Source organism: Pseudorasbora parva, chromosome 3, assembly GCF_024679245.1.
Source record: "Pseudorasbora parva isolate DD20220531a chromosome 3, ASM2467924v1, whole genome shotgun sequence".
NCBI lineage: Eukaryota > Metazoa > Chordata > Actinopteri > Cypriniformes > Gobionidae > Pseudorasbora > Pseudorasbora parva.
Genome location: NC_090174.1, coordinates 37,631,929 through 37,776,107, shown reverse-complemented (window position 1 = coordinate 37,776,107; position 144,179 = coordinate 37,631,929). Strand labels below are relative to the sequence as shown.

Genomic DNA, 144,179 nt, shown 5'->3' with positions numbered 1-144,179 from the left:
ACTTGTCCTTCAACACTTCTGTCGCACCGCGCTCCACTTTATTCCTATGGGTGACGTCAAGCAACTTTATCTTGCCCTGCATAGCATTCCGGGAAGGCAATGCTGCATTTGAACTGATTTGAACGCACAAATGAGGGGAAGCGTCACAACATCACGCTTCAGTTGTTTTGCAAAAATAGATCTCCACGGTCAGCCACCACGCAGCCCAAGCCCGAGGGAGACCACCAGCGAGCAGCAGCAGTGAGCAACACAAAACGTCCTTCAAACTAGAAGCAACCGCAACAATCACCAAAAAAAAAAAAACTGCAGAGAAGCGGTGGAAAATGGTGAATTGCTAGGCAATATGTACGAACCACCCACCCCACCACCCCCAACCTACCTAAGAGCGTGTCATATGCACGCCATAAAGTACTTATCATATGCACGCCAAAATTCATTTTGCCGTATACATTCCCAGAGATTTCACACTCGTACTATTGATATGCATTGCCATGTGATCGTGTTGGAACATAGTGTTGCTTTAAGAGGATCCCCTATTCAAAAACAAGCTAAAGAGATACAGGAGTACAAAATAATATATCAGGTTTCTTATGCTGATGCAGTTAAAACTAATTAAGAAACATGATCTAGCCAGACCCAATGATACTCCTGCAGAAAACAAGTCAGCCTGTACTAAGTTGTTTAGTGGAGATTTCATCTTATACAGAAATGAGGTACACTGATTGTGAATAAAATCAGCTTTGTGGCTTTTTGATATGTAACACTGTGAATGTGGCAATGCAGCAACAGATAAAAAGTGACAGAATCAAGACAGTTGTACAGGCAGCAACAGAGCTGTTGGGGATAAAAGATATTAAGGCTGAAATGATTCATAAGCTGCTGAATCCAACTAATTATGATGGCCTCAGAGTGATTAACGTATTTATGATCTTTCATATAATGGAATGCCAGAAGTTTACTTGTGAATATATGAATGTTGTTCTTGATATTATTTGTATTCAAGAGACATGGTTAAGACCACACTTGGAGTTTGTCATGATAGGGTATAGTTTTGGTAGATGTGATAGAATTAGATTGCAAGGTGGAGGGTGTATAAAATGTATTTAAAGGGATTCCCTGGTTTTAAGACTTGTATGACTTGATATAACATGATTTCTCTTACAGAAATATGTAATAAGATCTATGTTATTTAAGAAATCCATTACATATTTGGACAATGGGCTGCGCCATTTTGTTTGCGTTCTATGTTGATGACGTAGAATGGTTGCACTCTCAATTAACTGGCACTAGAGGCATCTTTACACAGCCGAGTTAAGGCGGGTCTAACGCGGGTCTGTGTCTGCTCAAAATTCTGTGTAAAGACGCGATGCCACATTAAAGCAGACTTAAAATATGCCGGGTCTGACCCACCTCGGCCCCTAGTATCAAAGGCGACATAGAAGCGGTTTTGATTCAGTGTAAATGAACGCGAACTTGTGCCACCTTAAACTACATCATTGTCATGACAACCACCTTTCAGCCAGCTCACTAGGCGCGAGAATCAAGAAGCAGCAAGGAGACAAACTATCTAGGAATTAAAGTAAATGCTTTCTGTACTCACATCATCAAGCTAACCACTGTAGTGTTCGCCGTTTGTAATCTTCCTTTGAAGAGACTGGCAGATCAACGCACTGCAACATTTCCCCTCAGAAACGGTCAATGCTTAACCCAGTCGGCGTCACTGCAACCCAGTATTAAAATCTCTTGGAGAGAACGATATTTTATATTAGATTTGATATTTTCTGATATATTCTATCTGCTGTCCTACATGTCGTTAAAATAGACTGAAGTTTGGATTTTTCCCTTAGGCATAGTGCAGCCTAACAACTTGAAATAGGCTATAGGCCTACTCAATCATTATGGTTGTAGGCTAATTTGTCTATAAGCAACATTGTAGAATATTTGAGTTTATTTAAAGTTGTGTATTTTTTAATTATCATTATTATTAGGCTATGTGCATATTTATTTAGAACATTTAGCTTATTACAGTTCGTTCCCCGGTCGGGTTGTAGCCTAACTGCCAGAGAAGGGCTAAATTTAATTTGCATGGTGGTAGTGTTTACCATTTCGTTATTTTGGCTCGAAAATTCGTTTTTTTGAAAATATTAACTGAATTTAGGAATGCTTTTAAAAAAAAATTATTAGCCTAATAATAAAAAAATGAATTAAGACAGTGTTTGGAAATTTTGAAGTGCATAAACAATATTCCCAGAATCTTTGTTGTTATTGTGACATAAAAGTAGAAAATGTATAGTTTATAATTATGTATATCACCTAGGCTATCTGTATCATATGGCAAAAAATTATAGAGTGAGTTGTTTGCGCTGTCATAAAGGAACAAAATGTGTCGGCGCTTAATTTCGTTGGACAAAGGGTTAAAGAAAACTATAATGTCATAGTTAGGCTATGTTTAAATATTAGCCCATAACGTTATGTTTTAATTAAATAGCCTAACTGTCTGTAGGCTATAGGCCTATTTAATAAAGACGCGAACAAAAATCGTTGGTAATGGATTGACGTGTGTAACGTTTTTCTGTTCACAATTAGACAGAATTGTCAAATATTCGGGTTCACGAGATGAGAACTAAACTTCGTTTTGGGGAAATATTACAATCCTGACCACTTTTACAGTCTATGGGCACAGAGAGATGGGGTATGCAGCCTGGTGCTATAATGGAGATTCCAGATCGCTCTTCTTTGGTCAGAACCACGGCGAACGACCGCGGACAGGTCCGTCCTATGCACCGAAACAGCAGCGAGCGCAGACACAGAGCGGCCAGAGAAATGGAGGAGCGACTGCAGTAGGCTATGGTGTTTGTGCAAAACTGTGGAAAAACTGCAGAAAAAGAGCGGGTGTTGAAACCTGTCACCGAGAAAAGAGTGGGTGTATCCCCCATGGATGCGACGCCCCTGTAGCCTAGCCTACATGTTGTGAATGCTCTGTGACTTTCTGTTTCTTTGAAAAAAACTTTGGACCACTTTTAATCCTGCGGTATTCTACCCGTAATAATGTAGGCTATAGGCTACTTTCTTTATAGCATTGTCAATCAGGTACAATTTTATTAAGAAATATAAAATAACTAGCCTACAATAGAAGAATTGCAGAATTACAGTAGACCTACAGAATAATGCCAAACATCAAAAGCGCTTTATAGAAGGCAGGAAAAAAAACGATTTAAAATTTCGTATTTTTATTTTAGGTCTATTTTTATACATTTCATTATTCGTTTTAAATTAATTTATAACACTTTGTTAAAACTGTAGTTTTAAATAATGTTCAACGCATTGTTACCCGCGATTTTAATTCCTGTGTAAATGCATTTATGCCGCTTCAGAGAAGGATTAAACGGTCTGTGTAAATGCACATTTTTGGGATTTTATGCCGCTTCAGAATCGGTTTCTGTGCCGCGTTTGCTGTGTAAAGATGCCTTAATCCTAGCTATTTTCACCACAACTCGAAAAATTAAACAAAACCAATTAATTGCTTTGTAATTGCATTTAAAGGTGCTTTAACACTTGGTTTGATTGCCTGGACCGGACCTGAGTTTGATTGCTCCCCCTCCCCCTGCCCCTGCTGGACTGTAAAATCCGAATACACAAATTTTATCACTGAGATGGCATGCAAATGTATTTTTATGGACGTCCACATGAGAAACAATTACCGTCTGAATAGGGCTTTGGTTTAGATTGTGTTAAGCTTGGAACATACTCTGCAAGAACAAAGAAATGTGTTTGTTTTCTTGTGGTGGTAAGAACAAGAATAAAGTTCGTTCTGGCCAGTACATTCCATACTTGGCATTAACCCCCCCTACTTTAAATCTATGACCAATCACACAATAGTACTCGGACAAGATAGCATGTGAGATATTGTGTGACCAATCACACAATAGTTCTCGGACACCCGCAAGAAAAAAAGTTCTGCTCAAGCTTGGAACATACTCTGCAAGAACAAAGAAATTTGTTCGTTTTTTCAAGGTGGCAAGAACAAGAACAAAGTTTGTTTCCGGCCAGTACATTCCATACTTCACGAGAAAAGCAGGTGCAGATCATCTGCGTTTCTCCGCATTAACCACGCCCACTTTAAATGTATGACCAATCACACAAAAGTTATCAGACACCCGGAAAAAAAAAGTTCTGCTCAAGGTTGGAACATACTATGCAAGAACAAATAAATTAATTTGTTTTCTCGAGATGGCAAGAACAAGAACAAAGTTCGCTATGGTCAGTACATTTCATACTTCACAAGAAAAGCAGGTGCCGTTCATCTGCGTTTCTCCGCATTAATCACACCCACTTTTAATGTATGACCAATCACACAATAGTTCTCGGACATCTGCAAGAAAAAAGTTCTATTCAGGCGATGTGTCGAGAGCAAGCTGCGAGAACTCCTGAACCAGGGCTGCGAGAACAAAATGACGTCATTTTGTTCTCACAGCCCTGGGAGTGAGAACTTTTTTCCCTGTTCTTGTGGAGTATGTTGCAGCCTTCAGACGATGTGTCAAGAACAAGCTGTAAGAACTCTCAAACCAGGGCTGCGAGAACAAAACAAAACAAAAAAATCTGTTCTTGCAGAGTATGTTGAAGCCGTTTCTCCCCAATTTGGTTAATTAGTCACGCCAGTCACCTGTGCCTTGTCCTTCACCTGCACCTCGTTATACTCATTTGCCCAAGTGTATTTAGTTCTCAGTTTCCCCTTATTGTTTGTCCACTGACATCTATAGCCCTATTCGGACAGTTATTGTTTCTCGTGGGGTCGTAGGGTATTTTTATCATTTACAGGGTTAGTCTGTGATTTTATTGTGGTCGGAATCCAAAATGTCAGTTTTTTCTCCCAACACCAGCATAAAAATCCCTGACCTAATCACCTACTGTTTTTCGACAAACAAAGGTTGTGTGGTGATTTAATTGCTATCCGATTCCACATCGAGTTTTCAAGAAGAGATTGCTTAAAAATTAACTGTTTATATCCTTTTTGACCCCTGGGGAGCACTGTATCTTTGTGATTTACTGAATGTAATTCGGATGCATTTTAAAGATCTAAAGCCTACACTTTTATTATTGAAATGCTGGAAAGTATTTACAAGGATAATCTTTCATCACCACTCAAAACAGAAAGAGAAGAAAAACACGTAAATATTTGAAATGAGCTGTTATTGCAGTAGTAATTATTATGTTATATAGGTTCAATTTGTTTTCAGTTTTCATCTCTGTGTGCACCATGGGCCTTCCAGCGGTCAAACTCATGTGCAGGGAGAAAGCTGCCTCGAGAGACACTTAGTTTATGGATCTAGCCCATCAGACCACCTTCCCGGACTACTGCCTGTGCTCGTTCCTGTATGTGGGACTTGAGGGAGCTTTTCTACGTACAGTCTTGTTCAAAATAATAGCAGTACAATGTGACTAACCAGAATAATCAAGGTTTTTGGTATATTTTTTATTGCTACGTGGCAAACAAGTTACCAGTAGGTTCAGTAGATTCTCAGAAAACAAATGAGACCCAGCATTCATGATATGCACGCTCTTAAGGCTGTGCAATTGGGCAATTAGTTGAATTAGTTGAAAGGGGTGTGTTCAAAAAAATAGCAGTGTGGCATTCAATCACTGAGGTCATCAATTTTGTGAAGAAACAGGTGTGAATCAGGTGGCCACTATTTAAGGATGAAGCCAACACTTGTTGAACATGCATTTGAAAGCTGAGGAAAATGGGTCGTTCAAGACATTGTTCAGAAGAACAGCGTACTTTGATTAAAAAGTTGATTAGAGAGGGGAAAACCTATAAAGAGGTGCAAAAAATGATATGATTCATTTTTGAAATTGAAATGATGTTCAGCTAAAATGATCTCCAATGCCTTAAAATGGAGAGCAAAACCAGAGAGAGCCGTGGAAGAAAACGGAAGACAACCATCAAAATGGATAGAAGAATAACCAGAATGGCAAAGGCTCAGCCAATGATCACCTCCAGGATGATCAAAGACAGTCTGGAGTTACCTGTAAGTACTGTGACAGTTAGAAGACGTCTGTGTGAAGCTAATCAATTTTCAAGAATCCCCCGCAAAGTCCCTCTGTTAAAAAAAAGGCATGTGCAGAAGAGGTTACAATTTGCCAAAGAACACATCAACTGGCCTAAAGAGAAATGGAGGAACATTTTGTGGACTGATGAGAGTAAAATTGTTCTTTTTGGGTCCAAGGGCCACAGGCAGTTTGTGAGACGACCCCCAAACTCTGAATTCAAGCCACAGTACACAGTGAAGACAGTGAAGCATGGAGGTGCAAGCATCATGATATGGGCATGTTTCTCCTACTATGGTGTTGGGCCTATTTATCGCATACCAGGGATCATGGATCAGTTTGCATATGTTAAAATACTTGAAGAGGTCATGTTGCCCTATGCTGAAGAGGACATGCCCTTGAAACGGTTGTTTCAACAAGACAATGACCCAAAACACACTAGTAAACGGGCAAAGTCTTGGTTCCAAACCAACAAAATTAATGTTATGGAGTGGCCAGCCCAATCTCCAGACCTTAATCCAATTGAGAACTTGTGGGGTGATATCAAAAATGCTGTTTCTGAAGCAAAACCAAGAAATGTGAATGATTTGTGGAATGTTGTTAAAGAATCATGGAGTGGAATAACAGCTGAGAGGTGCCACAAGTTGGCTGACTCCATGCCACACAGATGTCAAGCAGTTTTAAAAAACTGTGGTCATACAACTAAATATTAGTTTAGTGATTCACAGGATTGCTAAATCCCAGAAAAAAAAATGTTTGTACAAAATAGTTTTGAGTTTGTACAGTCAAAGGTAGACACTGCTATTTTTTTGAACACACCCCTTTCAACTAATTGCCCAATTGCACAGCCTTAAGAGCGTGCATATCATGAATGCTGGGTCTTGTTTGTTTTCTGACAATCTACTGAACCTACTGGTAACTTGTTTGCCACGTAGCAATAAAAAATATACTAAAAACCTTGATTATTCTGGTTAGTCACATTGTACTGCTATTATTTTGAACAAGACTGTATGTGGAGTGGGTGCTGACATCCTGCAACTCAACGTTCACCGTCGTTGATGCCGCCAGCCCCACTCCCAATCCAGGACCCAGCCCATGCAGTAGCACCTCTCTGCGAGGAATAGCTGGATGTGCCCACCGCAGACGGAAAGAAGACCTCGGTCGTGAAATCAGAGCCCGCACCAGAAGGAGCGATGAGCCAGACATCTCACCCAAGATTGAGGGGAGTCCGTCTGACCAGGTGTGCAAGCCAACTGACCATTACATCGCCCAGGGAGTCCTCATGGAGTTTGAGGGAATGGAGACGAGCCCAGCTCACCCTCCTGCCTGTTTTATAATGCAGTGAGTATGGACAGTTTGGACAGTTTGTGTATGTGTGGAGAGACCAATTTGCCCCCTCATCTCATCAGAATCTGAATCTTCTTCAGTCTTGCTAACTAGTCGTGACAACTATACAGAAATGCTTACGTTGTGTATGTTTTGGGAGGTGGTGTCATCCTCAATTATACGCTGCTGAATTTCTTGTAGCCTTATGGAATTATCACCATATTGACTATATGGGTCTCGTTCTGCAGTGAACATTCTTCTTATGCCCCCAGCATCTGGACATCTAGCAATTCTGTAAAGTAACAATTTCAGTATTTTTACAGTTTATCTCATTTGTTTACACAAATACTAGTACTTGAGACACAATTAAAAAACATGTAACTCATGCACCAACCCCCTGTACCAATTCTACAAGCACAATTCTTGCTTTGCACTCAAATTGCAGTTCTAAAACACTTTTTTTATGCTACACACAATTCTCTGCATTTGGCACAAATTTCATGCACAAAATCTCTGGTTTTCACAAGGAACACCCTGCCATTCAAATATACACAGTCACTCATCACATGGGCAAACACCTTTTACACAGTCTTTACAATTAGACATACACAAATAAACAGAGCTTTAGCATACAAGGGCAACAGGTAAGCTCTTCGATTTTGGAGCAATGGATGCCAACAATGGAACTTTTTTTTTTAATTGTAACTGTATACAGTAAAATATTTTGTTGTTTTATATGTAGACCACTATACAGTATATGCAACTTTGTGTTGGTTGGAATGTACACTGCGTATATTGTTTTTGTGGAAAAATGTTTCGCCCGTGCTCCGTTCCTGGGTGCGGTTGATATGTTAGTCCGCTTGACGGGCACGAGTGCTGTTTGGCGTGCTTGGGCCTCCCGCACGCCGAGCGTGCGTTCATGGATGCGTCATGTTCTCACTGCAGGAACATGACCATCGCAGTGCTGTCAAGACTCGAGTCAAGACTCGAGTCAATGGAGAGTTCTGGAGCGAGAGTCCCCTCTACCACACCCCGATCTACTGTCTCCTCACGAGGCAGTACTTTGGCTGGTGGTCAGGGTGATCTGAGGTTGTCGGTGTGGGCCAACCCGACAAGTATTCCTTGGGCCACACTCCCCTCTTTGGTACTGCAACCCGTGGCACTACCAGATGTTAGCGCTGGTGTTTGCCGTCCTGGGCCCCGCGTTTCATTTGGGGCGCCGGCGGACGATGCTATATTGATCGCCGCATCACAAGGTGGGCTAGATTCCACCAGAGATGAGGATTCGGTGGTGCCGTCTCCTTCGCAAGTGTTGGCATTGTCCGAGTCTGATCCGGAGCTGAAAACCAATGCTAATCCGAGCGGCCAAGAGCCTCGGGCTCGAGTGGAATACTCCGCTGGGTCCCGAGCACTCGAGGCTGGATGATTGGTATCTGGCGACGGCCAAACGCACCCGCCGGCCGTCGGTGCCTCTTTTCCCGGAGGTGCATGAAGAAGTCTCAAGGTTGTGGAAATCCCTGTTGTCTTTCCGCGATCATTCAGTGGCCGCTTCCACCTTCACGGTGCTCAATAGCGGCGCGGTTACAGGGTACACTGGGGATCCAGCCTTGGAGGCTTCTGTTGGGCTGTTCTGAGGCTGTATATCTGCAATGCTTTACTGTATTCAAACCAAACTTGGTACATGTCATCACAAGCATGACCTGAAGTGACCTGCAGCGTTTCGGCACAGTGCCACCTATTGGTTCGGAGATACAAAAAAAATGGCTATTTTGGCTTATAACTACTGATTGGTTTGTCAAAAAATTATAAAAGTGGTCTTGTTAGATTCGGGAGGTCATGCCGATAACTACTCAAGATTTAGATTTAGTATAATTTTTGGGACAATTAGGCCAGATTCGGGATTCAGGACAACAGTTTAGATTTTGAAACTGTCCCGAATTTTTCGGTACCTCTGGTCATGGGGAGTAAAGTGAGTATTTCAACTTTTCAAATTAATTGTTATGAAAGGTAAGCTTCTAAAGGAATGAACTAAAAATGACAGACTAAACACGAGCTGTGAATGTAGGCCGTGAACCCGCTTACCTCAGCTCTCATGATTGTAATCTTACTCCTGCTGCCTTTGTGCTGTGACACTTGATCAGCTCTCTCACATTATATTGTTCTCTAACTGAACTGATTTTATGAAAATGAATGCGGTAGGCAAATGATCCAGTAGTCCAGTAGTGGTGACTTTGGGAGTGGCCTCGTATGGAGGTGAAGCAACTGCATCCTAGGAGTTGTTGTCTTTCATCCCCATGAGACAAAAATATATTTTCTGTCTTTTCTCAGTCTAGAAGGCACCAAATTAAAAAAATATTTTCACATTTCTACTACATTAATGACCCAGTTTAAATACAAAGCTTAATGGTAAATCACTGAAGTAACCCTTTTAAAATTTGATACTAGCTGGCAATCCTCCTGCTGTGAATCTTGTCTTCGAGATTCAGACTTGATGTATATTGAGTCAATTTAGGGATTTTAAGGTTTTAGATCTTAGGGATCTTTTTTTTTACCTTTGTATTTTCTGTTTTCTGCTCCACTATCGTAATACTTTCTCCCTGACATTTAGCTGCCTTCCCCTTCAAGCAATAGCAGTGACATAAATGAAAATGATCCACATGATTTGATCAGCAGCTGATTGGACAGATGCACAGACCCAAGTCACATATATCCAATCAACTGCCTTTTTTATGTTTCTTGTGGGCCAATAAGGGTAGTTTTTTTTGTTCATGCTGAAGTAAATAAAAAAATACACACGTGGGGCCCCTGGGCTGCAGCCTATGCAAGCCTGTGCATTAATCCCTTGCCTGGATGTGGTAAAAATAGCTATGGGTAACAGCAGTTAATTGCCGAGTGCAACCATTGTGGATGGTCTGATGAACCCTTGTTCTAGTGCTTTGTGCATGTATTCCTCCCTGGCCTTCTGCTCTGGGATGGACAGAGGGTAGATGCGGCCCTTGGGTAAGGTGGCTCCAAGAGGGAGGTCAATCACGCAGTCCCATGGTCAATGAGGTGGTAGTTTGGTGGTCAACCACTTACTGAAGACATCCTGGAATGCCCGGTAAGCAGGAGAGACGGTCACATTGATCTGGGTGTCAGGTATTTCCACTGACATAGACTGCACTGGAAGCTGTTGGTATACTGAAGAGGATTTGGGTTTGATCTTGACGGGATGATGGATACAGTGTTGGGAACAATTCTCACCCCGTTGAAGGATTTCTCTGGAGGACCAGTGCATGTGGGGTTGGTGCAGGTTTAACCAAGGGCATCCCAGGATGATGTCGGTGGTTGACTCCTCCAGCACCATGAACGTGATGGTTTCCTCATGCAGATGACCAACACGCAGGGTTAGTGTGGGGGAGAAATGGTAGACATGACCTCGGCCCAGCGGTTTTCCCTGTTTGGTAGCATTGGCAATGGGAATTCAGTTTCTGGAGGGTTTGTTGACTGATGAAGTTCCCAGCTGACCCGGAGTTGCTGAAACAGATGAGTGAGAATTATTAACATACACCAGGGTCTAAGTAAGATGAACAGTATGAGGAGGTAATTGGATGGTACTCACCGCTGGACGGGAAGGTCGCACCGAGCAGGGGGAAATCCCATGTCCATCTTCCCACAATACAAGCACAATTGCTGGTTGATCTGGCGTTGGTGTTCAGGGGCGGTGAAATGGTATGTGTCAATCTGCATGGGTTCATTTACATTTACATTTACATTTAATCATTTAGCAGACGCTTTTATCCAAAGCGACATACAGAAAAGGGGAGAGCAATAGAAGCAATGAAACAAACAAGGCCAACAACCTGCAAGAGCTGTAAGAAATCTCAGTTAATTAAGCATAGTACACAAATTTTTTTTTTTTTTTTTGGACAAACAAACAAAATTCAAAAGGATAGTTAAGTGCTATTTTTTATTGTTCAGGTGTAATTGGAAAATATGTGTCTTAAGATGTTTTTTAAAAATGGCTACAAACTCAGCAGCACAAATTGAGATCAGCAGTTCATTCCACCAGGTAGGAATGGTCCAGGAAAATGTCTGTGAGAGTGATTTCATGCCTCTTTGGGATGGAACCACGAGGCGTCACTCACTCGCAGAACGCAAGCTTCTGGAGGGTGTGTAAGTCTGAGCAAGTTTAGGTATATTGGTGCAGAGCCAGTGGTTGCTTTTTTGTAGGCGAGAACCAGTGCCTTGAATTTGATGCGAGCAGCCATTGGCAACCAGTGCAGTCTGATGAAGAGAGGCGTGACATGCATTCTCTTCGACTCATTAAAGACCACTAACGCCACTGCATTCTGGATTAGCTGCAATGGTTTGAAAGTGCATGCTGGAAGGCCAGCTAGAAGAGCATTACAATAGTCCAGTCTGGAGAGAACAAGAGCTTGAACCAGGAGTTGTGCAGCCTGCTCTGATGGGAAGGGTCTAATCTTTCTAATGTTGTATAAAGCAAATCTGTAGGGCCGGGCTGTTGCAGTAATGTGGTCAGTGAAGTTTAAATGATCATCAATCACATCTCCAAGGTTCCTGGCTGTCCTAGATGGAGTTATGGTTGATGAACCAAGCTGAATGGGGACATTTCGATTAAGTGCTGGGTTGGTTGAGACAACAAGTAATTCTGTCTTTGCAATATTGAGTTGAAGGTGATGCTCCTTCATCCAGTCAGAAATGTCTGTCAGACAGGCAGTGATACGAACACTGACTGTAGGATCATCTGTTTGAAATGAGATGCAGAGTTGAGTGTCATCAGCATAGCAGTAATAGAAGAATCCGTGTTTCTGAATGACAGAGCCTAATGATGACATGTAGATGGAGAAGAGGAGTGGTCCAAGCACTGAGCCCTGGGGAATCCCAGTAGCTAGATGATGAGACTTAGACACTTCACCTCTCCATGACACCCTGTAGGACCTACCAGAGAGGTAAGACCTGAACCACTGGAGAGCAGTTCCTGAGATACACATCTTCTTAAGTGTTGACAGGAGGATCTGGTGGTTAACTGTGTCAAAAGCAGCAGACAGATCCAGCAGGATGAGCACTGAAGATTTGGAAGCTGCTTTTGCCAGTCTCAGTGCCTCAGTTACCGCAAGCAAGGCAGTCTCAGTCGAGTGGCCGCTTTTGAAGCTGGATTGGTTGTCATCCAGGAGGTTGTTCTATTCAAGAAACATAGAGAGTTGATTGAACACAACTCGCTCAAATGTCTTTGCAATGAAAGGCAGAAGGGATACCGGTCTGTAGTTTTCCAAAAGTGTTGGATTCAGAGAGGGTTTCTTAAGCAGTGGGGTTACCCGAGCCTGCTTAAATGCTGTGGGAAAGGTTCCCGTGTGAAGAGAAGTGTTGACAATGTGAGTGAGTGCAGGAGTGATTGAAGAAGAAATGGCCTGAAGGAGGTGAGTGGGTATAGGATCAAGTGGACACACTGAAAAAATAAAACCCTTGGATCAACTTAAAAAAATTGAAGTAATCGATCACACGAAATATTTTACATTGACTCAAGTAAATAATTTAATTTAGTTTAATTTGAAAAGTTTAAATCCATGCAACCACTTTTTAAAGGTTGATCAAACTAATTATTTTAGATTGGAACAAACTAATTATTTTAAATTGGATCAAACTAACAAATCATTATTTTATGTTGGAATAAACTAATTATTTAAATTAAAACAAAGTAATATTTACAGGCCAAAGTAAATTAATTATTTTAGATTGGAACAAACTAATTATTTTAAATTGGATCAAACTAACAAATCATTATTTTATGTTGGAATAAACTAATTATTTAAATTAAAACAAAGTAATATTTACAGGCCAAAGTAAATTAATTATTTTAGATTGGAACAAACTAATTATTTTAAATTGGATCAAACTAACAAATCATTATTTTATGTTGGGATAAACTAATTATTTAAATTAAAACAAAGTAATATTTATAGGCCAAAGTAAATTAATTATTTTAGGTTGTCTCAAATTAAGATGTCATTATTTAAAATGTATAATCAAAACAAAAAAAAGCTTTTAAAACATTTTGATCAATGACTATCATAACACTTTCCTTTAGAACACATTTATATTTATTGTTCAATGAACATGTTCACATGTATGAAGAACAGTCTGCTTCACACAAAAATACAAATTTGTTACAAATAATCAAATCACCACTTGATGACATCACATTAGTAGTAATATTAAATTAGGAATGTTTGTCCTGACAACATAGTTCACCATAAAACATCCTAAAATACAATTAAAATATTAAGATACAAATGTATTTCATGTCCATAAATGTATATGATGATGAACAGTCTCTTTCAGCTGAACACCAGAGACAAATCCTGGAACTGCTCCTCAGACAGTGAACAGTGATCACTGCATCAGTTTCTGATACAGAGCTGTAAGCTCTACATTTAAAGGGTTAGTTTACCCAAAAATAAAAATTCTGTCATTAATCACTTATCCTCATGTGGTTCGACACTCGTGAGACCTCTGTTCATCTTCGGAACACAATTGAAGATATTTTAGTTGAAATCCGATGGCTCAGACAGGCCTTTAATGACACCAATGTCATTTCTCTCTCTTAAGACCCATAAAGAGTTCTGATTGGGCCAGCGCTTCCCGTGATGTGATTGGACAGCAGCTTAGCGCAATTTGCCCGGAAAGGTCCCGCCTCTTACCATAACGGGGAGATGCAAGCGCTGAATGCGCGCTCTTCTCCACAGCAACGAGACCACGCCCCCTATTTTGTGTGTTCTTGTGGGCGGAGGGTTAGTCAACAAACGGTTCTAGTAACGTCATTACAGCAGGAAGTGCAGGGGTGTAGTCCAAACCGGCTGTTCGCTGTAGGCTTTGAAAGGGAACTTCTGTTAAATAAAATATCTCGCTTGGCATTGAACTTTGAGCTTTATAATTTTACAGGTATTATTTATGCTCTAACAGCAACATTTCACACTAACTAAAGTTTGAAAGATAGAATTGCGAAGAACGGGACCTTTAATGACAGAATATTTGTTTTTGGCCGAACTAAACCTTTAAATATAACCTATTTGTATGCAATATAGCAAGCAGGTTCCGGACCTCTGATCCTTCAATGACAATTTTAATGTCTTTTGGTGGATGAAGAGGATCCTCTTTCCCAGTGATAAAGATCGCCATGGTTGTTTGCTCCAGTTCTTCAACCTCATTTTCCTGCATAAAAAAGAAAGAGGAAATAAGTACATTATAGTTTCAGAACTCTCCCATTTTCAGCTCTTACACACTCTAAACTGAACTTGAATAGGCGCGTGACGAGTGAGAGCAAAGCGAGGCTGGTAAGTAATTGGATGATCAGTGCCAACTGCACGTCACACTGGTCTCAGAGCTTTCACAGAGGAGTGAAGGGAGAATAAAAGGAGGAGCAACGACAGTGAAGGAAGAGAGAGGACCAGGCATGGATTTTACATAGCATAAAGGTGTTAAGTCATTTGCAAATGGATTCCTTTGGACACACTTATTTTGACAGTGTTCCAGGGAAGACAAGGAAAAAAAAGATGTCTGGGCATGGTCTAAGTGTTCACAGCTCAAAATTCAGCATCAAAGATTTCTCATAAATAGTGTTAAAATCTCATCTTGTGAGCTGAGTTTCTCATCACACCCCTATTTATTAAAAGTGGCTAGGAAAACCTAGACTATGACCATGTTAGTCTGTAGGTGTTATTTGTGTGAGCAAGTGAGAGAGATGCCCTTACCTGGTATTCTTTGAAAAGGTGCGCAAAAGGTTCGCCGAGGTAGATCAGAGATTTGAGGATGCATTCTCTTCTGATGGTGATGTCTGCAGTCTGAGTAAGAACAATAACTATGAATTAAAATTAAACAATTACAAAAACAAAAACAAAAAAAAACACTATTCAGCCATGGATCCCACTGATTATCAAATTCATAGATACCTCATCTAAAACCTGCAATGTCCTGGTGGACTCCACCCTTGCTCCTGATGACCTCCAACAGTTTGGTGGAGTGCTTGTCCAACTGCACCAAGAACTTGTAATCCAACTTGTCACCAAAGGAACTGTTGTAATTCGCATGAACTTAAATTGATCTTAAAAGTAGAGCATACAGAAATAAGTTTAGAAGATGGTGAACACAAAACAGAATCCCCAGCACAACCGTACTAAATTACAACAACAACAACTCATTAGTGAATCAACAGTTAGGTCTAAAAATGTGGAATGCCAGGGTATGGCAAATGCCATACGTAAACGAGTAGTCGTGTGCCCAGTCTATTCTCTGCTATATGCCGACCTAAAACATTCACTTTCTTAAAATCATCATCAAAGCAGTCCATATGTGACATCAGTTAGTTAATTCGAATCTCGAAGCATCGAAAATACATTTTGGTCCAAGTATCACAAAAACTATGACTTTCAATCTACGACGTGTTCCTCAAAAAAAGATTAAAATGGTTCATGAATCAGTGAATTAATCAATGATTCGGATCGCCAATGTCATGTGATTTCAGCAGTTCGGATCGCGTGTCGAACTCCCAAACTGCTGAAATCACGTGACATTGGCGATCCGAATCATTGATCAATTCACTGATTCACGAACCGTTTTAATCTTTTTTTAGGAACACGAAAGAGAAGACAATGCTGAATAAAGTCTTTTTGATATTTTTGGACCAAAATGTATTTTCGATGTTTTATTAGCTTTCTGGAAATGGACAGTAAAGTGGGCATTGACTGCATATGCTCTGGGACTAAAATATAAAATATCTTAAACTGTGTGTGAAGATGGAGGTCTTAAAAAGTAAGGAACGACATTAGGGTGAGGAGTTAATGACATTCATTTCATTTTTGGGTGAACTAACCCTTTAAGAGCTGGAATAGAGTGTGGCCCCTTTAAGAGCTGCGAGTTTCACTATTGAACTGCCGGTATTTTGTGTGTGTGTGTGGAACTGTGCCGCGATTCACGCAAACTGTGAGAAACACAGACTCGGGAGCACTCTTTTTCAGAAAAGTAACCTGCTTATTCGTTTTAGCCGATTGTAATGTATTTAGTTCAATACTGTAAGCAGTGATGGTGTTAATGATTTACCTCAGATATATGAGCAAGCTTCAGCGCGCTCGGACTGCAGAGAATGTGCTCAGCGAAAAAACACACTTTTCTTTTGAACTGGAGTCTAATAAAAGTTAAGCAGAAAATATTGTAGCTTATATAGGCTATAACTGCACTTGTTTCGAGAAATGTTATTGTTAACTCTTTCCCTTGACACGGTCAATGCCCCCACAAAATGAATTTAGATAGTTTGCATCATGGTTTGCATGCATTTAGGTTATTAACGTTACTCACCCGCCCAATGAGGGGCTAAAATAACCGAACGTTATAGTTTGAATGAAGATTACGAACATTTCGAGTGCTATCTTAAAAGTTAATTTACACGCTATCAAGCGTTAGCGCTGAAATTACGGCCAGACTCAAGTCCCGTCAGATATACTTGAGGTAAAAACGTTAACGGTAGACAAAGTTTCTCTTACCTTATCAATGTTCCTCGTAGTTCTGTCTCGGAGCCTGGCTGGATGGGTCTGACGTCCGTTGAAATGTAACGTTATCATCACGGCCACCGCTCAAGTTCGTGCTGTGTTCTTCTCAGACAGTTCTCAGACATTTTTTTTTTTTTTTGAACCACAGAGAGCGGGATCTGCAAGTCAACAATGCGCATGTGCAAATCCTGCTTAATCTAAAAAAAATGCTCTGATCAAATTAATAAATTCAGTTTAATGTCCCGCTGCCCATTTAGATTCTATCAATGTAAAAAAATGGATTGAACCATAAATCTAAGCTTAAATGTTTACTTGACATGAAAAAATTAAAAAAAATAAGCTATTTCAATGAGAAAATACACATTAAACGAACAACACTAAAGTTATACTTTTTTCAGTGCAGGTAGTAGGGTGATTGGAAAGGATGAGTTTAGAAATATCTGCCTCGGAGAGTGGAGAGAAGGACGGAAGCGTGTTCGTGTTAGTTGTTGAGATTTGCGTGTCAGTTTGGGGTGAAGAGAACTGGTTGCTGATGAGAGATGTTTTGTTTGTGAAAATGATGCAAAGTCAGCAGCTGTAAGAGTCGATGAATGAGGGGGAGGAGGAGGACAAAGAAGAGATGAGAATGTTTTAAAGAGTGTGCGAGAATCAGAGCAATTGTTGATTTTGTTGTGGTAGTATGTTGTTTTAGCAGTGGAGACATTTGTAGAGAAAGAAGAGAGAAGAGACTGATACAAGGTAAGGTCAGTATAGTTTTTAGATTTTGGCCATTTCCTCTCTGCCGCCCTGAGTCCAGAGCGATGTTCACGGAGAACATCAGACAGCCAGGGGGCAAAAACTGTCTAAGGAGGATGTTAGAGTGGAGCAAAGAGTGTCAGTAGCACTGTTAGTGTCCAGTGCTGAGAACTGAGAAGATGGAGGGACTGAAGATGAAACCATAGTGCATAGGCGAGAGGGAGAGAGTTTTGTAGATTATGCCGAAAGCTGATCTGTGTAGGTATGTGTTTTGTGTCAGGAGTCAGTATGAGGTCAGTATGAGGTTAAGAGTAATGAAAAAGTGGTCTGAGGTGTGTATTGGAATTACTAATGTGTTGTCCGTGGAGCAGTTGCGTGTGTAGACAAGGTGCTGGAGAGATTACAATCAAGCAGCTGTTAGCTTGATTATCTGCTATTTATAAAATGGCAGTCACAAGGTTGTGTTCATCTTGTTGGTCATATAGACCCCGCCTCCAGCCGCTGACACAAGTGGTTTTTACTTCTAGCCCAGCAACGTTTTGGTGCTACTTAATAACCACTTTTTTGGTGCTGGTGCTTTGGGTGTGGAAAGACAAAGAACCATTTGGAAACTAGGCTCTGGCTCTGGCTCCGGCTCCAAACCAGCACCAGCACTGCCATGGTGGAAAAGGGGTATATAACCAGGGTTAATTTAACACTGGTTCACTTATATTTGATATAATTATCATGCTTAAATTCAGAGTACAATGAGCAACTTTACAAAACAGGACAGCTAAAAGCCATGTTTCTGTGATATTAACCTTTTTTTTTTACTCAAAAGATATGGGTTTTTCCACATGTAGTTCCACATTTCCACACAGTAGTGTGACTTCGGTAAAATATAATTTTGTATTATGAAAATAAGCACTTGGGCTTTATATTTATGGAAATATATAAAAAATATACATCACGGACATGAGATGTACCCACAATTATAGAATGACACAGTTAACACCATCACATTGGTGCACAGCACTGGCACAGCCTATGAGACAAGCCTATGCGTTGAAGTGGTAGATGTTCAACTGAGTCTGTGCTTCCTTTATACAGCAAGGGTTAGAGTGAAGGCTGTCTCCCTCCACCCTTAAAGTCTATGTTGCTGCAATATCTGCTTATTACAACCCTATAGAAGGTAAGTCATTTAGGAAGCAAGTCGTCAGGTTCCTTATGGGGCAGAGAAGGTGAAATCCTCCTCAACCTCCCTCTATAACCTCTTGGGATCTTGCTCTGGTGCTATGAGTGCTTCAGAATTTGACCTCTGCAGTCGGCAGAGCTAGAGATTCTGTCTATAAAGACTTTGCAGCTGACTGCACTGGCCTCCTTGGGTTGATAAATCGTGCCTAAAGTTTGGGCCAGTTGACCCACATGGTACTGAGACCCTGGCCTGTGCCCACGGTTCTTATCATTCCCTTCCGGGACCAGGTAGTGAACCTGCAAGTGCTGCCCCTGGAGGAGGCAGATCCAGCCCTGGCTTTGCTCTGTCCTGTCCGCACTCTGCAACTGTACAAGGACACAAAGCTTAAGGACCTCAGATCAGCTCTTTTTCTGGTACGGAAGCCAGCAGAAAGTAAGGGCTGTTTCCAAGCAGAGGATGACCCACTGGATGGTGGATGTCATCACCTTGGCTTACCAAGCACAAGGTGAGCCCTGTCTACTCAGGGCGCGAGCACACACTACTGTGTCTACTCATTGCATCCTCCTGGTCACTGGCACATGGTGCCTTGCTATCAGATATCTGTAGAGCTGCAGGCTGGCCGACACCCAACATGTTTACTAGATTTTATAGCCTTCGTGTTGAGCCAGTTTCCTCCTGTGTTCTCACAGGACTGAACTATTGTGCTTATGTTGTGCTCTTGTGCTTATGAGTAAAACCTGTCGACTCTTCCATCACCCTTGGTGCCGGACGTTGCAGAATGTCTGGCCTATTCCTGCTGAATCCTTAAGAACAGGTATTAGGCTGGGTACATATGACTGACCCTCAGGGATCTTATATATTTTTTCCATGGTTGCTCCTAACAGAAGCCAGTGTCTTTCCCTTGGGGGCCCTTTTAGTGTGGTTGAAGCCCCTTCTTGCATTGTGGGCTACGGTTCAAAACTTCTACCCCACATAACTCCTTCAGGGTACAATGTGGCCTCTGTAGTGTTCCTTCTCACTAGGAAGGCATTCTTTCCCAGTCTTATCCAATAGTCACTGACTGGGTCATGCAGAACAGCAGGGATGGACTTATCTGTTTAAGCCCCATCTCATCAGGTAAGAGAGCTCAGGAGGCTAACACAGGGCACTGGAAGGGGGCAGAGGCATGGTGCTTAGGTAGGGATTCCTATTTGTCATTCTCCTGACATCGCGTCAAGAGTGACTGACTGAATAGGAAAATCTCAGTTATGTATGTAACCTTTGTTCTCTGAAAGAGGGAGCGGAAATGCCACATCCCGTTTCCAGGTCACCTAATTGGCTCCTCAATTAAAAAATTGCATTTGATGCAAGAACCATGTTGCTCATTTATACTTGTGCTGCATGGCATAAGCAGCTGGTGCAATCATTGCATGCCAATGTACACTGGCTCATTTAGTTACACTCAAAGTAGATTGGCTATTTGTTGGACTCCGTCCACAATAAACTATATTTAAGAAATATATTTTAAAAAATGGTCTAAAATATAGACTGACTTTTCTTATGAATTCATACACCCTTGTCATATAAAATATCAAATGATCAATGAGTCATTATAAGTAAGATTAATCTTTGAACTCCACTAGAGAGGTTTACTCTAAAGCAATGCTGCAACAAACAATGTTGATTAGTTCAATACACACACAAAAGAAGCTACCGTTAAATTAAACTATACATTACCTTTAGGTTGGTTATTAAGAAAATGAATTTGTTAAGGGCCTCAGACCAAATTTGCCATAATGTTGTGTTATTTTAAATACATTATTTAATATGCAAATATACAAATCTCAGGACTAAAGTTAACTAAATTTGTCAGGTAATTACTTGGAGCTGAGCTAAGCTTGCAGCTGTTTGTTCAAACTTCTTATATATCTGTGTTAGCAGTTAGAATGGTCAGAAATAAATGTAGCTTTGACAGCGGAAACAGGATAGGGGAATGTGGGTGTCCAGTTCAGATACTTTTCACATGTCAGAGCAGGAGCCATTTTATTGGGGTCATTGCACCCAAGTATCATAATGCAGGACCTTGTATGGGACACAACCAATAAAAACTATCTCTGGGTGTCTGGATGATTGTGTTGATTAAAACGTATTAAACTTTTCATTCAAACATGATAAACAAAATAATCAAACATTTAAGGCTCATGTAGATTAGAAATATTGTTCTTTCTACTGCAACCTTATGCAGCTGAAATATTCAGATTGTTGATGATAATTTAAAATATTAACTTTGATTCAAAAAGTTTGAAATAAAACAAAATTATTTAACAATTAACATGATAAAAAATTTAATGCAGTTTATATATATATATATATATATATATATATATATATATATATATATATATATATATATATATATATATATATATATATATATATATATTATCACGGTATATATATATATATATACATATATATATATATATATATATATATATATATATATATATATATATATATATATATATATATATATATATATATATATATATATATATGTATATATATATATATATATATATATATATATATATATATATATATATATATATATATAGCCAAAGCAGATTTACACATAGCATATACTATGTTTTGCATTCTAATATATATATATATTAGAATGCAAAACACAATATATGCTATGTGTAAATCTGCTTCGGCTGCTTTAATTAAACACTATATCCGTTGAAGGTATTAAGGGCTGTGAGTGATGAGAACCTTGATACTTGTTGGCTGATTTGTGGCTATCATTTATTGCTGTAGATAAGACTTGATGAGCTGCTGAACTCAGACTATTTGCACAATGAGAGCAATTCCAACGCAGTAAAAAACACAGCAGGTGTGAAGCTGTCAACCTCTCATATTAATGTGTTTTAAATGTTAAGAGTCTAGAAGCCAAGCTGCGTGACTGCATACTTCTCTAATATGTTTTGCAACATTACTGACAGTACTTTCATACACAGAGTTCATTACAGTAGACTGTGAGCAATGAAATTCAGGCCTAAATATACTCTACGATGTGATTCACACTCCTGTCCCTTACAAACATCTTGTCTCTACCATATTATGAAAATGTCTTGCCAATTTTCCACTTTGTTTGTCTCAGATAAAGAAAAAATGTAACTAGTCAAATATACTAGTATATACAGGTCCTTCTCAAAAAAGAAGCATATTGTGATAAAGTTCATTATTTTCCATAATGTAATGATAAAAATTAAACACCATATTGCACCATACCACATTGCTCACCAACTGAAATATTTCAGGTCTTTTATTGTTTTAATACTGATGATTTTGGCATACAGCTCATGAAAACCCATGCAGAATTCCTATCTCAAAAAATTAGCATATCATGAAATGGTTCTCTAAACGAGCTATTAACCTAATCATCTGAATCAACTTATTAACTCTAAACACCTGCAAAAGATTCCTGCAAAAGATTCCTGAGGCTTTTAAAAACTCCCTGCCTGGTTCATTACTCAAAACCGCAATCATGGGTAAGACTGCCGACCTGAGTGCTGTCCAGAAGGCCATCATTGACACCCTCAAGTGAGAGGGATAGACACAGAAAGAAATGTCTGAATGAATAGGCTGTTCCCAGAGTGCTGTATCAAGGCACCTCAGTGGGAAGTCTGTGGGAAGGAAAAAGTGTGGCAAAAAACACTGCACAACATGAAGGGGTGACCGGACCCTGAGGAAGATTGTGGAGAAGGACCGATTCCAGACCTTGGGGGACCTGCGGAAGCAGTGGACTGAGTCTGGAGAAGAAACATCCAGAGCCACTGTGCACAGGCGTGTGCAGGAAATGGGCTACAGGTGCCGCATTCCCCAGGTCAAGCCACTTTTGGGCTACAGAGAAGCAGCACTGGACTGTTGCTCAGTGGTCCAAAGTACTTTTTTCGGATGAAAGCAAATTTTGCATGTCATTCGGAAAATCAAGGTGCCAGAGTCTGGAGGAAGACTGGGGAGAAGGAAATGCCAAAATGCCTGAAGTCCAGTGTCAAGTACCCATAGTCAGAGATGATCTGGGGTGCCATGTCAGCTGCTGGTGTTGGTCCACTGTGTTTTATCAAGGGCAGGGTCAATGCAGCTAGCTATCAGGAGATTTTGGAGCACTTCATGCTTCCATCTGCTGAAAAGCTTTATGGAGATGAAGATTTAGTTTTTCTGCACGACCATGGCACCTGCTCACAGGGCCAAAACCACTGGTAAAGGGTTTACTGACCATGGTATTACTGTGCTCAATTGGCCTGCCAACTCTCCTGAGCTGAAACCCATAGAGCATCTGTGGGATATTGTGAAGAGAAAGTTGAGAGACGCAAGACCCAACACTCTGGATGATCTTAAGGCCACTATCGAAGCATCTTGGGCCTCCAGAACACCTCAGCAGTGCCACAGGCTGATTGCCTCCATGCTACGCCGCATTGAAGCAGTCATTTCTGCAAAAGTATTCCCGACCAAGTATTGAGTGCATAACTGAACATAATTATTGGAAGGTTGACTTTTTTGTATTAACAACACTTTTCTTTTATTGGTCGGATGAAATATGCTAATTTTTTTTAGATTTTTGGGTTTTCATGAGCTGTATGACAAAATCATAAGTATTAAAACAATAAAAGACCTGAAATATTTCAGTTGGTGTTCAATGAATCTAAAATATATGAACGTTTAATTTTTATCATTACATTATGGAAAATAATGAACTTTATCACAATATGTAAATTTTGAGAAGGAACTATATATATGAACGGACAATACTTGGCAATGAACCACCACACAGCCTCTTCCAAAAAAAAAAAAAGCTCAAACAGGAAATGAGAGTAGAAGCAGAGGGAGTGGCACTGTAAGTACTCAGGCGAGGAGTACCTTTGCTGGTGTGGCATTACAGAACCCCCTCCTCTAGGAGCGCATCTTGGTGTTTGACGGAGACGTCCCCAGGGTCTTGGTGCTGGTCGATCGGGTCTGGCACGATGAATGTCCTGGATGAGGAAGGGATCCAGGATGTCACAGGCGGCTATCCATGACCTATCCTCATGACCATAGCCTTCCCAGTCCAGCAGTAATGAAGCTGACCCCCTCTACATCTTGAGTCCAGTGACTCATTAACCTTGTAAGCTGGAGTTCCACCCACATCCAGTGGTGGTGGCGGCTCTCAAGCCTCAGTGGCGGGGTCAGCCTCCGGGTGGACCGGTGTGAGGAGTGAAGCATGAAAGGATGGAGAGATACGATAGTTAGTGGGAAGCTCCAACGGGTATATGACCTCATTTATTCGTCTTAGAATTTTAAAGGGAGCAATACCCATATGGAAAAGTTTAGCTAAAAACATGTGTGATACGTTCCAACAAAATACTATAAGGATCATATATGCTGCAAAAACCACATATACAAATTGTACAATATTAATGTATTTTCAATCATATATGTCCTACAATGTAATTGAATATATATATATATATATATATATATATATATATATATATATATATATATGCTGGATTGTGTTAAATACAACCCCTGAAAATCAGTTCGATTTTACATTATTAAATTAATTAGCAAGTAAAACAAATAAAAATGGGTAACCCTAACGCAAATAACATATTTCCTTATATATGTGAATTATAAATATATTAAATTATTTAACTGCATATTAAAAATATACAGGATAAATATATTACAATATTTAATAATACATGAGGAATTGCTGCATTCAATTTATGACAATATAGTTACTTATTTATCATAATGTATGTCATTTTATTTGATGTGCATGTGATGATATACCCAAAAATATATTGAACAAAATAATATATATATTACAAAATAAAAGGAACTGTAATCCGTTACAGTTACTGAGAAAAAAATGTGCTATTATATTACAGTTACTTATGAAAATGTTAACGATTACAAAGGGTTATATATATATATATATATATATATATATATATATATATATATATATATATATATATATATATATATATATATATATATATATATTCACACACACACACACACACACACACACACACACAAACATACAGTTAACAATAACACAAGTCAAGCACACCGGCATGTTCCTAAATATTTAGCAAAGAACTATAACTGCACTGAAAAGTGCACAGACATTGTTTTTAATAAAAGTAACAGTTTTATTGGTTTTGGACAAACGGCAACCTCACTATATCCACTTACTCCCTCTCCCTCTATTAAACTGAGCAAAAACACATGAAATAACATTTAATATTTATATTTAACCTCCTTTAAACCAGAAGCAAAGCATGATGGGAAGTAGAAATTTGTTGTAACTCATTCTGTAAAGATGTTTATGTAACAATTCACCAGTGTGAGTGCCCGTGATCACCACCAGAGGGCACTCAGCCCCGGACTGTCACTCCATCACAAACTACATTACCCATAATCCTTTCCCTGGACTCATTAGCACTCAATGTTTACACCTGTCTTTCATCACCTCATTACCTCATTGCCTATATAAGCCTGGTTATCTCTGTCATTCATTGCGAAGTCTTGTTTAGTGCATTTTTAGTGCATCTTGTTTAGTGTCACAGCTGCATTTTTGAGCGGGTCCCTGTTTTCATGTATCTTGGTCTTTGATTTTTTGCCTTCTCCGTAGGGATGGCTGACGCGAACCTGACGTTTCGACGCTGTGTCGAGATCCCGAAGCGCAGATGTGTCGAAACACTGCTCCGAGCTGTGATTCGACATACCCATGTCACGTGACTGCCGCTAAATGAAGCACTGAAGTGTTTCATCAGGTGCGCCTTTCGAAACTGCTTTGATTATAAGGGGCGGGAACAAACTCCACAGTCACACATCTGAATGAACCTCATTCCCCACAGTTTAAAAGTGAAGTTAAAACATCGTGGGTTTTTGTGAGGAGAGATTTTGTGATATAAGTGAGATTTATTGTGCGCTATGGTTAGTTATATTTAGGCTAGATCTAAATGAGATGGCTATATTGACTGATCAGTGACAGATAGGATAGATATTCTTATAGTAGCACATTCATATAGGAATTTTTTCATTTACATTTTATTCACATTTTATTCATTTATTTAATAGGGACCAAGCATATTCATGAACATTGTTGTATAAAAATACACCATATAAATATGCCAGAATTAGTAAAAATAACTACTTTTCGTCTGCAGTCCCTATAGGCAGATAACAAAAATAACAAAGACAGCCAACAATCATACAACATCATTCATATTCACCCAAAAAAAAAGAAAGAAAAATATCATATATAAGTCCTTCAACAGCAGAGCAATTCATATTTTTTTAATAAAAATGTTTTTGGAACAAATGACACATTGTGGCTTTATTTCTTTTAATAATCTCAATTTTTCATGACAAAAAAACAAAACAAAAAATTAAAGTTATTTACAATAAGGAGGCTACAGGTTACAAAACCAAGTTGTCAGACAGATGTTAAAAACGTTTTTGTTTTTTTACATAGTAGATCACAGTCAAGGTTATTTTAGATCAATACACGCAAGTGTCCACTAGATGGCGTCATGGAGACGGGTGTCGGGTGTTGTTTCGAAGCTTCGGCACATTTGCTTCAACTGTTTCAGTGCTTCACGAAGCCTCGGTCTGCCCATCACTACTTCTCCGTGGATTACCCTTTTGCCTGTTCCTTCTGTTTTGTTTGCCTTTTCGGACTGATTTCCTGTTATGACCTTTTGCCTGTTCTATGGAATACGACTTTGGATTACCCTTCAATAAATACTGCGTTTGGATCTCCAACCTTCTGTCTCAGAGCAGCATTGTTACAGAAGACTTCGCCGCATATGGATCCAGCAGTATGTCTCGTCCGTCTATGCCAGGGAACTCACTCACTCGAGGACCACATCATAGACTTTCTGAACATTGCAAACTTCACCAACCTCCCGGACTTTATGTTGATTGACTTTTTTTGCCATGGACTCAACAAACAGTTACAAGGCAAACTCGTCCGTGATGGTCCTCGAGGGTCCCTGAGTGAGTTCCTTGATTATGCCCTTCAGGTAAGCGGCTCTGCTTTCACAGTGGGTGTCATGGAGGAGGATTGTGACATTTCCACTGCACCTGCCGTGCCTGTGTCCACGGGCAAGATGGCCGCCGAGCCGGTGTCCTCTGACAAGATGGCCGCCGAGCCAGTGTCCTCTGACAAAATGGCAGCCGAAGCTGTGTCTTTGGACAAGATGGACACCACTCCAGAACCTTCAGCCATCATTGACATCAATGCAGAGTTCCGGGTTGTCATAAACGGCACACATGAAACCAGTAAGGTTGTCCCAATGCAAGTGAGACTGGCATCCAGTCTGGAGGACTCACCGCTGATGTCAGTGCGTGCAAGTGGCATCCCTAGATCAGCGCCATCCAACCCACAGACCTCTGCACTCTCAGACCTTCCAGAGCCTTGCGTCGTCTCAGCGGACCTTCCAGAGCCTCGTGTCGTCTCAGCGGACCTTCCAGAGCCTTGCGTCATCTCAGCGGACCTTCCAGAGCCTCGTGTCGTCTCAGCGGACCTTCCAGAGCCTCGCGTCGTCTCAGCGGACCTTCCAGAGCCTTGCGTCGTCTCAGCGGACTTTCCAGAGCCTCGCGCCATCTCAGCGGACCTTCCAGAGCCTCGCGCCGTCTCAGCGGACCTTCCAGCGCCTCGCGCCGTCTCAGCGGACCTTCCATACCCTCGCGCCGTCTCAGCGGACCTTCCAGAGCCTCGCGCCGTCTCAGAGGACCTTCCAGAGCCTCGCGCCGTCTCAGCGGACCTTCCAGAGCCTCGCGCCGTCTCAGCGGACCTTCCAGAGCCTGGTGTCGTCTCAGCGGACCTTCCAGAACCTCCAGCCACTGACCAAAGTCCAGAGAAGGCTGCGGCCCATGCGGCGGTTCCAGAGAGGGCTCTGGCCCGTGCGCCGGTTCCAGAGAGGGCTCCGGCCCGTGCGCCGGTTCCAGAGAGGGCTCCGGCCCGTGCGCCGGTTCCAGAGAGGGTTTCCGCCTCCTGCCCCGAGTCCAGAGAGGACTCCGACTCCTGCCCCGAGTCCAGAGAAGACTCTGGCTGGACCACCTGCTCTGCCGTGGGGGTCTTCAACCTCACCTGCGCTGCTGTGGTGGTCATCTGCGCCGCCATATGGGTCTTCAACCTCACCTGCACTGCTGTGGTGGTCATCTGCTCCACCGTGGGAGTCTTCAAGACTGTCTGCTCTGTTGTGGTGGTCGTCTGCTCCGCCGTGGGGGTATTCAAGACCGCCTGCGCTGCTGTGGTGGTCATCTGCTCTGCCGTGGGAGTCTTCAAGACCGCCTGCGCTGCCTGAGTGGTCGTCTGCTCCGCCGTGGGGGTCTTCAAGACCGCCTGCGCTGCTGTGGTGGTCGTCTGCTCCGCCATGGGGGCCTTCAAGACCGCCTGCTCTACTGTGGTGGTCGTCTGCTCCGCTGTGGGGGTCTTCAAGACTTCAAGTCATCTGCCCGGTCTGCGCCACCCTGGTCATCTGCCCGGTCTGCGCCACCCTGGTCATCTGCCCGGTCTGCGCCACCCTGGTCATCTGCCCGGTCTGTGCTAACCTGGTCATCTACCGGGCCAGCTCCATTCTGGCCTCCTGTTCTGCCTGAATCTCCAGGCTCTCTTCCACTACATGGTCCTGGCCCTCCATCCCGCCCCCATGTCCGCCTCCGCTCCACCTCCCTCCTGGACAATTTTAGGAGCGTCTGGAAGCCGCTCCTTTGGGGGGGGGGGGGCTATGTCACAATTCACCAGTGTGAGTGCCCGTGTTCACCACCAGAGGGCACTCCACCCCGGACTGTCACTCCATCCCAAACTACATTACCCATAATCCTTTCCCTGGACTCATTAGCACTCAATGTTTACACCTGTCTCTCATCACCTCATTACCTCATTGCCTATATAAGCCTTGTTATCTCTGTCATTCATTGCGAAGTCTTTTTTAGTGTCACAACTGCATTTCTGAGCGTTTCCCTGTTTTCATGTATCTTGGTCTTTGATTTCTTGCCTTCTCCGTGGATTACCCTTTTGCCTGTTCCTTCTGTTTTGTTTGCCTTTTCGGACTGATTTCCTGTTATGACCTTTTGCCTGTTCTATGGACTACGACTTTGGATTACCCTTCAATAAATACTGCGTTTGGATCTCCAACCTTCTGTCTCAGAGCAGTATTGTTACAGTTTATATGTGTGTACATGTATGCATTCACATAAATATGGGAAATTCAATATACAGTAAGGCTTCACAATAAAGGATAAAACTTTGTGTATATTACATGTAATGCTATTTATGTCTTAATTACTAAATATTGTATGTTTTAAAATATAGCCATACAAGGTCACTGCATACATTGGAGTAGCCATATTAAAAAGGCTCTAGTTTCCTTTATTCCTTTATATTTCCTTTAATATAGACTATTTTGTATATGGTATATTCCCATATATTTGTTTCGTAATAGTCTACCTATACGAACTATTTGTTAACAGTAATATCAGCAATATTTAAAAAAATAATTAAACCTAAAAATTGCCTTAGTTCTGTCATCACAAACTGCGCATGCGTCAACGTGCTGCGGCCAGGCGGAAATCAATCGCGAGTTCATTGCCTTTGTCTATGATATGACCACGAAGTGTCAAGCTCCCGGTAAGATTTGTGTTTATGTCATTCACAAAAAATGCCCTAATCTCCTCTGAAGGCTGTGGAAGCTTATGCTGGTAATTTGGTCCAAAGGAACCATTCCAACAAGCTGGAGAAGGGCGGAAGGGTGCTTTATGCCCAAAGAGCAGGGATCCACACAGATCATTCAGTTCCGAACTATCGGAGGGAAAGATTTTCTTTGCTGTGCTTGCGAAGAGAATGAGCGCTTACATGACCCAGAATGGATATATTAACCCCTCTATCCAGAAGGGCTGAAGGGTTGAAGGGTTCTCCGGGCGCAGCCAACTCATCCAAGAAGCAAAGGAGAAGAAAGGCAGCCTAACAGTTGTCTGGCTTGACTTTGCAAATGAATATGATTCTATTCCCCATAACTTAATCCAAGTTGCTTTGGACTACTACCACATCCCACACAACATCCAGGGACTGATCACCAGTTACATGAGAGACATCAAGCTACGATTCCAGTCTGCCAAGTTTACAACAAAGTGGCAGCCAGTAGAGAAGGGGATATGCACAATCTCTCCCATCTTGTTTATCATGGGAATGAATCTGATCATCTCTGCAGCGAGTACAAAGTCAAGAGGGCCAAAGACTGCGGCTGGATGTCTGCAGCCAGTAATCAGGGCATTTATGGATGCTCTTACCGTGATAACACCAACTCATGTGCAGGCAAGATGGGTCCTGGCAGAACTGGATCGTATGTCCAATTGGGAAAAGATGGTATTTAAGCCCAAGAAATCAAGGAGCATGGGGATCTAAAAGGGCAAAATCACTGGAAGGTTCAAGCTACTTGTTCAAGGGGAAGAGATCCCGAGCATCCAAGGGAACCCAATTACATGCCTTGGAAAGTGGTTTGATGATTCCCTTTCAGATAAGATCTCAATCTTCAGCACTGGAAAACAAGTTGAAGAATGGCTGAAGAAGATAGATAAGTCTGGCCTGCCTGGGAAATATAAGTGCTGGATCTACCAACATGGCCTGCTCCCGAGACTCATGTGGCTTCTCACTGTATATAAGGTGCCCCTATCAACTGTTGAAGAAATGGAGAGGAAGTTCAACAAGCACCTTAGAAGATGGTTGGGAATACCGCCGATTTTTACATCGGTGGGGCTCTACATATGGTCGGGCCAGCTCCAGCTTTCCCTGTCATCAGTGGTGGAGGAGTTTAAAGTCGCTAAATGCAGACTGTCCCTGACATATAGGGACTCTCAAGACCAAGTCACCAGGGAAGCAGGAGTTAGTACAAGATCTGGTCGGAAGTGGGCCGCCGGCATGGCAATTAACCAGGCAGAATGTTCTCTTAGGACCAAAGAGATCATAGGAAACGCTTGCACTGGAAGACAGGGTTTATGGAACAGCACAGTTTTAGCAGTGGTCAAAGTCCACCCCTAGGGAGAAGAGAACCATGATCCAGGATGAATTCTCGAGGAAGAAGGGAGGAGAGCAAAATCCATCAAGCTCGTGACTCAAGGTGCCTGGTCAAGGTGGAACCTCCCCAAGAGAGCAATCACATGGAGCAACAGTTGCGGCTGGAGCCCTTCCGTATATCCTTTCTACTAAGAGCAGTGTATGATACCTTACCAACCCGGGTCAATTTGCACAGGTGGGGAATGAGGGAGGACCCACTGTGCGGGTTGTGTGGTGGGAAAGGAACTATGGCACACATTCTGGCAGGGTGTAAGATCACATTGACACAGGGGAGATACAGGTGACGCCCTGACAAGGTGTTGGCAGTGCTCGCAGACATCTTGGAGCAAGAAAGGAGGAAGAAACAACCAGCCAAAGTAAGACCACTGCTGAACACCATCGCCTTTGTGAGAGAGGGCCAAAGACCTGTCTCACACAGCCTAGCCAGGCAGAATCTCCTGCAGTCAGCCCAGAGATGGGAAATAGAGGTTGATCTCGGGAGGAAACTCCAGTTCCCCAAGGCGGTACTGTCCACAACTTTAAGGCCAGATATCATCATGTGGTCTCCGGAGGGAAAGAAGATCATCCTGGTGGAGTTGACGGTGCCGTGGGAGGAGGGCTGTGAAGAAGCTGCAGAGAGAAAAAGAACCAAGTACAAGCAACTTGTCCTAGACAGCCAAGACAAGGGTTGGACAACATGGCTGATGATGGTGGAAGCCGGATGTCAAGGATTTCCAGCTCAATCTGTGTGGAATCTGTTGACGAAGGTTGGACTGAGAGGCCACTTGAGGAAAGCAGCCGTCCGTAGGCTGGGGGAAGCATCAGAAAGAGCCTCTAGTTGGCTCTGGCACAAGAGATAGGACAAAAGCTGGAAGCCTGGAGGAGAGGGGCAGTGACCTGGCCAGTCACTGCAGACCCGCCAACTGGAGGGTGTTGTGGTTAGGGGTCGAAACACCCAGTGAAGGTTGGGGACCACCTGACAACCTCTCTTCCATGCCAAGGCTTTACCCATTAGAAATGGGTGTATGTTAGCATCACAGATGTATTATACAAGTGAATAGTCTATTTTGTGCCAATTCACTTTAAAAGAGTTAATGTTTTAGTTAACTTGAGTTTGCAAATTGCTCTAATGTAGTTAAAATATAGCCTAAATATAAACTTCTATAATTTGCATTCATGTAACTGTAACATATATGAATCTAAATGATGTACAAAATTAATTTAGTAATAGAAAGTTACTGTATAAGGAATGATAGATTGTTATAATGGAAAACATTTTATTGAAATGTGTTTCTAATATGGGAAGTGTTTAAGAAAGTGTTAAAGAAGTTTATGTAATGTGAGTTGTAAGACTTTAACTAATGTTAACAAATGAGACTTTATTGTAATGTATTAACTAACATGAACTAACAATAAGCAATACATTATTACAGTATTTATTAAACTTTGTTAATTTTTAAAGATTAGTTCACCCAAAAATGTCATGTCGTTCCGAACCCATAAGATGTTCGTTCATTTTCAGAACACAACAAATAAAGCTTTAATATGTGTACTATAATTACTAGTGAAATAAGTACTAATAAACAGTTAATATAGTAATTGATATAGATACTGATATAGATATCCATATTAATAACTTTATTGACTAAAATAACCAGCTCATGGCAGACGACTTGCGCCCAGAGAGTGACCTGAGCGATGCGATGTAGGAGTAGCGTTAAGCTTCGATGTCTCTCTTGGCATCAAAATCAAGCTCTTCTCTTATATCGAATCCTCTTTAAATTCAAATTCGTGACCAGTGTTTTTTTTTCCTGTATTCTCTGCATTCATCAAAACATCATGCTTCAGGTCAGAGGTCACTTTTTTGGCGGAAGTAGATGCGCACGTTTGACTTCCGGAAGAGAGATATTAGTTTATAAAGTCAAAAATAAGGATATTGTTCTAATAAAAATGCATAGCTTCTCTTCAGAAGGCCTTTATTAAAAGATTTTTTTTAAATGTCCTGATAATTTATGATAAGTTGTATTAGTCTTCACACGCGTGGTTTGTAAACATGACCTACGTCTATGTGACCATTTAGACGTGATTATGTCATCCTTGGCACCTCGCAGAGCTGAGCAAGTTGAACAATTAAGGTTACAAAGTATATTCATTTTTTAAATGACTGATCATTTGACTAGATAAGACCCTATTCCTCATCTGGGATCATGCAGAGGCTATGAAGCCCATCGAAGCCCTTTGATTTGGACCTTCAGTATTTTGGTTGCAACTGAAAAGCATTATATGATGAACAATCGTGGAATGTTTTCTTCAAGAAACTTAATTTATTTTCCACTGAAGAAATAAAGACATGAACATCTTGGATGAGATGGGGGTGAGTAAATTATCAGTCAATTTTCATTTTGGGGTGAACTAATCCGTTAATTATCTTTGATTGGTGGCCATGACACTGTGTTCAATGTATTTTGTTGTTGTATGTAGTTTATATATATATATTATATAAACTTGAAGAGCTAACACACCATTTCCCTATTAAAAAATAAAAAAGAATGGGAAAGTTATGTCACTGTAAACGGAAACCAGATAAAGAACAAGGACCAGCGAGCCTGTCATGGGTTAAGTAATTTGGCACTCTTAATGTATTCTAGATTCTTGAGGTCAGTTATTACTTGAAAGGGGTGGAATGCTCCTTCTAACCAGTGTCTCCATTCTTCAGTTTCTGCTTTCATGGACAGGAGTTATTTTCTACCTACATCATAGTTCCTTTCAGCTGCAGTTAACTTTCTTGAGAAGAATGTTCATGGATATAGTTTACCGGGTTGGCCATGGTGTTGTGAGAGTACAGCCCCCATTCCACCGTCTGAAGCATGTACTTCTACCACAAATGGAGGATTGGAGTCAGGATGTTTCAAGATGGTGGCTGTTGTAAATTTTCCTTCAAAGTCTGGGATGCTCAGCGGGCCTCCTCAGTCCATTTTAACTTTGAAAGCTTTCCTTTCTGGACAGTGGATAGATTTGACTTTTAGGAGGCATGGTGATGGGGAGTAAATCAATGGCGCAGTCACATGGGCGATGAGGTGGTAATTGACCTATCGGTAAGCCCCGCCCCCCTTAGTTACTGTTGCTAGCTCGGACAAAGAAACAGTTTTGCCATGTCTTACAATGACAGCTGTCAGTGTGAAAGCCATAGGTGAAAACCTCATCCCAAGAAGTTTTTGGACACAAAAGGTAACGTATACTCCGTCTGAATGATGACCAAACTTTACTGATGGTTTATGAAGTTTATTACATCATTTTTTTCATTCCAAAAAAATCACAGTAAGAGCTGGAAAAAAAAGCGTGTGCATTAACGTCTCATTCACAAACACTTAAATTAATTTACATGTAGCCATCTCATATGGAGAGATGCACTGAAATGTAGACCATCATTTATGTGTTTCTGATTTAACATACACCGTTGCGTGAGAACAGTTAGTTACCTATCACTAACTTTAATCGTAACTTAGAGTATGACAAAAATATATATATATATATATATAATAATTCAGGATACCTGGAATGAGTGTTACTGTCACATTCCCTGTGTGTTTTTGTGGACTTTTACGTTATTTCCTGTTGTGTGTTTTGTTTTGGAGTCCTTTGTAGTTTTTCATGCTGATTTAGTTCCTCAGGTGTTTTCTATCTGTTACACCCCCTTGTTTATTTATAATACTTGTGTTTCACCTATGGTTTATCAGTTGTTGTACGTATGTATTGTTGTGGTGTCATGAGCTACTTGTTTATCTTGGTTTTCCTCAGTAAATGTTCCTGCACATAGATCTGCTTCCTTGTCTGCTCATTCCATACTCAGCGTTAACAGCGTTACAGTTACAGTACTCCAGGAACATCATTTTACCATTTTTGTAGCAGAAACACCATGGGAAATGGGAAACTTCCACTGGCTACAGTTAATGCAAAGTATTCTTTAACAAAGAGACTGAGGTAGCATTGGAATCCATTTGTGGAAGTGGCAACCTGCAAGGGGAAAATCCAACAAACGCAAGTCAGGAAAGAGGCAGAATCATACACAGGCAATCAGTCAGGAAACTCTTGGTAAGGCAGTAGAACTGGCAATACTTCTGGCAATACAAAAAAAAAGAAAAAAGAAAAAAATATATTTTTTATTTGAACATTCAGTTTGCACTATGGTACAACAAAATTATAACATAATAATTACAAAAAACATCAATAGAAGAGAAAGAGAAAAAAAACACGAATAAGCAATACCATAGTTCAAATAAAACAAAATAACACAAAAAAGGAGAAAAGAGGGCATTACATAAATTAATAGCAATTACAGATTGAGTACAGTTAAACATTTGTAGGCTGTGGAAACTGTACGTTCTAATAGCTTTTTTGTTAAGTGAGACTGAAATTGTAAATATATAATGTTTTATCTCTTGTAACAATACTACAAAGAGAGGTTTACAATTCGCAAATTTATATTTATGAATGTAAAATCCACATAGAAAAAGAATTAGGTTTATTATAAAGCAGTTTATTAACAGCATTTGAATCTGTTTCAAAAAACTCAAACAACAATTTTGAGGTTCATTGAAAACCCTTGTAAAATAATATTTGAGATAAACAAACTAACATCTTTCTAGAGCTGGGAAGTATAATTGCACAACCAAAATAAAAGAGTAAGAGTTTTAGTGTCATTCTGACAAAAGGAACATTTGGAGTCAAAATTAGATCAAAATTAGTTTTTAAGAAAGTCTTTGACATGATAAATGTTATGAAGTAATTTGAAAGATATTTCTTTAACTTTGTTGGTAAGGAGAAATCTGTGTTGAATGGACCATATATTTTTCCAATTTAAATTGTCAAAAAGGTTGTTCCAGTATGAAACTGCAGGAGGGCAAGAGACAAAGTTGATCTGATCCCTTGTTATCTGATTAGTGTTTGATTTATCCCACCTGTTCCCTCTTGATTTCTTCCCTTTATAAGCTCCTTGTGTTTGTCAGTCTTTGTCAGAGTGCTTAATGATTGTTGGGAATATTCTAAAAAGTCCAATGGGTTTGGTTGGAGTATTGACAATTTAGTGAATCATTATGGATTAAAAGAGTTGAAGTATGGCCCAGCATTAGCTTTAAGTTGTATTCCCCCATGGCTGCTTCCTGTTCCAGAGGTAAATATTGAATTATTAGTGGACAAAGGTGAGCATCAAAATAAGCAAAGATTTACTGAAGCATGCCTAAGTTATTTAAACAATACATATTATGACTATTTGAAAATATTTACAGATAATAATAATAATAATAATAATAATAATAATAATAAAAATAATAATTTACATTACAATAATAATAAACTTTACATTTTTACAATCTTAAAGTGCTACAAAACACCAAGTGATAGTAAAAAGCCACTTTTAAAAATACAAAATAAAATAAAATAAAATAAAAATAATATATATATATATATATATATATATATATATATATATATATATATATATATAAATATATATATATATATATATATATATATATATATATATAAATATAAATAAAACCTATAAAACACATTTATTCGAAAGCTTGTGTAAAAAGATATGTTTTAAGGTTTCGTTTAAAAACATCAGTAGTCTGTGGGGCCCTCAGGTGGTCCGGCAGGGCATTCCACAGCCTCGGAGCAGCCGATGAAAAGGCCCTACCACCCATGCTGCAAAGTTTTGTTCTCGGAACTTGGAGGGTGTTTGTGTTTGCCGAACGAAGGGTGCGTGAAGAAGTCGGATAGGTGATAAGTTCCTGTAGGTAAAGGGGGGCATGTCCGTGAATACACTGATAGGTGAGGAGTGAAACTTTGTATTCAATTCTCAACCGGACAGGTAGCCAGTGAAGAGATTTCAGGATGGGGGTGATATGTTCATGCTTGCGCACCCTCATCAGGATTCTGGCAGCGCTGTTTTGGATGTATTGCAATCTCTGGATGCTTTTGCCAGAGATCCTGATGAGGAGTGCATTACAGTAATCCAGCCTGGAGGAGACAAAGGCATGGACGAGCCTCTCTGCATCAGCCAGGCTGAGAGTTGGACGGAGTTTGGCGATGTTCTTGAGGTGGAAGAATGAAGTCTTGCTGAGGTGTTTGATGTGGGTGTCAAAGGTGAGCTGAGAAGTCATTTTGACCCCTAAATTATTGACAGATAAGGGTGATATTTTGGCCAGAGAAAGTAATGCCAGTGATGATCGAAGAGCGAAGCTGATGTTGCGTACCAATTAAGATAGCATTAGTTTTGGAACAGTTTAACTGTAGGAAATTGAGGTTCCTCCATGTCTCTATCTCCTCCAGGCAGGTGGTCAGTGTGGATGTTGGCAGGGGAGCAGAGGAATTTGAGGTTGTCCGTAGATAAAGCTGTGTGTCATCAGCATAACAATGGAACGATATACCATGTCTGCTAATGATTTTTCCAAGGGGAAGCATGTACATAGAGAACAGTGTGGGTCCCAGCACAGAGCCCTGAGGAACACCACAGGTGACATTATGGGTGAGTGATTTGCATTTTCCCAGGGCAACATACTCAGTTCTACCAGTCAGGTATGAAATAAACCAATTATGAACATTTTCTGAGAGTCCAATGTTGTATTTCAGGCATTGTAAGAGAATGTTGTGGTCTACTGTATCAAAAGCAGCTGTTAGGTCTAGTAGGATGAGAAGAGATGGAGAACCAGTATCAGCTGTCATCAAGAGGTCATTGGTTATCCTGACCAAGGCTGTTTCAGTGCTATGACCAGGGCGAAAACCCGACTGAAACTTTTCAAACAGGTTATTGTGTTTGAGGTGAACATGAAGTTGTGCTGCAACTATTTTTTCTAGGACCTTCGATAGAAATGGCAGATTCGATATGGGCCTATAGTTGGAGAGAACTTCTGGATCCATTGATGGGTTTTTCAGTAAAGGTTTGATGACAGCAGTTTTTAATGTAGATGGGATCTGACCAACCGTAAGGGAGTGGTTTATGATTTTGGTAATAAAAGGAGAAACAATAGAGAGGTTGGCCTTCAATAGAGTTGAAGGGAAAGGATCCAGAGCACAAGTGGTCGGCTTCATTTTTTTGATGACATCCTCCACCTGTTCCTGTGTAGCATTTGAGAAGGAACAGAGGGGCTGGACTATCTTCAATGGTGGGTCATCCATTTGAAGGGACAGAGCAGTAGAAGTAGTAAGGTTGGAGCGGATGTTATTTACTTTTTGTTTGAAAAAATATGCATATTACACCTTTCCTCTGTGGTCTCAGAGTGGGAGAATGCAGGGGGTTTAAGAAGGTGGTTTGTAGTTGAAAAAAGTTGTTTAGAGTTTCCATTATTGGTATTAATGATAGTGGAATAATACTGTGACCGTGCGTTTCGCAGAGCTTCTGCATTAGCCCTCTTTTTTGGTTCCGATATGCCTGTTTGTGAACAGTAAGTCCCGAGGCCTTGAAGCGCCGCTCAAGGACACGCCCTGCCGCCTTCATCTTTCGCAGCTCGCAAGTGTACCAAGGTGCTGAGCGCGTGAATGAGAGTGTCTGGGATATTAGCGGGGCATGGAGGTCCAGAAGACTGCTCAGGGACTGGTTTTAAAAATCAACAGAGTCAGCAACAGAAATGAAGTCAGAAAAACTGGAGGAGACAGATGAGATATGTTGAAGGTCCTGGGTTAGGACATCCGCATTGATGGTTTTCAACCTTCTATAGTGGATCTGTCGCTTAGGTTTGGTGTGAGATGACAGAAAGGGCAACTCCATAGCCACAACCTTATGATCTGATACTCCAAGATCATAGACCTGTAGGTTACTGAGGAGGGCTGAGTTTGAGATGACCAAATCCAGTGTGTGTCCCTTGGAATGTGTGGGGACATCAACATGTTGTTGTAGGTTGAGGGAGTCTAATAGCTGAAGAAAATCAGCAGCAGGATGACATGAGGGAGTGTCAACATGAATGTTTATATCTCCCAGGATTATGATATTTCTAGAGGTAGTACAAAGTGTAGTGAGAAGATCAGATATTTCCGTAATGAATGCAGAACTGTGTTTAGGGGGCCGGTAGATAAGCACAACAGTCATTGGAAAAGGAGGCTTACATTTAAATGCTAAACACTCGCATGAAGATGTCACAGGCAGCGTAATGCGGGACAACTCCAGGTCCTGTCGGCGGATGACAGCTAGGCCACCTCCGCGGCCCGTGCTGCGAGCTGCCTCCAAGTAACTGTATCCGGGGGGACAGGCTTCATTTATGGCAGAATACACCTCTGGCTGATGCCATGTTTCTGTCAAACACATAAAGTCAAGTCCTTTCTCCCTAATGTGTTCTTCAATCAGTACAGATTTATTACTGATGGATTGAGTATTAAAAAGTTCGAATTTAACCAATGACTGAGGGGTGAGTCTCTGGACCGGACACAAAACATTAAAATCCACTCTGCGCAGACTGGAATCCACTCCACGCAATGTATCCAACCCAAAGTGCAGGGATCCCGTGCTGGAGTGCAGATGTCTCGCGATATTTCCAGTGTTGATAGTACCTGGAGCGACGGCATTCCGATGACGCGTCAGACATGCGACAGATGACCAGAGAGATGGAATGCTTGTGGCAGAGCTGCTTGGCTGGTTATGGATAATGAATTTGCGACCAGATCCTCTATGAATGTATCCAGGACGGCCAAGAAGTCCAAGTTCTTTAATGATAGGGATATTAAACCCAGGTGTGGTTGCGACATTAAGTCGACGAAGTTGCAGGCTGGAATAGCTGAGCGCCATTCTGACCGAGGATGCCCGACAACATTAGCAGACAACACCGGCACAGCAATGAAATAATTCCCTAAAATGAACACGGCTTACAGCTGGAAGGCGTCTGTAGTAGGTAGGTGCCACAGTTTAAAAACTTTTAAAAGTTTTAAAAATCGCGGGCGGGCAGAGTGGAGAAGCGGCGAACACACAACGCCAGCGTGCTCTCCCTCCCCTCTCGTATGTCTGCTTACCACGATCTTTAGAGATGGTTCTAAAGAACCCAAAGGTCACTGTGGTATTGGTATTTATATTCCAGAATTTGGAAAAAGATATGGGTATAGAGTGAGTGACCATTTATCAGTATATTCAATAGAGATGACTGCAATAATAACTGCCCTTAGTGAAGAGACTAAACCTCTTAGATCTGTCATATGTACTGACTCTATGGCAGTACTACAAAGTTTTATAACAGATAAAGCAATACGTGAAGATTTAGTATTAGAGGTTAAGCATCTTTTAAATCTTACAAGCCTTGGACTAGCGGTACAGTTTTGTTGGATTCCAGGCCATTATGGAATTGTGACACCCTGTATGTAAAGTCACAGGAAGAATTCTTTATTTTAATTTCCTTCTTTCAATGTATTTGATTGTTTTACTGTGCTTATGATATTGTTTCAATGAGTGTTATTAGGCTGTATGTGTGATGCGTAATACCCTCAGGTGGACAGTAGGGGGAGACAAGGGGCTAATCAGAGACTAATTGGGTAACTATAGGTCGCGGAGAAGAAGCCGCCATTACGAGAGCGACTCTGTTATGGAAAGCATCACAAGTTTGTCTGACTCGTTGTTTGTTCAAACAGGTGGGTGAAATCGATCACCAAAGACTTAAAACATGAAACAATATGTTAATAACATGCTTATGTTGTTTGAGGCAGATAATATACAGTTTATGGGTAATGTTAAGATGTTTGAACAAGACCGTGTTGTGTTTATGAAAGTGTCGCTTCATTCGCGGGTGTCCCGCGTCAGGCCTAGTTTTGATATAATAAAATCTGAATGGTTAGGCTCCAACACACTGAATGCCCAAAGTTATGTCATGTTTATTGTGTTGATAGTATATATATATATATATATATATATATATATATATATATATATATATATATATATATATATATATATACACACACACACACACGTGTATATAGCCTTTGAATATTATATAGTTACATACAAATTGCATTTGTATAAGATGTTTTAATTATCTTTCTTCTAAATGAGTAAAAGGGCTGTATCCTATAGTCCAGTTTTATTTGTATAACCAGATATTTGCTCAAATATTCAGTTTTGCAGTGTTTAATAGTACACATTTGAACGTACAACAGGGATGGTGATGTATGATGTATGTTTATGGTAAAAAGAGTTATCTGAGTGATATAACCTGATTATAAGACACAAGATGCTTATGAGGATAATGCAACATGGGTATTGGTGTTTGATTTAAATTAGTCACATGTTAGGTGACATAAGACATGGTGAATTATACATTTATATATTTGAATTATTGTAATAAAGATTACGAGAGCGACTCTGTTATGGAAAGCATCACAACTTTGTCTGACTCGTTGTTTGTTCAAACAGAATATTTACTGCAGCACCGCCAGTCGGACGGCAGGCGTGCTACAGAATCAATGGCAATGAAATTGCTGATAAATTAGCTAAAAAAGCTCTGAAATTAGATCAAGTAGAAATTCACATTCCATTGGGTAAAGGAGATGCTAAAGCTTTAATTAAATATCAGATTATGCTAAGGTGGCAAGATGAATGGGAATCAGAGACTAATGCTAGATACTATCATATGAACCAGAAATGTGTTGAAGGGAAAAGAATCACCTCATTGGGTCTTAATAAACATGAGGAAGGTATTATAACCAGATTGAGGTTTGGCCACACAGGCCTTAATTCCACTTTATTCTTAATAGGTAAAAGTAATGGCATATGCTCTGAATGTAAAGTCATGGAGGATGTCACGCATGTCTTATTTAGATGTAAGAAATTTGATCAACTCAGACAGAAAGGGAAAGACTCTGATGCAGAAAATAACATCCATAATATTTTAGAGGAGCAAGGAATGCAGGAACAAAGAAGCAAGCATCTTATTATGTACCTTAATGATACTGGGTTAAGTAGAAGAATTTAGTTTTTTTAATATTATTATTTTTTTTAATAAATTCTGGGGGTGGGTACGATGGTTTTGATTTTATTTTATGATTTAATGTGTCATTTTGCCAACGTCCTTTTACACACTCCTGTGTAGTAGTCCAGTAGGTGGCGATATATAGTGATCCACTAAGCTGAATGGCAGTGCAGTGCAATGAACACACACGGATGAACTTGCTGAATAAAAAGACTGATAAAGTGATTTTCACTGACCATCAAAGAAACATTGACACCAGAGTTTAAAAGGCAAAAACAGCACACGGTAACAAATTTTCCTGGACAAGAAATTGGCCAAGAAATTATTGCTATAATATGCGATAAATTATATTTTTCGTTCTAAAACCATTTTCATCTAAAATAATGATAATGGCATAATAATGCAGGTACACCTTTTTTAAAGATCAATAAACTTTTATTTCTAAAGACTATTCAACACTGAAAACAGAAAATGTTTAAAATATCCACAAAAAATGAACAATAATTCAAAACAACCAAAAAAAAAAAAAAAAAAAAAAACAATAAAAGAAATGGACTCTCAGTCTGTTAACCAAAAATGCACTTGAATAAATACCAAAAACAAATATAGCTGCAAGCAGCCATTATCGGGGCCAAGCGCAAATAAGAAGACAAGACATGCCAGCATGGCTGGAAGTGTCAAACCAACTGCAGCAATGAGCCATTATAGACTTAAGTTGATTTTAGGCAAAATAGCAGTAAAATTTTAAATACAGTCAATAATAATAATGATTTAATTGTTTATCACTTTCATCCAATAGGTGCCACTGTTACGAAACTAATGTTGCGTAGTCAGACTGAGATGTCAAAGACACATGCAAAGTTTGGTATCAGTATGTCAAAGCATTGAAGAGATACAGCCTCAAGAGTCATTTTTGCATCATGGCTCAACTCTTTTGCAGTGGTATATGAAATTTTTTTTGTCTATCAACATGAAATTCATAACTATTTGTCGGAATGGTCTGAAGAATATGCGGTTCAATTTTGATGAAAATCGGACAAACGGTCTAGAATGAGTTTGAAAAAGTAGGTTTTTAACAAATAACAAGATGGAGGACAGATAGGTTTGCAAAATATGGCAAAATTGGTATCCATGTTCTCGACATGAGCCAATGAATGTATTATGACCAGTTTCATTACAATGGGTTAATTTAATTAAAAGTTATTCGCATTTCTGTACATTTTATTACAACTTTTGACCACAAGGTGGCGCTGCCCCAAAACTTTTTTAGTATCTTCAGGACATGGAGCGGAAGACACATACCGAGTTTTGTAGCGATACGCTAATGCATTCGTAAAGTATAGCATTAACATTTTAAACCATAATACTGCATTGAAGTCAATGGGAATTTCATGTTTTGTTTTATTATAGCGCCACCAAGAGGCACAATCCCACTAATTGTTTTATGTATCCTCATAGTGAGACCATACATATGTGGGTCAAGTTTGGTGAAAATATATCATTTTGTTTTGGAGTTATAGACATTTATATGAAAAAACACGTAAAAAATGACTGACACCTGACTTTGATTGTATTTTACCACCCCTTACTATCAATATTTCGACATTTGGGCATTAGCGTATAGCTAGCGACCAACAGAAGTTTCTGAACTTCTTAGGCTGGTTTCGTCTCGATCAGACTAGCGGCAAATGTTTTTTAAGCGCTAAATTACAACGCTGCGCAAACCATATGCCGCAACCTGGCAAGTCTGGTATCGTTGGACTCTGCAAGGATTCAGGAGACCAAAAAACATACTCTCATCAAAATATGTCAACCACACCCAAAGTTATAAGCGTTTGGGGGGGAAAATTATCCACTAGGTGGCGCTGTTTCGAAACTTCTCAGGCTACTTCAAGGCATTGTGGTGATGACCCATACCAAGTTTCATAAAAATCAGTTTATGCGTTTAGAAAATACAGCATTTTAGCACATAATTCAAAATGGCCGACATCCTAAATGCCCAACATGGTAAAATCGAATATCCGTCGACTCGGCATGACACCCTGAATCTAATTAGACCAATTTTATGATTTTTGGATTAACGGTTCAGAAGTTATATTCCAAAATAGGCATTTTTTGTATCTCCGGACCAGTAAGTGGCGCTGCACCGAAACACTGCATGCTGCCTCAAGTCATGCTTGTGATGACATGTACTGAGTTTGGTTTGAATATGATACAGTGTTGTGGAGATATTGCCTTAAGTGTGTTTTTGCAAACGTTACGTAAAATATTTTTGTGCGTCTATCAAAAACGATTTGACGAATCAACAATTTGTAAGATTTTTTGTCGGCATGGTCTGAAGATGATCCGTTTCAATTTTGGTGAAAATCGGAGCAACGGCCTAGGAGGAGTTCGAAAAAGTAGGTTTTTAAGAAAATTCAAAATGGCGGAAAAATTTGCATACCGGAAAATGACATCATAGGGTGCTATAGAATCGGCTTGAGCCAAGGAATCAGAGGAGAATTTTTTTTTTTTTTTTCTAGCCCTTAGGGTTCAAAAGTTATTAGCATAAACATGAGTGAAACTTTGGACAGGTGGTGGCGCTAGAGGGATTGAGTTAGAAACTCCAAATTTGGTGTGATTACTAAAGGGACTATCCTCTATCTGTGTGCCAAATTTTATAACTTTCCTGCAAGCGGTTCTATGGGCTGCCATAGACTCCCATGGCGGAAGAAGAAGAAGAAGAAGAATAGGAACACTAACGGTTTCAATAGGTGCCTTCGCACCTTCGGTGCTTGGCCCCTAATAAATAAGATGGATGAAAACTGCTTTAGGTACACATTAGGGCTGGCACGGTTCACAAAATCCACGGTTAGGTTCGTATCCCGGCTTTAGGGTCACGGTTTTCGGTTCTGTACGGTTGTTGTTGTTTTTTTCTTTTACTCGATAACACTCCAGAAATTTACTTCAGCATATGATATATAGCTTACTTATCCACAATACAGGATACAGTATTAACACAATTGTTATATCATGTAATCATGAACAAACTGAACTTGACTTGCCATCTCTGAGGAAAGCTAAGTGAGATTTTGATACAGCAAGAGAAAAACATTGATGACATGCTTTCATTCATTTGGCAAAAAATGAGAATGTGTATTGCTATCTCTACTGGAACTTGTGTGCCTTTTTAGCACACAAAGATTGAACTGAAGAATTAACTTGCATTTATCAAACTGCCAACTTCAGTGTAGCTTTAAGCCTTGTTTATACTTGACGCGTCCGCACAAGCGTGGCAAAAACTGTGTCAATTAGGAGTGCGCGAGACCCAATTTCGCTTGGCAGTGTGCACGTCAAATTTTGTAACTTAAGCTTGGAACATACTCTGCAAGAACAAAGGAATTTGTTCGTTTTCGTGAGGTGGCAAGAACAAGAACAAAGTTCGTTTTGGCCAGTACATTCATACTTCACGAGAAAAGCAGGTGCCGATCATCTGCGTTTCTTCAAATTAAACAAACCCTCTTTAAATCTCTGACCAATCACACAATAGTTCTCGGACACCCAAAAGAAAAAAGTTCTGCTCAGGCGATGTGTCGAGAACAAACTGCGAGAGCTCTCAAACTAGGGCTGCGAGAACTTTTTTCTCTGCTCTTGCGGAGCATGTTGCAGCCTTTACGGTGCGGCTCCGCAACCGAAGAAGCTCGAGGCGAATCTGGCCGAGCATGACGTCTCATCACGCCTGCACCCAGTCTGCGTGCGAGTATAACCTCCCCAAACAGACGAGACCAGGCCTAGGGGGCCCTCTGCTGACCACGGGGCCCTTTGCAATTGCAAGGGTCGCTTAGCCGGTGTCATGACAAATCCTGTCCGCTATGAAATTGTGTCCGCAAGGACCCCACGAGCGATTCTATTGGCTGAAATAAATTTTAATAGGTAATCTATTCAGAGCCTGATTACAATTCTTCCAAAATCGTGTTTTGATTGTTGCTGTTTAAATTGTGTTAAAATAGTCTTTAATGTCTTACCAATCATATGTTTCATAAACTAGTACTATATAATTGAAGCTATAAGAGCTTGTATAAGTATATAAGATATAGACAAGCATATCTTGTATATAATCTATTTATTTTGTGGACCTGTTCTGTATATATATATATTTTTTTTTATTCTTTATTATTTACATTATAGGTACATTACTATGTCATGATTTTGTATTGGCACTTAGTTTATCAGTCGAAATAATTCAGAACATGTTTTTGCTCCCATTATAGCAATCAATTACATATTTCAAATAAATGTGTCGCGTGTGTATGTGTGTACTTAGTATGGCAATGAACTCATAGTTTATTTTTAAACAATTGCTTGTCCAGAACCATGTATAACAACTTTTGATCAGGGATTTAAAACCGCTACCAGCGGACACAATTTCACAGGCGGACAGGATTTGTCATGACACCGGTTTAAGGGTGTACTCACACTAGCCAGTTTGAACCGTGCCCGAGTGCGTTTGACCAGCAAAGCGGTCCGTTTGACTAGTGTGAGTGCTCCGAACCGTGCCCGGGCGCGGCTCGATTAGCCGGCCCTGGCCCGCTTGGAAGAGGTGGGCCAGAGCACGGTTCAGTTGGACTCGGCGCGGTTTGTATGCAGAAATGTAGAAATTAAAGCTAAAGCTCCAATCTGCTCCCAAAAAAAGTCAGTTAGTGCCTCAGTGACAACTTCACTCAGAGAAGTCGTCAGTCTCAGCTGTCAATCACGACGTCCCCCCCCCCCCCCGTTTTTATAGCATCAAATAACTAACTAAAACTAAACTTATTTAAAAAACGAACACTTGAAATGAAATCATCGTGATGATAACTGCCTTCAGTGACATAAACTAACTTTGGGGAAAAAATATTTGAAGTGTAATTTTATTATTTAGTTTGCCTCGCGTCCATTAGAAAACACAGAGGGGCGGCTATACTGGGACCGGTCACCGGGGGGCGACCGAGGCGCGAAAGCTTCAGTAAATGAGAGGGAGTCTGCAGGCTTGGGTGAAACGAGCGGCAGCATAACTTTGTGTAAAAGTTTATAAATTGTGCAGAGAGTTTTAGCAGAGAGACATGTGGTCGATTTTCTTTGGATTTGGTGAGTACACATTTTGAAATATGTAAACTGTCATACATGTGATTTAAATGAGTAGTGTTCAATTGAGAGAGATTGAAAACGTATTTCCTTATCAGAATGAAAAGCTGATAAGATCTGCTGTTTAACATGGTAACAGAGATGTAATGGTAAACTAATTGTGTAAATGAGTTCTTAATGTTCATATTTCGTTGTTGATGGTGATGAAAGAGCAGTTTTAGTTCATTAAGCAATGTAATGTTACCTAAGCTGTCGAATTACGATGGAAGTGTAACTGTTATATGTTAAATAAGGTAACAACTGTTGATATGTGATTGTTGTAAGACTAGAAGCAGTTAATGTAATGTGTATTGTGAACTAAAAACTGCCTGTTGCACATGCAGGTCGGGTTTTTGGCCTACGCTGGAACTGTTCAATTCAACTTGAGCGTGATGATTCGAGATGGCGAGCCTTTCCCAGTGAGCTGAACATTGTGTACTTTGAGATTTGAGTTCAAACAAACACCTGAGAAATTAGGTAGGAAAGATCTGATTGCCTGTTAGTTTCTTCTTTTTCGAGAGAGAGACTGCTGAATGAGTGTTTTATTTTTGCTCAACGAATTTTTCTTTTGAACTACTTAATCGTTTTCAGCGATCCTACGGACTTTTTGATTCTTTGAACCGATTCTTTGAATCGAATCTTCAAATATACCTTTTTGAGCTGAATCTATTCAACAAGTCTTTTGAGTGATTTATTGAACTCTTATTGTGAACCATTGGATTTCCTAGTTTAATCGAGGATTTATTTTTGAATGTGAGTTGAGTGAATTGTCCACATTTACAATTGTGAACATTTGAAATTGATACTGAATGTGTCTTATTCTAGGAAGTTTTCATAGCCTTGAGGGTGCACCCAACCAACTAAGAGTCAAGTGGTTTTCATTTTATTTTCCTTCTATTTTAACTAAAGATTTTAAAATGCTAAAATGCGCGATAAAGAGGATCCGAAGAGGGGAAAAAAAAGGTTTGTACCAGAAATCATTGTTTTGGGACTATTTCGGCTACATAAAGGAGGATGTTGAACAAAAAGAGGTATTTTGCATGGAGTGTCTTGTGGCCACAAAACAAGAAAACACCACCAATTTGTCTGATCACTTAAAACGGCACCACAAAGATCTTTACAACGAATACAAAGCAAGGCTCGACATTAACGCTTGTCCGGGACATGTGGATGTTTTGAAGGGACAAGTGAAAGAGAATTTTACTTGCCTGACTGACAATAGGCGGATTAAAACAAAAAATAACTAGCGAATCACCAAAATGCAAGAATGTTTGTGCATTAATTTAGTGTAAGTGGCGATCGGTAGTGGATATAATATACAATGAACTGGCGATAATAAGGTCACGCTGTTGACGCTCGTGCAGCCTCTCGAGGAGAAATGACAACACTTGAGCGTTTTCCTGAATACCATCACGACTGTAAATGACACTGATTTCATATGACAGTTCCATAGACAACTAATTAACATTCACTTAAAGTCACTTACATTGTAGATGCAATATTTAGTGTTATTGTTCTATTTCAGCAGTTAAAATCGTTCACAGCAGACCCGTAATACGTCTCACTCATAACAACAAGCGTGAACGATTCAGCGTTTGAATGAATCGTTTGAATGAACGACTCAGTGACTCACTCATTAAGACGGTCACCTGCTGCCACCTACTGGAGGTAGTTTCATGTTTATACAAACTTTCCAACATTTATTTTTGTCACTTGTAATGAAGCTTGCTTATTACTGAAATTATTAATATCACGGAATGGAATATTGCAATGTAATGCACTTTAGACATGTAACATATCCACTAGGGCTGCACGATATTGGAAAAAAAATTACATTGCAATTTTCCAATATCGTGCAGCCCTAGTGGATATGTTACATGTCTAAAGTAAAAATGCTGGGTTAAAAACAACCCAAGTTGGGTTGAAAATGGACAAACCCAGAAATTGGGTTGTTTAAACCCAGTGAATGGACCCATTCAAACAACCCAATTTCTGGGTTTGTCCATTTTCAAACCAACTTGGGTTGTTTTTAACCCAGCATTTTTTAGAGTGTAGAAAAAATAAACCAGACTTATAAACTTATAAAAAATATAAAATTATATAAATATAAAAACTATATAAAATTTTGCTTAACAATAATCTGCATGCATAATAAATTAGTCAAATTTATGGTTTTTGCATGTTTTAATAAAATGTCATTTAATAACAGCAGTCACAATAAGCATATTTCCAGTAGCCTAGTCTACGTGCCTCAGACTTGCGTCGTCAACTCAATCGCCCTCTCATCTGCAAACTTCGACAGATGTTTGAACCACCTCAATGGCCCTGTCCCAAATGGCACACATTCATGTGCACTTTCGGTCTTGTGGACTTACAATGGCCATGGCGTGCGCGTGTCCATTAAGTCCACAAGACCGTAACGTGTCCCATTCGTCATTTAAGCTTAAAGAAGGGTGCTCATGAGCTCCCCCTTTGTGGCTGCTCCCTAGTGAAAAAAAAGTATACTTTGTTGTATTTCAAATATATTCTCTTTTCCGATAGTTTAGTAGAAATATAATTACAAAAAATGTACCATTTCTAAATATATAAAAAATATATTAGCATCATATTTCACAATACAACTTTTAACACAGTTTAAAATAATTAAAGGGTTACTTCAGCGATTAACATAAGGCTTTGTATCAGTAGAAACCCTGGAGTATATTCAAATGATCGTGCTCCCCCCTCTTATATCCCCCTGAGACGAGAGATTTATGCACTTTATTTCTGGAAAAATTCCTCTCGTGACGCAAATTGACGATATTTGCGTCACGAGAGGAATGATTGCCCAGAGGCTAAAGACTACAGCCAGCAGAGGGAGCCATTTCCGCATGTTTTCAAATCGTGCATGGGGAATGGAGATCACACTTACAGCACAGCTCAGCTACAGGCATTAATTTAAACGGATGCTAAGCAATGTAAGTGTTTTAACTTCTCAAATTAATTTCTATGAAAGTTAAGCTTCCAAAGGCATGAACTGAAAACGCGTTGTGAATGTATGCCGCGAATGTGGTCGCGATTACCTCAGCTCTCATCACTAGAGCTCATCAACTCATTTATGACGTTAAATGTAATCTGACTCCTAATCTGAGTCTGCTGTGAAACTCACGCGGCAACTCGATCGTTATATTGAACAGACACGTTCAGTATTTAATTGTAGGAACTCAGTCTCTGTAATCCAGTAGCGGTGGCTTTGGGAATGGCCTCACAGGGCAGCGAAGCATTCTGGGAATTGTTGTCTTTCATCCCCATGAGACAAAAATACATTTTCTGTCTTTTCTCAGTCTAGAAAGCACCAAATTAAAAAATAATTTCACATTTCTACTACATTAATGACCCAGTTTAAATACAGATTCATCTTCCCAGCGCTGAAGTACCCCTTTAATATCATTAAGCTGTATAAAAAGTTATAAATACTGTTTAAGGTTATTTATTCATGCTTAACTGTTCAAGCTTAAGCATTAATAAATGAGTGATAATGAATTATTCTTATATAAATAAATTATTATATGGACTAAAAGCCCAATTTTAAATATATGCAGTGTATGCTATAAGCCCTACTTTAGTTGTGATTTAAGTGTAAATATGTTTAATAAGTTTACACTGGCAAAGAAGAATCCAACAGCACACTAAAAATACAACGCAAGAAAATATGAGTTAAATTGTTGTTTATCGGAATTCAAATGTCTCTTCATTGATCTGTGACCAATCAGATTGTGTTGCTCAATGCCTGCAGCCAATCAGAGGCAGAGCTGCTGACGGTACTCGTCCTTATGACGCTCACTCGCGGGAGGTTTGCAGCCTTGCAGGTAAAGTACAATGTTGCGTTACATTAATTATTTAATAAAACACTGAGAGCGGAAAGTACATTGTGACTGGTGAATCTCTGCTAACTGTAAGGGGTTTTGTTGGTCTTCTAATCTTATGTTCATTACAGCGACCGCGCCATCACTGGGTGCAAGTGAGGTCAAATAAATGAAACTTGCCGGAAGTGATGGTGCGGTCGCTGCGTTTGTACATAGTGTTATTTTTGAGGTAAAAAATTCTGTAAATTCTGTTGGGTTTCTTGCAGAAACCGATCGTTTGTGTCTTAAGACATCAATGTTTCCCCACGAGCCACTGTGTTTCATATGGATTCGTATGTCTGTGTGTTTTTTACTCTCATAGAAATACACCCCATTGACATGCATTATGCGAGCAACGGTTGGAGTTAAAAATCTTAATTTGTGTTCTACTGAAGAAACAAACACACCTACATCTTTGATGCCCTGGAGGTAAGCAGATAAACATCACAGTTTCATTTTTGGGTGAACTATCCCTTTAATCATTGGTGTTACATTCTGCCTATTCCAGGCTATGTAAACAGAGAGGGAAGACCACGCGGAGTGTTCGTTTAAAGAAATATATTTATTAAAGATAAATAATGAACAACGTAAGTTAAATAAAGTCAGTGTATATGTTAGGTTGAGAAATAAAACATGTATGCAATAAGTGATTTGAAATGACATGCAAAAGGAAACAAAATGTCAAATGGTACGGGAGAGAAGAAGAAGCGGCCTCCCCAACCAGCTCTGGAGAGATCTTTAAAGCCCAAGATACTGGAATCAATCACACTGGGTCGGTGCGTCCACCTGATATATCCCACATGGTTAGGTTGCTTCCGAAGTTCAATGAGAAGGATCCAGATATTTTCTTTTCTTTATTTGAGAGTGTGGCTGATTACCGTGGCTGGTCTGACTCTGAGAGAACGTTGTTACTCCAAAGTGTTTTTGTAGGTAGAGCGCAAGAAGCATTTATTGCGTTGCCTGTGCCAGACAGGAAAAATTATGTAAAAGTAAAAGAGGCTGTGCTTAAAATTTATGAATTAGTTCCTGAAGCTTATCGTTTGCGGTATCGTAGCTGGAGAAAGGGAGACAAACAGACGTATACAGAGGTAGCAAGAGAGCTGAATAGCCACTTCAATCGTTGGTGCTCTGCAGTGGGGGTCGCTGCTTTTGGAGAGTTGTCTAATTTGATTGTTTTAGAACAGTTTAGGAACATCCTTCCGGAGCGATTTGCTATACATATATCTGAGCATAAGATGAAAACAGCAGCAGAAGCTGCAGTTGTGGCTGATGATTTCACTTTGACACATAAGTATAGTTTAAAGGAAACCGGTGCTGTTAATGTTTCTCAGGAACAACATTTTGGACGTTTCCATAAAGTTTTGAGGCCTTCTTCATCAGGTTCATATTTGCCACCTGCTCAGAGTAGAATAGATTCACATGTTAATCGGTCACACAAGGGTACTGTGGGTTTTCACAGAGTCTAGGTTTTCTGCTTTTACACCTGCTAGTCAGGCTAAGAAGGATGCGGATGTGTGTCGATACTGCTTGGACAAGGGGCACTGGAAGAAAGACTGTCCTGTTTTAAAGGGGAAAAATCTGAGAAATAGTACTGATGTTGTTAGGGGGGTCACGCTTGCTGTTTCCGAGTCAGTTATATCTTCTAACGTTTTGATGGCTGAGAATGAGGCTAAACCTGAAGGGTTTCTGGCTTCATATCCCCTATCAGGCCTGAGATCTGCTGGAGATAGTGAGAGTAATGTTAGGGCTGATTCAGTTGAAACAGGTGGAAGTGTGTTTTTTCCTTTTGTTACAGATGGTTTAGTTTCACTGGTGGGTAGTTCCAGCCAGGTGCCAGTTAAAATACTTAGGGACACAGGGGCATCCGAGTCGTTTATATTGGAGTCCGTTTTGCCTTTTTCTACTGACTCGAGCACTGGGAACAATGTTTTAGTCCGAGGAATTGGGTTACAGGTTGTCTCTGTTCCACTGCATAGGATTAATCTGCAGTCCAATTTGGTACAGGGGGAAGTAGCAATAGCAGTCCGTCCCTCTTTACCTGTAGAGGGCGTACATCTCCTTGTGGGTAATAACCTGGCTGGAGAGCATGTTTGGGGTGATGTACCGCCCCCTGTAATTGTTAGGAATATTCCTCCATTCCAGCTGACAGTGGTGGTAGTAATCGGAATTTGTCTGTCTTTACAGCTTGTGCAGTGACACGGGCTATGAGCCGTGCCACTAATGACGTTTCACGGACTAGGGAGTTAAAATCCTTTGTTTTGCCTAATCTACCTTCTTCTCTCTCTCATAGTGATTTTGTGGCAGCTCAAAAGGAGGATGCAACATTAAAAGATCTGTTTGTTGGGGTGTTGCCACCTGAGGAGTTGCATAGTGCAGCAAGGGGTTATTTTGTTCAGGAGGGCTTGTTGATCCGGAAGTGGTCTTCTCACACTGACGAAGGAGTTGAGGACCCAGTGTTTCAAGTGGTAGTGCCAGCTAGGTTTAGAGAACTGGTCCTTCAGACAGCTCATGGGGATGTAGCGGGGCACTTGGGGGTTAAAAAGACCTATGACCGGCTTATGAAGTACTTCTACTGGCCTCGCCTAAAGAAGGAGGTGTCATGCTTCATTAAGACGTGTCATGTTTGCCAGTTAACAGGAAAGCCTAATCAGGTGTTAAAGCCCGCTCCACTTTACCCAATACCAGCTGTAGGAAAACCATTTGAACATTTGTTAATTTATTGTGTAGGACCGTTGCCTCCATCTAAGTCAGGGTGTGTTTACCTGCTGACGGTGATGTGTCAGTCTACCCGATACCCTGCTGCCTATGCTTTGCGTACAATATCTACTAGAGCTGTAGTGAAAGCACTTTCACAGTTTATTTCCATCTTTGGTATCCCTCACACTATACAGAGTGATCAAGGATCTAACTTTACATCACGCATGTTTAAAGAGGTGCTTGAGCAGTTACGTGTGAAACATCAGCGTAGTAGCGCTTATCACGCCCAGAGCCAAGGTGCTCTGGAGCGTTTTCATCAGACATTGAAGTAGCTTCTCAGGGGTTATTGTGTTGAGCTTAACAGAGACTGGGAGGAAGGGCTCCCAAGGCTAATGTTGGCGGCACGAGAGGTAACTCAGGAGAGCACGGGATTCTCACCAAATGATTTGGTCTTTGGCCATAGAGTTCGTGGGCCTCTAGCAGTTTTGCAGGGGGAACTAAAATGTCCTGAGTCTCCTGTTAATTTGTTGGACTATGTTAATGGTTTTCGTTGTAGGTTGTTTTTAGCCTGTGAGATGGCGACTGACAACCTGACGAAAGCCCAACAGAAAATGAAGAGTTGGTACGACCGTCGGGCTGAGCCAAGGGTGTTCAGTCCTGGTGATCAGGTTTTGGCATTATTGCCGATAGCCAATTCCCCTTTCTTGGCAAAATACACAGGTCCATATAGGGTTCTTCGGCAGGTGTCAGACCTGAATTATTTACTTTCTACACCAAATCGTAGGCATTGTACACAGCTCTGTCACATTAATCTATTGAAGTCCTATTACAGCAGGTCTTCGGCCTCTGGGAACCTGGTTATGCCTGTTTCTTTAGCCGTGGCTGTTGAGACTCCTGGGGCCTCTCCCTACATGGTGGCAGCAAGTAGTGGTGAGGAAGTAGGTCCTGATAGCGGTGTTTTGCAACCTCGTTTGAGGAATTCTGAGAAGTTGGCGGACTTGAATACTTTGTTTAGTCATTTGTCAGAGGAACAGGCATCAGAAATGATGTCTTTGTTGTCTGTTTTCCCCTCCTTGTTTTCAGACACACCCTCATTTAATTGAGCATGATATTGATGTCGGTGATGCAGAACCAATAAGACAGCGGTTCTACCGGGTGTCACTGGAATGACACTCGGTGGAATGTAAATATGTTTAATAAGTTTACACTGGCAAAGAAGAATCGTGTTACAATCGTACACACACATCTATATTAAACCAACAGCACACAAGAAAATATGAGTTAAATAGTTGTTTCTTATCGTAATTCAAATGTCTCTTCAATTGGTCTGTGACCAATCAGATTGTGTTGCTCCATGCCTGCAGCCAATCAGAGGCAGAGCTGCTGACGGTACTCGTCTGTATGATGCTCACTCGCGGCGCGGGAGGTTTGAGGCCTTGCAGGTGAAGCACAATGTTGCGTTACATTATTTATTTAATAAAACACTGAAAGCGGAAAGTACATTGCTAATTTGACGTAATTGACCAGTTCAATTACGTCACATCGCTGCCTGACCTTGATGGTGACGATAAACTGTTTTGGAATAAAATGGCCAAACGTTACGTGATCCCGAAAAGCACCGGAAAAAGTCCTTCTGTTTGGAGGTAAGTAATAAGTAATGTCACTAAACATGAATAAAAATTTGAATGAACATGCACCTGACCTTATCTTGTATATTCTGTTAACAGATTGCGTTCTTCACGAGTGTTTAACTGTCCCAGATTATGTGTAAGCGGCCATTAGACACAAGTGTAATGAGCAGCTCAACAGAAAATTGAATATAATGTGTAATTTACATTTATGAGATGGTCAGTGGAATTAGTTCAATGATATGTTTTCCAAAATCTTCCAGTGTTAATTTAATGAAAAACATAGTAGGTTAATTTTGTTTAGCCTTGCTGAAACCATGTGAAACCATTTATAAAAATCGTTGGGCTTGTTTAATGAAATGTCTCTTCATTAGCTATGTGTGTTAGATTTGATTTAATTTATTGTAATGTCCTTGAAAACAAATGCATTTAACATTGGGAAAGTAAGTCATTAGGTAATTCATTAAAATGTAATGTAACACATTTAAAATACTGTATTGTGTGACATTATGTAATTCAAAGTATATTGTACAATGTTTTTAGTCATTTGAATAAGTCATGGTAAATAAAATATATATTATATTCATAGTATATGCTTGTGTGTTCTGAATATATTGGTAATTCATTTGTAATTTACTTAAAACACAAATAAAATATACTTAACACAAATAAAATATACTTATAATACAAATAAAGCACATTTAATATCTCTAAGCATGTAATTAGTCACTATACTGTAAGGGATATGTACACCCAGCCGGTTGTTATCGCAGAATAAACCCCGACAGAGTGATCAGGACCCCGAAGCGGAGGGGTCTTGCATCACTCTGAAGGGGTTTATTCTGCGATAACAACCGGCTGGGTGTACATTATCCCGCTTATTACACGGCTAACGTTACTAGTCTCAAATAAATAATTATTAGACACAAAATATTGTCTCGAGATTAAATATTTTATTAGCTCTTACGCAAAGCTTCCGCGAAGGAAAACAGTTCCTACCTGCTTTAAGCCTTTATCTATTGCTGAAGATTTGCCATATGCCCTTGCTAAATGTTGAAAATGAATGCTGAAAGGGTTAGTTCACCCAAAAATGAAACCAAGCCTGTGATTTACTCACCCTCAAGTTATCGTAGGTGTATATGACATTCTTCTTTCAGACAAATACAATTGGAGTTATATTTAAAAAGTCCAGGCTAACGTTAATCCAAGCAGTTGTTGTAGTTGTGTTTGAAGTCCATAAAAAAATGCAGCTGTCCGTCAAATAACGTGCTCCACTCGACTCCGATGGGTTAATAGAGCCTTCTGATTCGAATCGATGCGTTTGTGTAAGAAAAAGATCTATATTAAAAACGTTATAAAGGAAACCTGCCTTGAAGTCTTCCATTGTAACCCACGGCTGCTTAAGCCACAAGATGGCGCCAGCGTTAAGCATAGAAGTAGTACCGGTCCAGATAACTCGTAGTACCCGTATGAGTGGAGTTTCAATCGCCGACAGCTCCAGATATTTAGCATGCCAAATATCTCACCAAATATCTCACCAGCATTGGCGATTCTCTCTGATCGCGTCTTTGATCATTCACACTGCGTGATTGTCACCCGCATGCACAAGCACCAATTTGCCTGTGATCTCGGGCATTTGTCGGCGATTTCACAAAACCTGTCGGCGACTCAAAATCGGAGGAAAAATCGGGCAGTGTGAACTAGGCTTTAGTATACTTTTTTTTTCATATTATACTTTTTTTTTTCACTAGGGCAAGCTTGAGAGTGAGCATGTGGGTTAAGTGCAGGCAGATGATGATCTGCAGGTGTAGGTGATCAGTACTCTGGTGAAGCGGTGAATGGCGGTTGTGAATGGGTGGAACCTGGCGTGCTTGTGACACTAATAGAAAAGGTGCTATTTTTTGCTGAATAATTTATAAAAAATAAAATATCATATAAGTAGTACCGCTCAAGTTAACTCGTAGTACCTGGATGAGCGGTGTGTTTTTCAACTTTGGCGTTTGTTATCTGGGAATAACATACCGCTGGAATGTGCAATTGACCAATCAGAATCAAGTATTTTACAGAGCCGTGTAATAATTAAAAGATATAATCACCAGATATGAATCTTGAGATGTGGAAAAAGCATATTGAGGAGGCTGAAATTACAGCTTGGTTTACTGAAAGGTCAGGCTAAAGGAGATGTCTCTGAGTATTTGCAAGGTAAGCTTGCCAACAGGATAGGGGAAAGGAAGCTGTTGGTATTAGAAGAAAAAGCTGTTTAAATTAGTCCATCAAATTAAAACTTTATTCATATAAGTGTAAATGATTGGAAAGTCTGGTAATATTTTTACTGTCATTGTTACGTGTAGTAATAACTATAAAATATGCATAATTACGTGCCTAACTCTACATTACTCTGCGTTAACTAACTATGTATAATTTTACTGTAACAAGGACACCTTAAAATAGTGTAACTGAAAATCCTCCTCCATGCTTTTAGCTGTGGCCGGAAGTGACATTACTCACAGTTAGTACTCAAAGAGGAAGACAAAGAGTGCTGCCAGTGAGAGGATAGTTGTGGTGACCATTTGTACTTTTAAATGAAAAAGAATAAACATCTTTCAGGTGTCTGACATATAGTGGTGCATGAATGATGTCAGAAACGGCAAGTCTAATTCACCACCATGGAGTTTTTCCGATTTACATGTAATATAAAGCCTGTGGTAAACATAACTTGACGACACTTTGACATTTTGTTCTTCGACATAAATTACACACACCCATAACCAAAGTGTTATTTTATTGATTATTCTAACACAAAAACTATTATCTAACACAAATAATAGGTTACTGTCGTAATACCGGTTCTCTGAAACACTGAGTGAAGAGATCCAACTATGGGAAAGGCATCTGTACCTGACCTCTTTAGAATCATCTTATTACACCAAGTGTGGCAAAACAGACAGAAGCGGACAGCCAATGCGCTTCTGTCTGTCATATAAGGCCTCTGCGCTACTGTTCATCAGCAGGGCAAAGCTAGTGGATATTTCAGAGAACCGGGGTGAAAACAGTAACCTATTGTTCTCTTTCATCATCTTGTATTCGAGACCCACCTATGGGAGAGACATGGACAGCTCCTCAATTGCCCAATACACTCATAGTGAGGTTTTGTTAGCCAGAACAAGACGGTCTGCCGAAGAGGTGGTGTCTGACTTGTCCCATAATCATAAATCTGCCATACCAACGCACACACATAACTGCAGTGTACAAGCAGGACATGAAACGTGCGTGGCACCCGTGCCGATATCCTTTACCTCATCTTCCGAGCTGCCATATCCTTCACCTTGTCTAGACCCGCAAGATCGTGTTTGAGATCGAGCAGGAGTGTAATGCCAAATGTGCTTTATGCAAACTGGAAAAGTTGTTTCCTCTGTCGAGCCGGCCACTCACTGTTGAGGTTTCTGGAGGATCGGGTCAGCCCAGATGAGAGATGCCGCCATGTCCCACATCCGAGTCAGAAAAGGCGTGGCGGGCAGCCGTGGGAACAGGTGAGAAGATCCGAGAGCTCGGAAAGCAGACAAAGCTTAAACTGACAGAGCAGAACTGTCACACCTGGCGGAGGCTGATCTGATGATTTGTTCTCCTGCAGACAAGCAAGGTGAGCAAGGTGACCACCCTTGACTTCAAGGGTGTTGCTACAAGGTTGCCAAGGTGTTGCTAGAGTGTTGCATGGTTGATATATTCTAGAGTGTTTAGTGTGGTTTCAAGGGCATCACTACACAGTTGCTAGGGTTTTCAGTGTGGTTTCAAGGGCGTCGTTACAGGGTTGTTATGGTGATCAGTGTGGTTACAAGAGGGCTACTTGATAATTGCTAGGGTGTTGCTAGGGTATTCAATGTGGTTTTAAGGGTGTTACTACACAGTTGCTATGGTGTTCAGTGTGGTTTCAAGTGTGTTGCTAACAGTTGCTGGGATGTTGATTGTGGTTTTAAGAGCATTGCTTCAAGGTTGCTAGGGTGTTCAGCATGGTTTCAAAGGCATTGTTACAGGGTTGCTATGGTGATCAATGTGGTTACAAGGCGGCTACTACATGGTTGCTAGGGTGTTGCTAGGGTGTTCAATGTTGTTTCAAGGGTGTTACTACACAGTTGCTAGGGTGTTCAGTTTGGTTTCAAGGGCATTGCTATATAGTTGCTAGGATGTTGATTGTGGTTTCAAGGGCATTGAAGGTTGCTATGGTGATCAGTGTGGTTACAAAGGGGTTACTACTAGGGCTGGGCGATATGGCCCAAAATAATTATCACAATATAATTTTCCATATAAGTCGATATCGATAAATATCACAATAAATGTAACATTTTTATTTCTTTAAAATGTAAAGGCATATTTTTGCTCCTGGGTGAAAGATGTAGAAAAGAGTGTGGTTTTAAATAGTCAACTGTTGTTTTAAACTATCCTTGTCAAAACATGACAAACACTTCCCAACAGGTGAACAATTTATTAAAACTGAGGTAGACTTATTAAAATATTAATTGTGGCAAGCATTTTTTTTTTTACTCTACACTGTATATCAATAATATCATCACTTAATTGTGTAAGTAGTTAAAACACAAAAAATGCAAACAGGCAAAAAAGAAAAGAAAAGAAAAGCGTTTTAAGTTAAGAAACGAAACATTTTGAATCCCCCCTCTCTTGCATCACAGTGTATTGGTCCACTGTGCATCGCTCTTTCTCTCACTCACACACACACACACACACATACACACGCCCATCTCACCGACACACACACCTCACCGACAGTGTGCCGGTCGGGAGATGAGGGAGAGAGAGCAAAGTTCAGTATATGCAAATCTCTAGATCTCTGTCTAGTCTATTTTATTCATTTTAAACATCGGATTAAATTATTTCTCTTTTGACACATGCGATGCTGAGTCATTAATACATCACCAAAGACAAACAATTATGATAGCGATTTACAAGTCCGATGTTTTAGTGATTACAGTTTGGTAGCATTAGCTTGCAAGTCACCCACTACAACTAACAAGGTAATAAGCCTGCTGTGCGTGAATGTAGTTTTATGTTTTATGTTGGATTGGATCGCCAAAATATCTCCAAACCACTGAAGTTGAGCGAACTAACTTGTCAACGATATCTGTGTCCTCCGAGCTGGTCGTGAGCGCTGCATTTTCTTCACTATTGCTCATTTTTATCGCTCCACTTCACTCCGATCCTCCAAGCCTGTCAGCCACAGACTGTAAACAACAGCGCGTGCAGCACCCAGAAACCCGGTCTGCAATAAGCATGCGCAGCATTACGCATAGCGCGTAAGCATTATATCAAGAATTTATCGAACTGTTCTTATCGTTTTATCGAGGAAAATTATATCGTGGTAATTATCGTTTTTTCGTTTTATCGCTCAGCCCTAGTTACTACATGGTTGCTAGGGTGTCCACGGGTTCAAGAGCATTTCTGCACAGTTGCTAGGGTGTTCATTGAGATTTTACAGGCATTGCTACATGGGTAGGTTTTACTAATATGTTGGTAGGGTGTTTAAGGGGGCATTGTTACACAAACGCTAGGATGTTCTGGGTAGTTTCTAGTGTGTTGCTATGTGGTTGTTAGGGTTCACAGGGTGGTTGATAGGGCATTGCTATATGGTTGCTAGGGTGTTCAATGTGGTTTCAAGAGTGTTGCTACACAATTGTTAAAGTGCTTAGTATGTTTTTAAGGGCATTGCTATGTGGTTGTTAGGGTACTCTGGGTTGGTGCAGAACGGTTAGCCAACCATGCTTTGAATTCTGGGTCAAGAACGGTTTGTAATTGTGACATGGAGTACCAGGCTCAAGTTAAAATACAACTGGAACCATTTCTTACTGTTCTTAGAACCGTTCAGCCTGACGGTGGAAAAGCAACTAAAGTTTGATTACATCGAGTCGGAAGATATCCAACATGGTTGATATTTTGAGCCAATTTTAGAGGACAATGCTTTGCAGTTGTCATGCATCTCCTAGCAAAAAGGCATGCGTTTCAGCAAAAGTTTGTTGTGATCAGTCGTTTAGTTTAATATACTCAGTTTTTTTTCTTTGTAACTATTATGTCAACTATTAAGTCACTTAGTATGATGTATACACTGTAAAAACCAAACAAAAAAACAACAACATTGTGTTCCAGTATTTGATACAGTCTAATGGCCTTCTGGGTGTTTAAATAAAAAAAAAATGGTAATTTGATAATTCCATCAATGTAAATGGTGATTTTAGGAAAATAAAAAATCTGATCAGTTATAAAAGATACAGGAACCTGTGTCAGAACAGTCTGAAACACTGACATTTGTTGTGTGTTTTCAGTGTATTTGACATATTTTCCAGACATATATCTTGTCAGATACATATTTAAATGTTTTTCCCTATTGCTGCCACACTAGCCTGCTACAAGAACATCCATGGGTGAAAAGGTGAAATGTTTTCTGATTTAAAAAAAAGGGAGGGGGAGGGATTTATTTACTTCAGTGTGTGTCATATGTCAAAGTGAGATATTAATAGACTAAAAATAAATAATTATAATACACATGAACTTTGATATTAAAGCTGTGACCTATATAGTTTTAAGCAATAAAGGTTTGACTTTTGACTAATTCCTTCAGGGGGAATGTTTGTGAGTCTGTACATAAATAATAATAAATATAATAAATAATAAATAATAAATTTCTTATAAATTGGGTCAAGAAAGCTCATCATATATCAGAATATATGAGGTTACCCATGTATAGATTCTGCTTAGTGTGCATGATCAACCTCTATAAAAGCCAAGTAGACCAGAAGGGATGCAGATAAGACCTCAGAAGTTCCATCCAGTGGTAAGAGCCTGTGCTGACTGTGACTGAAGGGCATTTTATCATCATATGCATCTGTACTTAAAGTAACTGTGTTTTTTATTCATGTATACATTTTAATGAATTTAATTTTCTTTTAGTTCACGGGTAGTGAAAATGTCATCTGGTCTCACAGGACAAAAGGCAAGCAGGTTTTTGATTCAGTGTGTGGATTAAGGTAGAGGAAATCAGTTGTTATAGTCTGAATAACTGGGGAAGCATGTTGCTTTCAAAAACTTGGTTAATTTATTTACAAATAAATGTGTTTAAAATGTAAGATGAATTTAAGGAAGGGATCTCATTTACCCTTTATTTAAGGGCCAAGCATATTCTATTTTTATTGTGTGGTGTATTGTATTCTGTTTTTCTCCTTCTAAATTTGAGTCCATAGAACCCCTTGAGAGCCCATATAACCCCTTGGGAAAGTTATACAAATTTAGAACAAGCACAGAGGAAAATCTGAACATGAAACTCTAACTCAAACCCTCTAGCACCACAAACTATCCTTACTTAAACTCTTGCTAATAACTTGTAAACTGTACAAAATCTTAACTCAGAAATCTTAACTCATGGTGTGTGAAATGCTCCCTAAGATCCAATTTTCTATCATGATATATACATGTATGTCAACAATTAATGTGCATATAAATATAAGTGGCTATATCTCTTAAATTAAATTAAATGTTTTACAAAATTGTACACTTCTGTGTAGACTCAGTAGAGTCTAAGAAAACGGGAAAAAGAAGTGGGAATGGGCCAATTGATGATGCTATAACAAAACATGAAAGTGGTTTTAACTACAGAACTGGCATTCAGTGTTGCTATCATAATCCATGATTACATTTGCATGACTATAAATCATTAGAAAAGTCTAAAGTTTTATCATAACTTTAAATTATGATTAAAAAAAATTTGACAGTAATTTCTTATTTTTTTGTCAGGAAATCTTATAAATCCACTGAGAAAAAAAAAACCATCTACAGTGGAGAAAGAAATATATTTGTTCATATTTTTACCCAATATAGGGTGTTGTGAGCATTAGTGAGCACAGAGTTGTAATTTAATGCACGCTCGTAGCTGGAGGATGCACTTGATCAGAAAGTCCACAAGTGAGACTTATAATCGAGAGTGAGAATCTCCGTATTGATCTGAAACTTCATATATGCCACAATTCATACTGTACTGCATGTGCCGTGTCCTGACAACAGCATATCCTATACATTCAGTTTTTGTCATTCATGAGTTAACCTATCTAAATGTTTGTCTAGTATTGTTTTATGTGTCTGTATTCATGTGTAAGCCTAAACTACACTAGGAATATGCCTCTTTCCTAACACAATTTATATGTCTTGCATTTATTGTTACATTTAATGTTTTTTTTTTTTTTTATGCATATGTTAATATTTTATCTCTTTAGTAAACCTCTCTTAAGTTCTCTCTTGAGTATGGATGCAGAGATTTCCGCTTATGGCAAGGCTGCCATTTATCTTGACACCAAAGGAGGTGATTTTTAATCTCCATTTTATGTTGATGCTCATTAAATGACTTATTACATTGTTTTCTTTCATATATAATATATAACATCAATAGGAAAGAGTTGTTAAGAAAGATGACTACCGGAATCCTCCGAAGTATGACAAGATTGAGGACATGGCCATGATGACCCATCTCAATGAAGCCTCTGTGCTGTATAACCTCAAAGAGCGTTATGCTGCATGGATGATCTATGTACGTTCTAAAAAATATAAAAATAGCATTGAAGCTCAATTTGTCTGTTGTTGTTGCAATCTGACCACTTCTCTGCTCATTTCAGACCTACTCTGGACTCTTCTGTGCAACTGTGAACCCCTACAAGTGGCTCCCAGTGTATGATGCTGAAGTGGTGTCTGCCTACAGAGGCAAAAAGCGTATGGAGGCCCCACCCCACATCTTCTCTGTCTCTGACAACGCCTATCAGTTCACGCAGTGTGGTAAGACATTATGGAATTTATTTCTATAGAATTTATTAGATGTTGCTTTTAATATAAGAAATATTTACAGGATATTCTACAAATTGCAATCAACAGAAAACCAGTCTGTCATGATTACGTAAGTAATTTCTGTTAATCTTAAACCTTGATTTTAAAAAAAGTAAAGTGTAATGTAGATGTCAAATCTATATGGAAATATTTGTTGTCCAGTCCAGAACCGAGAATTCAATGCTGGAAAGACTGTTGTCAGGATACACACACTGGACAAGGTTAGGGTGAAGACACAAAACGTTTATTGAACCACAGGGCAGGGAGTGGAGCGTGAATGGATAGATGAATATGGATCAGTCTTACAGAGATATGTGAAGATAATGGCAGGATGCACAGAGACAACGGTGGAGGAACTCAGACGATGGTGAGAGACTTGAGACACAAAGGAAACTCTGGATACAGGTAATCACTGGAGAACTGGTAATCGCTGGAGAACTGGTAAGTGGGTCTTTCCTAGTTTGAGGTGAGCCGCTGACTGAGGGTAAGTGCTGGGATTATATGGGGAGCTGCGATGAGGTGACGAGATGCAGGTGTGACTGATTAGTACTCGGATGACTGTGAATGCTGAGTGCAGGAGGTGAGAGAGTCTGGCATGTCCTCCAGTACTTTGCCACAGTTGAAGTTTCAGGTGATGAGATGAAGAAAGAGGACAGCAAAATAAAGGTATGATATATAAAACTATATATATTATTTTGAAAGATGTTGCACTTATCTTACAAACTATATTTTGTGAGAAAATATGAAATGCCTGCAAACAGTCTTTAGACATTAAATGTAAAATAAAAACCCTTCAAACAACACAGTGCTCTCTCGAGGAGGACCAGGTCATTGCTGCCAACCCTCTGCTTGAGTCTTATGGTAATGCTGTGAGAATTGACAACTCCTCTCGTTTTGTAAGTTCACTACTTTTATTTATAGTAAAGTTGGTAATTTGTGTTAGATTTTCTATACTGGAGTTATATTTATTTAGCGATTATTAACATTATTCATGTATTATGCTATTTTGTTTTAAACAGGGTAAATTCATCAGAATTCACCCTGTCAATGGTGAGTTTCCAGACCAAACATCCTGATGTGGGTATGGATTGTCTGTCTAGTGTAACTATGCTAAAGTCTGAAAATGTTCTAACATTTCTGAAATTACTGAATTTGAATAAAGTTTGTGAGACATAATTTTCCCAAGACTCATCAATATTATTTTATTTTTAAATATTGCAAATCGAGTTCTAATCGCAACTTACAATAGGGGAAAATGCAATCAGAGCTTGATGTTTTCTGTTTGACCGTCAATCCGAGATGTTTCAGTTGGTCTGAGATGCTTTTAGGGTTTCCAAATTTTGCAAAATGGAGTGGCAGTGGACACCAGCTATTATCATATTTCTTTTACAACAGCAGCAAAAGTCATCAAAGCCATTGCAACATCTTTTTCAAAGTCACAAACAGAGAATTGCTGTCTCAGATGTTTCTCCATCGCTCTGCATACACAATCATCCGTTGGTGATGCCCCTTTGGAAAAACTAGCCTCCACACATTAACACTCTAGCTTGTATAAGCAAATTTTCAACCAAACACTCACGGATCATACCATCTACAGGGGTCGACTTAACTAACACCCATAACACAAGGATACAATCAACAAAGTCTAGGTTAAATTGTTGCCCTGAGCTAAACGATATAGTATGAACACTAGACATTGAGAAATTTAAATCATAATCATGAAAATAATAAATCAAAACCCTAAATAATCATGTTGATAATATTGTAAGATAATCTTTCAAAAAAAAATTGATGTATTTTACAGAAATGACCCTCATCACCACCAACCCCTATGACTTCCCCATGTGCAGTCAGGGTCAGATCACAGTGGCCAGCATTGATGATAAAGTGGAGCTGGATGCTACTGATGTGAGTCATTGCTGTTTCAATATTGACATATTCTATATAAATATGAAAAAATATAAATTGTATTCTTCTCTGTAAATTACAGGACGTTATTGACATTCTGGGTTTCAATATTGAGGAGAAAATGAGCATCTACAAGTTCACTGGAGCTGTGCTTCATCATGGTAACATGAAGTTCAAGCAGAAGCAGCGTGATGAGCAGGCTGAGCCTGATGGCAATGAGGGTGAGCCGTGTTCTTTTTAGTCAGTCTAATTGCTTCAGTTTTATTCTGGTATTTACAATAGTAACAGTTGTATCAACTTTGCTGATAAATTACAGAAATTGTGTGTAAAATATTTTGTGTAAATATAAATTAGTAGTGTGCAGTGCTGTGCATAACGATAAATCTTCACTGACCACATTACTGCAACAGCCCGGTCATGCAGATTTGCCTTCTACAACATTAGAAAGATTAGACCCTTCTTATCAGAACAGGTCGCACAAATCCTTGTCTAAGCTCTTGTTCTCTCCAAACTGGACTACTGTAATGCTCTTTTAGCTGGCCTTTACGGCATGCTCTATCAAACCTTTGTATCCGATCCAGAATGTTGCAGCGAGGGTGGTCTTTAATAAGCCAAAGAGAGCGCTCGTTATGCCTCTCTTTATCAGTTTGCACTGGCTGCCAATAGCCGCTTGCATCAAATTCAAGGCACTAGTGCTCGCCTACAAAGCAACTACCAGCTTCAGTTTCAATATACCTAAACTCTCTTGCTCAGACTTACACAACCTCCAGCAGCTTACATTCTGCAAGTAAACGACGCCTCATGGTTTATGCCCAAAGAGCCATGAAATAACTCTCATGGACATTTTCCTGGACCATTCCCTCCTAGGGGTTGCACCGACTAGTCGACTAATTGACTAGTCGACCTTAAAGGTCCACTGAAATCAAAATTAAAGTTGTTTAGCTTTTAGTATGACTAAAAGTTACCCTTAAAGTTATGAATAAGCTGGTATGTTCCAAAACTATGACAAAATTAGCATTTAGGAGATATAAGCATTCAAAATTTACAGTCTCCCACTTCCTTTAAAACGAATCTCAGATTTTGGTGACATCATCGCAGACTTCACTTTCTCGTCAAATCTTCTGTCCAATCAAAATGCTCTCTAGAATCTAAAGCAGAGATGCCCAAACTAGGGCCCGCGGGCCAAAGTTGGCCCGTGGTAACCTTTGATTTGGCCCACCGAGGTCCGAGAGAGAGAGCCTACATTTTGAAATGATAAACGCTCAAACATTATAATAAGCATGCATGTTTATTTTCCGTCAGTGAAACAACTCACTGCAGCCTGTAAAACAATTAAACAATTATCAGTAAATAATGGTAACCCAAAGAGTATAAGAAAATTAATTATTAGTTAAAAAAAGATTTGTAGATAGATTCCTAGCCTTTTCCCCCTTAAAGATGCGTCCATGCCGGTCTGCGCTTTGAGATGAATGTGGGACATGAGCTGGATAGACACCTTTTCTAATATCTTTGTCTTCATGATGTTGCAAAGCAACACTTGTTGTAAAAGGGCTGAAGAGTGAATTTTATCTTCCACAGGGCCAAGACATTTAGGCTATGTTTGATTATGCACCGCTAGAAAAAGCGAAAGTAAAACCGCTGGGTGCACGTGAACTGCGCTATTCAAATAAACTTGACGCGCCTCAAGTCTAATAACAAGCACAAACATAAAATTTAATAAAATAAAATTTGTCAAAAGGTATTCGTCCTACAGTCTTTACCATAGATGTGAATGGGTATAATATACTTAATTATACGCAAACGAAAGGAAGAAGCATTAATATTTTCCTGTGAAAATGAGTGCGACGCGAGTGAAGATTTGAGAAAAGAAACCAGATGTCCATCAAATCGGGTGACCAGAACGCAAAACAGAATTAAAAAGCTGGCAGATCTTAAATTGGGCTCAGCCCACCTCTCTCATCCAGGGCTGCAATGTTACATCTGCGAATTTATTTCCTTTTTAAACAAAGTTTTGTGCTTTTACTCCTGTGGTAGGCCTAATATTCACGTAAAACAGCATTCACATACCAAACACTGGGTTAATGACGAAGATAGAGCTTTAAGTAGAAAATAGTTTTTATGTAAAGAGATAAATTAAAATAAAAAGTGCACAACTCTTCTTAAGTGGAAGGAAGCTACCTTTTTCCCCCATCACGTGGAAACTTGTGCGGGTGAGTCCTTATTTGGGTTAATAAAATAATGAAATTATAGTTTTTAAGTAGAAAATAGTATTTATGTAAAGAGATATAATTTACTATACTCTGTATTTTATCTTTTTATAAAAATAAAAATAAATGACGATATCATCGTCCATTGCGATGTTTTACTGTAAACATTGTCAACTGCCAATTTAGGGGATATCGCCCAACCCTATTTGCTAACAGTCTGTTCCTTTTTTAAAAGAGTAAAATATCCCTCAACATTATGAATCTGGATCATTGTGTATTTGACATTGAACCGTATTTTACATTGAACACTTGGGGATTGTTGCCCATTTAATTGGTCATTAAAATGCAACACTTTACAAATAAAACTGCATTAGTTAATCAGATTACATTTGTTTTATATTTATTGTAAACATTATGAAATGAATAAACCCATAGCAACTTTAATGTAGGCCTAATACAGTTTGATTTATGATTTTTTTTTTAATTACTTTCGGCCCACGTCTCTCAATCAAGTTTGATTTTTGGCCCTTCATAGGAAAAAGTTTGGGCACCCCTGATCTAAAGCCTGCCCCCTTACACTGCTGAAGCTGCTGCTAAAATCGGTCAGTTGTTTACAAACACATTTACTAATTTCTACATGGAGAAATGCACATAGCACACTATATATGTTATAGGAAATGATTCAGTGTAAAAATGCTTTCATTTGAGGCAAATAAAGTCTGTTTTCACGTTAGTTTCACGCACCGCCTCAGCGCACACACCCCAACAGCTCTGGTCTAAATTTAGACTACAGACACGAGAGCGCAGCACTGATCATATGCGCGAGTCCACGCGCACAACAAACATATCGACCCATTTGAATTCTGCACAAAATGCTGCATTTCAAAAGCAATATGGAGGAGATTATGATGGTAAACAATTAGAGGAAACTGGCTTTACCAAACAGAGAAAGGTCCGCTCTTGCGCTCTAGTCAAACTGTATATTAACGAAACGCTATTGGCTGTTTCAAAAAAGGGGAGGAGCTGCTAACAGCTGGAGCCTTTCAGGGGAAATTACGTCAACACATTGAATAATGCGGCGCGTTCCAAAACACTTCAGTGGGCCATAATATGCTCTGTCATGACGCTTTAAGCTTGTCGTCGACTAGTCGCTGGCCTATAGAGGGTGCAACAGGATAAACAATTTCCTGACACGCAGGCTCTGTTTTGAACAGTTAAAAATGACAAATAAATGTATACTCCGTGAGCTCTCCACAAGACATGTTTGATACCATCTGGATGCTTAAAATTGATCGGGAGAATGCAGGCTTATTGTACACGTAAGTTAATCATCGCGCTAAACTGCGCGCTTCATTGCAATGCACACACACACACACACACAGCCTGATCACGCGAAAATCACGCGCACCTCACACAACCATTCAGTAGCGCAGAAATGTATTATCAACACTGTTCTGTGATTTATCAATAAAATAGCTTAGAAACTGAAACGTTCTAGCATATATTTCTTGATAACTAAAACTCACAGCTTCACTATTAGTAGAGAGACGCTGCTAGGTAGAATTAATTCACACACCTACAATCACCCACTAATGCATTCATATCTTTATTATGCTACTTTATCTGTATCTTATTCAGAACCAGCAGTAATCTGTGAGAAATATAATGACCATAACACAAAAGAACTGATACAAAAGCTGTTATGTAGGACCGATAACCTCATGGGCAGTGCTGTGTCATATGCCATAGCTGTCCTGTGCACGAGAAGACCCGAGTTCGAGTCTCAGCTCGAGGCGCTCATGGTTATTTGTTTATTAATGACGTCATCAGCAACTAGACGACGTCGACTCGACTTTCATCACATAATGTCGACTTTTAAAAAATGGAAGTCGTTCAACCCCTATTCCCTCCTGGTAGAACGACCTGCCTATCTCAGTTTGTGCAGCCGAGTCTGTAGCCATTTTCAAAAAACATCTTAAGACACATCTTTTCCAACTCCACCTGACTAATAAAGACTAGCAATTAACTATCCAATTACATTATCTGTATTTTTTTGTTTTGTTTTTTAAATGTGTAATGTAAATGTAATTCATGTACACAAGCACATGCACAAAACGTGTGAAAAATAACATAAAAAAAATAACATTTACAGCATGTTCATGTGTTTTACCTACAATTCTGGCTAATTATTGCAGAAGCAGAATAAAATATCCACTCTATTCTACTTACAGGTGTACAACTCTTTTTGTGCCTCAGCCAAATCTATCTATGAGAGGATGTTCTTGTGGATGGTCGTTCGTATCAACCAGGGCATCTGCAGTCACAGGCAGCATCTGTGAGAATTTACTTGAATTAACTGAATATCGGCTCCATTAAAATTGAGCAATGTGGTTTCCAATGAAATAGCAGTCTATTTCACTAACAGGAATCTGAGGGTCTCTCTGATGCTGAGGAGAAGTTTGAGGGTCTGATCAAGAGCAAAATCCAGCTTGACGCTAAACTCAAAGAGACAAATGAGAGACTGGAGGATGAGGAAGAAATCAATGCTGAACTGACAGCTAAGAAGAGGAAACTGGAGGATGAGTGCTCTGAGCTGAAGAAAGACATTGATGACCTCAAGCTCATCTTGGCTAAAGTGGAGAAGAAGAAACATGCTACTGAGAATAAGGTTTACGATTGATTGGTTTAAGATTAGATTCAATCTCTGTATTGATATAGAATATTCATTAATTTAAGCTTCTTTTTCAAAAATAAAATAAAACATCTCACAGGTTAAGAACTTGAGGAAATGGCAGTTCAGGATGAGAGAATTGCCAAGCTTCGGAAGGAGAAGAAAGTGCCCTAAGAGGCACATCAGCAGATGATCTTGCCACTGAGCCACTTCTGCTCAGATTGAGATGAATAAGAAGCCAGAGGGTGAATTCCAGAAGCTGTGTCGTGATCTTGAAGAGTCCATCTGTCAGCATGAAGCCACATAGAAAAAGGGTGTGAAAATTGGTGCAACAGCTTGTCACCATGGGGCAGTACCCTTAAAAGGACAACTTTGTACTATTTTTACCACAAAAAGGTTCATAGTAGTACCTTAAGGTACTAATATGCACCTTCTAGGAGTCCTTTTAATACTGCCCCAGTGACAAGCTGTTGTACCCCTAAAGGTACAATTTTGACACCCCTTTTCTCTGTTTATACTGCTGCTGCCATCTACGAAGAAGAAGAAGCATGCAGACAGTGTGGCTGAGCTGGGAAAGCAAATCGACAACCTGCAGCGTGTCAAGCAGAAGCTTGAGAAAGAGAAGAGTGAATACAAAATGAAGATCGCCTTTCCAGCAACATGGAAGCTGTTGCCAAAGCAAAGGTTGGGAAATATTCTAAAGAATATAGTTGACCCGTGGCCATGCTGGCAAAATGAGTTGGAATGCACACAGGCTAATTGCGAGCTACAGGCAAAACAAATTAAAAATGTCAATTTGGGTCAAATTTCTTTTTCATTCGCAAAAATTCATTAATTTAGCCCTCTTTTAGCTTTATTTGTACATTTTTGCAGCATTTCAACTTTGTGAATATTCAGAGCGAATTCTTGATGGGTTGAACCATTGAAATGTCATTTTCAAACTGATGCTGATTTAAACAAAATTATCTTGGCTGACTGACAGATCAGAAGTGTGCACACAAATATGCCTCTTAGACGATCACATGATTCCAATATACACATGAACATAGAATTACAGTATTTTAAAACAACTGTCTTGGCAAGTATTCACATAAACATTATCTAGTATGTCTTAAGTAAACGTTTGGTTAACTGATGGGGATAAACATCTGATGTGCAACATTATATTACATCACGTCACAACATCACACTTCAATCGTGTTGCAAAAGTGAATCTCCATGGTCACTGCTGTCACAGGACTTCACGAAATCAACAATGTTACCAAAGAAGTGTGTTTTTGATGGAGTGGTCCCAGCGATAAAGGTTCACGGTCATGCTTTGGAAGCAGGCAGTGAGTAAAACTGCTTCAAATGTCTATGTTGTTGGCTATCATTCCGTAGGTCAACATCAGTAAACAACACGATCGTGTATAGTTAATTTATCAATGGAGCATGCGATGTATGGTGTATGTTTAAATACATTTGTCTAGCTGACCAATATACGTGTCAGTTAGCCTAGAAATCTAGATGCACCCTAGCGGCAGCAAATCTAATCTGCCCGCGAGTGTCGTCTAGCAACTCTCAATACCCTTCTGAGCTGTAATCGTCAAACTCTTGCCAGGCTAATCACATCGTGTATAGAGTCGGCGGGCGGGGCCATAATGACGACGGCCGAGTTGCGTTTGCGTGCTTTTAGTAAACACAGAAACTGGCACACGGTGGTCTTTCAAATCGGCTTTGACCGCGACTCTGGAATACTTGGAGTTAAGCTTTTCTCTGAGAGAAGAACAAAGAACAGCTCTGAAGTCATTCTTAAAAAGGGAAGATGTTTTTGGAGTTTTGCCGACAGGATACGGCGAATGTTTAATATCAACGAGCTCAGTTTCAACTTCGTTGCTCTGGTTGGTTGTAGCGCCATCCTATCGCGTGCAGAGGGAGTTTGAAAGACAGCTATTTATCTCGCCCCTCTAATTGAGCCCTGTCAATGGTGAGTTTCCAGACCAAACATCTTGATGTGGCTCTGGCTTGTCAGGCTAGATGTCAGTTTGTTTATTGTAAAACCACCTAAACATAAACCTAGGGGACGTTCTCACAAAGCGTGCTTCTTCATTCAAATCCGCTACTCCATTGTTTAGTTTTTTATACACTATCTGACGTGCAAAACTGTTTTGCTTGCTACTGCTAAGGTTTAGTCACATACAATAGTCCATAAACCAAATCATGTCATCATATACCACGAGTAAACAAATGCAAATGTTAACAAGCCACTAAATACAGTACATACCACAGAGACGGACGTCCTGATGTTGCTGCTTCTCCTGTTAAATTTATTTCAGCCTCCGGATCTGATTCTGGATCATATATGTATTAGTTGAATCTGATAGCCATGGTTTTTAGGGTAAGGTTTTCTTTTACGATGTCAGCTTTCAGAAGCTGTCACGCAGTAGCTGTGCGCTAGTCATTCTTTAGCTCCGCCCACAAGATACGCCTCCAGCCGCTTGTTTTTTTGTTTTGTTTTTTGAAAGACTCGGTACAGCCTATCTTTCTTTTATAAATATAATAAAACTAAAGACTTTTCGGAGATATGTAGGATGCAATACTACTATAGGTACTCAAGATTGACATGAGATTGACTGAAACTGAGTGTTTCACAACCCCCCACCCCCCAATAGTGAAAATAATTTACTTTTTGTAAATGTGTTGATCTAATGACTTTTGTATTTGCAGGGCAATCTTGAGAAGATGTGCCGCACACTTGAGGACCAACTTAGTGAAATTAAGTCCAAGAATGATGAGTAATGGTAATTAATTACACATATTCACTAATATTATAGCAACAGTAATTAATGTCAATAATTAACAATAATCATTAAAAATAATAGTACTAATTATCAACAATAATTAATCAAAATTAACATAACACTGTAACAAGTGTGTGAAATGAACCAATCACAATCTGACACAATGAATGTGAAACTATATAGGTGAGTTTGGCTATCAGCCCATCATGACAGTGACCTGCTCCATGAGGAGTTTGAGGAAGAGCAGGAGGCAAAGGCTGAGCTGCAGTGGGAAATGTGAAACATTTTGCGCATTAGAGAAAGTACATTGAGTATGTATATTATTGTATAATATTCCCAATTTTCACAACTATTATATAGATTAGAGTTTAAAAAAATTGTTTTACTTAATAGGAAGAAGCTGGCTCAGCATCTGCAAGAGGCAGAGGAAAAAGTTAAGGCAGTGAACTCCAAATGTGCATCTCTGGAGAAGACCAAACAGAGACTCCAGGGTGAGGTGGAGGACCACATGATTGATGTGGAGAGAGCCAATGCTTTGGCTGCTAACCTTGACAAGAAGCAGAGAAACTTTGACAGACCTAGGGAGACAGATCAAGAGGAACAGCCAGAGAGTCATTGAATCCATGCAGGGCACTCTGGACTCTGAAGTCAGGAGCAGGAATGATTCCCTGAGAATCAAGAAGATGGAGGGAGACCTTAATATGATGGAGATTTAGCTGAGCCATGCCAATCGCCAGGCTGCTGAGGCCCAGAAACAGCTCAGGAATGTTCAGGGACAACTCAAGGTATGTGACATCGGTTCGACTTTGGGATGTATTCATATTTTTTAAAGTCATATGTAACTTTATGTAACATATGTAGTCATATTTACAATCATATGTAAAGTAAAGGGAGTCCGCAAATTTGAGCGACGAGTCAAGGAGCTCACCTACCAGGTATGACCATATTCCTCATAAGTTTGGACAGTACATAAAAAAAATCGTTTTTTTTTTAGTTAAAGGCAGATGAAGGGATTCAGTTGAGAAAAAATAAGTGGGGGAGCTACTAGTTCTCAAACATGGGATGGCAATACATTGATACAATAGATATACTGCAATGAATTGCAAGAAGTCTTGTTGCTAATGGTCAGGAGTTTAAACTTTTATTTTCAAATTGACAAGATAAACCTCATGTTATATGTGTTCAAGAAACATGGTTGAAGCCAGAACGGGATTTTATCATAGTTGGATATAATGTAAAAAAATGATGGGAAAGATGGAAAAGATGGAGGTGTAGCAACATTTTTGCAGAATGGAATTAAATATAATATAAGTAAAGAGCAAGAATCAATGACAGTAAGGATTTTGCCAGGGCAAGAGGACACAGAGAGATTTTAATTTGTCTTGTACACTGATATACTGATGATAGGATTAGTGTGTATTAATGATAGGAGAGATACTAGATATAATAGTACTCACAATAAAGTACAATTGACTTGACTCTGTCAAGTGAGATAGCAGGCATTACAACAAAAATAAAATTTTAATTGGCAGTGATCATTATCCAATTGTGATCAAAGTTGGAATAGAAGTGTATCAGAATGAATCAACAAAAAACGCTAAATTAAATTTTAATAAAGCTGTCTTTTAAGAAGAATCCAACAAATGTGTATGTGTTTAATGAACAACTGGTGCCTCAAGACGGGGTGAGTCTTGACAGCTGTAGAGGGGCTCGGGGCAGTTTTGATATAAAGTTGCATGTCATCAGCATAACAATGAAAAGATTAAATGAAAAGGACCAAGGGGGAGCATGTAAATCCTCTTTGGACAGTTGGGCTGAGAACTGACCTCTGCGGAACACCACATGTAACAGGGAGCAGCCTGGACTCACATTCTCCCAATCTCCCAATATAACATGCTCAGTCCTGTCAGAAAGGACTGAAACCACTGCAGTTCTGCTACAGATAGTTCAACTCTATTGTGGAGGTGGTCCAGGAGGATGGTATGGTCCACTGTGTCAAATACCTATGATAGGTCAAGGAGATTGAGCAGTGATGGTGATCGTGAATCAGCTGTCATTAGAAGGTCATTTGTCACCCTAAGCAGAGCTGTTTCGTGCTGTAGGCCGAGTGAAAGTCTGATTAAAATATCTCAAATAAGTTGTTGTTTTTTAGACTTCTCTAGAACCTTTGACAGGAAGGTGAGGTTGGAGATCGGCCTATAATTAGCAAGGACCTCCGGGTCTAGGGTTGTTTTCTTAAGTATAGGATAGATGACAGCAGCTTTAATGGCCAAAGGGACGTGACCAGTTTTGAGAGAGAGATTAACAAACTGGGTGATGAAACTGGGTCAGACTCCGGTTCAAATTGATACAGTTGCACAGATGTGTCCTCAGAGACTCCTGTCACCATCCTTTCCCCTCAAATGTTGTCAAGGCAACACTCCACGTGTGTTGTGTCAAAGCGGCCTAAAGAAAGGAGGGGTGGGCTGAGCAAAGCTCATTAGCATTTAAGACATACAGAATGCAATGATTTAAAAGTTTCAAAATTTAAATATGTTATTCAGAATACAACATAGATGACATCAAATGTTTAAATTGAGAAAATGTATGATTTTAAGGGGAAAATAAGTTGATTTTAAATTGAATGGCATCAACACCTGGCAAAAAAGTTGGGACAAGGCCATGGTTACCACTGTGCAGCATCTCCTCTTCTTTTTATAACGGTCTGCAAATTGCGAGGAGACAAGCTGCTCAAGTTTAGGAATAGGAATGTTGTCCCATTCTTGTCTACAGGCTTCTAGTTGCTCAACTGTATTATGTCTTCTTTGTTACAATCCTTTGTTACAATCCCGGATCCTTCTACGCAGCCATGATGTTGTAATTGACTACGTTTACATGGACAACAATACTCTGATATTAATCTGATTAAGACAATACTCTGATTAAGAGGCTACCATGTAGACAGCGATTTCTAATTACCTTAATCTGATTAAAGTCATAATCTAACTAAACATGAATCGGATTAAGACACGTGGAGTATGCCTATTTTAGTCGCATTATCGGAGAGCATTACAGACATGTACACACCTTAATCTAACTATTAGGCTAACATTGTGTCTGAGATTTCGCCGCATTTTGTGACAGGACACATAACGTTATGCACAACAGGGAAGTGCAGAGGGGAGGCTTTGTAGGTTCGAGCCTCTGCCCTTTTTGAAAATTAATCAGAAGTGCCCCTCTCATCAGTCATCGATAATATTGTGGCCAATAAAACAGAATTGGAATTATAATTAATAAAAGAACGTCTACAAACCAGTAACAAATGGCAGAAAAGTCCCATTTATCTTTTACGTATCTGTCAGTCTGAAATGTCGTTGCCATAACGCATTGCTATGGGCGGTGTGTGTTTTACTTGACTGTTCATTCTGAACACTGCGTCCTCTCTATATTTTTATTTTTGTTGTAATTATTATGCTCATTGTAAAAGTAAAATACAATACATTTGTATCTGTGATCGCGAACCAGATGAGTCATTCAATGAACGCCTGTGGAAAAACAATCCAAACAGTCACGATTTTTAAACCTTTTTCATCATTAATCAAAGCTATTATTCTAAATGTAGGCTGTCAATAAGGAGGAAAGGGGTAGTGGGTGGAGGGGGGGGGGATTACAAGGTACAGTGGGTACAGCAGGTACAGTGCTGTCACTGGGGCAGTACTATATAGAGATCTTATAATTGCTCTCTCTCTCTCTCTCTCTCTCTCTCTCTCTCTCTCTCTCTCTCTCTCTCTCTCTCTCTCTCTATATATATATATATATATATATATATATATATATATATATATATATATATATATATATATGTGGCAGGAATATCAGGATATTAATGACACAGGAAGACTTTGTATAATATTCAAAGCTGTGTTGGCATGAGAGATAGGCTAAATGGATGGATTGTAATGTACATGAAAAGAAAATAAATGAATTAAAACAAGTACTTGAAATAAAACTAAATTTCACACTAAAAAAACAACGTAGGCCTACTTGGAACAGCATTGAGAAGACAAATTTATTTTGTTTTATTATTATTCCCCACATTCTGCCAAAGTTTCTGATTCACACTCATGTCCAGTAGGTGGCGGTAAAGCACCTATAAGCTGGTTTGCCAACTGCCACGGCAGTTCTCTAGATGTAAAAGGGTTGCTCTGGGAAACAATTAGAGATACCCTCAATGAAGAAACACAGTCATCTCAGACATGGGTTGGATCATTTTAATGGTGCTGATTATTCTACAATGGAATGCAAGGAGCCTAATTTATAATGGTCAAGAGTTTAAGAAGTATATTGATGATTTAGTAGAAAAACCTAATGTATGTATACAGGCAATATTGCTAAAACCCCAATTAGATTTTATTATAAAGGGATATAAGTTAGTTAGAAGGGATAGAGAACTTGGCAGGGGAGGAGTAGCAACAAGAATGGTATGAAGTATAGGTAGATCAAATAAAAGTCAAATAATGAAACAATTAGAAGTAAGATATGGACTGAAAGAGGTTGTATATATTATTAATTACTATATAATACTTGTGAGAAATTGAATCAAAGCATTTTAGAAGATGTTGTGGGACTACAATAAAACAACATAATGTGTTGGGATTTCATTTGCATAATTTATTGTGGGGGAGTAATGGTACTGATAAAAATTGCATACTTATAGGAATGTATTGATGATAACTCCTTAGTATATTAATAATGAAGAAGGGACAAGGTATAATAATAATACTGAGGCAGTACTTGTCTAGTTCAATAGCAGGGATCAGTACATTGATAGGAGTGACCATTGCCCAATAGTGACTAAAATCGGCACAAAAATTTGTTTTGAAAAGAAAAGGGGAATCTCAAGATGGAAACTGGAGAATATAGATTGGGAAGCATTTAAGGAAATGTTTGGAAATAAATGTATGGCTCTACAAAGGAGAATCAAAGGGATATGTGTTCAGTGATCAATTAATTAAATTATTCAGTCAGCTGAGAAAACAATACCTTAAAACACAATAGATGTTTCAAAAGTGTACCTTAATGATGAGTGCAAAAAAAGCCATAAAAGCCAGGAATAAAGCATTTAGGCAATGTTAAAATATCATTCTCAGCAGGCTATGGTCTCAGCAATCAACTCTCAGAAGTATGGGGCATGATCCGAAGAATTGGGGGGGATTACAAGGATTTTTATGAAAGATTTATGAATAGCCAGCACCGTCAGAAAAAAAGGTACAGTGCTGTCACTGGGGTGGTACCCTAAGGTACAAAAGTGAAAAGGTACATCTTTGTACCTTACTAATCCCTGGTACATATTAATACCTTAAAAGGTACATATCAGTATTTTAAGAGTGTATATTAGTACCTTAAAGGAAAATAGTAGTACCTTAAAGATACATATTAGTACCTTTTTGGTTTTGTACCTTAGGGTACCGCCCCAGTGACAGCAATGTACCTTTTTTTCTGACAGTGAGTGATGAACAGTGGAAATAAGATGGCTGTTAGCAACCTATAAAAGGCTGAACTATTAGTACAAACATTTCTGAAAGTACATAGTTCTGATAATCTTTCAGAAGAGGCCAGACAGAGTAGGAATAGAACCTTAATGAGATTCTAAAAATGAGATTCTATGAAATTCATTACACTTCATTAGTTTAACATGTTTGAGTTAAAACGAGCAATAATTAGTGCTCGTCAGAACACTCCAGGTTGGGATGGGGTATGTTATAAAATGCTGGCATACATGACAGAAGACACATTAGAAATAATATTAAGTCTTTTTAACCAAATTTGGGATTCAGGTCAACTTCCTTTAATATGGAAACAAACAATAATAGTACCTGTTCTCAAACTAGAGAAAGACCCATCAGATCCTTCTAGTTGCTTTGACTTCACATTTAGGTAAAATTATGGAACGAATGATTACAGAAAGAGTAACGTACTTCCTGGAAAGTAAGTCTCTTCTATCTCCATATCAGAGTGCGTTTCGTAGGGGTCGCAATATTGTGTATAGAGTCCGAAATAAGGAAAGCACAGACCAACAAAGAAGTAGTTATAGCAGTCTTCTTTGATGTGAAGAAGGCTTATGATATGCTCTGGAAAGATTACTGATAAAACTAAAATCATTTGGGATTAATGGTATATCATTGGGTTCTAGATTTTTTATTTAATATAAATACAAGTAAGGGTAGGTGTAGAATATTCAAGATTATACTGTATATTGCGGAGAATATAGTGAATACAGTGCAATATAGTATGTCGGTAAGAAATTACAAGCTACAATTTATGAATTGGAAAAGGGGACCAATAATTGGATGATTTAAGTTATCTGTAGTAAAAACACGTTATTTGTCGGCAAAAAATGTCACCCATTTCTTTGAATCTATATGGGCAACAACTAGAGCAAGTAAAAGTTGTATGTTTTCTTGGGGTTTGGTTTGATGATAAACTGACATGGAAGGTTCATCTGAATCAAATTAAAGATAAATGTCAAAAGGTCATCAACATTCTTCGTTGTCTATCAGGACAAGAATGGGGAGCAAGTAGAGGGTCTTTACAAAACATATTGGGCACTCATGAGATCGTTTTTTGACTATGGATGTACAGCTTACATGTCAGCAGCAGAATCAAACCTCAAGAAATTAGATGTATTGCAAGCTCAGGCCTTGAGCATATGTAGTGGGGCATTCAAATCATCTCCAGTATCATCAATGCTGATGGAAATGGGAGAAATGCCATTAAGAATTAGAAGAGTAAAATTAATGATTGCATACTGGGTTAATATCAAAGGACAACATGGGAATCATCCTATCAAAAGCATTTTAAAAGAATTCTGGAAACATAATGTAACAAATATCAAAAGTTTTGGATGGATAGGTGATGCGAAAGCAAGAAATATAGGATTACATCACAGTACAATAATACAGTCTCGCTTATTTCCTCCATTCCTCCCTGGTTATTCCCTTTGCCAACTGTTGACCTTAGTATTCAGCAGGAGCTGAAAGACAATACTAATCAACTTTTGATAAGGTATATAGTCCTGAAGCGTTTTAAGAAACATTACTCACAATCATTGCTTTTATTTACAGATGGATCCAAAGATCCTGATACAGGATATGCAGGTGCAGCAGTGTATATTCCAATGTGTGAATTTTATATTAAGAAAAGAGTAACCAACCATTACAACCATATATACAACAGAGTTATTGGCAATATTATTGGCCCTGCAGTGGATGGAAGAGAAGAAAGTAAATAACACTGTCATTGCATTAAATAGCACTTGAAAGTAGAAAATCTGGCAGGACATCAGTTAGGATGGATATTGTCAATGAAATATTCTGTAAAATGTATAATATAAAAGTTAAGAGCATGTGTACACAATTAATTTGGGTCCCAGCTCATACTGGTGTGGAGGGAAATGAGAAGGTGGACATTCTGGCTAAGCAAACTCTAAGAATAAAACAAGTAAATCTACATATAAGTAAAACAGAAGCTAAAGTATATTAGAACATATACAAAATCAGTTTGGCAGATATATTGGGATGACCATTAAACAGGTAGACTTTTGTATAAATTACAAAAAACAGTTGATGCTGGAAGAAAGGATAGTAACGAAGGGAAGGAAATATCATTACTCGACTTGGACATACCGGATTAAATAGTACATTATATAGAATTGGAAAGCACCCAACCTGGGTATGTGTTTACTGTAATCAACAAGAAACAGTAGAACATATAATACTTCACTGTATAAAATATAACAAAGAGAGGTATCAAGTTATTCAGTCAATGAAGAAAGTAAACCAGAATGGCTTTTCTTTATCAAGTTTAATGGGGAAAACAGATAACAGGGCATATGATGATATTATTAAGGTTATTCAATAATGTGAATTAATTAAGAGAATATAGGACATATGCTATATTTTTTAAGATGTAGCCTAGGTTTATATCCTGATCCACAGTCCAGTCGGTGGCGGTAATGCACCTCTAAGTTGGTTTGCCAACCGCAATAAACACCATAGAAGAAGAAGACGAAGAAAGTCTGTTCTTCCACTGGGGGGCACAACAGCGAATGGCATGAGAAGGAGAGCTAAGCTTAGCATTGCCCAAGGGGGTAATCTAGCACTCGGAAAGTGTTCCACCCATAGATATCCATAATAAAGGCTAGATGTCTCGTGCCCGCTGTTGGCCAATGGAGATCGCCGTCCGCAACTTGCGGCCATCTTGTCACAGGCAGCTCACTCACTTGTAACAGTGTGTTTTAATGGTGCATGTACATTTAAATATCCATTACTTGCTCAATTTCCAACCGATTTTCAAACTGTTTCGTTTGTTATAAAAGTCAGAGATGTAGTTATGACACTATGTACTTATGAATAATTATAACCATGGACTTCAATATGAAAGTAACATTGAACAGAACAGATAGGTGTAATAAAAAAAGGTATTTATGTTAAATCAGACTTCAATATGAAAGTAACATTGAACAGAACAGATAGGTGTAATAAAAAAAGGTATTTATGTTAAATCAATATATAGGCTACTAAAACTATGTACCGAATGGCAACATGAGAAATGTATTAATTATATATCACACACACACACACACACACACACACACACACACACACACACACACACACACACACACACACCAATCCTACTTCGAGCATCTAACAACGAGTCAATGAAATTTGGCATGCGATCACGCATTCCACGCTCCGCCCCGCAGCGCGGGTATAAATAGGAAGTGGAATGGTAGATCAGTGCTTTTTACTTCGGAGCCGAACGGTTTCATTTGCTGTTTCTACGAAGAGCTTTCTGACTACGAGTCAAAAACATTGTTCCTGTGAACGAGAGTTTGCCAGTGCGGGTGATACGGCGCGTCAGCGAGAGACCGTCCACATCAGTGACTGAGTGTACAAAGAGCTGTTGGTTCGCTGAGCGTTTCCTTGCATACATTACAGTTGGTTCGCTGGGCGCTACACACACATATCACTGAGAGCTCACGCAGGCTTGCACTATCGAACTGCGTGGAGCCGCGGTCATCTCCCTGAGTGCTTCAGCACTAAAAGAGCAACTTCCATTCACAAAAGAGCAACACGGTTTGACCCTGCGTCTTTTTCAAGATGTCATTCAAGCCGTGTGTTTCTGGGTGCGGTCGATTTCTGTCTCCGCTTGACGGACACGTTCGTTGTCTCTCGTGTCTGGGCGCACAGCACGCTGAGGCTGCGTTCGTGGATGAGACATGTTCCCATTGCGGGAATATGTCCATTGCAGTGTTGCGGTCCCGTCTCCAATACCTCAGAAGAGGTGGAACACCATCGTCCATCCCCCGATCTAGTGGTCCTCCAGCTGCAAAGCAGAGGGCTACTACTTTGGCTGATGACCTTGGTGGGGACCTGAGGGTGTCGGTCAGGGTAAACCCGACGGGTCTCACGGCTCCTCGGGCCCCTCCCCCCTCCACTGTACCGGTGGAGCTTCCGGAAGGGCGCGCTGACCTCCCACGTGGAGCGCCAGTCGTCTCTTTTGGGGCTCCGGCGGAGGACCAGATGTCGGTTGCTGCATCGGGGGATGAGCTAATGGGTTCCGAGGATGAAGACTCGGCTGCGTTGCCCCCTTCGGGTGTGACAGCGTTGCCCGAGTCTGACCCGGAACTTACGGCTATGCTTGCCCGGGCCGCCGCAAGTGTCGGGCTTGAGTGGAACCCTCCACCACGTCCCGAACCTTCGCGGCTGGATGATTGGTTTCTCGGGACGGGTCGCGCTGGTTCTCAGCGTCCCGCCCCGGTGCCTTTCTTCCAGGAGGTGCATCAGGAGCTCACGAAGTCGTGGGTGGCGCCGTATAGCGCTCGCCAGCGATCGACTGACTCCTCCATCCTCACCACTCTCGATGGTGGTGCAGCTAAGGGCTACGAGGGGATCCCTGCAGTCGAGCGGTCGGTTGCGATGCACCTGTGTCCTAAGACCGCTGCGGACTGGAGGCACGCCCCGCGTCTCCCCTCCCGGGCGTGTAAGTTCTCGTCCGGCTTGACGGGCAAGGCTTACTCAGCCTGCGGAGAAGCTGCATCAGCTTTGCACGCCATGGCGCTCCTGCAGGTCCACCAGGCCAAAGCGCTCATGGAACTGCACGAGGGTGGTTCCGACCAGGCAGTTATGCAGGAACTGCGGGCCGCGACGGACCTCGCCCTCCGGGCGACCAAAGTCACGGCTCGCTCCCTGGGTCGGGCGATGTTCACCTTGGTGGTCCAGGAACGCCACCTGTGGCTGAACCTGACAGATATGCGGGACTCGGACAAGGTTCGGTTTCTAAACGCCCCTGTCTGTCAGGCCGGCCTCTTCGGCGACGCCATCGAGGACTTTGCCCAGCAGTTCTCGGTGGCCAAGAAGCAGACGGAGGCCATCAAGAATATCCTGCCCCGGCGGCCCGCTGCTGCCTCCACCCAGCCGCCCGGGGCAGCCCCCCAGTCTGCTCGTCGCCGAGGGCGTCCTCCAGCGTCCGCCTCCGCCTCCGCCCCTGCCAAGCCCAAGCAGCAGCCTCCACCCGCGAAGCAGGGTGCCGGACGCAAGGGGGCCGCCCAACCCGTCCAAGGGCCCGCGAAACCTGCCGGCAAGCGTAAGGGGAAGGCGCCTCCGGGCCTTCTCACCCACTCTCTGTCCAAACCAGGAGTGCTCAGGCAACACTACGGGCCGCCTCCGGGCCTCCCGAGTCGGGCCAGAGTACTCCGCTTCGCTGCCCCACCCCGGGCACGTCTGTGGTGCTGTTGGTCCCGCTTGTACGGTCTCTGGGGGCCTGGCTAGGTCTCCCCAGGCCGTCTCGCTGGCTCATCCGTACCATCAGACTCGGCTACGCGATTCAGTTCGCACGCCGGCCGCCCAAGTACAAGGGCATCCTCTTCACCTCCGTGCGAAGCAGCGATGCTCAAGTCTTGCGGTCAGAGATCGAGGTCCTACTGGCGAAGGACGCGATCGAGCCGGTTCCTCCAGCCGATATGAAGACGGGGTTCTACAGCCCCTACTTCATTGTGCCCAAGAAAGGGGGTGGGTTACGGCCAATCCTGGACCTGCGAGTTCTGAATCGGGCCCTGCACAAGCTCCCGTTCAGGATGTTGACGCAGAAACGCATTTTCCAATGCATCCGTCCCCAGGATTGGTTTGCAGCGATCGACCTGAAGGACGCGTACTTCCATGTGTCTATTCTCCCTCGACACAGACCGTTTCTACGCTTTGCGTTCGAGGGGAAAGCATATCAGTACAAGGTCCTGCCCTTCGGGCTGTCCCTGTCGCCCCGCGTCTTTACGAAGGTCGCGGAGGCAGCCATTGTTCCACTCAGAGAACGCGGCGTTCGGATTCTCAACTACCTCGACGATTGGCTGATCCTAGCCCAGTCGAAGGACCAGTTGTGCGAACACAGGGACCTGGTGCTCAGTCACCTCAGCCAGTTGGGCCTTCGGGTCAACCGAGAGAAGAGCAAACTCTGTCCCACACAGAGGATCTCTTATCTCGGTATGGAGCTGGATTTGGTCAACCGGACGGCGCGCCTCACCGAGGAGCGAGTCCAGTCGGTGTTGAACTGCTTGAATATGTTCAAGAGCAGGACAGCGGTCCCACTGAAATTCTTTCAGAGGCTCCTGGGGCATATGGCATCTGCAGCCGCGGTCACGCCGCTCTGATTGCTTCATATGAGACCGCTTCAACGCTGGCTCTATGGCCGAGTCCCGAGGTGGGCGTGGCAGAGCGGTCAGTACCGGGTCCCAGTGACTCCTTACTGCCGCCAAACCTTCAGCCCGTGGTCCAGCACTTCGTTTCTCCGGGCCGGGGTGCCCCTAGAACAAGTGTCCAGGCATGCTGTGCTATTCACGGATGCCTCCACCACGGGCTGGGGGGCCACGTACAACGGGCATGCAGTTGCTGGTCTGTGGACGGGGCCGCAATTGCATTGGCATATCAATTGCCTCGAGTTACTGGCAGTACATCTGGCACTCCGCCGCCTCAAGGGGCCGCTGCGTGGCAAGCATGTACTGGTCCGTACGGACAGCACCACGGCCGTGGTGTACATCAACCGTCAGGGTGGTCTACACTCCCGTCGTCTGCTCCAACTCGCCCGCCACCTCCTCCTGTGGAGTCAGAGCTGGCCCCGGGACCTACGCAAGTATGCGTTCCCCCCAGTGAGCCTTCTTGCACAGACACTGTGCAAGGTCAGGGAGGACGAGGAGCAGGTCTTGTTAGTTGCGCCGTATTGGCCCAACCGGACCTGGTTCCCAGAACTCACACTCCTCGCGACAGCCCCTCCTTGGACGATTCCCCTGAGGAAGGACCTTCTTTCTCAGGGACGGGGCACACTATGGCACCCGCGTCCAGACCTCTGGAATCTTCATGTCTGGTCCCTGGACGGGACGCGGAGGTTCTAGATGGACTACCACAAGCTGTCGTAGATACCATCGCTTCAGCTAGAGCCCCCTCTACGAGGCGCCTCTATGCTCTGAAGTGGAACCTGTTCGTTGAGTGGTGCGCTTCCCGCCGGGAAGACCCCCGAAGGTGTTCGATCAGTGTCGTGCTTTCCTTCCTGCAAGATGGGTTGGAGAGAAGGCTGTCTCCCTCCACCCTCAAGGTATATGCTGCAGCAATAGCAGCGTACCATGATGTAGTAGAAGGTAAGTCCGTGGGGAAGCACGACCTAATCGTCAGGTTCCTCAGAGGTGCGAGGAGACTAAATCCTCCTCGTCCATCCTCGATACCCTCTTGGGACTTAGCTCTAGTGCTCCGAGCACTTCAGAGCCCTCCCTTCGAGCCTTTGGCGTCTTGTGAGCTGAAAATCTTGTCAATGAAGACAGTGCTCCTGACGGCATTGGCCTCGATCAAGAGGGTAGGGGACCTGCATGCACTTTCGGTCAACGAATCGTGCCTAGAGTTCGGGCCAGGTAACTCTCACGTTGTCCTGAGACCCCGGCCCGGATATGTGCCCAAGGTTCCTACCACTCCCTTCCGGGATCAGGTGGTGAACCTGCAAGCGCTGCCTTCGGAGGAGGCAGACCCAGCCCTGGCTTTGTTGTGTCCGGTCCGCACTCTTCGTGCTTACGTTGACCGGACCCAAAGCCTTCGGACCTCAGAGCAACTCTTCGTCTGTTACGGAGGCCAGCAGAAGGGAAAGGCTGTCTCCAAGCAGAGGTTAGCCCACTGGATAGTGGATGCTATAGTCTTGGCCTACCAGTCCCAAGACGTGCCTTGCCCGTTCGGTGTAAGAGCTCACTCCACTCGGAGTGTTGCTTCTTCCTGGGCGCTGGCTCAAGGCGCTTCGCTGACAGACATATGTAGAGCTGCGGGCTGGGCGACACCTAACACGTTTGCTAGATTCTATAGCTTACGTGTAGAGCCGGTATCTTCCCGCATCCTCGCCCCCAGTGGCCAGGAGCGCTAAGTGCCCGTTCCAAGTGTCGGCTTGCGAAACGCCACTCCCGCCCTCTGGGCCGGATACGTGCGTCTATTGTCTCCAGTTGTGTTCCCCGGGAAACTGGCTAACCCTGTCGAGCTCCTCCGTCACCCCTCCGGTGTCAGACGTTGCGGACCGTCTGACGCCAGGCCTGCACCCGTATGCTTGTGAAACGTGGCTGTAGGCTGGGTTCCATATGTAGCGGTCCCCTCACGGCAACCCCATATGTGTATTCTTCCACGGTACCAGCTACCCTTCGGGCTAGCCCCGTGTCTTTCCCTCGACAGAGCCCGCTCTGTCGTCTCTGGGCGTGTTCTTTCCCCCCTTCAATCAGGCTGGAACCACCCCAGAGACTGCCATATGTTGCACTACCCTGCCAGGTTAGTCCTTATGTGTACTCTGCCACCTCTCCTTCCCTGAAGGACGTGGCCCCGCAGCGTACCCTCTCTCTCAAGAACGAGGTAGGCACGCTTTCCCAGCGTTATCCAATAGTCATTCTGAGTGGGTCTTGCAGAAACAGCAGTGACTGTACTCCCTGCTTGGAGCCCTGACTTCCGTACCATACTAGACGGTGCAGTGCGCTCAAGCAGGACGCTGGAAGGGCCAGCATCCTGGCGTTTTCCATAGGGATCCCATTCGTCGGTTCAGTTCTGACGTACGTCGAACGTGACCGACTGAAAGGGAACGTCTCGGTTACGTATGTAACCCTCGTTCCCTGAAGGAGGGAACGGAGACGTACGTCCCGTCGCCAGATGCTGTGCTTCCGCTGGGAGTCCGGTCACCTTTCGGCTCCTCAGCAGAAAAAGCGCTGATCTACCATTCCACTTCCTATTTATACCCGCGCTGCGGGGCGGAGCGTGGAATGCGTGATCGCATGCCAAATTTCATTGGCTCGTTGTTAGATGCTCGAAGTAGGATTGGTCTCTAAAGTAAGATCCCATTCGTCGGTTCAGTTCTGACGTACGTCTCCGTTCCCTCCTTCAGGGAACGAGGGTTACATACGTAACCGAGACGTTTTTAGTATATTTTTTATTGCTACGTGGCAAACAAGTTACCAGTAGGTTCAGTAGATTGTCAGAAAACAAACAAGACCCAGCATTCATGATATGCACGCTCTTAAGGCTGTGCAATTGGGCAATTAGTTGAAAGGGGTGTGTTCAAAAAAATAGCAGTGTCTACCTTTGACTGTACAAACTAAAAACTATTTTGTACAAACATTTTTTTTTTTTCTGGGATTTAGCAATCCTGTGAATCACTAAAGTAATATTTAGTTGTATGACCACAGTTTTTTAAAACTGCTTGACATCTGTGTGGCATGGAGTCAGCCAACTTGTGGCACCTCTCAGCTGTTATTCCACTCCATGATTCTTTAACAACATTCCACAATTCATTCACATTTCTTGGTTTTGCTTCAGAAACAGCATTTTTGATATCACCCCACAAGTTCTCAATTGATAGGGGCCACCTGATTCACACCTGTTTCTTCACAAAATTGATGACCTCAGTGATTGAATGCCACACTGCTATTTTTTTGAACACACCCTTTTCAACTAATTCAACTAATTGCCCAATTGCACAGCCTTAAGAGCGTGCATATCATGAATGCTGGGTCTTATTTGTTTTCTGAGAATCTACTGAACCTACTGGTAACTTGTTTGCCACGTAGCAATAAAAAATATACGAAAAACCTTGATTATTCTGGTAAGTCACATTGTACTGCTATTATTTTGAACAATACAATATATATATATATATATATATATATATATATATATATATATATATATATATATATATATATATACAATTTATATATATATATATATATATATATATATATATAAAACAAAATTATTAAAACAAAAAAAACTATGAAACTAAGTTTATTTTAACTAGACAAAAGATTGTGGCCTCAGCCTTGATAAAGTGCACGTAAGTTAGCCGTGATACACAAGCTGCATGATTAAGTCGTTTACCGAAACAAAAAGCTGCAATTTCAACGTGTTAAAGCATCCAGATTTGTAGCCATGTTAATAACGTTTGTAAGAAGCCAGACCATTTGTAAATCCGTCAAGATTTCAGCGAGATAAGAGTATTTATGTTCGTACAGATCACTCATCTTACATCAGGTTCCACAGAGCCCGACAGAAAGCTTGCCTGTGACAAGATGGTCGCCGGTGATGACGATGGTTTCCGATCGAGTCTGAAATCACGTGATCGGGCCCGATTTCCGATCACATGATCGGATCGGGACATCCCTAATTAAAATGTCTTGTATCAGTCCTTTGACTGGTAAATATTGTGTAGGAATTGTTTGGGATTTAAAGTATCACAATTCAATGTAGTAATGTTTACAATGAGACAAACAACCTCCTTATATTTGGATTGAGAATTTTGCTATTTGAGCTCCCATTGCACCCCTTGGCAGATCTGTCTGTCCTCCCATTAGAAATGGTTGCTATCGAGTAACATTTGCCCTCCAGTTACACTAGTTGACCACACGAGGGAGCATAATAAGATTTCTAAATAAAGAAATGTTATATTTGATTCCTTTTTACAGTTCTAGCCAAAAGTTCTGATAACTCGACTGAATTTATTTATTTATACTTATGACAAATATAGAATAACTTTAAGAATTTAAGAAACATTAAATAGGCCTAATAAATTGGACAAGAATGAAGGAAACATCCATAACAGACCCATTACTTTAAAGAAACTAGTTTTGTGATTTTAATACACTGCATAATAATATCAGTACTTCATTTTCTTTTGTCTTTGCTATTATTCTAAAATGTAGTTTAAATGTATCAGTCAACATGATAACAGTTTCCCTTTGGAGTCTACATTCATTTTAATGTTTAAAAGAAAATATAGAATAATAGTCTAAAATAGAGACTGACATTTGTTATGAATTCATACACCCTTGTCATATAAAATATCAAATGATCAATGAGTCATTATAAGTTAATCTCTTACACAGCAGCAGTCTAGAAACTATGAGAAGAGTCATCTTTGAACTCCTCCACCAGAGAGGTTTACTCTAAAGCTCTTTAGTGGTGGAGTTCAAAAATGACTCTTCTTTTTAAAAGCAATGCTGCAACAAATTATTCTGATTAGTTCAATACACACAAAAAGAAGCTACCCTTAAATTAAACTATGTTACATTTAGGTTGGTTATCTATAAATATTTTAGGTATCTAATCAATAATAGAATTTGTGAAGGGCCTCAGACCTTATTTGTGTTATTAGTACCTTAGTTGTGTTATAAATTATTTAATATACAAATCTCAGGATTGCATTAAATTAAATTATGCCATGTAATTATTTGGATCTGAGCTAAGCTTGCAGCTGTTTGCTTAAACTTTTTATGGTCAATGTTAGCAGTTGGCATGGTCAGAAATAAATGTAGCTTTGACAGCGGAAACAAGATAGGGGAATGTGGGTGTCCAGTTCAGATGCTTTTCACATGTCAGGACAGGAGGCCTTAGATTAGTCATTGCACCCAAGTAACATAATTCAGGACCTTGTATGGGACACGACCAATAAAAACAAACACTGGATGTCTTGATGACTGTTTTGCTTTAAGGCTTAAAGAAAATGTAGATTGAAAAGATTGTTTCTACTGCAACCTTATGCAGCTGAATTATTCAGTTTGTGGATGATCATTTTAAATGTTAACTTTGATTTCAAAAGTTTGAAATAACAAAGAAAAATTATTTATATTAATAAACTCTAAATGAATGCGTTTCCTTGAGTTAACAATTAACATGTTAAAACATTTAATACATTTTCTATGTATTTAAATAAAATAAAAAAGCACAATATGTGCTCTGTGTAAATCTGCTTTAGCTGTTTATTTCTCAGTTAAACACTATATCCCCTGAAGGTATTAAGGGCTGTGAGTGATGAGAAGCTTGATAGTTGTTGGCTGATTTGTGGCTATCATTTATTGCTGTAGAGAAGCCTTGATGAGCTGCTGAACTCAGACTATTTGCGCAATGAGAGCAATTCCAACACAGTAAAAAAACACAGCAGGTGTGAAGCTGTCAACCTCTCATCTTAATGCTTTTTAAATGTTAAGAGTCTTTGAAGCCAAGCTGCCTGCATGATTGCATAATTCTCTAATATGTTTTGCCACATTACTGACAGTACCTTCATACACAGAGTCCATTACAGTAGACTGTGAGCAATGCAATGCATGCCTGAAAGTATACTCACATCTATGTACAAGTCATTCACACTACTGTCCCTTACAAACCTCTTGTCACTCCCATACCTTAAAAACTTATATACACTGCTCAGGTAAAATAAGTCGCTGTTTTGATTTAAATAGGCAAATGCTTTAGAGTCAATGATTGGGTGATTACTGCAGTCTTTATTATGTTTCATGTTATGTGTTAGGTTCTTCTTACCCTAACTGATGGAGTGTGTAGCTTTTCATTTCTTAAACAACTATGTAGGAAGATGCATCATGGCCATATTCCAGGATCAGAATGTCAAGATTCACTATGAGGCTCAAGTTGTGAAAGAATGATTGGAAAAGAGAATGAACAATCATTGTCACGTATGAATTGAAACCTCTGATTCCAGACCATAAATTCATTGAAAGTCTTTGAGAAATGGCAACATTTGCAGGAATGTGCAAATAGGACGCCAAGCAAGTTTTGAAATATTAAGGAAATTGCTTGGAATTCGGTTAAGACCTTAAAGTAGGCGGTAGCAGATTTAGTTTCTTCAATAACATTCAACTTTTGCATGGAATTACAAATAAAATTAATTAAAACCAATTAGTATTGAATACATGATTAATATACAGTATTGTTCAAAATAATAGCAGTACAATGTGACTAACCAGAATAATCAAGGTTTTTAGTATATTTTTTATTGCTACGTGGCAAACAAGTTACCAGTAGGTTCAGTAGATTGTCAGAAAACAAACAAGACCCAGCATTCATGATATGCACGCTCTTAAGGCTGTGCAATTGGGCAATTAGTTGAAAGGGGTGTGTTCAAAAAAGTAGCAGTGTCTACCTTTGACTGTACAAACTCAAAACTATTTTGTACAAACATTTTTTTTTTTCTGGGATTTAGCAATCCTGTGAATCACTAAAGTAATATGTAGTTGTATGACCACAGTTTTTTAAAACTGCTTGACATCTGTGTGGCATGGAGTCAGCCAACTTGTGGCACCTCTCAGCTGTTATTCCACTCCATGATTCTTTAACAACATTCCACAATTCATTCACATTTCTTGGTTTTGCTTCAGAAACAGCATTTTTGATATCACCCCACAAGTTCTCAATTGGATTAAGGTCTGGAGATTGGGCTGGCCACTCCATAACATTAATTTTGTTGGTTTGGAACCAAGACTTTGCCCGTTTACTAGTGTGTTTTGGGTCATTGTCTTGTTGAAACAACCGTTTCAAGGGCATGTCCTCTTCAGCATAGGGCAACATGACCTCTTCAAGTATTTTAACATATGCAAACTGATCCATGATCCCTGGTATGCGATAAATAGGCCCAACACCATAGTAGGAGAAACATGCCCATATCATGATGCTTGCACCTCCATGCTTCACTGTCTTCACTGTGTACTGTGGCTTGAATTCAGAGTTTGGGGGTCGTCTCACAAACTGCCTGTGGCCCTTGGACCCAAAAAGAACAATTTTACTCTCATCAGTCCACAAAATGTTCCTCCATTTCTCTTTAGGCCAGTTGATGTGTTCTTTGGCAAATTGTAACCTCTTCTGCACATGCCTTTTTTTTAACAGAGGGACTTTGCGGGGGATTCTTGAAAATAGATTAGCTTCACACAGACGTCTTCTAACTGTCACAGTACTTACAGGTAACTCCAGACTGTCTTTGATCATCCTGGAGGTGATCATTGGCTGAGCCTTTGCCATTCTGGTTATTCTTCTATCCATTTTGATGGTTGTCTTCCGTTTTCTTCCACGTCTCTCCGGTTTTGCTCTCCATTTTAAGGCATTGGAGATCATTTTAGCTGAACAGCCTATCATTTTTTGCACCTCTTTATAGGTTTTCCCCTCTCTAATCAACTTTTTAATCAAAGTACGCTGTTCTTCTGAACAATGTCTTGAATGACCCATTTTCCTCAGCTTTCAAATGCATGTTCAACAAGTGTTGGCTTCATCCTTAAATAGGGGCCACCTGATTCACACCTGTTTCTTCACAAAATTGATGACCTCAGTGATTGAATGCCACACTGCTATTTTTTTGAACACACCCTTTTCAACTAATTCAACTAATTGCCCAATTGCACAGCCTTAAGAGCGTGCATATCATGAATGCTGGGTCTCATTTGTTTTCTGAGAATCTACTGAACCTACTGGTAACTTATTTGCCACGTAGCAATAAAAAAATATACGAAAAACATTGATTATTCTGGTTAGTCACATTGTACTGCTATTATTTTGAACAATACTGTGTATATATATATATATATATATATATATATATATATATATATATATATATATATATATATATATATATATATATATATATATATATATATATATATATATATATATTATTATTATTATTATTATTATTATTATTATTATTATATATTTTTTTGTACTAATTGGCAGTAAATTGAGCATTTATTTACCTGTATTTACTGGAATGGATTTCCATGAATATGTCTTGTATCAGTCATTACTGGTAGTATATATGACGCCTGCATTGTGTAGGTATTATTATAGGATTTCAAAGTATTACAATTCAAAGTTGTAACGTTTCCAATGAGACAAACAACCCCCTGATATTTGGATCAAGAATGTTGCTATTTGAGCTCCCATTGCACCCCTTGGCAGATCTGTCTGTCCTCCCATTAGAAATGGTTGCTATCGAGTAACATTTGCCCTCCAGTTACACTAGTTGACCACACGAGGGAGCATAATAAGATTTCTAAATAAAGAAATGTTATATTTGATTCCTTTTTACAGTTCCAGCCAGAAGTTCTGATAAACTTGACTGAATTCTTTTATTTACACTTATTACAAATATAAAACTAATTTAAGAATTTTAGAAATGTCCAATAATTAATTGGACTAGAGTGGAGGAAAAGCATCCATAACAGACCCATTACTTTAAAGAAACCAGTTTTGTGATTTTAATACACTGCATAATATCCATACTACTTTTTTTTTTTTTTTTTTTTTTTTTTTTTTTGTCTTTGCAATTCTAAAATGTGGTTTAAATGTATCAGTCTTCAGGATGGCATGTTTTTGTTTCCCTTTGGAGTCTACATTAATTTTCCTTTAACGTTTTCATGTTAAAGTGATAAAATGATTACATTAAAACTATAGAACATTTATGAATTAACGTATAATAATTGTCTAAAATATAGATTGTCCTTTGTTATGAATTTATACATCCTTGTCATATAAAATATCAAATGATCAATGAGTCATCATGAGTTAATATCTTTTACACAGCAGCAGTCTAGAAACTATGAGAAGAGTCATCTTTGAACTCCTCCACTAAAGAACTTTACTCTAAAGCAATTCTGCAACAAATAATTCTGATAATTCAGTACACACAAAAAGTAGCTACCCTTAAATTAAACTGTTACCTTGATTATCAAGAAATTGAATTTGTGAAGGTCCTCAGATGTAATAATTTGTCATAACATGTTATTTTAAGTAAATTATTTAATATTGAAATATAAAAATTTCAGGACTGCAGTGAACTAAATTATGGCAAGTAATTAGTTGTAGCTGATCTAAGCTTGCAGCTGTTTGTTTAAACTTCTTATGGTCCATGTTAGCAGTTGGCATGGTCAGAAATAAATGTAGCTTTGACAGCGGAAACAAGATAGGGGAATGCGGGTGTCCAGTTCAGACGCTTCAGGACAGGAGTCATTTGGTTGGGGTCATTGCACCAGAGTATCATAATTCAGGACCTTGTATGGGACATGACCAATAAAAGCAAACTCTGAATGTCTTGATGACTGTTGATTAAAATGTATTAAACCCTTTTCATTCCAACATTATAAACAAAATAATCAAACCTTTAAGGCTTAAAGAAAATGTAGATTGAAAAGATTGTTTGTTCTACTTCAACCTAATGCAACTGAATTATTCAGTTTGTGGATGATAATTTAAAATGTTAACTTTGATGTAAAATTTACTCTTGATGTTAGAAAGAACAAGTACATTTTTTTTATATTTACAAACTCTAAATCAGTGCGGTTTCATGAGTTGACAATTAACGTTAAAACATGTAATGCATTTTTTTAATTGAAAAATTAATGAAAAACACAGTATGCTCTGTGTAAATCTGCTTTAGCTGTTTATTTCTCAGTTAAACACTATATCCCCTGAAGGTATTAAGGGCTGTGAGTGATGAGAAGCTTGATAGTTGTTGGCTGATTTGTGGCTATCATTTATTGCTGTAGAGAAGCCTTGATGAGCTGCTGAACTATTTGCTATTTGCACAATGAGAGCAATTCCAACACAGTAAAAAACACAGCAGGTGTGAAGATGTCAACCTCTCATCTTAATGATTTTTAAATGTTAAGAATCTATGAAGCCAAGCAGCCTGACTGCATACTTCTATAATATGTTTTGCCACATTACTGACAGTACCTTCATACACAGAGTTCATTACAGTAGACTGTGAGCAATGAAATTCAGGTCTGAATGTACTCTACGATGTGATTCACACTCCTGTCCCTAACAAACATCTTGCCTCTACCATACCTTGAAAATGTCTTATACATTTCTTCTTTTTTTTTTTTTTTTTGGTCTCAGATAAAGAAATAAATTACTACAATAACATTTTAAACAGGATTGTAACCATCTTTGACATTGACAACAGAATAGCGGGTGATTTTTAAACATGTTTTCCTTATATTTTTCTATAGGATTATTTACCATAATTGAACAGGGATTGACCCCACCCTCTGAGCAACTTACATCACACAGACGCATATAACATGTCCTGTAAGAGAAATGACCAAGAGAGCAAGTATATATAGCACTTGTTTCTGTAGACTGTTTGGCTCAGACAAGACTGAGCTGCAGAGCACAACAGGGCAGTCATCACGGTTGGCATTTGGCAACATTTGCAGGAACGTGCAAATAGGATGCCAAGCAAGTTTTGAAAAATTTAAGGAAATGGCTTTGAATGCGGTAAAGAGCTTGAAGCATAGCATATTTCATTTCTTCAATAGCATCCAACTTTTGCATGGAAGGACAAATGTAATTAGCCAATTAGTACTGAATGCATGACAGAAAAAATATTACAAACTAAAATAATTTTTGACTACTAATGGCAGTCAATATTGCACATTTATCGTACTAATATACATACAGCTCTGGAAAAAAATTAGAGACCCCTTAACATTGATTTCTTGGGTTAAGTGGTCTCTTTTTTTTTTCCAGAGGTGTATATATAAAATACACACACACTGTATTTACTGTACATGTGACCCTGGACCACAAAACCAGTCAAAAAGTTTTTTTTGTTTTTGTTTTTTTTTAGCTGAGATTTATACATAATCTATTTATACAAATAGGCTTTACATTGATGTATGGTTTGTTAGGATACAACTATTTTAAAATCTGCAAAAAAGTAAATATTGAGACAATCACCTTTAAAGTTGTCCAAATAAAGTTCTTAGCAGCACACATTGTTAATAATATTTTTTTTTAAATATATATTTACGGTAGGAAATTAATAAAATCTTCTTGGAACATGATCCTAATTTAATACCATAATGATTTTTGGCATAAAAGAAACATTTCAAAATTTGACCCATACAATGTATTGTTGGTTATTGCCACAAATATACCCGTGCAACTTATAACGGGTTTTGTGGTTCAGGTTCACATATACACTCACTGCCAGTGCTGGAATGTTCTGGGTGCTTGCCATAGTGTTACTATATACATTGCTGCAGAAATTCATATAGGCATATATATTTATACACATCACATTTGTTAACCCAGTGGATATTTTTCTTTCCAATTTATTTATAGAAACATACCATGTATTGAACATTTCCATCATTATTACCCAGTTAATTTAATTAACTAAGATTAATCATAATTTGACGCTTTGTGATTAATGCCTTTCTTTTTTCCCTTTTTTTATTAAATGTTTTAGCAGTAATTCACGCAAGTCTATTGTGGAAATGCATTTTGTTAAAGCTCAAAAATGAAAAAAAGTAACATACAACTAGAATTTTTGGAAGAAAAAGTCAGTGGTGCATGTCCATGCAATCCTTACTTCCACAATGCTAGATTGTTCTGGGTTCTTGCTATAGTGTTACTATACAGTTGCTATGGTGTTTTTAGTGGTTGTTTAGCATATTGCTATGATGTTGCTAGAGTGTGGTGAGTGATGGTTGTGATTACATACTGGCCCAAGTCAAATGAGCCCACCCAAAAGTCTCTATGAGATTTGTTAGATTTGGCTCGGGCCCCTTGTTAAAAGTCTATGGTGTATATTGTATTGTTTCATTTGTTTTGGACTAAAACGTTTTATTTATTGATTTGTATAAAATTACAACATGTACAACAGAAACAAATGACAATAAGTGTGTCAGTGTTTGTGCGAGTATTAAAAAAAAAATCTATGTGACGTAAGAACACCGTTCCAACTTTTCAGATAAACAGTCAATAATATAGTTGAGCATTGCATTTAGTTGCCTTGCTTTTTACAAAGAGATGTTTAAATGTGGCAAAAGCTGTTTTAAACCAAAATAAATAACCATTGCTAGACAAAAGCTTTTATGCAGTAGGACTTGTGTTCAAGAATGTATCCCCCTTGTTCCTATGTCCCATGACTCTTTATTCAAATTATGGGAGTAACTTCCCTTAAAAACTGTAAACAATAAGTGAAAAGTTTGCTTTGTGAATGTAACAATAAGCATTTACAAAAACTGGGTTCAAAAACAATGACAACATTATTATACTCACCTTTTAACCATCAATCATTATAAGTAATACTTATATTACTAAATTAAACATATGTTGCCAAACGTAAAATGTATCACAATGTCAGATGTAGTAAAATATCTCTGTAGTGTGTAAATTAAGTTGCCTTAAACATAACATGTAATTAACTGGAACTTGAGTGTATATTAACATGTTTTAGTGATTTCTGGAATTTTGACAGACAATAAATATTATGTTTGCCTGCTTTCGAAACATTCTAGTAAACTCTGCTCATAGAGATTAGAAGTGAAAAAGGTTGACAATTAAATCTGTGTGAAAATAAACCTGAAGATGTGAGGATTTGGGGAGAAAAAACAAGATTATTGGTGCATTCCAGTGTATTATTAATGGGATATGTATCCCATGAGAACACGTGCAGTAATTATTGTCAGTTACACTTTACTTTAAGGTGTCATTGTTACAGTGTAATTATATATTTCAGTATGGAGTAATTATTAATTAACATGTACTATAGGGTTAGGGTAGGATTACTATTTGGTTGCATGTAATTATGCATAAATTACTGGTATTACCTTGTAATAAGTACATGTAACATGTATAACACTTTTTCATACTTTTACAGTGAAATACAATAGAAAATAAAGGGACGAATCATTAATTTCACAAATCTAGTACAATTTTGTGGTTGAGTTTCATTAATACATACTTTTTTTTTTTTTTTTTTTGATTTACCCCGAAAGAATGAAAGTGTATTCGAAACACAAATTAAGATATTTTTGTTGAAATCCGATGGCTCGGAAAGACCTCCATTGACACCAAAATAAAGCTTTGAATCAGTGTATCGATTCATAATTCGGATCACCAAAGTCACATGATTTCAGCAGTTTGTTGTTGAATCGAATCGATATGCTGATTCATAACAGTTTAAAGCTTTGTTTTGAAACCAGCCCATCTCCATGTAAGTTATTTAGTTTTTTTTTTTCCCGCACAAAATCGATTCTCGTCACTTAATAAAATGATTGTAGAACCACTGTAGTGAGATGGGCCTTTTAACGACGTGGTTAGTGCCTTTTTATGGATCTTCCACGCCTCCTGGATCTTGTGTTCTGCAGTGAGGACCTTCTCTGTTTATGGGTCTTGAGAGAGGAAATGACCTTGGTGTCAATGAAGGCCCTTTTTGAGCCATCGGATTTCAGGTTTGTGGTATAATTTATATCAGCTTTGAACATGGCTCAACCAATAATAATCAAGAACTAGAACTATCCATTTTACAAACAATTTTTGAATGACAGACAGACAGACAGATATTAGTAAACATTCTAAACAGATGGAAAAATTGATGATTCCCCATGGAAACCAATGCTAAGAAATTCTATACCCACCATTCTTCTTCCAGTGTGCAGTTTGATTACAGTTCGCAATTAATCCGCCACTATAAACATTGGTAACCATAGTAGCACCATTACACTGCAAATAAAGTGACAGTGGCAGTATCAACCATAGATATTGTGGCAGGGTGAAGGATCACGCAACAATGAAATTGGTGCAAAACCTCCAGAGGGTGGATTTATTGTGCAGATAGTGAACAAACGTTGAATAATAGTGGTGCAGGTGCGGTGTGTATGTTCTCCTTCTGGGTTCTCTGGTGCTAGCGGTGACGTCTGTGTGGCGGTGTGGCCAGAGCGTCACAGGCTGCTGTCGGTGAAAGAGAGAGACAAGTGTTAACGTAGTGCTGCATGGAGATCGTGCTCAGCCTGGTGTCCCAGGGTGATGGCTCTTATGGGGTGTGGTGATGGCCTGCAGCTGTGACGGTCCGGCCCGTGCTGATTGCGTGCAGGTGTTTTGGTTTTGTTGCCAGGGAAAGCAGATGAGAGCTCGGGAGACTTGTCACAATATGTATACGTATACTATACATATCTATGTTATTAACATTAAGTGACATGACATGTGACACAAAGAAGCCAATGGCACATGTCACTATTCACAGATTTGTACGTACGACTGTACGTATAGGCACATCCGTGGCACATGTGGTCTTCATTGGCATATGCCAGTGTATAGTGGCATGTGTCACTGACATTATCGCGACACATGGACCAACATGACATCATGATTTTGCTTAAAGTAAACATACATGCCACTTTCTAAAGCCAAGTGGTGTGTTATCTGTACACATTTTGAGCTATCCGCATGTATGTCTATGTCGTGTTATTCCTCCTGAATGTCTACTCCGAAACGAACCATTATGTGTGTGTGTGTGTGTGTGTGTGTGTGTGTGTGTGTGTGTGTGTGTGTGTGTGTGTGTGTGTGTGTGTGTGTGTGTGTGTGTGTGTGTGTGTGTGTGTGTGTGTGTGTGTGTGTGTGTGTGTGTGTGTGTGTGTCCACAACGACAAATGGATTTAGAAACATACTTAATTATGTTTTTTTGAAAATGAAAAAATGCAGAATGTTTCTTGTGATGGGTATAGGTTTAGGGTGTGTGTGTGTGTGTGTGTGTGTGTGTGTGTGTGTGTGTGTGTGTGTGTGTGTGTGTGTGTGTGTGTGTGTGTGTGTGTGTGTGTGTGTGTGTGTGTGTGTGTGTGTGTGTGTGTGTGTGTCTGATGGGTACATCATGGAACATGTTTTTTTCTGCTGTAAAGTTGGGCATTTTAACATGGGGCTCAATGAGATTCTGCCCCATTCTGCCTGGAATTACAGTTTAAGTTACTTCCGTATTGGCTTCAAGAGAAACTGTGGGAGGTTGCTGCTTGGTCGTAACACTTCCATTAGTGACAGATTACTCGAGCATCTATACTGACGTAATTGTGACACGTAGTCCTAAATTCACCAGCACGTATTGAAGCGTTCAGGCCGTACCGAACAGTTCAATTGAGTAGCTATTGTGGCATCCCTATTCACTTAATTTCACTACAGAGTCGTTTGTAATCAAATCTCCGGTCGATGCTGGATTTGGATCCGACAGGAATGGTGCAACACACTTATGTGAGTAAAACGTGTCTTTATATGTAATAGTATTGCATTGTTATAGATCGTTTTGCTTATGTGTACGTGTCTAACAGCGCATACCTTTAGCACGCTGGACTCAGACACGTATGGACCAGGGCTCGCAAAGCCCGGCAGGCCGATGAATCTCATATTCCATTCTTGTTTTGCTATTTTCTCTCTCTCTCTCTCTCTCTCTCTCTCTCTCTCTCTCTCTCTCTCTCTCTCTCTCTCTCTCTCTCTCTCTCTCTCTCTCTCTCTCTCTCTCTCTCTCTCTCTCTCTCTCTCTCTCTCTCTCTCGTATGTGTGTGCGCGCGGTTCACGCTTATATCGTCCGATCTTGCGGGCTATGTGTAATATAAAAATAATAGTCCAATCAATCGTGGGTCGATGAGAAACGAGTGCGCTTTTACAGTATAGTGTCCCCTTCACTATACTGGGGCGTTAAGACCCACACAGACCACAGGGAAAGCACCCCCTGCTGGCCTCACTAACACCTCTACCAGCAGCAGCCTAGTTTTCCAAGTTGGTCTCCCATCCAGGTACAGCCCTACTTAGCTTCAGTGCGAAACCAGTCTTGGGCTGCAGGGGGATGTGGCTGCTGGCGAAAAACTGCTGGTAAAGACTGCGGATCTATAGTGATCGCTACTGAATGGCACATTTTGTATTTTTAGAACGATAATAGCCAAATACATGGATAGTTACAGACGGGAGAGCAATACTTACAGACGGGAGAGCACGCATCCTGTTTGTTTCCTTTATTTAGCGAAAAGCACAACAATATTTTGTTTTTATTTTGAGTGTACTTAAAAAAAGAGACACTTTAAGCTTTGTAAAGACATATTGTTCATGTCTAAGGCCAAAAATAATGGGAGTATTTTAAGTTGTTTTACACTGTCATGAGGAGAAAAACAGCAAAACGCGGGGGCACCCAGAGGGTTAATTATGAATGAGCATTCAACAAACTGGTTTGCAGAGCCAAACAGCTTTGTCATTTGTTTACTTCGTTGCTACAACATATAATTAACAATACAAACTATTACAGGAAGACACATCGACGGAAAAATAAATCATACTTACAGGTTGTGAAGTTGGAACTGCTCTTTCAGGACAAGCCATTGTGCAAATCCTCACAAAGATTGTAGAAGCTTTCCTCCATAAAATGTGCAGCACAGAGAGCGAGATTTGGATAATAATTATGAGGGACCGAGTTAAAAAATAAATTTTAACCATTAATCTCTAACTTCCCCATCCCTAGGAAGGCTGAACAAAGTGGACCTGCAGCCGGGATGAAAATAACAGCGCCTCGTCGGCATTACGGCAACAACACTCCAGCCTACTAACTATACCACAACAACTCTTCTCCACAGCAATACAAAATGCCATTGACCCCCTTATTTAATATTCTCTGAAGAGGGGTTTATGTAAATATTGGGGCTGGTGATCTCAAGCTACCCTGGAGGAATGTCTGTAGCCCCTACTGGCCATTTGCTGTAGTCCTTAGAAATTGTTTTGAAAAAAAGCAAATATCTCCCTTTGCTTTAGACTTTGAATGTTGTAACTTTGCAGATGTTGTTTATGCTCAAACAGCAACATTACACACTAGCTAAAGTTTGAAAAGTTAAATCGTGTTTTACCACCCCTTTAAAGGTGAATTCAGTGACATGAGAAGAAATTATATTATCTGAGAACCTAGGCTAGACTTTGTTACATGCATGTTGTGTAACCATAGGCGTAATTTGCGGGTGGGACATGTCCCCAGCACTTTTTTTAAAACATCTTGCTTCACGGATGAACCTAACTAATACAAACAAAACATCTCTGGTTAACTAGAAGAATAGGCACTATCATTTTGTTTGTTTGTTAAATAAGAGGCGATCTGGCGCTCGTTGCCGCTCTTATCAGTGGTGCAGATTTCTCTCGCGGCTCATGCAGTCTTCACACAGACGAGCGCTTTTATCTAACGCTTAACGCCGTTGCAGAGACTTTCTATTTGTTCCAGTCAGATCACGAAACAAAATGCAAAAAAACTGTCCCTCTCTTGATGTACTATTCGGTTTTGATCAGAGAAAAAATAGGCTACGAGGGCAGATTAGAAACGAGAACTTAACAAGTTTAACAGACTAGACCAGGGATTATAAGCAAAGTGTGCAAATCTATATGCCTTTATTCACGTGAAAATTCTTGTCACAACGCTATATTGTGTTTAGATGCAATAATTAAACGAGATCTATATCAATAAATGAACTATGTAATTGATTTCCGGACATCTTAAAACTATTTTTTCTGCCATTGTTATTTTACAAAATTATTTGACATCTGATATAACATTGTATCAGCAATGCAACCCCCCCTTAATACGCCATATAGTGCATATCAAAGGGACGCGGAAAACTGCCTACCATATGCACGCCAAGCTCATTTTGACTTATGAGCACCCCTCATACATGAAAAAGCGCAAATTTGTACGCAGTTTTTCGCGTGCATATAATATGCAATTTATGTCCCACCCACTTTTTAAAACAAAGTTACGCCACTGTGTGTAACATGCAAAAGCTTAATTATTTTGTCATTAACTCTGACAATACATTGACTGTAAAGATTATAATATTTAATGTAACCTTAGCAATATAGCTTAAAACAAATGTCAAACAAAGATTTAGATTCAGAAACATGTGTATTTGATTGTTTTGTTGTTTATGTTTCAATTATTCAGTCTCCTTCACAGTCTTCACAGTGCACTTTAAAGGAGGCTTTTCTTTTTTCTTGTTTTTTTTTTAAATGTTTGCAGTGCTGACCGACTTTCTTGCAGCCACAGTTTAAGAGCTCAATGATGGTCTGGTTTGGCTGTGGAAGAGTGTTGAACACAATGGTCTCCAAATGCTTGGGTCCAACCAATCCCAGTCTTTTGCCACCTCAAGTGCTTATCCTCAACAATGCTCACCTTGTATGCTCTTTTTAAAAAGTGTGCGGGGGAGGGGGATTTGGCCTCTGTTTCCATGGCATGTTTGTTCCAGGTACCCCATTCTATCTTGCTCCTGGTTGCAAATGCAGATACGGTGTCACAACCAGTGAAGGCAATAGAAAACAGGAAGGACATTGGATTTGAACTTGCCAGTAGTCTACATATCCTGATGATATGGGCCTACAACCTTGTCATATGCCTGTCACCACTGTGACATAATATCTATATTTGCAACAAGGGGCAAGAAGATAGCAGGAGATACCTAGACTGCAGATGGCATGACAACAGAGGCATTCAATGCCCTGTCAGCAGCTCCAAAAACTATTCTGGAGGAGTAATTTCTATTGTGGAGCGCTTAACAATTCTCCTCTACGATTGGACCAGCAGCCAACTCAACTTCGATCAGGCTCATTTTGAGTTATTCACAAAGAAAGAAAGAGGAATATAAACAAATCCCCACATCCAAAGATGCACTGGGCATCACCTCAAAAGAGCAGTTTTGACAAACCCATTGCAAGAAGGTTTGGTGTGTCTTCCAGAACAATTTCATGAGTATACAGGAGATGGGGTGACAACAGCATCAGGACCGGTATCTGCATCTTTGTGCAAGGAGGAACAGGAGGAGCACTGCCAGAGCCCTAAATGAACTCCTGCAGGTTAATAGTGGTAGGTCAGTAATGGTCTGGGGAGGATAACATTGGAGGGTTGCACAGACCTCTATGTGCTAGCAAATGGTTCCCTTACTGCTGCTAGGTCCCAGGATAAAATGGTTCCTTCTGGTGCATGATAATGCCTGGCCTCATGTGGCCAGAGTGTGTAGGCAGGTGTGTAGGCTGATCCAGATCTGGGAGATCCCCCAGAACACCATCAGTCATCTAATCGGGCATGCCCAGATGTTTTTGTGAGTGCAAACAGGCACGTGTGGGCCATACACACTACTAGGGCCTACAGAGTTATGATAAAAAGCATAATTGTCAATTATTCCCTTGAAATTGTAATTAATTACAGTTATCACAGTTTACACTGAATGATGTTTTGAATAGCTTAATACATTTTTTAATGAAAATAAGCTAGCTGAAAACACTCTTCCTAAAAGAAATGTATTACTTTTCTTAAGCATTAAGCCTCAAATGTTTTATATATATATATATATATATATATATATATATATATATATATGGTAGTCAGGGGGGCAGAGGAGAACTAGCCCCCTGACTGAGCCTGGTTTCTCCAAAGGTTTTTTTTATCGCCATTCTGTCACCTTATAGAATTTTGGTTCCTTGCCACCGTCGTCTCTGTCGCCTTTGGACTTTATTAGGTATGAGGAATGGAAAACTTCAGAGGTGTTACCCTGCGTTCGCATACAGTCCATACTAAATAGTATTCAACAATATAATTAGTATGTCCCAGTATTCCAAAGATACCCCGATGGTCTAATATTTCCGGTCAGAATTCGAAGTGCGGCTCGATGCACACTCTTAACGGCTGGTCCACAACCACAATCATTCCCTCTACAAAAGGCACACATATGCTGTGTCCCAACTTGCCTACTTATACTACATCCTAAAAGTATGTACTTTTTTTGTGAAGAAAAAGTACATACTTTTGAGTGTGTAGCAGACAAGTATGCAAGCTTCGGGACATACTACTTCATCATCTTTAACGGACTCTGTCGCTTAGTTACGTGCATCCCATCACCGTTTAAAATGCGCTGTCAATCATCGTCAGATTCATCACAGTTAAAATCCTCCACATTCAGATTAATCTCCTACCGTATCGGAGAGAATTGTAGCCGCACGTTGATTTGCCATGTGTGGGTCTTTAATGCAGAGACTCTCCTCATTTGTTTGCAGTTTAAATATAATGACACATTTAAAAGTTAATGGCCAAACGTGTCATTACAAAAGTTCACAATGCTGCTGCAGATGAATTTTAATGTGGATAGCATGGATTAAATATCTTTTTGTCAGGTTAAATACTAATAATTGATCACTAAAACCTTTATCTAGATCTCTCAGCATAACCATTGGACTCGCACATCCGTCATGTTAGTAGTTTTCTAATACTTTTTTTTGTAGTTCGTAGTTCTAATCGAATCCTCATCCAACTCGCAATGGGTTGTGGGCAATATCAGCTGTTAGAGTGTGTATCGATCCGCACTTCGAATTCTGACCGGAAATAGTAGACCATCCGGGTATCTTTGGAATACATTTTTCAACATACTACGATTTGGGACATACAAATTTTATTTTCGAATACTATTTAGTATGGATAGTATGTGAATGTAGTTCTGGACTTGTCAAGGATTTAGAATACCTTACCTGCAGACTTGCCTTGTGGATTTCTCTCCTGTGTATGTTCTGCTGCAATCTGCTTGGAACCTAGGAAGATAAGACATCTGCATATTACATTGAATGGTTCTGCTTCAAGTATGCTTGCACGTTTCACCTGTTTCTGCACATACTTTTCAATAAAATATCTGAAAATAAGTTACACCTCTTCTCACGTCTCATGAGTCTGGTAAATCCTGACAGTATCCCAGGAGACAGGAAAGGAAGTGAAGCTAATATCGGAGCTGGATGTTGCTTGATCATAATCACAATTATTTTTGGTCGATTTTGAAATCACATTTTTTTTTAAAACATGATTATTGATGAGTTATATGAATAAAGTCTTATTTTATGATATGAGTCATTTTAAATATCAGGAAAATTGTATAATTATCGAAAAACAATTATAGTAAGTTAACTGATGTATGAAAGGTCCTCAAAACAATTACATAAGACAAGTATACAATCAGCAATACAATACGATCAGCTGAGCTAATTACAAACTAAACAAACAAATACAACAGAATGAAAATACAAATTAAATAAACCTTGTTTAAGGTAATTCAGTAAGATGTACTAATGGATGTATTCAGAGAAGTAATAGCCTACAATAACAAAATATAATCCAATGTAAAATAACACCGTATAGTAGTCTTACTGTATTGATTAAATATAGAATAATAATAATAATATATATATATTTTTAATGCGCTTTTCCAAAACCCAAAGTACCAATTACAATAACCATTACAGAATATTAATCATGACAATCTGTAAGCAATTTTTAAAATATTAGTTTTTAACAGCTTCTTGAAACTATCTAATGTGAGAGTATCTTTAATAGTGAGAGAAAGTGCATTCCATAATCTGGGTACAGCGACAGAGAAAGGTTACCCCCCCCCCCCCCCCCCCCCCCAATATATATAAGAAGGGGCTATTCCATGCATGGCTTTGTAAGTTAGTGTTAGAGTTTTGAAGACGATACACGATTGAACAGGAAGCCAATGCAAACTATAAAGTGTGCCTGTGATGTTTTGATATAATAAAGCATATGTAAGAAAGCCGTCTGAAAGGACCATGTGTGTTTCAATAACTGGAATGAAAATGGGATTTTTCAGCATCTAAACTCATGTTTCCATTTAAGAAAGTCCTAATAGATGATAATTAAAAAGATATAATCACCAGATATAAATCCTGAAATATGGAAAAGCATATTGAGGAGGCTGAAATTACAGCTTGGTTAACTGAAAGGTCAGGCTAAAAGGGATGTCTTAAAGGGAATGAGATAAGCTTGCCAGCAGGATAGGGGGAAGGTAGCTGCTGGTATAAATTGTTATGAGAAGGGAAAAAAGCAGTTCAAATCAGTTCATCAAAGGCAAAGAGTGCTGAACATACATATTTCATGTGTCTGACATATAGTGGTGTAGGTATGAATTAAAAGTCTAAAATTCACCGCTATGGAGTTTTTCAATTTATGTGTAATATAAAACCTGTGGTAAACATAACTTTGATGATACTTTGAGATTTTGTTCTGCAACATAAATTGCACACACCAATAACCATGTCTCAGTGTGTTTTGGGTCCTGTTTCATGTTCATGTTTAAAGTTTGCCATGTTCACTGTCACGTTTCTCAGTTTATCATGTTCACTGTTTCTTAGGCCCTATCCCAAATGGCACCCTAAACCCTCACGGTCTTCCTCTGAGTCTGCGCTTTGACTACCGGAAAGAAGTCTGCTGCATAATGCCGAGTTCACACTGCCCGATTTTACCCCCGATATTGACTCGCCGACAAGTTTTGCAAAATCGCTGACAAATGCCCGAAATCATAGGCAAATAGCTGCTTGTGGACGCGAGTGACGATCACGCATGTGTGAATGATCAAAGACGCAATCAGAGAGAGTCGCCGACGCCCCCAAGATATTTGACATGCTAAATATCTGGACCTGTCAGCAATTCAAAATCTTGCTGTGTGAAATGAGTTCTGACTAAAAAACATCTGCGATGGCCTTGCTCCCTCTGTCTCTCCAACAATTTCTTCCGCTATAATAATTCTTTTTCTCAACAAACTAGAGCACAGACAATTTGAAGCGCAATCAAAAAAAGCTGTTTATCAGTTTAATAACAATTCCAAGTCTAGTGTGAGAACTCCGTTCTGACGCACGTATGATCTTGTGTTGTTTACTTGTCAAGTCACACATGTAGTTGGGAAACGTAGTTTGCACACCAGAGAGAGAGAGCTTTCGGCAATTGTTCCACTTATACAGTCATGCAGTGTGAACCCCTCTGTCACCGATCCATCGGTCAGTGTGAACACAGCAGTGACTGAATGCTACTCCAGATAGTCATGCAGAGTCAAGAGCAGTGACCCGACAAGTTTGAAAATCGTGCAGTCTGAACTAGGCTTAACCATACCAGTGCGAACTCGGCAGAAGTATCAACCTCAAAAATGGGGAGCTCGCAAGCACCCTTCTGAGACCTAAAATGACAAATGGGACACCCTGCGATCTCATGGACTTAATGGACACGCACACACCGGCCATTGTAAATCCACAAGACCGAAATGGCATGTGCCATTTGGGGCAGGGCCTATGTCTGCTTTGTTCACTGCCATGCCCTGGTTTTGTTATGTGTTCCATTGTCATGTGATTCCCATGCCCTCATGTGTTCGTGTCATGTCATTGTTTCATTGTTTAATCAGTGTTCACTGGTAAGCCTTGTCCTGAGCCATGAAACATCAGGCTTTTGAGGAACGTTTATTTGTGCATTTGTAATTCATTAATTAAAATCAACTATGAGATGTACTGCACTGGTGGAAACAGCATGAGACTATGCTATGGTGACTTTTCAGACTGGCTCACACAGTGTTTAAAGTTCATGGCCACGCCAGCAGTAGAAGCGAGCGTTATGGCCTTTTTACAACTGGCCACTTAATTTGTTTTCTCTGATCAGATATCTATATGATTGGGAAAATACCAGGAGTAAAATTCTTCCAAAATCCTTTCAAGACTGATTTAAATCCGATCACTCAATCAAACCAATTCATAAAGTGGTCTGGGATGCATTTCAGACGAAACTTTTCAAGTCTAAAAGCATCTGGTTTAAATCACATATGTAAATTTTACTCCTAGCAAATTGTTAAAAAACAAACATGTGAGAGCGTGTCATAGGCTATATGGCATGCTGTAGACAGATATGACAAATGAGTAAAGCATGCCAACACGCAAACCACCGCAAGTTAAACTAAAAATGGGCTAAGTCTTAGATGTTTAAACACAATCATCTTCATTAAAACTAATGAGACTAAATTATATTCCCAGTGCTTAGGTTGCCCTTTCTCATATTGCTGTCTTTGATCTTGAAATTAGCTGATGATAAATACAATTCAGCTCATCTATTGCTTTCGTTTATGTGAACTCAAAAACTATTTGTTTTGCAAAGAGGTTTTAATTTTAAATTTGTTTAAATTTTATAGCCCATTTCATTTGCAAGTGTTGATTTGAGAGGCTAAATTGATCGAATATGTGGTTAACTCACTGCCGGCCAGCGGCGGCTTGGTCATCCCTTTAAAAAAAAACTAAAACCAACTATTATTCTGACACTAAAAACAAAACTAAAAGAAGATGGCAGGGTCAGGTGTTGTCTGCTCTCTATACCACCCATGCTAGAGGGGTAATTATATTAATTCATAAATATGTTCCACTACAAATCCAAAATATAATTAAGGACCCTGCTGGTAGTGGTAGATATAACATAATTCAGGGTATGCTATTATTTTAAAATAAAAATTTGATAAATGTGTATGGCCCAAATGAAGATGATCCCAAATTCTATAATAATCTGTTTTGACTATTTTAAATCTTCCTGGGCAATACATAATAGCTGGCGACTTTAATTATTGGATCTAATCGTTAGATCCAGTAAGAGCTAGATCCTCAGGCTTAGATAATACTCACACTAGATTGAGGAAGACAATGAACAATTTTATTAAATAATTAAATCTGTTGGATATGTGGAAACAGAGTAAACCTAATGTAGTAAAATACTCATGTAATTCTAGAACTTATAAAACTCACTCGCATATTGATTATTTTTTGGTTTCAGCACATCTTGTTTCAAAAATTTATGAATATCAGTATAGTAGTATAGTAATATCTGACCATGCAGCTATATCATTCTTTATACAGATAATAAACTTGTGTGTGATCCCCCAAAACGGTGCTTTCAACCTGGATAGTAGAACCTACAGAAATTAATGAGGCCTTTAGCGTATTTTATGAGAAACTGTACAGTTCTGAGGGTACTTTCAGTCTCGATAAGCAAACTCAATTCCTAGACAGCTTAATATTCCTAGAATTTCAGAAAACAAAAGCAGAAATTTAGATGGAGAATTAACAAAAACAGAAATCGCAGATGCAATTAGTTGTATGCAGCCTGGAAAAGCAACCGGCCCAGATGGTATACCTATAGATATATATATATTTTTTTTAAATGTCTAAATTGATTTCACCCCTTTTGAAAATGTTCCAGGAGTCTTTCAGGAATGGTCTTCTCCCCACATCCATGAGGAATGCCCTAATAACTTAACTTCCAAAACCGGGAAAACCAAACACAAAATGCAAAAGCATGCATCCAATCAGCCTTTTAAACTCAGATACAAAAATACTAAGCAAAGTTCTTGCAAGAAGATTGAAGGGCTTGTTTCTTAGGGTGGTGTGAGAGGGCTTTTAGGGAATTTATTTATTAAATAGGCAGGGCTTCTATAATGTCAGAAGAGTACTTAATATTTTACATAGCCAAAGAGTAGGGAAAGACACGGCTTTACTCTCTCTTGATGCGGAGAAGGCCTTTGAACGTGTTGAATGGTGCTACCTATTTGAGGTGCTCACCCGCTTTGGCTTTGGGGATACATTTTCTAAATGGCTTAGATTGCTTTGTACTGGGCTCACCTTTAGTTTTGAACAATAATATGGTCAACCTTTTAACATCTCTAGGAGTTGTCCGCAGAAGTCCTCTATCACCTTTATTATTTATCTTTGCAATAGAACCTTTTGCCATAGTTGCCATAGTAGATAAGGATGCATAGTAACATTTATGGAATCCGAGAAGGTCACCTGGAACATAAAATAGCACTATTAGCTGATGATTTAATTTTAAAACCTGAGCAGCTCTATCCCTGCACTTCTAGATCTAATTGAAACTTTTGGAAAAATATCTGGATATAAAGTTAACCATTCAAAATCATCTAGAATGTTACTTAATGAACCAGAAATGGAAAATAGCCATGGGTATGGTTCTACCTTCAAATCAACAGATATTTTTACATATCAGGGTATAAAAATTGTCCCTGAGATAAATAAGATTGCTCAGATAAATTATGACCCCATTTTGTAAGCTACTACCTCACTAGTAGAACGTTGAACATCTTTCCCCATCTCAATGATTGGCAGGATAAATATTCTAAAAATTAATATACTCCCTAAATTTCTCTACTTGTTCCAGGATATCCCCCTACCCCCTCCATCATACTTGTTTACTAGAATTAAGAAATTTTACCAACTTTATTTAGCAAAATAAACATCCTAGACCAAGTCTATCTTTATTATACCAACCATTTGACAGAGGAGGCCTTAAATGTCCAAACATCCAATGGTATTATTGGGCAGCTCACCTGCGAACAATTATGTTTTTCTTTTCATCTGAAAGCACTCCGGCTTGGATGGATTTGGAAACCTGTTCTATTACACCAAGATTACCATTCAGTACTGCCGCTGGCCACCTTGATGCCCTACGCATCATAACGTTGTGATGCCCACGGGTGTCGCGTTCACGTACAATGTCGCTGTTACCATTGCACTTGTACCTGTATTCAGCAGACCACAAATAGCTGAGATACAGATAACAGATACAGAATACCGATAGTTCTATTGTATTGAACATGATCAATATTTAGTTTAATTCATATAAATATTAAAATTTTAATCCCTCTGGATCACGTTTCAATCTTATTTGGAGTAATGTTTGTTTTCTACCAGGGAAATGAGATGCTGGATTTCGGACATGGGCTGAGAAGGGGTTAAGGAAAGTGCAAGATACAGTAAAAATTAAGATTTTATGTCCTTTGCAGTAATATCAACCAAATATGGCATACCAAATACCCATTTTTTAAAAATATCTTCAGCTTAGAAGCTTTATATCCTCATCTCAAAAGCATTTATTAGATATTGATGCATTTACAAGGATTGCGAAAATGGCAGATCATGGAAATAGATGTTATGTTCCAGGCTGTGCAGGGGACGTGGGGACTTTTAATAGCTTTCCCACTGAACAAAGCTGTCAACAGGCGTGTTTATCTATAACTGTATACCGCAACAATGAAATTAAAATTGGTTTGTTTGCTCGGCCCTTTCACCACGGGCAGTTTTTTTTAACCTGGACAATATCAAGCAGGCTTTACTCAGCATCTGATACTGGAGAAGCGGCAATTCAAACTATATCCCCGTGAGCAGTAAGTAGTTATTTTATCCACTTATTGACTGTCTAAAAATTTCGGATTAAACTAGAAGTTTCTTAGCGAGACAACATTAATGACAATATCCCCTGTGTTGTCTAGATCCAACGAAAGATGCTAGTACAGTAACAATAGGAAACCAAGTAGTTTACATCAGTATGACAAATGTCAAAGTTAATATTATTTCCTGCCAGTGTTGTCATACAAATCTACAAAATACAACCATAGATACATTTGGCAATCCCCTTTGTCGAATAGAATTATAATTTAGCCTATAGGCTATTTTCATTAACAACACATAACTCAGGAGCTAACTATGTTAGTTTATTTGCTTACAGATCGCTCACTCGATCCTTCTATTGCATCTCAACCACTTAAGTTGAAATGGTAGTAATTTTACAAGGCAACATCAATTTGTTAAAAAAACAAAAACAAAAAAACCTGCAGGCTACTGTACAAACAACATATTTGTGCGCTAAGGTTGCCCAGTTCGCTTTTTAGAATTTGTGATTCAAACTGAAGAAGCTATCATTGTAAAAATCAAACGGTGACGCATTACAATGATTAAAATGTTTTTAAAATGCTAAAAACAAAGTTGTGACTGCTGACGATATGAGTTAACGTGTAAAGTTAATGTTAGTTCTTAATGTTAATGCTAGTTCACATGTAGGCTGAAGTTATAGTGCTGACGTTATGGTTTGCTGGTCTTACTGAAAATAAAGACTAAACTTACCACTCAAAAGCGTCCATTTCCAATCTCAAAACAATTGGTTGTTCCTCAAAATCTTTATCTTTGTCAGAAACAAGATCAAACATAAGGTTGGATGCATAATCTCTCCATGATTGACAGTATATGGTAGATGTGTTTCTGTCGTTGAACTGAGCCACACAGTGAAACAGCCAATCAGAGCTGAACTCCACATTAATATACATGACCCTTCCAAATAAGGCAAAAACAGATCATTACATCCTAGGGACAATTTCTGGGATTGTAAATGGACCTGTAAAACCATATATGGACACCTTTAACCCTTAAATAAGTCACATACCCTATATGTAGATATCAGAGAACAATTTAAAATATTGTTTCAACTCATTCTAGGGCACCTTTAAGTATGCCTAAAAGCAACCCCAGGGTTTGTTTTTTTCTGTCTGAGGATGGGGTGGGAGAAAGGGAGAAAATGTTTGCTGTGTTTTATGTGATTGTTATTCGTTGTGTAATCTGATGTATATGCAAACTGAAAATAGAAGAAAAACTGAGCTATTTTTATAGCTGAAAAAGTAGTGTGTAATCTCAGGCTAAGGCTTAGATTTGAGGTTGTGCAATAATAATAATAATAAACTTTATTTTATAAAGCGCCTTTAAAGGCAACTTCTCAAAGCGCTGTACAAAAAACAAGCAATACAAAGTTCAAACAATAAAAGTAACATCAACAATCAAATGTTAATTAAAAAAAAAAAAGTCTTAAGTCTACCGTTAAAAATGTCATATAGCCCTGTGCTTCCCTAAGATCAGGAGGCAGAGAATTCCAAAGGACAGGAGCATATGAAGAAAAGGCCCGATCACCCATAGATCGTAAGTGTGTTTGAGGTTGGATTGTGAAGAACGCAGTCTCCGAGTTGGGGTATAGGAAGTTAACAACTCAGATAAATAACAAGGGGCCAAGCCATGCAATGCTTTATATGTCAGCATCATAATTTTAAAATCTACTCTGAATCGGACTGGGAGCCAGTGTAAGGCCTCCAAAACCGGAGTGATGTGATTGCATACCCTGGACCCACTCAATATCCTAGCGGCCGAGTTTTGTACATATTGTAGTTTGTTAAGTGTGGATTTAGAGACTCTGTTTCAGATTAAATAACTTAAAGGGGTATTGAATAACAGTGAAAAGAACAGAATTACACATTAATGATTCAAAATTAATATTTACCACTTTATCAACCATTCGTCCGCCGATACATTGAAATTGCAGTACTTTATCAATCTTGAATCGGGATATTACCCGTGGCCAATGGCAATAATATATTTAACTTTATGTTCACTGTTTGTGAGCGTAGGTAACCAAATTGGTCAGTTCCCCAAAGTTAGTTCACCCAAAAATTAAATTTATGTCATTAATGTCTCACCCTAATGTCATTCCACACCCGTAAGACCTCTGTCCTCATCTTTGGAACACAGTTTAAGATATTTTATATTTAGTCCCAGAGCAGATGCAAGTGTTTGCACACTATACTGTCCATGTCAAGATAGGTAATAAAAACATCATCAAAGTAGTCCATATGTGACATCAGTTAGTTAATTAGAATCTCTTGAAGCATCGAAAATACATTTTGGTCCAAAAATAACAAAAACTATGACTTTATTATATACTAGAGTCATTGACATAAATTTATTTTTTGGGTTAATTAACTCTTTAAGGCAGTAACTTGTTTAGATGAAAAATTAATACAATGTTTATTTATCTATTCTTATACACACAAACTAATCTAACGAAACACACACAAGCACACACATTCATACAGTATAGGGAGATGTAATATTGTTAATGGAAAGGAACGTCCCAAGTGTCTAGTGTTAGACACTTTTTTTTTTTCAACCACCACCTGAGAGCATCAACACACTAGCAATTTAACCTTAACTTGTCTGCTAGACAAGATTTCACCAGCTCAACCAGAATGAAGCATTGCTTGCGTTTGGATGCTCCTGGTAATGTGACCTTTTTCTGGAAGAAGTTGCTGCAGTGCAGATTGGTTGGCAGGCAGATGATGTTGCATTCGAGGGACCATGCTCTGGTTCGTTGAATGGATAGATGGTTTCGCCAGATGAGACCTTGTGTGCCGTTTCCTGGTTGCTTGAGTCGGGCATTAATGTTGCTTTGCAACAAGATTTCTCTGCTTCTTGTGAGCATCCGCTGGATGCGTTTCCTCGAGGAGGCTTTCTCTGCGAGGTGTAAACTGAGTTGATGAAGTTTCTGAGAGAGAGCTTTTGGTAGCTCTTAGTACAGTGAGCCGTGCAAAACACCATAACAACCGTGCAACAACTCCTCTGAAATTACATTGAACACCCTACCAAGCAGGTACCCTTTAAACCACACTGAATTCCCTAGCAACCATGTAGCAATGCCCTTGCAACCACACTGTAGGATTATCCACGAACAGACACCATAAAACACAAGCATCACATTCCAGACAACCAGAGAATCATCCTCTAACCACCATTAGCGAACCATAAAACTAATCAATGGGGCCCAAACGGCCTGAGACAACATCTCTCCCCCTCGCCCCTGCTTTATCTCAAAACCAGCACAAGGAAAAGATGGGTCAGGTGACGTGATTTCCCTTTGTTCCACAAACATAACATTGGACAGAACCAAAGGAAGAAAGTAACAGCTCCATGGCCCGCAAATTTACAGGCATAAATCTGAATCCTTATTGGGACACGGAGTCGCTAAAAGCTTTTTGGTGGCCCCAAAATCAACATAGACATTAAACAGACACCTCTTCTTTCCACTCCTTCCTCGATCCACGCATTCCAAAGGCTCTTTGAACATCACACAAAGACCTCACACCAATGCAGACACAAGAACTAAAATTAAACCTCAGAGTAAATACTATGAATTAATCCACAATCAGAACTTGGTGCATACTAGTGTGAAACATGTATTGCTACCTATTTGTGCATTTTGATAGAAATTATGTGTAAAATGTATCCTAACCACACTATGAAAGTTGTTTTCGTAAAAATATTCAACCAAACCAAGGTGCACATTACACTAATGATATGCATAAACAGCCCACAACAATATCTGATTGGCTCAAGGCACTTTCAAGGATGGCCCTCGATGCACGGGACTTCAATGCTTCTTGCTTATCAATTTTGTCGGGTGCTATGCAGTGACCCTCAGGTTTCAAGGGAATTGCAGCATGGTTGCTAAGATGTTGCTAGGGTTCCCAGATAGCAGACAAACAGTGAATCAGCGTTGAATCAATGTTAATGCATCAACTAAGATATCATTGAATCAATGTTGAGATGTCAATGTTGAGAATGTTGATTTTTCATCAGGTTTGCACCCTGAAATAATGTTATTTCAACGATGAAAAATAGATCAAGATGGGCTTAAAATCAATAGTTTTCCAACTAAAATTAAACCACTTATTTAAGTGAATCAATGTTGAATCAATGTTAATGCATCAATCAAAATATCATTGCATCAATATTGAAATATAACATTGATTTTTCATCAGGTTTGCACCGTGAAATAATGTTATTTCAACAATGAAAAATAGATCAGTCTTGCTTTATGTACAGCAGGATTCTATGCCAGTTCATTTGTCACTTTATTTTATTCTTTTTAATCAGAGACCATGTGTGGCTGTAGTCGATATTATTTTGCATCAAAAAGTCACTCAAAGTAAATAACATCCTTCAGTTTACATGCAAATGTATTTATTTATGCCCCCACAGTTACAACAGGAAATCTCACATTGACTTGAAACAATTACATCTGAATTTATAACACAAATGAGAAGAGCCTGGAAAAACATGACAACTTGCATCTGCAGAATGGAAGTAAATACAAATGTAAACTTGCCAATAAATACAGAAATGACACAGTACTACTGAAAGAAAGAAGATAGAAGAAAGAATAAAATACTCCAAACTCAGGGGGTTCCACCATGAGCAATGTCCCCAAAGCCTTTCAGGTTGTAATGGAGCCAGTTTTGCACCGTCCCAGCAAAGATAAACTCTGATGCCTCTTATTATCAGCATTCATGGCATCTAAAACAACAAGAAGTTAGTAAATATTTGGAAATGTGATTAATTATACATTACAAATATAGCGTACTACAAAATGAAGTGAAACTTCATTTTATCAAAATCTTGATAACCCAGTTAAAACACGGTAACATTAAATTCAGGACTATTAATGCATTTTAGTATAGACTTTAAAGGACCTGCAGACACACAATGAATGAAAAAGCAAAGTGACTATATCCGGTGTTTTATCTAATAATATTATTGTACTTAATAGTAAATAAATAAAGTGTGAAAATGAAACAAGTAAATGAATGACCAAATAGCTAAAATAAGAAAATAAAAGAGGAGCTGTATAGGCTACATGGTGGTTTGGAAGAGATTTTTTTTCCATTTACAACATGAACTGGAGGCACAACTGTTTACTAAATTTCTGTAGTTTGATATAGCTGCCTAAAGAACTTAAAGATCTCACTCTTTTCTTTTCTTTTTTCTTGCTACATTAAAGATTAAACTGTAATGATGTAATTGTGATCTGCTCTCGTGATGATATCGTACAGCTGAAGCAGATCTACGAGCTGAATGTATTTCCCCTCACAGAGCTAACAGGTCAATCAGTTCTAGTTCTGCTTCAGCTGTGAGATACTCTCACGAGTGGCGAACACAATTACTGACAAGCCAGAAATTCATCTAACCTTCCGATCGCCTCTCGTTTATACACTGGACGAATATAGGATGATTCAAAATGATTCATCTGTGTGTGCAACGAGTAAGATACGTTTGTGGATCCGCGCCATTCATTGACTTGTGAGTCGATCCTATATGGCCTCAAAATCCAAATGAATCAAATAGGATCTAACGTTACTCACAAGTCAATGACTGTATGAGTTGCAAGAGTCAGAATCCGGACGCAATTCACAGTATATATGCCAATCTTAAGAAAAAAAAATGAATACAAATATGATATGGTGAAAAACAAACTGAAACTCAATGTATTAAGATTATCCTGGCCGTTGGTTGTGTAACTTACGAGGGCGCTCATGTGACTATTATTAACATTGCAGTTCACTCTAACTCTCTCAGAAGAAGCACACAAGTTGTAAAACATAAAGATGAATGAAAACACTAAATTAAAATTGAGATGAATTTTATAAATATATTTTTGTAGGCCACTTACCTCTAAAAAACATGGTCGTTGTCCTGTGTCTCTTTTTCGCGATTGAAGTCTGTTCAGCTGCGCTTGCTTTGGTTGATTGGTGGATGTCTTGAAGGTGCATTACCGCCACCTGCTGGATTGGATTGTGGCGCATTCGATAGGGACACATATTCTAAATTCTTTATTAACTCTGTATTCTTTAGATAAATAATGAAATACATGTACATTCTACATGATTTAAATAATGATAATAGGCTACATTTTTATTTATTTAAAACTGATAGACTACATTTATGGTAGAAGTTCTTTGTTTTTTATTTTATTTTATTTTATTTTTACATTTTTTATTATAATAACATGAAACACAGAGTGACAACATTACATGCCAGTAAGCAGGAAAATAATATACCTTTTAAAAAGATTCATAGTTTTTACAGCTTTCTTATTGGAAGAGTCAGAAATCAAACACGCATACAATTTTAACTCTTCCAGAAAAATTTAAAGAAAGGCTTACAATTACAAAATTTACATTTATGTATTCTTTGTGAATCCACATACTCGTTGGTGTACTCATCGTATCCTTTGAGGATAATAAATGTGCTCACATTCACACAAATGTACCCAATTGATTTGGACTTGCCTTAACATGTTGAATAATGGGACAGATAGATTGACCGTAAGCCTCACCGGTGGAGAATTAAGCTGACCAAACATCAGCATTGATTCAATGTTTGTCTTTTCAACACTGAAAAGCATGGAATTATCAACATTGATCCAATATTATTTAGCAGTGAATTTTCAACATTGGTCCAGTATGGTTTTAGCATTGAATTTTCAACATTGATCCAATATTACTTAGCATTGAAATTTCAACCTCAACCAAAATGATGATTCTGATGAAATTTCAACATTGAATCAATGTCACCATGCTATCTGGGAATTCCCACTGTGGTTTCAAGGATGTTGTTCCACGTTTGATAGGGTTTTGCTAGGGCGTTCAGTGTGGTTCAAACGGTGTTACGTGATTGCTAGGGTGTTCAGTGTGGTTTCAAGGGGATTGCTACATGGTTGTTAGGGTGTTCAGCAAAGGTCACTGTTGCACAGATGCTAGAATATTCGGGTAGTTTCTAGGCCATTGCTACATGGCTGCTAGGGTACTCTGGGTTTGTGCAGAATGGTTAGTAGACCATTCTTAAAATTCCAGGTTGAGAAAGATTTGTAATTGTGCTGTGCAGTACCAGCCTCAAATGGAAATACAGCTGTAACCCTTCTCTACTGTTCTTAGAACCGTTCAGCCTGATGGTGGAAAAGCAACTAAAGTTTGATTACATCCAGTCAGAGGATATCAAACATGGTTGATATTAGAAGGACACAGTTTTTATTTGTCATGCATCTCCTAGCAACAAGGCACATGTTTGTTGTGATCAGAATTATTTGAATGTCTAGTTGTGTCTGATTCTCAATCTGAAAACTGAAAAACAGTCGTTTGTTGTGTCTTCAATGTATTACACTTTTGGTTCATGTAGGTTGTCTACAAACCAGAAGGTTGGTGGTTCAATCCCCGGTTCCGAAGTGTCCATGAGCAAGACACCTAACCCCAGCTGCTCCCGACGAGCTGGATGGCGCCTTACATGGCTTACATCGCCGTCGGTGTATGAATGGGTGAATGTGAGGCAAAATGTAAAGCGCTTTGATAAAAGCGCTATATAAATGCAGTCCATTTACCATTAGTCCATTTCAAGTATTTTTCTATATTCTTGAGCTATATATCTTGTGAGATTTGTAACATATTTAAATGTGTAGCCCTATTGCTGCTACACTAGCCTGCTACAGGAACATCCATGACTGATAAAGTGAAATGCTTTCTGATAAAATAAAAAAAAATGGGAGGGATGGCTGAATGTACCCCCTTCTCAAAAAAGGATTTATTTACTTGAGTGTGTGTCATATGTCAAAGTAAGATATTAATAGACTAAAAATAAATAATTATAATACTCATGAACTTTGAAATTGAAGCTGTGACCTATATATTTATAGACAACAAAGGTTTGAGTTATGATTGATTCCATCAGGTAGGATGCCTATGAGTCTGTCCATAAACTTCCTATAAAATGGGCCAAGAAAACTCACTATATAGTTTAGTGTGGTTTCAAGGGCATTGCAACTTGGTTGTTAGGGTGTTCAGTGTTGTGTCAAGGGGGTTGCTAAATGGTTGCTAGGGTGTTCAGTGTTGTTTCAAGGGAGTTGCTACATGTTTTCTAGGGAGTTGCTAGGGTGTTCAGTTTGGTTTCAAAGGTGTTGTTATAATGTTGCTAGGGTGTTGAGTGTGGTTTCAAGGGTGTTGCTACATGGTTGCCAAGGTGCTATTAGTGTGTTGCTTGGGTGTTCAAGGGTATTCCTGCACAGATGATAGGATATTATGGGTAGTTTCTAGGGTGTTGCTATGTGGTTGCTTGGGGTACTCAAGGTGGTTACTGGGGTGCTGCTATGCAGTTGCTAGGGATCTCAGGGTGGTTGATAGGGCATTTCTACATGGCTGCTATGGTACTCTTGGTTTGTGCAGAACGGTTAGTTGACCATGCTTAGAATTCCGGGTCGAGAAAGGTTTGTAATTGTGCCGTGCCGTACCAGCCTCAAATGGAAATACAACTGGGACCCTTCCTTAAGCCGGGTGCACACTGTGCGATTTTGGCCACGATTTGGCTGTCTGGGACAAATTTAGCAAATCCTAAAAGATTCCTCAGATCCTAGGCTAAAATCTGACGTCTTTGGTCGTTAGTTTGACATGTTCACCGGCAGCCGATTAATGAGCGCTGCGATCAAATTTTACCTCAGACGAAATTCTGGCAGTGTCAGAAGATTTGGCACACAATCCTGCAGTGTGACTTCTCCTACGACGACAGTCAAATATCTCCGTTTTTCAAGACAAACTATGACCAAAACGAGTACTAGAGATTTCTTTGTAGCCAGCATTTCAGTCCCGCGTGTAATGCAGCTCACTGGCACTGAACGCGTCATTCATTGATGATATAAAACTCCGTTTTTAGCGCGCCTTAACTATCGTGCAGTCTGACATTAATGTCAACTGAGATCTTACAGTGTGACATGGCGATCATGTTCGTACAGTCTGACAAGGGACATTCGCAAAGGATTTTGAAAAATCGCACAGTGTGCAGGACCCATTACTCTTCTTTGAACAGTTCGGCCTGATGGTGAAACAGCGACTAAAGTTTGATTACATCTAGTCAGAGGATATCAAACATGATTGATATTATGAGCCCATTTTAGAGGACAACGTTTTAATTTGTCATGCATCTCCTAGCAACAAGGAACATGTTTGTTGTGATCAAAACAATTTGAATCAATGTCTAGTTAACTTGTGTGTGATTCTCAGTCATTTAGTGTATGATCTTTTCTTTGTAACTATTACAAAGTCGTTACACGTACGATGCCTAGTGTTTTAAAATCTGTTCAGATTTTAAAAGTTGTGTAGTGTGTTCCAGTATTGATATATGATTGAGTCTATTTGGTTTCTAGGTGTTTAAATTTGATTTGTCAGTTGGAGTTTAAACAATCTTGGCTCCTTTGATAATTACATCAATGTAAGTTGGATTTTTCCAAGTTTTTATCATCATTTTAGGAAAATTAGTCCAGTCTGATCAGTTAGAATCAATATAGGAACCCAAGTCAGGACAGTCTGAAATACAGTCACTGTATTAGACATATTTTCCAGTGTTTTTTATATTCTTATATATTCTTGAACTAGGCCTATATATAAGTTTAGATTTGTAACATAATGTATTGTTTAGCCCCATTGCTGCCACACTAGCCTGTTACAAGAACATCCATGGGTGAAAAGGTGAAATGTTTTCTGATTTAAAAAAAAAGAAAGAAAAAAAGGAAGGAAGGGAGGGGGGAGGGGTGGCTGCACCCTCTTCCCAAATAAGGATTTATTTACTTGAGTGTGTGTCGTATGTCAAAGTAAGATATTAATAGACTAAAAATAAATAATTATAATACACATGAACTTTAAGATTGAAGCTGTTTCCTATGTATTTTTAAGCAATAAAGGTTGGACTCATGACTGATTTCATCAGGAAGGATGTCTGTGAGTCTGTCCATAAACTTCTTATAAAATGGGCCAAGAAAGCTTATCATATATCAGAAAATATGAGGTTACCCATGTATAGATTCTGCTTAGTGTGCATGATCAACCTCTATAAAAGCCAAGAGGGTAGACCAGAAGGGATGCAGATAAGACCTCAGACGTTCCATCCAGTGGTAAGAGCCTGTGCTGACTGTGACTGAAGGGCATTTTATCATCATCACGTATACATCTGCACTTAAAGTAACTGTGTTTTTATGTATTTATACATTTTAATGAATTTTATTTTATATCAAGGGTAGTGAAAATTTCATCTGGTCTCACAGGACAAAAGGCAAGTGAGTTTTTGATTCAGTGTGTGGATTAAGATTGTGGATTAAGAAATCAGTTGTTAGACTCTGTATAACTGGGGAAGGATGTTTCTTTCAAAAACTTAGATAATTTATTCACAGATAAGTGTGTTTAATTATAAGATGAATTTAAGGAAGGGGTCCCATTGACACTTTATTTAAGGGCCAGGCATACTATATTTGTTTTTATTGTGTGTTGTATTGTATTCAGTTTTTCTCCTTCCACTTTTGAGTCTATGAGAGCCCATAGAACCCCTTGTGGGAACGTTATACAAATTTGGCACAAGCAGGACAGTGTGAACAAGAAACACATCAAATGTGGAGTCTCTAACTCAAACCCTCTGGCACCACAAACTATCCATACTTGAACTCTTGCTAATAAAATATAACTTGAAAACTGTTATGAGTTCAGTTGAGAGGATTGCTCCCTATGATCTAATTTTCTGTCTTGGTACATGTATGTCAACTATTTATGTGCATATAAATATAAGTGGTTATATCTCTTAAATTAAATTAAATTACATTTTTTATGCCTCTTTCCTAACACAATTCATAGATATAAAATAATTCTTATTATTTATTTTTTTTGCCTTTATTACTTGGAATATTTATGAAATCTATAATGCTTAAGTTTATTGTTTCTCTTTTTAGTAAGCCGCCACCATGAGTACGGACGCGGAGATGGCCGCTTATGGCAAGGCTGCCATTTACCTTCGTAAGCCTGAGAAGGAGAGGATCGAGGCTCAAACCAAACCATTTGATGCCAAGACTGCCTGCTATGTGGCTGATGTCAAAGAGTTGTACCTCAAGGCAACAATCAAGAGCAAAGATGGTGGCAAAGTCACAGTTGTTTTGCTTGATACTAAGGAGGTGAGTTTTAATTTATATTTAATGTTGATGCTCATTAAATGAGTTGTTACATTGTTTTTTTTTATATCTAATATCTAATTTATCACATTAATAGGAAAGAGTTGCTAAGGAAGAAGATGTCCACCCAATGAATCCTCCAAAGTATGACAAGATTGAGGACATGGCCATGATGACCCATCTCAATGAAGCCTCTGTGCTGTATAACCTCAAAGAGCGTTATGCTGCATGGATGATCTACGTAAGTTCTGAAACAACATAAAAAAGCATTTAAGCACAGTTTGTCTGTGCTGTTGCAATCTGACCACTTCTCTGTTCATTTCAGACCTACTCTGGACTCTTCTGTGCAACTGTGAACCCCTACAAGTGGCTCCCAGTGTATGATGCTGAAGTTGTGTCTGCCTACAGAGGCAAAAAGCGTATGGAGGCCCCACCCCACATCTTCTCTGTCTCTGACAACGCCTATCAGTTCATGCAGACTGGTGAGACATTATGGAATTGTCATTCTGTAGAATTTATTAAGGTGAATTGGATGATGCTGTTAATATAAGAATTATTTATTGGATATTTTGCAAATTACAATCAACAGATAGAGAAAACCAGTCTGTCCTTATTACGTAAGTATTTTCTTTTAATCTTATAAATATAACTACATTTTAAAGTATAATGTAGATGGCATATGTATTTGTATATATCTACAAAATATAATTTTAATATACTTTGAAAAGTCTACGTGTCTTTTTATCTTATGTTTTTTTTTTAATCTCTTTCAAATCTCTCATAAACCAGTGGGGAATCTGGTGCTGGAAAAACTGTGAACACCAAACGTGTCATCCAGTACTTTGCCACAGTTGCAGTGTCAGGTGGTGAGAAGAAGAAAGAGGACAGCAAAATAAAGGTATGAGATATAAAACTATGTCATATATATTATTTTGAAAGATGTTACACTCAAAAACTATATGATGTGTGAATTTGTGGAATGCCTGCAAACAATCTTTAGACATGAAATAAAATAATAATAAAATAAAAACAACCTTCAAACAACACAGGGCTCTCTTGAGGACCAGATCATTGCTGCCAACCCTCTGCTTGAGTCTTATGGTAATGCCAAGACTGTGAGAAATGACAACTCGTCTCGTTTCGTAAGTTCACCACTCTTTATTTACAGTAAGCAAGTTTTTGCCCATATAATATTAGCATATTAGGTTAAACTTATTTTTGCCTTGATGAAGCAGCTTACACTGGAGCTCTCATATACCAGCACAGTGACTAAATAAAAGATTTGATTATGTAGGGCAAGGTACCTAAGATAAAGTGGGAGTTTAGGGAGGTGGTGGGATGGTGGAACAGCTGAGACTGTAGAATGCATACTGGCCATTGGCTGTTGTTTAGAAGATTAGATGGGCTCGCTCCTTCTTATTCACTATAAGGTAGTCAGTTGTGTTATATTTTTCTAAACAGTGTTATTTTTATTTAATGATTATTATTATTATTCATGCATGATGCCATTTTGTTTTAAACAGGGTAAATTCATCAGAATTCACTTCGGTCCTTCTGGAAAACTGGCTAGCGCTGACATTGAGACATGTAGGTGGACATGATTTTATTGATCCATCCTGCACATTTGTCTTTGTCTGTCAATCTTCAGATGATTGTGACTCAAGTACATTCTCTCAACAGATCTGCTGGAGAAGTCTAGAGTGTCATTCCAGCTTCCAGATGAGAGAGGCTACCACATCTTCTACCAGATGATGACCAACCATAAGCCTGAGCTGATTGGTAGGTGCACACTGCACATATTTCATCCAGTGTTTAAATGCAAGATACTATTGTAAGATACTCTTTAAAAAAAAAAATCAATGTATTTTACAGAAATGACGCTCATCACCACCAACCCCTATGACTTCCCCATGTGCAGTCAGGGTCAGATCACAGTGGCCAGCATTGATGATAAAGTAGAGCTGGATGCTACTGATGTGAGTCATTGCTGTTTGAATATTGACATATTCTATATAAACAGGGGTCCCCAGACTCAGTCCTGGAGGGCCGCTGTCCTGCAGAGTTTAGCTCTAACCCCAATCAAATACACCTGAACCAGCTAATCAATGTCTTACTAGGTCCTATACAGGCATTGATTAGCTGTTTCAGGTGTGTTTGATTGGGGTTGGAGCTAAACTCTGCAGGACAGAGTCCCTCCAGGACCGAGTTTGGGGACCCCTGTATATAAATATGGAAAATCATAGCTCTTGTTCTTCTTTTTAATTTACAGGAAGCTATTGACATTCTGGGTTTTAATACTGAGGAGAAAATGGCCATCTACAAGTTCACTGGAGCTGTGCTTCATCATGGTAACATGAAGTTCAAGCAGAAGCAGCGTGAGGAGCAGGCTGAGCCTGATGGCACAGAGGGTGAGATGTGTTCTTGTCAGTCAGTTTTCTTAGTTTACTTCCGTTTTATTCTGGCCTTTACAATAGTAAAGTTTGCATTTACTTTTCGGGTAAATCACAGAAAATGTGTGTAAACTGTGTAAATATAATTTAGAAGTGTGCAGTGCTGTGCATAACAATAAATCTAAAAATCTAAGTGAAAGTACCTGGTGCCTAATTTTTTATAACACATGCACAAAAGGCTCTGTAGAGCAAAGACATTTATTTTAATATATTTATCAGAGGCTGACAAAATCGCCTACCTTCTGGGTTTGAACTCTGCTGATATGCTGAAGGCTTTGTGCTACCCCAGAGTCAAGGTCGGAAATGAGTATGTGACCAAAGGTCAGACCGTGCCACAGGTATAGTAACATTTCCAGCATGTGTTTTACCTACAATTCTGGCTAATTATTGCAGGAGCACGATAAAATATCCACTCTATTCTTCTTTCAGGTGTACAACTCTGTTAGTGCATTGGCCAAATCTATCTATGAGAGGATGTTCTTGTGGATGGTCATTCGTATCAACCAGATGTTGGACACAAAACAACAAAGAAATTTCTACATTGGAGTGCTGGATATTGCTGGCTTTGAGATCTTTGATGTAAAAATGATTATTGTATCTCTTTTTTATGTCAAATTAAATCATGTTTAGTATTTAGTCGGTAAATGTTTCTGTTTTTTTTTCTTCCCATTAGTACAACAGCATGGAGCAGCTGTGCATCAACTTCACCAATGAGAAACTTCAACAGTTTTTCAACCACACCATGTTTGTGCTGGAACAAGAGGAATACAAGAAGGAGGGCATTGTTTGGGAGTTCATTGACTTTGGCATGGACTTGGCTTCTTGCATAGAGCTCATTGAGAAGGTTTTTAATGGTTTATGAATTTCTTAATTAATTACCATTGTCTATTCTCAAAATCGTATATTTTTGGTAATGAACAACATTTTTTTCTAAACAGCCCATGGGTATCTTCTCCATCCTTGAAGAGGAGTGCATGTTCCCCAAGGCTTCAGACACTTCCTTCAAGAACAAGCTGTATGATCAGCATCTTGGTAAGAGCAAAGCTTTTGAGAAACCAAAGCCTGCCAAAGGCAAGGCTGAAGCTCACTTCTCTCTGGTTCACTACGCTGGAACTGTGGACTACAACATCACTGGCTGGTTGGACAAGAACAAGGATCCACTGAATGATTCTGTTTTGCTGCTGTACCAGAAGTCTTCTAACAAGCTGCTGGCTACTCTCTACCCAGCTGTTGTTGAGGGTAAAGATTTTTTTTTAAATGAATTTTAACCAATTGAATAACTTCTTTCTTTCTTTCTTTCTTTCTTTCTTTCTTTCTTTCTTTCTTTCTTTCTTTCTTTCTTTCTTTCTTTCTTTCTTTCTTTCTTTCTTTCTTTCTTTTTTGCATTTATACATGTTCCTTTCTACTTATCTCAATAGATACTACTAAAAAGGGAGGCAAGAAGAAGGGTGGTTCCATGCAGACTGTGTCCTCCCAGTTCAGGGTCTGTATAGAGATGACATCACAGCAATATTGCATTACTTGAGGTAAAAAGAAAAAAAAAAGAAATGCAAATCATGCCAACCCTTTCTATTCTACACAGGAGAACTTGGGCAAACTCATGACCAACTTGAGGAGCACTCACCCTCACTTTGTGCGCTGCCTGATTCCTAATGAGTCTAAGACTCCAGGTAAAGTATTATTAAAAAGCTAACAGATATTCTGGCACTTAGTATATATGATGAAGTTAATTTATCAAGTTCATGGTATGAACTGTTTGTTATAGGTCTCATGGAGAACTTCCTGGTTATCCACCAGCTGAGGTGTAACGGTGTACTAGAGGGTATCAGAATCTGCAGAAAGGGTTTCCCCAGCAGAATCCAATATGGTGACTTTAAGCAGAGGTAAATGGGACCACATGAAAATACCATTTCCTGTAGGAGGCTCCTAATTAATAGACATTAAGTATTTTGATTAATTTTACACAGATACAAGGTGCTGAATGCCGGTGTTATCCCAGATGGACAGTTTATGGATAACAAGAAGGCCAGTGAGAAACTCCTGGGATCCATCGACGTTAATCATGATGAGTACAAATTCGGACACACAAAGGTTCATTTTCAGCTTTACAACTTACAAAGATTCACTTAGGGCTGTGCAATTTATCAAAATATCGCAAATGTACACATCGCAATATGCATATCACAATGGCATGCAATATCTGAATGATTTTAATAGGCTTCAATAATGTGAAAAGTGTACATTTAAAGTTGATTAACTTTAAATGTACTTTACGATGCTTTCTTTTCCCAGAAAGAATGTGAAACACAAATGGTTTCATTCACAGTTTAAAAATAAATAAATTGTAAAATAATTTAAATAGATTTTACACACTAACTGCAATATCGTATCGCATATCGAATATTGCATTGTTTAACAAGATATTGCAGATCACATTTTTCTTCAATATGTCACAGCCCTAGATTCATTAATCATGATACTATAGCCTTTAATGGTTTAATCATTATATTTTGATGTATTGTTTTACATAAATTCAGGTGTTTTTCAAAGCTGGTCTTCTGGGTACTCTTGAGGAGATGCGTGATGAGAAACTTGCAACTCTGGTCACAATGACTCAGGCTCTCGGCCGTGGATACGTGATGAGGAAGGAGTATGTGAAAATGACGGAAAGGAGGTGAGTATTGTCATGAGTAAAGATGACACCAATGATAACAGTGCAAACAGTACATATTGATGATTATGCCATTTAATGATGAATTATTCACAGGGAGTCCATTTACACCATCCAATACAACATCCGCTCATTCATGAATGTCAAACACTGGCCATGGATGAAGGTTTACTACAAGATTAAGCCACTGCTGAAGAGTGCTGAGACTGAGAAGGAGCTGTCAGGCATGAAAGAGGAATTTGCAAAATGCAAAGAGGCTTTAGCTAAGTCTGAAGCCAAAAAGAAGGAGCTTGAAGAGAAGATGGTGTCACTGTTGCAAGAGAAAAATGATCTGCAGCTGCAAGTAGCATCTGTGAGTATATTTACTTGAATTGACTGGATTTTGGCTCCATTAAAAATGAGCAATGTGGTTTCCAATGAAATAGCAATCTATTTTACTGACAGGAAGCGGAGGGTCTCTCTGATGCTGAGGAGAGGTGTGAGGGTCTGATCAAAAGCAAAATTCAGCTTGAAGCTAAACTCAAAGAGACAACTGAGAGACTGGAGGATGAGGAAGAAATCAATGCTGAGCTGACAGCCAAGAAGAGGAAACTGGAGGATGAGTGCTCTGAGCTGAAGAAAGACATTGATGACCTCGAGCTCACCTTGGCTAAAGTGGAGAAGGAGAAACATGCCACTGAGAATAAGGTTGGAGAATGAGTTGGTTTAAGATTGGACTTACTCACTGTCTTATATGTTGATATAGAATATGAATTGTAAAATATAAGCTTATTTGGAACAAAAATCATACAGGTCAAGAACTTAACTGAGGAAATGGCAGCTCAGGATGAGAGCATTGCCAAGCTCACGAAGGAGAAGAAAGCCCTCCAAGAGGCACATCAGCAGACACTAGATGATCTTCAGGCCGAGGAGGACAAAGTCAACACCCTGACCAAATCCAAGACAAAGCTTGAACAGCAAGTTGACGATGTGAGTTTATGATGTAAATAAATGACATTAATTCATCAAATCATGATTTTTTTGATCTGTGATTTTTTTTTTTTTTATCATTGTCCTGTAGCTTGAGGGTTCTCTTGAACAAGAGAAGAAACTCCGCATGGATCTTGAGAGAGCCAAGAGAAAGCTTGAAGGAGACCTGAAATTATCTCAAGAGTCTGTCATGGACCTAGAGAATGACAAGCAGCAATCTGATGAGAAAATAAAAAAGTAATTAAAGTAGGAAATATTTGAGAAAATGTTTATTGGTGTGTTATTTTTTTAAATTATTATTTTTTACAACAACTTATTGTTGAAAACCCACAGGAAAGACTTTGAAACGAGTCAGTTGCTCAGCAAGATAGAAGATGAACAATCTCTGGGTGCTCAACTTCAGAAGAAGATCAAGGAGCTTCAGGTATTTTGAGTTTTTTTTTTCAACATTGCGATTACATTATAATCAAATTCACAACACTAGAAAATTTAATTAACTACTTTTTTTGTACCATAGGCTCGCATTGAGGAACTGGAGGAAGAGATTGAGGCTGAGCGTGCTGCTCGTGCCAAGGTTGAGAAGCAAAGAGCTGATCTCTCCAGGGAACTTGAGGAGATCAGTGAGAGGCTTGAGGAGGCTGGAGGAGCCACTTCTGCTCAGATCGAGATGAATAAGAAGCGAGAAGCTGAATTCCAGAAGCTGCGTCGTGATCTTGAAGAGTCCACCCTCCAGCATGAAGCTACTGCTGCTGCCCTCCGCAAGAAGCAGGCAGACAGTGTGGCTGAGCTTGGAGAGCAAATCGACAACCTGCAGCGTGTCAAGCAGAAACTTGAGAAAGAGAAGAGCGAATACAAAATGGAGATTGATGATCTTTCCAGCAACATGGAAGCTGTTGCCAAAGCAAAGGTTGGTAAATATTCTAAAGAATATATTTCTTATTCTAAAGAATATATTTTATGCTGGCAAAATAAATATAGAGCTTCAGGCAAAACACATTAAAAAAATGTAATTTTGGTCAACTTTCTTTTAATTCAAAAAAGTGCATTAAGCCCTCTTCTAGCTTTATGTGTAAATGTTTGCACCATTCCAACATTGTGAATATTCATAACAAATTCTTGATGACATGAATTTGAACCAATGACATGCGATTTTCAAACTAATGCACATGTAAACAAAATAATCCAACCTGGCTGACTGACAGATCCAAAGCCTGTGCACAAAGATGCCTCTCAGATGATCGCATGATTCCAGTATACACATGAACACAGAATTACAGTATTTCAAAATATCTGTCTAAGCGAGTATACGCGTAAACATTATCTGTTATGTCTTAAGTGAACATTTGGTTAACTCCTGGGGGGGGGGGGGGGGGGACATCTGATGTGTAACATTATGTTAGATCCATGCATTACAGTAGGTCTTTACTGAAATTGACTGATAGGTGCAGCTCATTCCTTTTTTGTCTGAATCATACATCATTTTGGAAGATTTTTTAATATCGAATTAATGAAATTTTATTAGTGAAAATAACGAACTAATTTTTGTAAATGTGCTGATCATGACAAGTCTTGAAGCTTTTCAAATATATAATGACTTTTGTTTCTGCAGGGCAATCTTGAGAAGATGTGCCGCACACTTGAGGACCAACTTAGTGAAATTAAGTCCAAGAATGACGAGAACATTCGCCAGATAAATGATCTCAGTACTCAAAGAGCAAGATTTCAGACTGAAAATGGTAATAAATGACAAATGATCACCAATCATGAATAAGCTAATATTATGTCAAAAGTAATTAATGTCAATAATTAAGTTATCAATAATAATCAATAATAATTATTAACAATAATTAATCAAAAATAACAAATAACACTGTAATAATGTCTTATTCGATTACTTTTTTATGTTGACTAATAAAATCTTTCATCCATGTTTTTTTAAATAAACTGATCACAATCTGACACAATGAATGTGAAATTATATAGGTGAGTTTGGCCGTCAGCTGGAGGAGAAAGAGGCTCTGGTTTCTCAGCTTACCAGAGGCAAACAAGCTTCTACTCAGCAAATTGAGGAGCTGAAGAGACATATTGAAGAGGAGGTTAAGGTAATACAGCATAATAAATACATGCACAACCTTGTCAATGACTTTACTGTAGAGACAAGCTAATATTATGTGACTTTGTCTCCTAGGCTAAGAACGCACTGGCTCATGCTGTGCAATCAGCCCGTCATGACTGTGACCTGCTCCGTGAGCAGTTTGAGGAAGAGCAGGAGGCAAAGGCTGAGCTGCAGCGGGGAATGTCAAAGGCCAACAGTGAGGTTGCTCAGTGGAGAACCAAATATGAAACTGATGCCATCCAGCGCACCGAGGAGCTCGAAGAGTCCAAGTATGTATATCATTTCATAATATTCCCAATTCTTACAGCCATTTTATAGATTAGATTTCAGAATAATTTGAATTACTTAATAGGAAGAAGCTGGCTCAGCGTCTGCAAGAGGCAGAGGAACAAGTTGAGGCAGTGAACTCCAAATGCGCATCTCTGGAGAAGACCAAACAGAGACTCCAGGGTGAGGTGGAGGACCTCATGATTGATGTGGAGAGAGCCAATGGTTTGGCTGCTAACCTTGACAAGAAGCAGAGAAACTTTGACAAGGTAAACGATTTTAGTCATATGATATTCACTTCCAAAGTACTGCTGGATTGAGCTTTGTGCATTTTTTTTAAATAAACACAATCCTGAAATATCTCCATCAAAGGTCCTAGCAGAATGGAAGCAGAAATACGAGGAAGGTCAGGCAGAGCTGGAAGGTGCCCAGAAAGAGGCTCGTTCACTCAGCACTGAACTGTTCAAGATGAAGAACTCATATGAGGAGAGTCTGGATCAGCTGGAGACCCTCAAGAGAGAGAACAAGAATCTGCAGCGTAAGAATGAAACCATTAAATTAGAAAAAAAGTTAAAGGGATGATTAAATTTTTACTGACCCTCATGTCATTCCAAATTTGCAAAACTTTTGTTAATCTTCGTAACACAAATTAAGATCTTTTTGATGAACTCTGAGAGCTGACTGTCCCCCTCAATTCATATGTTTTTTTAAGTTATGGAACTTTTTAAAGCTACAAAGTGTCAGTTATGAGGAGTAACTCCATAACTGTAACTCCAAAACTGTCTATGAAGGGACAGAAAGCTCTCAAACTTCATTAAAAAAAAGTGTTCCGAAGATGAATGAAAGTCTTAGTAATTCTCAGTTAGCATTAAAAAGTAAGCACATGTGATTAATGAATGTTCATTATAATAAATATTGTATTTTTTTTCTTTCTATAGAGGAGATTTCAGATCTGACAGAACAGTTAGGTGAGACTGGTAAGAGCATCCATGAGCTGGAAAAGGCCAAGAAGGCAGTGGAGACTGAGAAGTCAGAGATTCAGACCGCCCTGGAGGAGGCTGAAGTCAGTATCTGGAGATCAATATGGAATTCTTGCTAGAACCGTCATACTGTGGTCTTAATGAATATTTTCATTTTAATATTTAAATGCAGTTTTTATATTTCATAGGGCACCCTGGAGCATGAGGAGTCCAAGATTCTTCGTGTCCAGCTTGAGCTAAACCAGATCAAAGGAGAGATTGACAGGAAGCTTGCAGAGAAGGATGAGGAGATGGAGCAGATCAAGAGGAACAGCCAGAGAGTCACTGAATCAATGCAGGGCACTCTGGACTCTGAAGTTAGGAGCAGGAATGATGCCCTGAGAATCAAGAAGAAGATGGAGGGAGACCTTAATGAGATGGAGATTCAGCTGAGCCATGCCAATCGCCAGGCTGCTGAGGCCCAGAAACAGCTCAGGAATGTTCAGGGACAACTCAAGGTATGTAACATCTGTTTTGACTTCGGGATGTATTTATATTTTTTATAATCTAACGTACGTTAAATAAAGGCCAACAGAAACTATGTCAAATGCTTATTGTAAAGCTTTTGTTATTTTCAGGATGCCCAACTGCACCTTGATGATGCTCAGAGAGGACAGGAAGACATGAAGGAGCAGGTGGCCATGGTGGAGCGCAGAAACACTCTGATGCAGTCTGAGATTGAGGAGCTGAGAGCTGCACTGGAGCAGACAGAGAGAGGCCGCAAAGTGGCTGAACAAGAGCTGGTGGATGTCAGTGAGCGTGTTGGACTGCTGCACTCTCAGGTAAGTGCATTCTGTTTCCCTGAAATTAAGAGCATCATTAAAATGTTTTTAAACTACTGCTTTCCATTTTGTAGAACACAAGTCTCCTAAACACCAAGAAGAAGCTTGAGGCCGACCTTGTTCAGGTCCAGGGTGAAGTTGATGACACTGTACAGGAAGCTAGAAATGCAGAGGAGAAGGCCAAGAAGGCCATCACTGATGTGAGCAACATTAGCTGCCAAATGTTTCACAAGACACTTGTGTACTTAAAAAAATGTGGATCTAATAATTTTGTGCATTCATGCAAAAGGCTGCATTGATGGCAGAAGAGCTGAAGAAGGAGCAGGACACAAGTTCTCATCTTGAGAGGATGAAGAAGAATCTGGAGGTCACAGTGAAGGACCTTCAGCACCGTCTGGATGAGGCTGAGAATCTGGCCATGAAGGGAGGAAAGAAACAACTCCAGAAGTTGGAGTCTAGAGTAAGCCTCTTTATAGTTATGATGTGGGCGAAGTGAAGTTTTTTATATTCTAATATATTATGATTTGCTGGACTAAAAATAACCATCTTTAGGTCCATGAGCTTGAAGCTGAAGTTGAAGCAGAGCAGAGACGTGGAGTTGATGCTGTTAAGGGTGTCCGCAAATATGAAAGGAGAGTTAAGGAGCTCACCTACCAGGTATGACCATATTCTTTTAAGTTTGTTCAGACAAAAGAGTTAGTGTATGTATAGTGTATGTAATAGTGTATGTAATGACTGCCTATTTTTGGTAAAGGATCAAGACTTAATCCAATAAATGTGTATTTTTTTAAGACTGACGAGGACAAGAAGAACATCAGCAGACTCCAGGATCTGGTGGACAAACTGCAGCTGAAGGTCAAAGCCTACAAGAGGCAGTCTGAAGAGGCGGTATGTAAAATTTAATAGAACATATTGACACTGTATTTTTTTTTTTATATTGGAATGTTAACTTGATGATACATGAACGAACACACACACACACACACACACACACACACATACACACATACACACACACATACACACATACACACACACATATACATATACATATACATATACATATATATATATATATATATATATATATATATATATATATATATATATATATATATATATATATATATATATATATATATATATAAACCATATATAAACCTTTAGGAGGAACAAGCAAACACTCATCTGTCCAAGTTGAGGAAGGTGCAGAATGAGCTTGAGGAGGCTGAGGAGCGTGCTGATATTTCTGAGGCTCAGGTCAACAAGCTCAAAGTTAAGAGCCGCGATGCTGGAAAGGTTAGACTTATGAGTTGTTGTTGTTGTTTTTTTGTTTTTAATTATTATTTAATTTGTTTATCCAAATACATGAACTACCTTTTAGCAGAAGTAGTGGAATTATGATACTTGCTTTTTGCTTTTGTTGCCTGTCCTATGACATGTGCACATCTGTATTCTCTTCATTATGTAAAGTGGAGCGCATTTTTGTTAATAATGCTAATGTTTGCCTCTTCCTTCTTCCACAGGCCAAAGAAGAATGAATCTTTAAAACTTGAAAGGACCATTTACTGAAGTCATATAATATGAATGTTTATTGTAAAATGCCTTTCTTAATAAAACTGTATATTTCAGCAAAGAATTAGCCTTTGTGTGATTTTCAGCAAGATACACTATTACAATATAAATATCTGATGTATGAATACATTAAACCATTATTCAAATCACAAGATGCTGATTATAAAGGGCTTCTTGAATCCATATGTGAACTTTTAAAGGTTCCACAAAAAGGTTTCATAAAACTTAACACGGTAACACTTTAGAATACTGTTCTGTCATTAATGAATAATTACACAAACAAAAGAGTAATGCAGTAACTACTATTAAATAACAATAAACTCTTATATCCCTTTTCCACCAATGCAGTGCTGGTGCTAGTTCGGAGCCAGAGCCTAGTTTCAAATCGGTTCTTTGTGTTTCCACACCCAAAGCACCAGCTCCGAGCCAGAAAAAGGGGTTCTTAGAAGGCTCGTCAGTCGAATCAGTTACGAACTGGCCCTAGCACTAGCTCTGAACTAGCACCCGGTTCATTCTGGTGGAAAGGGAGTATTACTAATTTACTAAGTTACAAATTACCAAGTAAAAGTGCTCAGTTAAACGTGGTCCCAGAGGACAACTAAGAACTAAAAACCAGATTTAAAAAAAGTTGGGACACTGTACAAATTGTGAATAAAAAAGGAATGCAATAATTTACAAATTCTCTTAAACTTATATTTTATTCACAGAAGAATATCAATAATATATCACATTTTGAAAGTGAGACATTTTGAAATGTCATGAAATGTCAATATTGGCTAATTTTGCATTCCATGAGCACTAAACATTCCAAAAAAGTTGGCACAGGTAGCAATAAGAGGCAGGGAAAATTGAATGTACATATAAGGAACAGTTGAAGGACAAATTTGCAACTTTTTAGGTCAATTGGCAACATGATTGGGTTTAAAAATAGCCCCTCAGAGTGGCATTTTCTCTCAGAAGTCAGGATTCCCAGAGGATCACCAATTCCCCCAATGCTGCGGCAAAAAAAGTGAAGCAATATCAGAAAGAAGTTTCTCAGAGAAAAATTGCAAAGAGTTTGAAGTTATCATCATCTACAGTGTATAATATCATCCAAAAATTCTAAAAATCTGGAACAATCTCTGTGCGTAAGGATCAAGGCTGGAAAACCATACTGGATGCCTATAATTTTTGGGTGCTTAGATGGCACTGTATCACATACAGGAATGCTACTGTAATGAAAATCACAACATGAGCTTAGGAATACTTCCAGAAAACATTGTCGGTGAACACAATCCACTGTGCCATTAGCCGTTTCTGGCTAAAACGCTATAGGTCAAAAAAGTAGCCATATCTAAACATGACCCAGAAGTGCAGGTGTTTTCTCTGGGACAAGGCTCATATAAAATGGACTGTAGCAAAATGGAAAACTGTTGTCTGGCTATCCCCAGACCAAGCTCATTTTAAAATTGAACATTGGTCTGGGGAGTCTGCTCTGTATTTTCTACTGCACAAGAGGCGTGATAAATAAGGATTATTCGAATGACTCTCTATGCAATTGGATAGTCCTTCAACCAATCATCCAAGAGGCATAATCAACAGGCATCAATCCATCGCTTCTCTATCTGTCATCATGTTAAACCCACCAATAGCACGCCATGTGGATAAGCCAGTCTATGATTGGTTCCCGCAAAAGTGTAACAGAAGCAGTATAAATAAATGTATGGGTTTCCAGATCGATGTGCAGGGCAAAATCAAATCGCTGGCAGATCAGGCTGGGTTTACCCAGTCTAGAAAAACGGTTCTGTGGCCAGACAAACAAAATTGGAAGTTCTTTTTGAAAAACTGGGATGCCATGTTATCCAGACTAAAGAGGACAAGAACAACCCAAGTTGGTATCAGTGCTCAGTTCAGAAGCCTGCATCTCTGATGGTATGGGGTTGCATGAGTGTGTGTGGTATGGGCAGCTTACACATCTGGAAAGGTACAATCAATGCTGCAAGGTATATCCAAGTTCTAGAACAACATATGCTGTCATCCAGACGTCGTCTCTTTCAGGGAAGACCTTGAATTTTCTAACATGACAATGCCAGACCACATACTGCAACAATTACAACATCATGGCTGCGTCTGCAGCCTGCAGTCCAGATCTTTCACCCATAGAAAACATTTGGCACATCATAAAGAGGAAGATGCGACAAAGAAGACGTAAGACATTTGAGGAACTAGAATCTTGTATTAGACAAGAATGGGACAACATTCCTATTTCTAAACTCAAGCAACTTATCTCCTCAGTCCCCAGATATTTGCAGACTGTTATAAAAAGAAGAGGGGATGCCACACAGTGATAAACATGGTCTTGTCTCAAATTTGTTGAGATGTGTTGGCCATGAACATTAAATTCAACTTATTATTCCCTTAAAATTATACATTTTTTCAGTTTAAACATTTGATATGTTATCTTTGTTGTATTCTGATGAAATTTGAAACTTCCACATCATTGCATTCTGTGTTTATTCACAATTTGTACAGTGTCCCAACTTTTTTGGAATCCGTTTTGTACTATATACAGGTTTATAATTCAATCAATCAATCAATCAAACAATCAATAATAATAAAAAATATATATATAGTGCCTTACAACAACCAAAAGGAGCAAAAGGCACTTTCCAGTAAAAACAGCAATGGATAACAGAAAGTAACAACATAATAGTACACAAAACAACAGTCAAGTCTGAGGCTACATGTTAAAAGCTTTTATGAATAAATGTGTTTTCAGCTGCGATTTAAAAACACTCAACACTGAGATGCTTCGTAAGTGTGCTGGAAGTGCATTTCATAGCTTTGGTCCCTGGAAGGCAAATGACTGGCCTCCAAACTTTTTATACTTGAACTTGGGAATAATAAGAGAGGTATATTCAGAGGAGCGGAGAGTTCTGGCGGCTGGTAAACCCCAGCGAGGTAGGCCGGGGCCAGACCATAGATGGCCTTGAACAACAAGACCTTATACTCCACCATAAGCCGCACTGGGAGCCCGTGAAGCTAGCAGAGGACAGGGGTGATGTGTGAACGTTTGGGGGTGTTGGAGAGAAGACGAGCTGCCGCGTTTTGTACCAATTGAAGCTGACTGAGGAGGGATAGATTTAGTCTAGTGTAGAGGGCATTGCAGTAGTCTATGCTTGAGCTGATGAAGGCATGAATTGCTTTTTCAAGGTCAGGTCGGGACAAGAATGATTTGACCTTACTGAGCAGTCTTAGCTGGTAAAAGCTTGCCTTCACTACTGCACCAATCTGTTTATCGTACAGCAAATTTTTGTCAAAAATAACACCCAGGTTATGCACAGTGGGAGCAAACTGAGGTGTGAGGACCAAAACTAAAAGAACTGCTGGATGAATCCGGGCTGAACAGGATGTACTCGGTCTTTTCTTCATTCAAATGAAGAAAATTCTGGGAAAGCCATTGTTTGATGGTTATGGAGAGGTTCCAATGCAGAACGATTACTCAGAATCACAGGGAGATATATCTGGAGGTTGTCTGCATAGAAATGAAATTGAACATTGGGATTGGAGATGACTTGACCAAGTGGCAGCATATAGAGTGAGAACAGAGTAGGACCGAGAATGGAACCTTGAGGCACACCAGAAGACATAGGGGCAGCCAAGGAGGAAAAGTCATTAAGCATTACTGAAAAAGTTCTGTTAGTGAGGTATGAGGAGAACCGATTTAGCACCGCACCCTGCAGACCAGCAACATCTTGAAGATGAGAGATGAGGATGGCATGATCCACAGTGTCAAATGCAGCTGTAAGGTCCAGTAACACCAAAACCACAGAGCTTTTACTATCCAGCGCTCCAAGAATGTCATTATGGACCCTCAGTAACGCAGATTCAGTGCTATGTCTAGACCTGAAAGCAGACTGAAATGTTTCACCAATGACGTGCAGTTGAAGATGAGCCTGGAGCTGGGCGAAAACAAGCTTCTCCATCAACTTAGACAGAAATGACAGGTGAGAAGTAGGGCGGAAGTTGGACAGTATGGAGGGATCAAGGTTGGGTTTCTTGAGCAACGGTCTAACAATGGCATGTTTGAGAGCAATAGGAACAGTACCCAAACTAAGAAAGCTGTTTATGAAGGGGACAAGGCAGGGACCTATGATGTCAAGAGCCTCCTTCAAAATCCTTGCAGGAACGGCGTCTAGAGGGCATGGGGTAGACTTCAACTCGAGGAAAAAATACAGTTTGAATGCATTGCATGTATTTTCAGAAACATCATTTAAGGCAACAGACACCAGATTTATGACAGAATTAATAGTACTGAATAAAATTCCAGGGAGGTGGCTATTGCTGTTGATGAGATAGGAGAGATATTGTCCTTTAGCTTCCGTCAGTGCTCTCTGATAGGTGGCCAGGCATGCCATGACTCAGACGTGGTTTAGGCTACGTCTGTACACATTTCCCCCGATCACTCTGCTCCCGGGAGTTCTGGAGCTGGTCCGCCGGGAGAGCATCAGCCTTCTCTTAGTAGCACCCCGGTGGCCGACATGAGTGTGGTTCTCCGACATCATGGCACTCTTAGACGGCCTTCCATGGCAGGTCCCTCTGAGGAGGGATCTTCTGTCTCAGGCAGGGGGCAAAATCTTTCACCCCAGGCCGGAGTTGTGGGACCTCTGGGTCTGGCCCTTGCGGGGGATCAGTACCTAGAGCAGGGGTGCTCAACCGGTCGATCGCGGTCGACCAGTCGATCTTCCAGTCGATCGCGGAAGTAAATTGCACTCTGGTTTGCCCTTTCTCTCTTCAGCGTTCCCACGTCTCACACCTCAAATACATACTATATTAACCATTATAAACATATTATTTCTTGAAAAAAGAAAATGCTGTATTTAGCCTATTAAAAAAGTTATTTATTTACCCTTACAAGATCACTGATTACGTTCTGCGCTGAGCTGTGTGTGCCGGAGGAGGGGCGGAGCTTTCCAACCGGGGGGCAGAGTGCCGTCTTACATGAGCAGGGGTGCCGTGTACGCACCGGTTAATCTCATATCTGATGCACATCTATGATATGGGTTGTAACTTGAAAATAATGCTTTATTTATGTTTCTGTCGATGATACACGTGCTGGCTACTCTGTGATACATTACAACAGCGTTAAGAAAAAACGTGGGCAAAACGATCTCTCTTTGTAAACTTTGTTCAATGCATGCGAGACGAGTGCTGCCATATGTTCGAGTATAAGCCGTCATTTTCTCCGTCATTACCCGCATGTTAAGACAGAAGACGCGAATGAGAACTCACGCGCTGAGAGCTGTCTCTGTGCATCATCCGAAAGAATGCACTCATCTCACAGCGCGCAAATATTGAGTTATCTTTCAAGTCTTGTGCTTAAACAGACAAACTTACAAAAGTAGTATGTCAACATGTCCATTCTGATGAGTATCCTAGAAGACAAGCCTGTATATGTTGAGAAAGACGAGGCATATCCCTGTATTAGGTCTTAAAGGGGCAGTAGCCTTTATTGCTGTCTGATTAATGTCAAACAAAAGATAAAGACATCACTCACTACTCTTGATTGAATAGCTTTTGTAAGTTTAATAAGGATTAATCTTTAATTTAAACGGTTAAATATGCAGTTATTTTACATTTAATTACTTTATTCAATATCTGTACCTGAAAACTAATATTAGACCTACCTGAAAAACATGAAAAGTATTGTTTATTTTATTAGTAGTATCTTTGCCCGATAGTATTTATTTGTGCTGCTGCTTGTATTTATATTTTTTGTTCTTATTTTCTTTATTTTTATTGGACAGTATTCTATATCTTTTTTCCCTGAACATAGCAAATACCAAACCGTACTGAAACCATGGCCCTAAAACCGTGATACAAACTGAACCGTGAGCAATGTGTACTGTTACACCCCTAGTGTAATGTATGCGAGGGGGTGCCACAAAATATAGAGCATTTTCAAAGGGTGCTATAAAAAAGGTTGGGGAACACTGCAACAGAGTAATGAGATTTAACACAAGTGCTTTTCATTGTTTAAATATTTGTCAAATCCACTGACAGATGTAAAGGGTGACCAATAGCATTGCTTTTTGAAAAAAATTGTAACAATTAATAATAATGTTCAGATATAGGTCACTTATTAGTAAATTATGAACTAATCATTTACAAACCATGATTATACATTCATAAATTATTAATAAGTAATATGCTAAAATTTTATGATTTTTTTTTGTTTATTCAGTTATAAGTCATTTATAAATTGTCCCCTTGAAAATAAATACATTGCTGTTCTATTTTAAATAAAAATTCTGTTTTAGCAGACCTGCATTTGTGTGCTTTTGAACATAGACCAGCTTATGCTGATCATTTACTAATGGTCTGTTCATAATTAACCATTGTTTATTGAGATGATACTAAAACAATTTTGACAAAAATATTTTAAAGATATATATTATAAATAAAGTATCATCTAATAACGCATCAAACATCTATTGATCTGTATTGATTTATTTCATGATTGATTTATTTTTAAGATAACAGCACATTTGTAAATTGTTAAAATGCCATTTATTGTTATAAAAAAGTCATGATTTGTTAATGATGAGTTAATCATTAACTAATTACTTATAAGTGACTTATAACTTATAACTTTATTGACAGCAATGAAATTAGGGGCTTTAATATAAATATTTGTCAGGAAAAGCAATAGTATATGCTAGTAGGCTAATCTTAATTTAACCAGGGTAGATCTCGACACACTGACAAATTGAAAAGTATATCTTTGTTCAAAAACGGTCGGGCACCCCTGACCCAGAGGATGGCCGGTCAGCTGGTGTCATTGAGACCATTTTCAGCTCTAGGGCTCTCGCCACGAGGAGACTGTACAGCCTAAAGTGGAAAGTCTTTTCCACCTGGTGTCGAGAACAGGAGATGGACCCAGTCAACTGTGCTGTGGTTTCAGTGCTGGAGTTTCTCCAGGACCATTTCTCCGCCGCCCTAACCCCATCCACTCTGAAGGTGTATGTGGCTGCCATTGGGGCTTTCCACTCGCCTATAGACTCGGAACCTTTGGGAAGGCACCACTTGGTTGTACGGTTCCTCCGTTGGGCTCGGAGGTTGAGGCCTGCAGTTCATTCAAGGGTCCCAGCCTGGGATCTGGCAGTAGTTCTTGAAGGGTTGGCTGAGGCCCCCTTTGAGCCATTGGAATCAGCTGAGGCGAGAAACCTGACCCTTAATTTGGCCTTTCTCCTCTTCATCACTTCTCTGAGGAGAGTGGTGGACCTCCAGACCTTGGCGGTAATGCCAACCTGCTTGGAGTTTGCCCCTGGTGGGGTGAAGGCCATCTTACAGCCCAGGCCGGGCTATGTGCCCAAGATTCCATCGGTGGGGATGAGGTCAGTGTTTCTTCAGGCTTTTCATCCTCTGCCTCATGTGACGGTCGGGGCTTTGAGAATTTATTGTGAGAGGTCTGCGCAGTGGAGGAAATCGGACCAGCTAACCCAAGAAAGGGCAGACCGCTGCAAAGCAGACGATCAGCAATTGGATCGTCCAGGCTATAGCCGCGGCTTATCGGGTGTGCAATTTGCCTTCACCCATGGCTGTGAGGGCTCACTCTACGAGGGGCTTGACCTCCTCTGTGGCCCTCCTTTCTGGAGCCTCGCATATTGAGATTTGCGAGGCGGCGGGTTGGGCCAACCCTCACACTTTTATCAGATTCTACAAGCTGTATCTCTCTTCGACTCCTGGCGCCAGGGTGCTTGTGTCATAAGTGTGCCTGGGGGGGCCAGCTGCACACTAGGACAGGCTTGATTCGGTGTGGCATAGTGGGTAGACCATATACTATTTTAGGTTAAGATTCGAAACCACCAGCAATCGTATTTCCTGACACCAGATTCACAGCTAACATGACGTACTGACATATAGGCCACAAGCCATCTTTTGATAGAACACGTGGGCCACAGGCCATCTTTTGGTAGGACACATGGGCCACAGACCATCTTTTGATCGGACACATGTCCACAGATCATCTTTGATAGGGCACATGGGCTACAGGCCATCTTTTGATAGGGCACATGGGCCACAGGCCATCTTTTGATATTACGCATGGGCCAGCGGCACACTTTTGATAGGACGCATGGCCCCAAACCATCTTTTGATAGGACATATGGTCCAACGGCCAACTTCTGATAGGTCGCATGGCCACAAACCATCTTTTGATAGGACATATGTGCCACAGACCATCTTTAATATAGCATAAGACCACTGAAACATAACGTCCTGCCAATTAGGCTCGGAACACCA

General features: G+C 39.6%; 3 protein-coding genes and 2 long non-coding RNA genes across 7 annotated transcripts; 4 read left to right on the top strand and 1 right to left on the bottom strand.

Annotated features, from left to right (window-relative positions):
* Window positions 1-14,430: 14,430 nt before the first annotated feature.
* Window positions 14,431-15,357, bottom strand: LOC137071065 (uncharacterized). The gene is made up of 3 exons (XR_010904385.1): window positions 15,324-15,357; window positions 15,126-15,215; window positions 14,431-14,586 (listed from the first exon to the last, which is right to left on the bottom strand). It is a non-coding gene; the product is annotated as an uncharacterized lncRNA (long non-coding RNA).
* A 31,485-nt stretch (window positions 15,358-46,842) lies between these two features.
* On the top strand, window positions 46,843-51,323 carry LOC137071063 (uncharacterized). Its single transcript, XR_010904383.1, has 3 exons — window positions 46,843-46,974; window positions 47,355-47,487; window positions 51,217-51,323. It is a non-coding gene; the product is annotated as an uncharacterized lncRNA (long non-coding RNA).
* A 10,705-nt stretch (window positions 51,324-62,028) lies between these two features.
* On the top strand, window positions 62,029-64,556 carry LOC137071061 (myosin-1-like). Of its 3 annotated transcripts, none has more exons than XM_067438721.1 (8): window positions 62,029-62,057; window positions 62,174-62,216; window positions 63,490-63,575; window positions 63,663-63,800; window positions 63,886-64,042; window positions 64,139-64,160; window positions 64,253-64,311; window positions 64,421-64,556. In XM_067438721.1, the coding sequence occupies exons 3-8, from the start codon at window positions 63,522-63,524 to the stop codon at window positions 64,459-64,461; spliced, it is 471 nt and encodes a 156-aa protein (XP_067294822.1). In that variant the 5' UTR covers window positions 62,029-62,057; window positions 62,174-62,216; window positions 63,490-63,521; the 3' UTR covers window positions 64,462-64,556. The 3 variants fall into 3 exon arrangements, with proteins under 3 accessions (XP_067294822.1, XP_067294821.1, XP_067294823.1); XM_067438720.1 differs by having other exon boundaries at window positions 64,399-64,533; XM_067438722.1 differs by lacking the exon at window positions 64,253-64,311 and having other exon boundaries at window positions 62,037-62,057; window positions 64,349-64,482.
* A 60-nt stretch (window positions 64,557-64,616) lies between these two features.
* On the top strand, window positions 64,617-68,800 carry LOC137071062 (myosin-3-like). The gene is made up of 6 exons (XM_067438723.1): window positions 64,617-64,756; window positions 64,897-64,986; window positions 65,110-65,140; window positions 65,895-65,998; window positions 66,081-66,219; window positions 68,741-68,800. Exons 1-6 carry the CDS (start codon window positions 64,655-64,657, stop codon window positions 68,788-68,790), a joined length of 516 nt encoding a protein of 171 aa, XP_067294824.1. The 5' UTR covers window positions 64,617-64,654; the 3' UTR covers window positions 68,791-68,800.
* Window positions 68,801-70,630: 1,830 nt separating this feature from the next.
* Window positions 70,631-135,960, top strand: LOC137071058 (myosin heavy chain, fast skeletal muscle-like). The gene is made up of 44 exons (XM_067438717.1): window positions 70,631-70,873; window positions 70,977-71,560; window positions 73,583-73,656; window positions 73,840-73,967; window positions 74,050-74,441; window positions 123,832-124,050; window positions 124,145-124,288; window positions 124,373-124,529; window positions 124,637-124,664; window positions 124,837-124,945; window positions 125,097-125,189; window positions 125,571-125,634; window positions 125,728-125,826; window positions 125,920-126,023; window positions 126,317-126,455; window positions 126,717-126,835; window positions 126,927-127,076; window positions 127,171-127,341; window positions 127,436-127,736; window positions 127,916-127,980; window positions 128,080-128,167; window positions 128,263-128,380; window positions 128,465-128,588; window positions 129,035-129,171; window positions 129,265-129,520; window positions 129,613-129,855; window positions 129,961-130,137; window positions 130,229-130,374; window positions 130,471-130,561; window positions 130,655-131,044; window positions 131,747-131,873; window positions 132,121-132,239; window positions 132,326-132,522; window positions 132,606-132,789; window positions 132,893-133,058; window positions 133,459-133,583; window positions 133,689-133,997; window positions 134,118-134,321; window positions 134,396-134,521; window positions 134,611-134,781; window positions 134,874-134,978; window positions 135,114-135,209; window positions 135,489-135,620; window positions 135,848-135,960. The coding sequence occupies exons 6-44, from the start codon at window positions 123,844-123,846 to the stop codon at window positions 135,860-135,862; spliced, it is 5,796 nt and encodes a 1,931-aa protein (XP_067294818.1). The 5' UTR covers window positions 70,631-70,873; window positions 70,977-71,560; window positions 73,583-73,656; window positions 73,840-73,967; window positions 74,050-74,441; window positions 123,832-123,843; the 3' UTR covers window positions 135,863-135,960.
* The last annotated feature ends 8,219 nt before the right edge of the window (window positions 135,961-144,179 follow it).

Bases quoted from the DNA above. Each gene is read 5' to 3' on its own strand.
- LOC137071061 (XM_067438720.1), top strand. From the start codon at position 63,522: ATGCAGAGATTTCCGCTTATGGCAAGGCTGCCATTTATCTTGACACCA. The intron at 63,576-63,662 runs GTGATTTTTAAT...TAACATCAATAG, and splicing joins TTATCTTGACACCAAAGGAG to GAAAGAGTTGTTAAGAAAGA. The intron at 63,801-63,885 runs GTACGTTCTAAA...TGCTCATTTCAG, and splicing joins ATGCTGCATGGATGATCTAT to ACCTACTCTGGACTCTTCTG.
- LOC137071062 (XM_067438723.1), top strand. From the start codon at position 64,655: ATGCTGAGTGCAGGAGGTGAGAGAGTCTGGCATGTCCTCCAGTACTTT. The intron at 64,987-65,109 runs GTAAGTTCACTA...TGTTTTAAACAG, and splicing joins TTGACAACTCCTCTCGTTTT to GGTAAATTCATCAGAATTCA. The intron at 65,999-66,080 runs GTGAGTCATTGC...TGTAAATTACAG, and splicing joins TGGAGCTGGATGCTACTGAT to GACGTTATTGACATTCTGGG.
- LOC137071058 (XM_067438717.1), top strand. From the start codon at position 123,844: ATGAGTACGGACGCGGAGATGGCCGCTTATGGCAAGGCTGCCATTTAC. The intron at 127,981-128,079 runs GTCTGTATAGAG...TATTCTACACAG, and splicing joins CTGTGTCCTCCCAGTTCAGG to GAGAACTTGGGCAAACTCAT. The intron at 133,584-133,688 runs GTCAGTATCTGG...TATATTTCATAG, and splicing joins CCGCCCTGGAGGAGGCTGAA to GGCACCCTGGAGCATGAGGA.